Source organism: Nasonia vitripennis (assembly GCF_009193385.2).
Source record: "Nasonia vitripennis strain AsymCx chromosome 5 unlocalized genomic scaffold, Nvit_psr_1.1 chr5_random0006, whole genome shotgun sequence".
Lineage (NCBI taxonomy): Eukaryota > Metazoa > Arthropoda > Insecta > Hymenoptera > Pteromalidae > Nasonia > Nasonia vitripennis.
Genome location: NW_022279657.1, coordinates 412,424 through 534,319, shown reverse-complemented (window position 1 = coordinate 534,319; position 121,896 = coordinate 412,424). Strand labels below are relative to the sequence as shown.

Sequence of the window (121,896 nt, the reverse complement as noted above, 5' to 3'; positions counted from 1 at the left end):
CAGATTGGGATGGGCAGGGCACGTAGACCTAGACGTAGATGGGAGGACAACGTAAAAGCGGATCTAGTAGAAATAGGACGGGTGGGTGTCGATCGGAGAGGTACATCTTGGGTGGGGTTGACACAAGATAGGGCAGCGTGGAAGGCTTGCGTAGATGAGGCGATGAACTTTCGAGTTCCAAATGCCACGTAAAAAAAAAACGTACAAAATACAAATTAAAAAAATAGTGAATTAGATTAAAATACTATCATTTTATTTTAATTTCATAATCATTTCAAACATAGGTTTTGTTATAAATTATCGATGTTACAGAGACATTTTGCGCCCCTCAATAGATATGTCAACAGCTCTACGTGCAGATTTCATTCTTTTACTATCGATGAAATTTTTCATATGGCGTTCAAAACGATTCATTTGTTTCTTCGTTATCTGAAAAAATTGAATGTTTATAAATTTTATATCATGATATTAAACATTAATAATTATTAAGATATCATTCAAAACAAATAACTGGTGTACCTATTGCAAAAATAAGTATTTATCGGCTCAAACAGCACTATTCAGACAAACAAATTTTTTACTTTATTTCTACAGGTTGAAGCATACATGCCGAAACACACACATACTTGCAGACATACACACACGCGCGCGCACACGCACAACGGCATTCTAGTAAAATAAATAATCGTCAGAAAAATGCTGCTCTCAAACTAATAGCGGATCACCATTTTTATCTGATCCCTATGTATGGGACTCTATGATCTAAAGGGTAAAAAAGATTAGGCAAAGTAGGTACTGCTGGATCCTTAGACATTTTACCTCAATCAAGATTCTACAAGCGATTGCAGAGTAATGATAAAGGGCAGTGATTTGCTTCCTCGACAAAGAAACAACTCTCCATTATGACATAGTGAACCACAATAAGGGGACGGATACACCTTAAATTATCAAAAAATGAAAAATTCAATTTTTTGTTTATATTTTTCCTAAATAGTTTAAAAAATGAAACATATAACAATGTTTATATGTGCCATATTATCAGGTACGACATGTCTTCGAAGGCCAAAAAACAGAATTTCTATTTTTCAGCTACCGTAGACTTACTTAAGATTTGGGCTTCGAAGGGCACTTTCATACTGATAGATATGCTTCAAACACATATAGTTTCCAGATAAATATGGGTTTTTGCAAAAAAATATATACGTTTCCAACATGGCGGGAGGACGAGATCCTCTTGACCAGAGTAATAATAATTTTACGTGTTGTAAACGCAAAACATCAACGACAGCGATTTGTATCATTTGCGAAGGTACATACCACTATAGTTGTCTGACACAAAAGTGTAGAAACTATAAATTCATAAGTGATCGCCTTATAATTTGTCCTGAGCACAGCCAACTCAACATAACCTCTAAAATCAGTGATGAAAAACTAAGTGACTCGGCAAGATTGTTAGTTGCACAAATCAAACTCCAGAATTCAGAAGAAATTAAAAGGGAATTATTAGCTGAAACTATAAACAAAACACAAGATATACTAGACACATATAAGTATGATATGGAAGGTGATTTTGAACTTATCAAAACAGAAAATTTGTTGCTGAAACAACTAGTCAATGAACTAAAAGAAAAGAACGACTTACTGAAGAAAAAACTGCAATTAAATCAAAAAGAAAGTGAAACTAAAAAACTACTGTACATTGATGTTATTAATCTGCCAAAGCCTCAACATAAAAATATACCTAAAATAAAAGTGATAAGAAATAGTGATAGTGACATTGATATTAAAAAGAAGGCGATAATTGAATGTATAACTTCTGAGAAGAAAATTCAAACTAAAAGTTTTTTTTTTTGAATAGGAAAGAAGAAATGATAATCACCTGTCTAAACAACAATAGTGTTAAACTAACTGAAAGTGTACTAAGGGAAAAACGAGAAGGGTAGTGCAGCATTAAAAAAGAGGAATTGAATAATCCTTAATTAAAAATTGTTGGAATCGACAATTACACCAAAATGAACATAGAAGCTATAGAAGAAGATATTAATGTAAGGAACGTCAGCAATTTTACAAGTGAAGGTACAGTTTTATACATGTACAATAACAGATACAATAACACAAGTACTTTCCTAATGGAAGTTTCGGTTAAACTATACAAACATATAAAAGAAAACAATAGTAAAATTTGTGTAGGTTATTAAAACTGCAAAGCCTATCTGATTAACATTAGACCATGCAACAACTGCTAGATATGGACACAGTGAAAAAAACTGTACCAATGTCACTGTGTGTCGTAACTGCTCTCAAGCACACAAGACCAGTAATTGTGTAAATCCTACAAAGAAGTGCATTAACTGTGTTTACAGTAATAGTAATTATAACACGAATCTAGAGCCAAATCATTATGCATATGACTATGATCTATACAGCATACTAAGAAAAATTGTAAGTCTAATACATAAAATATTGTTTTAATATACAGTATAATCTGCCTGCTAATGTATGAGGCGGTTTTTGATACATAATTTAATATATAAATTTTAGCAGCAGATAGCTTTTTTATGGTGAATCACCAAGTAAAATTTTGAAGCATTTGACTACATGAACTTAGCCAAAACACATAAAATATCTACTTTTTCCCAAATCTCAAGTGCAATAAGGCCTTTTTGCGTCCGTAATCAAGGCACAAAAAAAATCATTTTTTTCAGTTTTCGATTTATTATGAAAAAATAAGTTGTCAAATCACTTGAAATTTTTATGGGATATAGTTTGACAAATGACCCATTGAAATGATTTTTTTGTGAAGTTATGATGTTTAGTTTCAGAGATATCAATTTAAAAAAAAAATCACCTTTTTCATTTTATCTGCTGAATAAAGCGTCGATCCCGAGGACTAAATGAGGAAAAGTAGATAATTTTATTCTCTTTCAAATGCATTATAGCTTAATAGTTAGTAACGATGAGATGATTGAAAAAAAACGCAAAATAGTGTTTTTCAAAAATCAAAAATTGGCCACAAAAAAAATAGTTAGAAAAATAAAAAATAAATGTTTTTCCCGAATTCAGAATCCAAAAATATACATGCATGTCAAATTTTATTGATATTGACCGAGTAGTTCCAGAAATATTTCGGTATACATCCACACACACACACACACACACACACACACACACACACACACACACACACATCCATACGGACATTTTTTAAAAACACTTGATTTGAATTTCTAACACACCAAAAAGTATTTTCTAGAAGTTTCAAAATTTTACTATTACAAAGCTTCCTCTAGGAGGAAGCAATTAATAAATACGTCAATATGACTGATTACCTGGTGAAACCTACTATATCATCGGTAAACACAGTGTATCATCAACACAAGGCAACTAATAGACCGATAATACCGACGAATTCAAATTCAAGTACTTGAAACCAGCAGCAACAACAACCACTGACTACTACACAAAAGGGCAAGAACAGCGGCCTATAAGAAGCCATCAGCATAAACAACTACTAAAAACAATATCAAGAGGCATCACAACAACAACTTTTTACTTCGCACATAGAGAAAGCCAGTAACAAACTAAAAGCAATAGAAAAAAAATGGATACTTTCGATTTTTGGATAATTTTAACAAAACAATTAACAAAAGCAATAATATGATTATGCCCAATAATGTTAGAAGCATGAACGCAAATTTTTACAAGATAAAAATTCTAATTGAAAGTTTAACTATTAAACCATCTGTTATTGTTTGTACTGAAACTTTTGAGCGATATAATCATAATATATATGAGTTAAAAGGACTAAGCAATGAATATAAGAGTTACTATAATAATAGTAGAATAAATAGAAATGATGGAGTCAATGTTTTTGAAAATAGCAATTCAGTACAAAGTACAGAAGTAGTTAATGAGGGAAGAATTAAAATAATAAATACGTGTATAAAATTAAATAATAATAGTGATCTTGAAATTTCGGCCTTGTATAGGTCGCATGGGATAACAAAGACTGTTTTCATATAAGATTTAAATAACTATTTAATTAAAAAAAAAATGTAAAAAATCACCGAGTAATAGGTGATTTAAACATCCGTTTGTTGGACTGTGATCACATAAGTCAAGAATTCCTATGCAACTTCTTTGAACAAGGATATATCCCTGGCATTGTAGGCATAACTAGGCCTCCCATAGGTATATCTAAAGGATCATGTATCGATAATATTTTCATAAAAACTTCTTAAATCAACGACATGTAAACTCAAACTTTCTATAACGGATCATTACCCTCTTTTTATTGCTATGAAAAGTTTTTAAACAAAGAATCATCAACAAACAATTTGTTTAAATTACAAAAAATTAATTAACATTTCTAAAACTAGGAACTAGAGAGAAATTATTACGATTCAATATCCTAATCTTGCTACGGATAAATTGTTGAACGAAATTCAACTATGTGTAGAATAAGCTAAGATAAAAAAACGGAAAACTAGGCGGATTGATAGGAAAAATTGGATCACAGATGCTATAATAAAATCCTGCGAAACAAAAGAATTTTTAATAATTTATGGCAATTAGATATTCAGAATAATCAACTCAAATCTCACTACAAAACCTATACTAAAATCTTGGATGAAAGCTAACAACAACATTGGATAAAAGCCAACAGTTTTGTACTGAATAATAAAGGAATTGTTACTTTTTTGTAGTTTTATGTTTTAGTAATTAAGTAGTCTATTGTATACACTCTAAATAAACCTAAAGTTGAAAATCTGGAAATGAAAAGATTAAAACCTACATTTTAAACTTTATGAATATTAAAAAGTAATTAATATCCTCAAAATGATAGCATTACAATTAAGAGGATGTGGGAGCTAAAGCTTCCAAAATACGCCACGAGGTATTTCGTATTTTAAATGCAAAAAAAAACTAAAGTCTAATTAATTTTTTCTTTCGGTAGAATGATTAATTAAACTTAATAGAATAGCGCTGTGCTATTTATATTTATAGAAATTAAAATAATAAAAAGTTTATTGGTTCTACTTAGTTTTAAGGTTAGCGCTAAGATCGTGTAAACACCCATTCGTACTTCAAAACTTGTTAAAAAACTAAAAGTCCAATTGACAATTTCTTTCAATAAAATGATTCTTGGAATAAAACACTATTGCGCTCTGGTCTTAATTTTTCATTGCACGCTTTATTTAAAAAGTTTCATGGACCAAAAAACAGTGTTTTTTAGCTCCCACATCCCCTTAAGTGTAAATCTGTAGAATTGATTTGCATAAAGATTAAAATCCTTCAATTAATTCTCTGTGAGGATACCATTTACTTTTAAATACTTATAAAGTTTAAAATGTAGGTTTTAATCTTTTCACTTCCTGATTTTCAACTTTAGGTTTAGAGTGTAGTTTTTTGTTATGTGAGCCCAGACCTGCGAACAGATAACTATGTTTATCTCTGCGGGGTTATGTAGTGTTTGAAATACTATGTAAATCTATGCGGTTTGAATAAATAAATAAATATCATTTTAAAAAGTTGTCTAGATATTAACATAAAATTTGTTGCTTTTTAAATTGATTGAACAATTTTCGTTGATTATTTTCAAAAAACTTTTTTAAATAATATTTTTTTTGCAAAACCCCACATTTATCTGGAAATTATATGTGTTCGAAACATATTTATCAGTATGAAAGTGCCCTTTGAAGCTCAAATCTTAAGTAAGTCTGCGGTACCTAAAAAATGGAAATTCTGAATTTTGGTCTTCGTAGAAATGTCGTACCCGATAATATGGCACATATAAACATTGTTTTATGTTCCGTGCATTATACCTGAATATATTTTATAGTTTAATTCATTTTTTGAACCATTCAGGCAAAATATCGACAAAAAAATTTAATTTTTCATTTATTGATCATATAAGGTGATTTTTTTTATTGCTTGTTTTGACAGGAAATTTTCCGTAAAACACGCTCCTGAAACTCGTTTATCAAAAAAAATTTTCCGCAAAGTTATGAGCAAAATACTAAAACATTTTTCGTAAAATTGCGTATTTTTCATTTTGTGTCTACTAGGACTAATAATTTTAATTTTAAGTTTTATAAATTCAATTTGAATAGAATTTTTATTGTAAATGTTGAAAATACTATTTTTTTACCGTAGTATATACGTATATTATGCTCAACATACACATGTTAGTAAATAAATTTGAGCGTATTAATAACATTTTTTTACGTTATTTTCGAGATAAATTTCGAGTTTCGCTTCTTATATAAGGCTCCGATTGAAACGTAGGAACATTTATTTGAATTCAAATATGGCGCGCCCGCGCGCCATATGTGAGCAGGTTAGAATTAATGTGTCGGAGAAGGATAGAGCGACCGTTCTACTGCTGTTCAGCTAGCAGACAGCACATATTTAAAAACACAGCTTATATAGTCCTGGGATGTGTTTTACACTGAGTAAACACAGCTGATGTTTTAATACATAAAAAAAGCTAATATTTTTTAAAAGTGTGTTTAAATTAATCTTAGTAGTGTTTGTAGTGTTTTTGGGGTTATAGCTTAGAGCTTCTAACCCTAAAAAGTAAAAAAGTGAAGTGTTAGTCTAAAAGCAGAGCAGTGAAATTATTTAAAATAGTGTGAAGTGTAGTTATTTTAAAAATATGCGTGATAATCGAGATGCCAAGGAAAGGCGAGTACTCATCCAGACAAGAAGTACTCTGAAGGAAGAGGCAAGAAGAGGCCAAGAAGATTTCTAGGAGTAACGAGTGAGGATGAATCTGCCAACAAGTCAAGACCTTCAAGATCAGCAAGAAAGATGCAAACTCCAGCAGCGGAAGCAACCTCTGAGGTCAGGAATAGATTGAATGATTCGATCATATCAAGTGATGTACTTTTATTTCCATATCGAACACCCTGTAAAAGTATTCCCTTTTTGCATTTTTTCAACTTGTTTTTTTTCATAGCGATTTTTTAGTTTTGCGAGTTTCGTTTTTTCTGATAAAGTTATCCAAAAAATAATTTGAATTGTATTGCTTAATACGTACCTTAAGGTAGTTCCTACCCAAATTATGTAGACAAATGAGTGATACATATATTATACACATCTATCGATTCAGCACTCATTTGTCTACGTAATTTACGTACTTCAAAATCTCCACAGAAGTAACAAAAAATGTCTTTGTCTTTGGCACACATATGAGGCAGCTTATCTCTTCTTCATGTAATCCTATACTCGCCTGTGGCCAAGTTGCCAACCGATAGAGAGGTACGGTCGCTAGATGACAACTGCGTGTCCGCTTACCCACCCTAACCAGCCGCCGACACTGGGTCTCTTAATCTCTGCATCCTAAGTGAATCTTTTTTTGGCGTACCTGCCATAACTTTCAAGAGTCTTCTTGTAGTAAGTAAACAACGCAAAAATCATGAAAAAAAGCTGATTTTTTCTATTTTTTTTTTTATTAATTTTCGTGATTGAAACAAAACGAAGGGTAATGGATCAAATCTGACATCAGATTCGTATTTCACGGGTCAAAATAAACAAAAAAAAATATATTTTTAATACTAAATTATCCTGTAAACTTAGTAAATATCGAAAAATTGGCAAAAATGTCCATTTATCGAATTTACTGATTAATACTTGCAATTTGAATAAAACTGGAGGGTGATGAAGAAATTCTTGTACCAGATTCGTATTTAACTAACCAAAATACGTAGGAATACATTTGTCATGTGCCGGGATCAGATATTTTTTTTTTTTTTGTGTGCCGATGTAATCTTATTTGAAAAATATGACAATAGTATATTACATACCTAGGCCGGGAAAATAAAGAATGTCCCAGATCGCATTTGTATTCCGCCCTAGGCGAAGCCGAGAGTGGCAAACATGCGATCTGAACATTCTTTGTTCCCAGACGTGGTGCGTATGCGATTTTACATGCCCCAGTAATCGTAAAGTGCATTTTCCGCGCAGCGGACGGGATATGTCACTTCCCGGTTGCTAGCATGTAAATATATTTATTCGTATTTTTGATCTAAATTATTTTATAAATCATATGCGTCACATAGATATACAGGGTGGACCATTTTAATCTATTATGGGAAATATTTCAGATTTATGGTTGGATACAGAAAAATGTTTTAGACAAAAGTTGTAGAGCTCAAAGGGGGTCAACTTTTGGTATCAACAACTTTGACCTTGAACTTGTTTTTGAAGGTCATTGCAAGGTCAAGATCATTTTTTTAAATAGGAAGACCTGCTTTTGACTCCAGATTTGAAAAATGCAGAAAATTTTACGTTCAAAATGATATTTTGAACAAGGTCACGGAAGGTCATATGAAGGTCAAATTTACGAAAATTGTTAAATAATGTGTGTTAGCTCGGAATAACGGTTGGAAACATCAAAATGTTTTTAAAAAACGTGGTCAAGGGTGGTGAGATTCACATTCTGGTTGCAATAACCTTGGCCTTGAATTTCGTTCTCAAGGTTATGTCAAGGTCAAAGTGATTTTTCAAGCGAGAACCCCTGTTTTTGATCTCCGATTTGGTAAAAATAAGCGAATGCCCGTTGGAAATGCTAATCAAGGTCATGGTAAGGTCGTGTCAAGGCCAATTTACTGTGCACTCCAAAAGTTAAAAATAAATATTTGAAGGTCAAAGGCATCAAAGACCTTGAACATCTGTCTAATTTTGAGGTAAAATTAGTCTAAAATATCAAAAAATTACTTGAAATCCATTTATTTTTTTAGACAAATCTTTCTCACTTGGTATTTTACATTTTTTAAAAGATAGAAAATCAGCCAATTACCTATGACTTTCTCAAAGCTTTTTACTTGCTATTTTTAGCGTTACCCAGAAACAACGACGTGGACGTAATAGGATTATGTTTCCTTTGGGGTGCTTTATTACAGTGAGTTCTCCTTGCCTCTCACTGGGGTGCTTGTTTAACGTGAGTCCCCTTGCCTCTCACTGGGGTGATTGTTTAACGTGAGTCCCCTTGCTTCTGACTTCTAACCATTGAGTATGTGCTCAAACTGACGACCGTTTGCGTCGATACAAAGTTGAATTCTTCTCAAAAAATGTCTTACCGTGGAAAGCAAGACATTTCTTGGAATATCTGCACAATCTGTTCGTATGCGTTCCATCATGTCTTGCTGTTGCTGTTCGTAACAAGTGTTTTTCAAATATTCCCAAAGGTAAAAGTCAAGTGAAGTTAGGTCAGGCGAGTTAGGAGGCCATGCAACTGGACCTCCAGTCCAATCCATTGGTTTGGGTACCGTTCGTTCAGAAAGGTTCTTACAATCCGTGCAAAATGTGGTGGTGCACCATCCAATTGCACCCAAATTCTTTGCCTGGTCTCTAAATCGACCTCTTCAAGCAAGCCAGGTAAATGGTCTCTCAAAAATTCCAAAAAATTGTGTTGGTTGACATTACCGTTAAAAAAATAAGGACCAATTACATATCCATTTACAATTTCACACCAAACGTTTAAACTCCACCGATGTTGATTATCAACTGTTCTGTGCCAAAGTGGATTCACATCTGACCAGTAATGACAGTTATGTATGTTTAGTTCCCCAGTGTTTTTAAAAGTTGCTTCATCTGAAAACATAACAAATGTGAACAACTCTGGATGCTGTAATGCCCATTGACAAAACTGAAGACGTTGTGCAAAATGCCGAAACGTTAGTTCTTGAATTAATGTGATGTGGTAAGCATGATACCTTTGGGCTTTGAGGTTCCTAAGAACTGTTGATTTTGGTATTCAATGTTGTCTTTCAATTTGTCGAGAACTAATGTGAGGATTAAGGTGAACGACTGCGAGAACTGTTAAAACACGATTGTCATTTTCTCCATACTCGTGGCGACGACGTTCACGGTGTAATCGTCCTTCTCGAGCTCTATTGGTTAGATCTCGAATGGTAATGTAAGTTGGATGTCGCCTATTTGGATAACGTTCAGCGTAAAGCGCGGCTGCACGAACATAAAGACCTCGGCACTCTCCTAAAATCATAATCATGTCCACAATTTCATTTGGGGGGTAATCAGCCATTTTATATTTTTACAAAATTAACTATTGTATAAAGATAAATGGTTTTCTCGCGATTTTGGATACTTATCCGTTAGCCCGCCGCTCAAGCACGATCTCTAACACGGATAGTAATATTTGCACAGGTGTTACTTAGATGCACAACTACGAATGTAGCTTCTTATCGAACCGTCACCGTCCGGTAAGACTTCACGGTGATTTTCACTCGCAAGATCCAACTACTCGAACGGTGACGGTTCATTTATCTTTATACGGTAAGACATTTTTTGAGAAGAATTCAACTTTGTATCGACGCAAACGGTCGTCAGTTTGAGCACATACTCAATGATTAGAAGTCAGAAGCAAGGGGACTCACGTTAAACAATCACCCCAGTGAGAGGCAAGGGGACTCACGTTAAACAAGCACCCCAGTGAGAGGCAAGGGGAACTCACTGTAATAAAGCACCCCAAAGGAAACATAATCCTATTACGTCCACGTCGTTGTTTCTGGGTAACGCTAAAAATAGCAAGTAAAAAGCTTTGAGAAAGTCATAGATAATTGGCTGATTTTCTATCTTTTAAAAAATGTAAAATACCAAGTGAGAAAGATTTGTCTTAAAAAAATAAATGGATTTCAAGTAATTTTTTGATATTTTAGGCTAATTTTACCTCAAAATTAGACAGATGTTCAAGGTCTTTGATGTCTTTTGACCTTCAAATATTTATTTTTAACTTTTGGAGTGCACAGTAAATTGGCCTTGACACGACCTTACCATGACCTTGATTAGCATTTCCAACGGGCATTCGCTTATTTTTACCAAATCGGAGATCAAAAACAGGGGTTCTCGCTTGAAAAATCACTTTGACCTTGACATAACCTTGAGAACGAAATTCAAGGCCAAGGTTATTGCAACCAGAATGTGAATCTCACCACCCTTGACCACGTTTTTTAAAATCATTTTGATGTTTCCAACCGTTATTCCGAGCTAACACACATTATTTAACAATTTTCGTAAATTTGACCTTCATATGACCTTCCGTGACCTTGTTCAAAATATCATTTTGAACGTAAAATTTTCTGCATTTTTCAAATCTGGAGTCAAAAGCAGGTCTTCCTATTTAAAAAAATGATCTTGACCTTGCAATGACCTTCAAAAACAAGTTCAAGGTCAAAGTTGTTGGTACCAAAAGTTGACCCCCTTTGAGCTCTACAACTTTTGTCTAAAACATTTTTCTGTATCCAACCATAAATCTGAAATATTTCCCATAATAGATTAAAATGGTCCACCCTGTATATGTATATTTTAAATACATCATCAGAAGTGATATTAAGATTTGGTCCAGATGAAAGGGATGCTGGGAATAATTGTTTGTCCAAATATGATTTTTGTAAATATGAAATGACAAATGCTGCATGTAATAATAATAATAATAATAATAATAATAATTTTATTGATTCACTTTGAAATATAAGTGTTTACAATAATTATCTCTTCCATATCCTTCACCTTTTTACATTTGTTCCTGATGTGTGTATGTTTGCGTTTTAGTATTTCTAGGTCATGTGTATTTGATTTCGTGTGTGTGTTTGCTCTCCCGCGCTTATGGTGTTTGCGTGTATGTGTGTATATGTGTGTGTGACTCTTAGTATGCGTGCGTGTATGTGTGCGTGCTCTGCTACTTTGTTTCTGTGTGTGTGTACATTTTTCTTTATTCTTATTCTTTATATTTATTAATCCTTCTCTTCCTCTTCCGACTCTCCTGACCTCGATTTCGTATAGCTATTCTCTTCTTTCTGGTCTATCCCTCTTTCTTTCTTAACGATTCTCTCCTTTATTCATCCTATTTGTAAAGTTCTTCTTCAATTTCTGCTACCCATTATTTTCTTGATGTGTTATCTCCTTCCTCAATGTCCTCTTCCCTCCTTTTCTTTTCTCTCATTATGAGAGCTTTGTCCCTTCTCTCTTTAAAGGACAGCCATTGTTCTAACCTTATCGTACATCCTTCTTTTATTATCATTTCATATCATTTCCATATCTTCTTTTCTTTTCAAAATGACCTTCTTGGTGTTTCTGCCCTGATGTTTTCTAACTCCCATTCAACTCCCTCCATGATATCCTCCAACCAATTCTTCACCGAGTCCTCCTCGGTCCAATTATTCAATTGTACTCTCTCCCATACTTTGCACCTGATATCACCTTTTCTTTTTCCTGACCCGTGATCTCTCTCTCTCTCTCCCCCCCCCCTCTCTCTCTCTCTATCTCTCTCTCAGAATTTTCTTATCTCTTTTTTTCCTACTCTTCTTTTCCATCATCCCTTCTCTTAATTCATGCATCTCTCTCTGCATACTTTTTACCTTTACCTTTATCATTTTTACATCCTCTCTTACCCTCTGCATTTTTTCTTCAGCGCCTTTCTTATTTCTCTCTCGGATCTTGCCTTGATCTTCCAACCTTCTACATCGTCCTTCAATTCCCTCATCTTTCTTTCCTTTTTTCTATCTCCGAAATAAGCTTTCCTTTTTTAAATTATAGTTCTCCTTTCTGTAACTGTTTTGTTTTAACTAACCTCTTTTCGATTGTGTTGCACCACGTGTTTTTCTATTCTGCTCGATTCCGATTCTTTTTTCTCTGTTTCTGTTCCTCTGTCCATATATTTCGTTTTTCAGCTCTTCCCTTGTGACTTTCGCTTCTCCGTCCGTTCCTCTCGTCTCCCCTGCTCGTGAAAAGTCCCTGCACTGTTCTCGGTTCTTCGTCCAATTTCTTCTTTTCCACCTTATTACTTTTTCCTGATTTTTCATCTTCTTCCCTTTTGCTATTTTTCCCTTTCGATTGGTCTTCTCGTTTTTTGTTTGCTCTTTCTCTTATTTGCACATTTTCTCTTTAAACTTCTTCTCGTTTTTTTTTTCTCTTCCCTCATTTATATGAACCTGTATAATTTCGCCAAGTTCTTCCTTTCTCCGTTCAAAATGTTTTTCGAATTGTTCTCTTTGTTATCGGTTCTACTGCACCTCTCGAATATGTGTTCGAGCGTCTCTTCTTCTACGCATAACCTGCATATTTTCTCTTCCTCTTTCATCCAATACATGTATCCTCTTGCTTCTTTGCCCATTCTTAATCTCGCTGTCATAGCCAGCCCTTTTTTCCCTGTGTTCCTTTTTCTTCTCAAATATTCCAGAATCTCTCCTTAAGGCTTTATTAGTTCTCTTAAATCTTTTGTCTGTCATAATTCCCTTATTTCACTTTCCCATTTCTGCCACTGTATGTCCTTCTCTACTCTTTCCATCTCAACCCACACCAGCTCTCCTTCTTTCAGCCTTTTGTGATATTCTTTTGTGATACTCTTCCCTTTCATTTTTTTCTTCTTTTACTACAGTTCTCTAGCATTCTCTCTAAAAGGTACCTTTGTTTATCTTGCTCAGTTTGACTTCGTATTTTATAGTTCTCCTCCTTGTACTTGTTTCAAGTTTGCACCGTTTCGTCTCCAAATGTAGTGCAACGAGACACGAGTATCGTTGATAAATACACGCGAAGGCGGCTGCAACAGATTCGACGCGAAGTGAGCCGCGTGGCGCGAAGTGAGATCGCGCGCGCAACAATCAGACAGCGAGTCCGCTTGACGCCAAGTAAGCGCGTGCGCGCAATGATCGGAAGGCAAGTCCGCATGAGCGCCGGCCAGACAAGCGATTCAGCCGTAACGCGCCAGGCGGCGGGCGTGGCGCACGCTGAGCGCCGTGAACACACAGCTCGACGTACACGCATAACAGCGTGAGCACACGTGGAAGATACTCAGAGTCGCCGAAACCCGCATCGTACATCCTGACGTAACACTGATCCCTCTGCCACTGTGCGAACACAGGGTTGAGGAAGTAGCGAAACGCTCACTGACGAGTGCGCTCACGCCTCGGTGAATTTCAGGTTAACCTCTCACTTCCGAAAACACTTTTACGCCGACGTCTCCCGAATCCTTTTGTCACTCTGCGCATACAGAGCAAAAGGAGGAACGAGGCCAGCGACAAGTATCCGCAGTGTCGTGCGCTCACGTCCCTGTGAGTCCGAGGATAACCACAAAATACCGTAATCCCGATACGACTGTCACTGTGCGCACACATGGCGATCGAAATCGTTATTACGCGACGCATTCGGATCGACGCAGCCGTGCGCATACGACTCCTTCGCAACCGAATGCAAACCTAACCTCAAATCCCATCACTGCTCTGTAACTCCGACACCATACCGAATCACCGATGCCGCAACTGCATAACTGTAATCGCACCGTAGCTTTATAGTCGCTTCGAAAATATTATAATCGCGCTGATCTAAATTACTCAGATTGTACAGGTAAAATCTGTCTAACGATCGCATTTTTTAATTTCTGTTACAGGTGGGATTTAACATCAATTACTCACATTGTTAATTTGGACACTAAATATATCTTTCTTATTATCAAATCATATAAACAGTGTCCTTACTAAACCTTTCCGCTAACCGAATCCTAGGTCCGACTGACCGCACAACACCCGGGGAAAAACAGAACCGTTACAGTAGTACGTGTTCCGGTGTGGTTCTGTCCAGCTTCATTACCCATTTCATATACTTTCTCTGTATCTTCTTCAGTTCTTCCTTACCTTTTCATTTCCGCACCTCTGCACCATATTCCATTACACTTTTCACCATCGAATTAAATGACCTCATTCTTAGTTCCTAGTTATCCCTGAAGAGTTCTTCGCCTAGCCCCCACATCGAGCTCATTACTGTGCTTGCCTTTTCTTTTACCTTTTTAATTTGTGCCTCTTCTTTCCCGTCTTCTTTCATCATGTACCCTAGGTATTCGAAATTTTTTACTACCTCTATCTCCTTATCTTCCCAGAAAAATCTATCCTCCTTTCTCCTTCCCCTGTTTATAAACACCATTATCTTTGATTTTTTCGTGTTCAATTCTAAACCTTTCGTATCTATTATTTTCTTAAATTTCCTTAGCATCTGCTTTAATCCAGTTGCATTGCTTGCTAGCATCACTACGTCATCCACGTGAAATTGACCAGAATTTCGTTCTTCCTAGTACTATCCCTCCTACCTGCATCTTGCACAGTTCCTTTTTCGTGTATGCCACCGCTATATTGTAAAAGGTCGGGCTTAGCGGGCACTCTTTCCTAACCCCTTTGTGCAGCTCAAACCCACCTATCTTATCCTCCCCTACCTCAATTTCACTCTTTGTCCCTCTATATAACTCTTCGACCCGGTTCCTTACGCTGACTCCTAACTCTATTTTCCCCATCATCTCCCACGCCTCTCTTCTGTTCACCTTATCGAAAGCCACTCTCATGTCCGCAAAAAACACGTATAATTTACCTCCCTTCTTTTTCAACTGTGTTTTTATTGCTATGCTCAAAAGGTAAATCGCATCCGCTGTACCTCTCCCTTTTCTAAAGCCCATTTGGGTATCATCTAGCATCTCTTTTTCCTGTAGCTTTCTATCCATATTTTTCCTTATTAATACCGCATATAATTTGTAACCTGTACCCATATGAGTTATTACCCTGTAATTCTTTGAGTCCACCCTCTTCCCTTTCTTGAATAACGTAGTTATTAGTCCCGTTTTCCATTCCGCTGGTACGTTTACCTCTTTCCAAATGCTGTCGAGAATCTTAGTTAGTTCGTCTATTTCCTGTTCCACCCTATGTATCCATACCTCGTTTTGTAGCCCGTCGGCACCTGGCGCCTTTTCCTTCTTCACTTTCGTTATTGCTTTTGTCACCTCGTTTTCGGTAATATGCTCTTCTTCTCCTGTACTCTTCCCATCATTCTCTGTCCCTTGTTCGATTGTTCCCTCCTCTCTCTCTTCTTACTCCCCTAACTGCTCTTTAAAATGTTTTATCCATTCTTTATTGTTTATCGCAATGCTACATCTTATTCTCCTCTTCCTTCTCCTACATTTCACTCGTCCTCTTTTTTCTCCGAAAAAGCTCCTGTTCCCTTTCTCTTCATATGTATTCTACCCCTTCTATCCGTAACTTGTTGTAACCTATCTTAACTTCTTTGCCCTCTTTCCTTTCTTTTGCTGCGTATTCCCTTAGTTTCTCCTTGTTTCTTCTTTCCTTCCATATTAGGACATGGTCTATGAATATGTCTGATCCTTGCAACCTTGCTTTTTCTCTCATAATTAACCCTTTTTCCTTCCTGTTTCTACATTCCGCGCCATACTGCAAATTCTCCCTGTCTGTATCCACGTCCTCCTAAATGTTATCTCCATCCCTAATCTGCTTTTTATTCAATTTTCCATCGTTTTCTTGTCCTACTGCTCATTCTGCCAACCCGTTATCATTAGGTTATTCCTTTTCCTGTCTCTGTCTCCCTCCTCAATTCTCCATTCTAATTCTTCCGTCTATTTTCTATTCTTTCCCGCCTCGGCCCCTGTTCCGTTTTCCTCAATCTCCCCTATTTGTGTTTCTCTATTTTTACATTTCTCTTCCCCTTATAACACTCGGTTAATACTGTCCTGCCGTGTTATATACCAGGGCCAGAAGGGCCCTGTTTATTGTAAATTAACGTCGGGCGTGCAGAAGGCACGGCTCGGCCGACTCAGATCATGCACGTGTTTTTACACGAGCCCGCGGAGGCGGCGTAGGTCGGGTCGTAGGAAATAACACACGAGAAATTTAGATAAGGAAATGTATATTCAATTGTAACTATACACGGAGGTGCAAACGCCGCACACTTCGACGAACGATAAAGAGAGACGAGAGATATTACCCTGTCGACGTGAGAGAGTGAGAGTGCAGGTACTTACAACTCGGTAGTGGCAGTAGTACTTGACGCAACGGACGTGGTCCAGTCTCGGACGTGGAGATGTACAGTTCGGGCGGGCGTCGCAGCAGCTCGTCGGTAACGCACGGACGAATATCGTTCGCTCTCAAGATGCTCGCAGGACTCACAACAAATCCGCGTATACAGTAGCGCGAGCTACTCGTGTGGATAGCGCAGCGAGACTAACTCTGGTCGCGGTTTTCCCGGCCGTCGGCACATCGTTGTCATATCTCGCCAACGCTGTGCGGCCAGGCGGCAACCGAGCTACCTATGCTCTCACTCTCTCTGTCTCTATCTTGCCTCGTTTCTCGTTCTTGCTCGTTTCGGCGCTCGTTGGCAGCTTGCTGAAACAATAATCTTATTACATTTAGTACATAATTAGCCGTTAGACATTTGACGTGCACTTGGCCGTCACACCCTTTTTCGAGTTTTTCAATCTTCTCTAGAATCCCTTTTAGTTCCTCTCTTCTCTCTTTTCTTTCCTTTCCCTCCCCGTCCCAATCCCTTTTATCCGCTTCCCTGTTTTCTTCCTCCCTCTTCGACGCTTCCCTCCATTCTTTCTGTTTCTTTTCCTTCTTCTTTTACTTTACCGTCCATCATTTTTAGCCCTTTCTCCATTTTTTTTATTGATTTTTTCTTTTAGGCCCATATACCCCTCTCTCTCTCTCTCTCTCTCTCTCTCTCTCTATATATATATATATATATAGAGAGAGAGAGAGAGAGGGGTATATGGGCCTAATATATATATATATCTGCACAATATGAGTCGTACCAGTGTATCTAAGTTGACCAAGCCGTGCCTTCTGCACGCCTGACAGTCAAGAATTTGATAAGAATTTTACGGCATCTGCCGCGAATGTACATAGCTCGCAGATAGTAAATCAGTATATCTAAATAATTCGAGAGCTGTTACAGAGTATATGCCAGGAGGTATTTGAACAATACCTTCTAGAACCTCAGACAATTTTTATATCGCATGCAGTCCTTTTATATGGAATGTTAAAGATCATATTAAAATATTTCATACGTACCCTACTGATGTCCGTATCGCTTTTCCATTCTGGACGAATAATATAATCCTTGTTTGAAGGTAATGGTACTCTAGCTCGTGCTACCCATCCAGGATCACCAGGTCTTAAAGGTCTGAAAAAATATAAAGTTAATAAAAATTTCAATGCACTTACACACTTATCAACGCCTGTATCTAACAAATAGATCTAGATACACAAATTATATCCGAGAAAAAGTAATACGAAAAATCTTCTACATAATATTAAATTTTTTATTTGGGAAAACGACGTTTTCTGTAAACATCCCTATATTTCGTTAAAATACTCTGCAACCATTAATTGTTTAACATCGATTGTAATCTTTTTTTATAAACACATGGCTTTATCTCGGAAATTGTATACTACTAGCAAAGAACGCCCGCTTCGCTCGCGATTGATATATTGATTAAAATGATATTCAATCATTCGATGTGCTATTATTAAATATACTGTTCAATATTAGACGTATCTTCTATGATAATTAATTTTTGTAGAACGTTTTTGAAATGGTTCAATTAGATTGTCAGATTAAAAAATTTCAATTAATCAAAAGCACAATTTCAAAAACGTTTCATAAGAATTAATTATACTGCCAAGTGTAAATAAATCTATTTAATACAACTAACATTTTATAACAGTAGTTATAACTACTAGTTTTAATACATGTTTCTTCAAATAAGGTTTTACTATTTGAAAATTGTATTATTTAATTATAATAACAAACTTAATAAGCGTATCATAAAATTTTAAGCGAATTTGATAGGGTACACACACACACACACATGGGTGGTTCTCTGCTAAATCAGAGATCAAAATTTTTTGTCTTCTTTAACCCACGGTAAATATATTCCAAAAACAGTTCCCACCCTGTGAAACGCAGAGGGCAAATAAAATACTAATATTCATATAAATAATCATTTACAATAGTATCATTTCCAGGCTTCTTTACAAAAACAGTCATGAAACAAGATTAGTGGAGACGATATCTGCACAAATTACTATTTGCAGCATTCCTTTCATCCGCACCAAATCTGCAGATTACGTCTTGTAATATACGTGAATACATAGAGCAGTCGTCATTTCTCATTCACAAACAGATATCTTTAAAAAACAAGATCATATCTGCACAAATGATTATTCGTAACATCCCTTTCATTTGGATAAACTCTGCAGATTACGTCTTGTGATATGCCGAAATACATAGAGCAGTCATCACTTCTCATTCACAAACAGATATTTTCTAAAAACAAGATCATATCTGCACAGATGATATTGCGCAACATCACTTTTCATTTTGTAGACGCGTTTTTTTATAGCGATTTTTTAGTTTTGAGATTTTAGTTTCTTTTAATAAAGTTATTGAAAAAGTTCATAAAAGGAAATTTCTAAATATGTATCTGAAAGAGAATAAAATTACCTATCTTTTTACCGAGGAGAATTTAGATTATCAGTCGTCGTTCTTTTGTTATACGACAAAAAGTTAAATTTTTTCAAACCTTTATAACTCGATAACTACTCTATAGAACTTTTCAAAAAAAATGAGAACTTCTTTGTGTACAAATATCGAGTTATTTTATTAATTATTTCCCAAGAAAAATCTTAATTACTGAAAATCTTTTCCCAACGATGACTCCAGAAAAAAGACATGAATCATATTAAAAATTTAGATTTAGATAGATTTCCTTGGTGCCTTGATCCCTTTCTTTGGGCTGCTTCAGCTCCATTACATTTTGAGATATTTGAGATTTAATTTATACATGATTTTGTTAAAACCGTTTTAACTCAATAACTGCACTGCGAAACTTTGTACAAATCATGGTGATTAAGGATGATAAGAAAGATGGGACGATTGCCTTGCAATCAATCTTGCCTTATTTCGCGGGCTTGGAAAGTTATAATAATCAAATTTTTTGTTTCACCCCCATCACTGACACCCCACCCCTCTACCTGATTGACTCATATAGAGTACATGCGTCTAAACTCTCAAATCGTCAAAAGAATATCATACATCCGTACCGAATTATTAGAAAACATGTAATTATCTTCCACTAGCGAAATAGGAGAAAGCTATGTTTTCAACCCCTTGAAAATAGGGGATTCCTGCTAAAAATAAGTGATTGAAATCGATTGAGAAAATTTCAATTCATTTCTATTGTAATCCTGATTTGCGGTATGCAAATTAGAACTAATTCAAAGAAGATGGTTATTTAAAAAAATTGAAAATTATTTAAAATAAATCATTGAATTTAATTAAATCTTATTTGTCAGTTTAACCAATCCTATCGGTTTCAATCGCCTAGAAGACCATACAACTGAATAATATTGAATGAGTCTCAATGAAAAAGTATTTTTAATTAGTTTTAATAGTCAGAATAATGATTAAGGATTGCATTTCAAAAAAAAATGAACCGTGCAATCAATCACATTCAATTATATCCAATAGGTTTAACTCATCTCTTAAAATGATTGTATCCTATTACTTTCAATCACCTGGAATACTATACAACTGAATAATAGTGAACAAATCTCAATATAACAATATTTTTAATTAGTTTGAATCGATTCAAATTATTTCTAAAAATAATGTCTTGCTTATCAATTTTAATTGCTATTTTGGAAGAAAAAGATAATAGTTTTCAATTGATACCAATTGATTACTGATGTATTTCAATTGACTTGCAGTGAACCCTGTTGGAAAAGGTCGATAGAAGTTGATTAGATCACTTATCGACTTGAATAGTGAATCTTAATTTCACTTTTTGCATTAGAACTTGATAAAAAGTGATAAAATACGATATAAAAATCAATATAAATCGATAAAACTTAATATGAAAAATTACAATTGAAATTGATAGAATTTCAAGAAGATCATCGTCTATCGATTACAATTGCAATTTTTCATATTGAGTATTATCGAATTATATCGATTTTTATCGTATTTTATCACGTTTTATCAAGTTCTAATGCAAAAAATGGAATTAAGATTCACTATTCAAGTCAATTGAAATCTTATCGACTTTAATGCTGAATTCTAATCGATTTCAATCGATTTCTATTCACTTTTTCCAGCAGGGATTCCACCCTTACTCTCCTTATCACCATGAAATACTTTCTCTTTTTGTAAGAAAGAACCTCCAATTTGTTGAAAAATATTTATTTTAAGAGGAGATAGTCAGAAAAAAACTATTTGGAAGTAAACTTTAGGGGTCATTTTCACCCCGAAAAACACGTGTCAAATATTGCTTGATGTACTATAACATATCGCCAACTCCCACTTCGTTTTATATGCTATACTCGTATGCAATAATTGTATTAATTTCTATTTCTGACTTGATTTCTTTATATCTTTATATCTTTTCCTGTAGAACGTTAACAAAGTAATTAAACTTAAATGGACTGCTCATAAATTATTAGACAGCCGCGTAATTCAACGATTGGCCTCAATAATAAGCAAGCATTAGCAAACAGTTTTAAAAATTCATAGTACATACATCATTATTATTATTTAATTAATGATGAAATGTGGATTGTCAATTGCTCTCACGACAACGCTTCGAACATCATAGGCTTTTGTTACGCACACGACTACATTCTAGCGACTCCACTTTTACAATATAATAATATTAAGTAATTAGTAAAAAGGCGATACATAAAAGAAAAAAATATCAATAACCCCTTGAGTCAGTCAATGAATCCACCCCTCATTTTCTCCAAATTCAGCAAGGGATTTCCTTGCGATAAAGCATTTTTACTGCTGTTGTGTAAAAGGATGGCCTGTCGATGTTGTGGCCTGTAGCGGTTGCTGCTTTATTTGTACATTTTAAATGAAATTAGTGTATATGTGAGTATACATATTTATGTCATCAAAAACCTGTTAAAAAAAAAAATGATTTTTGAACAGGGTACAATTTAAATTGAAACTTTTTTATGTCAAAGTATAAAAATAATCATTAAATATTTTTAAGTTAACTAAGTATTATTACATCATGTCCTATAATAATACGAAATTAACTTACTGTATTAGCTAATGATTATTTGTGTGTCTGTTCAGTGCTGGTTTTGTGTTGTATTGTATATGATAAAGGTTTTCAAAAAAATAATTTGAAAATAAAAAAAATTTTGTGATTGAAATTTTGATACAATATTTTCAATTAATATTTATGATCTGCAATGAAAAATAATAATTTTTAATGAAAGAAATATATGTTATGCTATCTGAAAAAAATAACGAATATAATTATATATATTCAACATAAGCTGCACTTTAATTCTCGCAAAAAGTTTCGATGCGCTTCGTTTTCTATTCGAACTAACGAATTTTGACTTAGATCCGACTCCATTTTTAAATATTTGTGGGTACAGCTTTAATATAATTAAAACAGAAATATTTTATTAAATTTAAAAAAAAATATATGTATACTTGTGGGATTCAAGTATAAACTTCTAGTCCAAAATTTCATTCTAAACTATATTTTCTATTACTGAATTGTTTTCATTTTTATTTTGAATAAACAATCGATTAGGATCTTTGCATCTAGATAATGATACATACAACTGCCCATGAGAAAATAACGTTTTTTTTAACTATATTCCTACACTATCGAAACTTCGTCCTTGAGATTTATTAATAGCCATAGCAAACGCTAAGACCAAAGAAAGTAGTTTTCTGTATAAAGTAATTGACAATGAAGAAGAATTTTCGGTATTTAAAGTAATGCTAGGTATTAAAACTTTATTTCCAATTTTTTCCCCAGTTATAATTTCGGCTTCAATGTTAGTATCACATAGATCACGTAAAGTTAATTCAACAATTTGTATAGATTATTTAGGAATCATAGAAGCTTCATCCCAAATAATCAAATCTGCTTCTCGTAACTTTTTTTTATCAGATTCAAATTTTGTAAATGCAATTTTTAACAAATCTAAAGGTAAGCGAAAAGGTCTCTGACTCTTCATTCCCTTTGGGAGTAATATTGAAGCTATTATAACAGCATACATCTTGCAGGGTTCAATCTATTATTTCTAAAGCTTTTTTCAGAATCATAGATGCTATCTCCCAAATAATGAAATCAGCCAACCTTAAGATTTTTCAATCTAATTCTAATTTTTAAAAAGCAGTATGCACATTATCCAAATTCGAAGGTAATCTCAAAGTCTTATGACTTGTCATTCCTTTTGGTGATAATATATAAGCTATTGATAAGACTTGTTTGTTCAATAAAATATAATAGTCAACTAAAGTTTTGTGTAAGAAAGTTTTTCCTGAACCTCCAGGACTATCAATAAAATAAATGTTAGTTTTGCTGCTAATAAGTTCTGTGAAAATAGAGTGTTGTTCTTCATTTAATTGATTTACCATTTATTTGGAAATAGTGGCACTATGCATTATATTTATGGAGAACATATCATCATAAACAACAAGATTAGCAGGAATGATTTTCTTTATTTTTTATAAAACTTTCAGTAAAAAAAATTTTAAACATAATTCAAATTGTATTTCCTTCTATGCTTTCTGCTAATATGAACCAAGCGAAGAATTTACGTAATTGAAAAGGCAACATTATTTGACAGGCCTCTTCAAAAATAATATAAACACAAGAGTCATCAGCTGTTAAACACATAGCAAGTGCTGTTTCGTTATAAGTTTAATACAGTTTATTATCATAAGTTCGCAAACCTCCAAACGAAGTAGCACCTATCAATAGGTTTAGTATCAACTTCAGAAAAAAATCTTTCTATGTATTTTGGAGATACTAACTACACTTAATCGTCCGAAGGCACCATATTTATAGTTACTCGATAGTTTTATCCAAGATTTTTAACCAAGTTTTATCCAATTTCATATTTTTTTAGAATTCATCTGTTTTATTTAATTTAAAGCATGCTGTTAAAGTTGTTTCTGTGTTCAGTAATGCTTCTGACGGTTATGTTATTCAAAAATAATTTTTTGTTGATCTTCAATATAAACTGCTTAACGAATTACAGTATGGCTGATGCCATATAATGGAAATTCTCGTAGTCGCCAAGCTGCTTCCATTCCGCTCAAATACCTCCCATCAATAAATTGAGTAATTTCATTATAAACTATAGCGCTTAGTTAAATAATTTCATTATCATTCATTTTTTCCCTAGGAAGCCTTGTAATACTAACTAGCGGGATGAACTTCGCTCCTAACGCCGCTCGGTTAAAATATATATTGCAATAGTGATAAAGTTAGAGATTTGTTAAAATATTTTTATTTATTTACAAAACACGATAATTACGCATTGATTTATATTGGAAGTTGAAATTGTGAAACTAAAAATATTAAAAAACTATGATAGTTGAAAAAATTAATTTTATATATATATATAATTATATACAGGGTGACCCAATTTAAACGGGCACCGGTAATAACTCGTCAGGGACAGCCTTAATCGAAAAAATGGTAGAGACCAGAGTTGTAGGATATCGAGGTGTTCAAATCCAAGGTCACTATCAGACTTCTCCCTCGATATCCTACAACTTTGGTCTCTACCATTTTTTTTATTAGGGCCTTGCCAGAGGAGTTACTCTGCTGGATCGTGTTGAACTGGCCGCATGACCTTGAGATGACCTTCGGTACCGCAACCAAAAATACCATTCTGAAGGTAAAATTTTCCGCTCTTTCCATTCCCGCAATAAAAAAATAGGGTTCCTATTTCAAAAATCAAAGTTGACCTTCAAATGACTTGGTCAAGGTCACCATCTGACTTCCTCCTCGATATCCTACAACTTTAGTCTCTACCACTTTTTCGATTAAGGCTGTCCCTGACGAGTTATTACCGGTGCCTGTTTAAATTGGGTCACCTTGTATATATATATATATAAAATTTATTTTTTCAACTATCATAGTTTTTTAATATTTTTAGTTTCAAAATTTCAACTTCCAATATAAATCAATGCGTAATTATCATGTTTTGAATAAAATAAATAAAAATATTTTAACAAAACTAATAATAGAAACCACCCATTTATATATATATATATATATATATATATATATATATATATATATAAATTTATATATATATATATATATATGTATATACACAGGGTGGGCCATTTTAATCAAACCAGTCTAATAACTCCTAAATTAAGCCATGAACAGAAAAATTGTTCAGATGAAAGTTATCCAGGATCAAGGGGGACATCTTTTTGTGCAATTAGTTTGGACCTTGAACTCAAATTTCAAGGTCATTTGAAGGTCAATTTTTTTTTTTTAATAGGAACCCCTGTTTTTGATAGCAGATTCGGAAAGAACAGGAAATTTTACGTCCGAAACGTCCGAAAGTCAACATCCTCTAAAAGCTCTGACAGTCGATCTCTGAGCAATGCCAAATAGCTATTCTGGTTAACATTTTGACCGAAAAAATATGGCCCAATCAGGTAACCATTAATGATCCCACACCACACCATTAAACTCCATCGGTTTTGATGGTCAATAGCCCTGTACTAGTGGGGATTTACAGGTGACCAGTAGTGACTATTGTGCCTATTTAATTGACCATCACTGCGAAATATAGCCTCGTCAGAAAACATAACAAATCTGAAAAAATCAGGATCATTTTGTAAAACTCCTAAAGCCCACTGGCAAAAGTTAATACGCATTAGAAAGTGGCGTGGCCTCAGCTCATGAACTAATCTTATGTGGTAATCGTGATAGTCGAGATTATTGAGAATTCTCAATGCTGTTCTTCGTGGTATACGGATTTCTCTTTCAATTTGTCGACTACTAATTTGTGGATTGAGATGCACAGATGCTAAGGAGGCATATAACATTAGGATCATTTTCGTTGTATTCGTGGTGTCTGCGTTGACGACGAAGATGTCCATCACGAGCTCTTCGAAGTAATCTGTGTAATGTGTCGTGAGTAGGACGCCTTCTTAGAGGAAAGCGTTCAGCGTAGAGTCGCACCGCGGCTCTGGCATTGTTTTAGGTTTCGCCTAAGATCATTATCATATCAACAATTTTATTGGATTGATAATCGCCCATGTTGAAAATTTTGTTTATAATAAGAAAAACTATTTTATTTACATTCACTCTTTATTGAAATTGAAACTAAACCAAAATAAGAAAGTGACAACAAAAAAAGGAGGAATTTTCAAACTGTATAATTTTTAAATCAAATTTGTAACTTCTTATTTTCTTACGTTAAGACATTGTGATTTAAATTGAAGACAGCGTGAAAACAATCGTTACAATTCATATTAGATTAAAGAAATTCAACTTAAAAAAAAACATCTAAACTGGAAATGATGCACTTTGGCAAATACAATTATTAAAATTTTTTTTTAATATTACAAAAGCAAAATGCTGTTTAATATTTTATCTTAAATAATGTATTTTTTAACATCCTACCTTTATTGTTTAACCATTTTTTTACGCTTTTGAAACGTTAAACTTTTACTTGACTCTGCTTCGACCGTGAATGAATTGACAACATTGATTTTTAACGTTCCATTTCCCACTCCCATTAAGAACTCAGATATTTAAAATTATCATGTTTACTTCAAAATTTACTTTTGACCACTAAAAATTTGTTAATGAATGTTAAACAAGCATCCTAGTGAGAGGCGAGGGGACTCATAGTAAACAAGCACCCCAGTGAGAGGCAAGGGGACTCACGTTAAAAAAGCACCCCAAAGGGAACATAATCCTAATACGTCCACGTCGTTGTTCCTGGGTAGCGCTGAAATTAGGGAATTATTTTGTTTTCAAGGTAAATATTTTCATGGTTATTGTCACATTGGGTTTGAATATTCATCATAAAAGTACATTAACTACGATTATTCTATCAGAAAATGCGATTAAATAGCAATTACAGTATTTCTTAACATTTGACCTTGAAATGACCTTGTGAAGGTCATGAAAAAAATTTTGAAATACCGTTTTGGACGTAAAATTTCCTGTTCTTTCCGAATCTGCTATCAAAAATAGGGGTTCCTATTAAAAAAAAAAAAAAATTTGACCTTCAAATGACCTCGAAATTTGAGTTCAAGGTCAAAACTAATTGCACAAAAAGATGTCCCCCTTGATCCTGGATAACTTTCATCTGAACAATTTTTCTGTTCATGGCTTAATTTAGGAGTTATTAGACTGGTTTGATTAAAATGGCCCACCCTGTATATGGGTGGTTTCTCTGTCAAATCGAAGATCAAAAAATTTTTTTTCTATCCCACCGTAAATTTGTTCCAAAAACAGTTTCCAATGCACCTGAATTTTTTCAGAATTTTAAATTACTTTTTACCAAAATGGTAGGGAGCCAAAGATGCCAATTTTGGCAATTTTTGGGTTTTTAGTACAAATTAATTAATTCATAGCTCCTCAGGGAAGCATTTTTGACTATAGACATGAATATACTTATTTTTGTAAAATTTGCTCACTTTTTCAATAAAAATACCCTTAAAGTTATATATACATGTTATACCTATCTTATAAGCCATTTAAATCTTAATATTGGTGAAAGTAAGAGTTCGATCTGGACTACGACCACTAAAAAATTCATGAAGATACCTTTTTATAGTGCAATAGTTCCTGTATGGATCCCCGAATGTCAGAGACCCTGTATCCTTGGCTAAAAATGAAGATATCCATAAAGTTGTGCTAAAATGATTAAAATTCATAACTAAAGTTCATAATCAAAATAAAAAAAATCACCGTAGGAGAAATTTGTTCCTTAATGTCCATCATTGACTAAAAATTCAAAGCTTAGTAATCTACACTATATTGAAACACTAAAATGAGCAATTAAGTAAAAATTCACCGGAACTAGTGAATCTTTCTGGGATGATAATTATTTTATGATAGATATGTGGTACAAACATAAATACATAATCCTACTGAAAAAAAAGAAAGAATTAAATACACTTCACATAAATTACATATAGGTTTAAAATAATGATAAATATTTATATTTATGTGATTTTTTTTTGGTAGTTGATTAGAAATAAAGTATATGTATAATTGTATACATATATCAAAAACACAGTAAGGTCCAGATGTGTCGGATGCTATAAATGATAATCTTTTTAGAGAAATATGGCAAATATGTTTATTTGTATTTATAATCTGAATTATTTTTTAAATCATATGCGCCACATAGATACATATGTATGTTTTACATATATCATTAGTAGTGATCTTGAGATTTGGTCCAGATGAAAGGGATGCTGCAAGTAATCATTCGTGCAGATACGATCTTGTTTTTTAAAGATATTTGTTTATGAATGTGAAATGACGCATGCTCTATAGATTCACGCATATCACAAGACGTAATCTGCATATTAGGTCCGGATGAAATGGGTGCTGCGAATAATCATCTGGACGTAATCTACAGGTTTGGTCCGTATGAAAAGGATGCTGCGAATCATCATTTGTGCAGATATGATCTTGTTTCATGCCTCTTTTTATAAAGAAGCATGGAAATGATACTATTGTAAATGATTACACAAGCCCACACAAAAAAAATGAACTTGTATCATCATTGTCCATCGACAAAACCCATGTACTCATATGTATTTATGTCGCTACGCATAGGGCAGTTCGGTTTCCGCCTTTTATTTATTACTCGCTTTCGCTCGCCTTTCTCCGATTTGCCGAGGTATTTCATTATTCATGTTGCTACGCGTGGGGCAGTTTAGTTTATGCATTTTTATCGGGATTTGAACCCCCACTCTCTGCAATATCGGCTCTCCGAGCTGCCTCTCCTTATCTTGTTTGAACGAAGCGGGAGCGGGGGGGACCAATAGATGTGCGGCAATGAAGCGGACTACTGCGCACGCGCGGCATCCCGGGACGAGATAGACTCAATGGGAGTGAATTGGCGACCGACAAACGTCACGGCAGCGCGAGAGACCGATCGTCACCAAAGCAGCGGCAGCTCTTTCCCCCCACCACGCACTCTTTGCCGCGCATGTTAGCATGCTTGCACAGCTTAGCTCTTCCCTTACATATCAGCCGCACTTATTTACACACGCTACATAACGGATTATCTCGGATTACGCACGTTGTGTTATAAAATATCGTACGATACTATTATTCTTATTATGTTTTCTTTATTCGTATTATATTTTGCCTATCCTAAATTTACTAGTTAATCAATGATTACTTCACCTAAGATTTTTTAACTCACTGTCAAAGTTGCAATTAAGTTGGAAAAATAAGAAAATGGCGGGGATTTACGCATCAAAATCACTAAATTAAAACCGCTGCCAATTTATCGTGGCTTCCTCCAACTAAATTTATAGGTCCAATAAATAAAATATTGTTTTAATATATCTATATATCTGCTTGCTAATGTATGAGGCGGTTTTTAATACATAATTTAATATAAGTTTTGGATGGTTCATTGTCCAAAAGTTTGCAGACCCCTCTGTTTTTTTATTATAGAATACGAATACTGTCGTCAATTTTTTTTCACAGAAATTCACGCATATTTAAATAGGTTCGTAACCAACCTAAACATCAAAACAACAGGTTATTCATTAAATAGGTCTCTCGCGCAATTTTCGAGCAAACGATTTTTACATTTTAAATATTTAGTTGAAAACCGCACGACAAAATCGTTTAAAATTTTAGCAGAAGATAGCTTTTTCATGGTGAATCACCAATTAAAATTTTGAACCATTTGACTACATTGTTTTAGAGATATAAGGAATAAAAAATGTTCAAAAAAAAATTGAAACCTTGATATCTTAAGAACGATAGGGGTTTGAAAGCTGCGCAATGAACTTAGCCAAAACACATTAAATATCTACTTTTTCCAAAAATCGTAAGTGCAATAAGGCCTTTTTGCGTACGTAATCAAAGCACAAAAAAAATCAGTTTTTTCAGTTTTCGATTTATTATTGAAAAAATAAGTAGTTAAATCACTTGAAATTTTAATGGGACTAGGAATGAAGGCGCGCTCCGCGCGCTCTTGATTCTATATCTGTCTAATAACACTGATAGAAAATCTACCATGAGTGTTGGGCGGCACACTAACGTCTGCTAATATTTTATAAGCATATAAGATGTTACTAAATCACTCAAAACTATTTTTTAATAAATACATTAATAATGCTGAATGTCGTCATCATTGTTTTGAATAGTGAATTTGAAGAAAAGTTCAGTATAAGAGTCAGTGGGTTTGTCTATCATTACAATGCCATTTATTCGCATTATAAAAAAGCTATACAACTGAAATTTTACACAGATACTTACTATGCTACGTAGAAACATGTAACCTACATGATTATGATTTAACTGTTTTCATTCATATTTTCACATCGAGGCCCATATGAATTTTTTAATTTAGTGTATCAAATTTTGCTTGTAGACAGTTACACAGAAACTACCATCTCTAGCACATTGTATTTCTGGTTTCCAGTGTATTTTTATATGAAGAAAGTGATAAGTATTTTAGCTTTTTTGTCAAGGCATTAATTAGAATTTTGACTTTTAACAGTTGTGAGAGATTTTGAGACCGATACCTGTTTCTCCATTTTTGCATTTTTTTTCACATTCGAAAACTAACAGGTCTATAAAGCTCATATTTTGCATACAGATTTCTTTTGTGATTGTGGAAAGATATTTAAAGTTAAATCAACGTTAACTGAAATACTTTTGTGTTCGACTACAACACCCATGATAATTATTTAGTCGTGTAGCATGAGTTTGCATTCACATCAGTGTCGGAGTCAAAATCAGAAGTTTTTCAGTTAAGGTCGATTCAACTTTAAATATCTTTTCACAATCACAAAAGAAATCTATATGCAAGATATGAGCTCTCTAGACCTGTTAGTTTTTGAATGAGAATAAATGCAAAAATGGAAAAACAGGTATCGGTCTCAAAATCTCTCACAACTCTTAAAAGTCAAAATTCTAATTACCTAAAACCTTGACAAAGAAGCCAAAACATTTATCACTTTCTCCATGTAAAAATATGCTAGAAACCAGAAATACAATGTGCTAGAGATAGTAGTTTCTGCGTAACTGGCTATAAGTAAAATTTGACCTGCTCAATTAAAAAATTCGCATTCGCAAACAGCCACATTTTCCTAATTGATCAGTATATAAGCCCTTTATTGACAAAAAAAAAAAATGTTATTGCTTCATTATGATTAAATATAATAAACTGGACTTTGGTTGATTGATCACAGTTCATTTTTATCTGTTATTTCGTTGCGGAATATATCAAACTCACCTAAACTTTTACTTTTTTAAAAGTTAATTTTTTGAGATTTTAGTCCATTTTAGTCAATTTTTTTAGGTATTTCATATTTCTCCTAAAAATAAAATATAAGCATCTTTAGCACCCTTTGACCATGGTTTTATTGTAACATTTTTATCACTAACATGAAATCACTGATTGTTCTGATACACTATCCTCGAATGATTTCTACACCTAGACACCAAAACCAAGTGCGAACTACCTAGACCTCGTCATCGGCTACCCTGTACACCAAGACGCCGTTCACGTATGATGTATGTACGTAGAAATGAAAAACCACGGAGCGCACCACATGAACTTTGTCATCGGCCACCCTGTACACCTAGACGCTGTTTCCGTATGATTCATTTACCTAGACACTAAATACCACGGAGCGCACCACCTAGATCTTGTCATCAGTCACACTCTACACCTAGACACCGCCCTTGAATTATTTTTACACCTATACACAAAAACCACGAAGTGCACCACCTAGACCTCGTAATCGGCCACTCCGTACATCTAGACACCGTCTTCCAATATCCATTTATCGTCTCTATTTATCTCGACCAAAATTGCAGATTTCATCTTGTGATATGCATGTGCGTCATTTCATATTCACAAACACATAGAATTAAAAAAAGATTATACCTGCACAAATAACTATTTACAGCATCCGTTTGATCTCGACCAAAACTGCGGATTTTATCTTGTGATATGACTAACACTTGCAGCATTCGTCATTATATGTAACGAACACAAAACTTAAAAAAAAAAAAACGATTATATCTGCACGAGTCATTATTTGTAGCATTCCTTTTATGTAAATCGAATCTGCAGATAACATTTTGTGATATGCATGAATACATAAATCGTCATTTCATATTCACAAACAAATAAGTTTGAAAAAATTATATCTGCACAAATATTTAATCGCAGCATTCCTTTTATCTGGACCAAATTTACTGATTTCATCTTATGATATGCACGAATACATAAAGCATTCGTCATCTCATATTCACAAATATATGGCTTTAAAAAAACCAGCATATCTGCACAAATACTTAATCGCAGCATCCCTTTCATCTGGACCAATTTTAAAATAATCTTTATTCATCCATGTATATATATATATATATATATATATATATATATATATATGTGTCAAAAATATAAAAAAAATTAATTAATTGCGTCAATTCTTTTTTAATTGTTATAACAGCTTCCAATCTACCTGGACCAAATCTCGAAAATGTTTTTTAGTAGGAATGTATATTTTTATTATATGTACCTGTTTTTATTAATCAATAGTTTTTTGTTTATAAAATACATCAAGTGTTGGACAACCGGACGGACATTTTTCAAGTTCTTTCACTGTTAAAAACTAATTAAAATTTGATATATTTTTTTTTAAATTAATACTTTTTGAATTATTTTGAAATAAAAGATCCTTTAATTCTTGAGGATGATGTGTCATCATCAAGGGGCGCGACAGCGCCGCGCTGGCAAGAAAAGTACGAAGTACGATTTGTTGACGGCGCAACCCTATATACTTTGAAATTGGGTTTTCTTAACCTTAAAAAAAAATCTCGAGAGCATTTAAATCATTACTATTGCGCGTATGCGCAATCTGTTGGTATCTACTTGAATATATTAACCTAATCTTTCATGATTAAAAAGATTCATCCAAAAATATTAAGTTATTAACTTAATATTGCAAGTTGAAAATTTGCTCGGTATATTTCTTTTCGTTCAGTTTCCATCCTCTCCCGATTTTTTTCGTCTCCTCCAGTCACGTGACTTCCGGTGAGGTTAGGTATTATACACCAGTGGTTAAAGTGGTTCATCTACTTTACCGACATTCATCTGCTACTCAGCGACACACGCGATTATATGCATATAATAATGCTATACGATTATATGCGCGATGCGATCAATGTCTAAAGCAAAAGTAGCCTATTGTCTATCGAATAGATCAAGATTTCATGAAGTGCAATAGCAAGGAGGATATGCATTGTAAAAGATGTGGAATCTCCCAAAAAAACTTTTTTCAAAAGTGAAAACCTTGGCAAGAAAAAGACTAATAAACGTAGTAAATCTCTAAATATTAAAATTTCAAGTAAATGTTTTTTGCTATACGCATTAAGATATAAAATTAAAGTTAAAATTAGTTTTCCCAAAAAATGATATCTTAATGCGTATAGCAAAAAATATTTACTTGACATTTTAATATTTAGAGATTTACTACGTTTATTAGTCTTTTTCTTGCCAAGGTTTTCACTTTTGAAAAAAGTTTTTTTGGGAGTCAAGAATAACCTTATTTTTATGACAACGATGATTGTATTTTTTATCATAGGATATTGCTCCTTTAAATATGTATATTAGATAATACAGGGTGAGTCATTTTAATCTTTAATCTCAATTATCTCGTTGGCAAAGCATGCCAGCGAAAAAAGTTTCGGATAAAACTTTTAGGATTTTTCCCTGGCTATCTGATGATGACCTTGACAATGTCATTGAGCGTGACCTTCAAAGTCATTTGTAGGTCAAGTCGATTTTTTCAAATAGAAACCCCTACTTTTGGCACCAGAAATGGAAAGAGCGGTAAATTTTACGTTTGAATATGACCTTGCCTTGACCTTGAATTCAATGGTCAAGGTCATTGGTCATGCCGATAACAGTACAACTGGTTAGCTGAACTCGAATGCATTCAAGGAGAAAATGTTACCCACAAAAGTTTTCAGTTTTCTCCCCGGCTGACGAATGGTCATCTTGACACTGTCGTTAAACAGGATCTTCAAGGGCATTTCTAGGTCAAGTTGATTTTTTGAAATGGAAACCCCTACTTTAGCCCCATAAATGAAAAGAGAGTGACATGCGTTCAAAAATTAAAAAATTTTCAATATTTCCAGAAATTTTCAATATTTTCTAAAATTTTCGTAATTTTTTCAGTTTTCAAAAATTTTCAGTCATTCCATTATTTTGTATTAGTGTCAATTTTCAAAATTCTTAATGTAGTTAAGTCATTTCATTATTTTGTATTAGTGTCAATTTTTGAGAGTGAACTACTCTTAACAGTTATGTAGATAGCAAATTAGTGCAGAAAAGCTTAATCGTGTTTTTTACTTCTTGTAAATCGATAATTATTATTGAAAAAAATCTGTTTCCCTGTTTACTGGTCTGTAACAAATTATTTTGATTTTGATCATGGCTGATTATGGTCCCAACGAAATCGTTGATATGATCATGATTTCGGAGAAAGTCGAAATAATTATGCAGCAGCTGCCAGACTTTATGCTGAACGCTATCCCAATAGGAGACACCCAAGTAATGTTACTATTCAAACCTTAACTCAGAGAGCTCGAAATGGAGCTTTTGTTCGTCAACGCCGTCATCATGAATACGAAGAAAACGATCCTCGTGTTATTACCATTCTAGCGATTATTCATCTTGATCCTCACATTAGTACTCGACAAATAGAAAGAGAAATAGGTATACCTCAATCAACAGCATCCCGAATATTGAGAGCGAGAAGATATCATCCTTATCACATAACATTAACACAACAGTTAACTCCAAATGATATGATTTTGCGAGTACGTTTTTGTCGATGGGCAATACGAATGATTCAACAAGATCAAGACTTTTTCAGGCACGTTCTTTTTTCAGATGAATCAACATTCAGAAACACTGGAGAATTGAATAGACATAATTGCCATTATTGGTCAGATGAAAATCCTCATTGGTTCAGGCCCATAGACAATCAACACCGCTGGAGTGTTATGGTCTGGTGTGGAATCATCAATGGCTATTTGATTGGTCCTTATTTCTTTGAAGAGAACGTGAATGGGGTAAACTTTTTGAGATTACTTCGAGACATTTTACCTGAATTACTAGAAAATGTAGACCTAGCCACAAGGCTAAGAATGTGGATCCGATTAGATCGAGCACCACCACATTATGCACGCATTGTTCGTGATTATTTAAACACCCGCTACAATGGCAGGTGGATTGGGCGAGGTGGCCCAGTTGCCTGGCCCCCTCGTTCACCTGATTTAACCCCTCCCGATTTTTACTTATGGGGATATCTTAAGAATGTTGTTTATGCTCAACGGCCAACAACGCGAGATAATATGATCGAACGCATTCGTACAGCTTGTGCAGCAATCCCTCGAGATGTTCTACTTAGAACCATAAGACAATTCAGAGCTCGACTTGATCTTTGCATCCAACAAAATGGCGGTAATTTCGAACAATTAATCAATGGTTAACTCCAGTTAACATTCCATAAAAATACCAAAAAAATAACAAAAAGGGAAAAAACAAATAAAAATAATAAAACAAAAAACAAAAAATGGGATGCTAAATCCTTTTGACAACCTCCTCGATGGTGCATCCTGGGTTCGGCTGATGTCAAAGGTAATTTCCGCACAAAAGATGATTTGTTTCCAAAATCACATGTTCGAACGTAAAATTTCCCGCTCTTTCCATTTCTGGTGCCAAAAGTAGGGGTTTCTATTTGAAAAAATCGACTTGACCTTCAAATGACCTTGAAGGTCATGCTCAATGACATTGTCAAGATCATCATCAGATAGCCAGGGAAAAATCCTAAAACTTTTACCCGAAACTTTTTTCGCTGGCATGCTTTGCCAACGAGATAATTGAGATTAAAGATTAAAATGACTCACCCTGTATACGTATGTTTTGTAAAGCAAAACATTTTAAAGTACCTACCTCTGTGATTTTTTTAGGAATGCTCCAAGCAATTGATAAGCTTTGCCACTGGCTTTAAAAATGAATTTAATCATTTTAGCACAAATTTATGGATGTCTTTATTTTTAGCCAAAGATACAGGGTCTCTGACATTCTGGGACCCATACATGAACTTTTGCACTATAAAAAAGTATCTCTAAGAATTTTTTGGTGGTCGTAGTCCGGATCGAACTCTTACTTTTACCAATATTAAGGTTTGAAAGGCTTGTAAGATAGGTATAACACACACACACACACATATATATATATATATATATGTGTGTGTGTGTATCTGAGTGCGCGCGTGTGTGTATGCATACCGTAGTATTTCTGGAACTACTCCGTCAATATTAATAAAATTTTATAATTTGATAAACATATCTATTTTTGGATTCTAAATTCGGGAAAAACAGTTATTTTGTATTTTCTCAAATATTTTTTTATATGGCCATTTTTTGATTTTTGAAACACAATATTTTGCATTTTTTTCAATCATCCCATTGTTACGAACAATTCAGCTATAATGCATTTCAAAAAGAATAAAATTAACTGCTTTTCCTTGTTCGGCCCTCAGGATCAACAGCTTTGTTCGGCAGATAAAATGAAAAAGGTGATTTTTTTTTATAATTCATATTTCTGAAAATAAACATCATATCACGAAAAAAATCATGTCAATGGATCACGCGCCAAACCATATCTCGTTAAAATTTCAAGTGATTTGACCACTTATTTTTTCAATAATAAATCGAAAACTGAAAAAAATGATTTTTTTGTGCCTTGATTACGTACGCAAAAAGGCCTTATTGCACTTAAGATTTTTGGAAAAAGTAGATATTTAATGTGTTTTGGCTAAGTTCATTGCGCAGCTTTCAAACCCCTATCGTTCTTAAGATATCAAGGTTTCAATTTTTTTTTTTTTGAACATTTTTTGATTCCTTATATTTTATTTGGCGATTTACTATAAAACAAGCTATCTGATGCTAAAATATTTAAACGATTTCGTCAAGCGGTTCTCAAGAAAAGAGTTAAAATGTAAAAACCGATTTTTCTCAAAACTCTTGCAAAAATTAACTTAATTATCCACTGACTTTGAAAAATTATGATCGAGTGTATGATTTATGTTATAATTTTTTGCAAGAGACATAATATATTTACGATTCCTCGACTTCGGTAGGAATATTCGTAACAGTAAAATCAAGTTTTATGATTTTTTTGGCGATAATCCAAGTGACGCAATTTATTTCTATAAGCAAACATGTATTTAAATAATTTACTAGCAAAGAACGCTCGCAATTTACGTATTGATTGAAACGATATTCAATCATTCGAGGTGTATTATTAAATATACTGTTAAATATTAGATGTATCTCCGATGATAATTAATTTTTGTAGAACGTTTTTGAAATGGTTCAATTAGATTGTCGGATTGAAAAAATGCTAGTAAATTATTTAAATACATGTTTGCTTATAGAAATAAATTGCGTCACTTGGATTATCGCAAAAACTTGATTTTACTGTTACGAATATTCCTACCGAAGTCGAGGAATCGTAAATATATTATGTCTCTTGCAAAAAATTATAACATAAATCATACACTCGATCATAATTTTTCAAAGTCAGTGGATAATTAAGTTAATTTTTGCAAGAGTTTTGAGAAAAATTGGTTTTTACATTTTAACTCTTTTCTTGAGAACCGCTTGACGAAATCGTTTAAATATTTTAGCAGCAGATAGCTTGTTTTATAGTAAATCGCCAAATAAAATTTTGAAGCATTTGACTACATTATTTTAGAGATATAAGGAATCAACGCCGAGCGTGCGTAATAGTGCATTTTACGTACTCTATATTGAAATATATTTTAAATACTGACTTATTTAATAATTTAGATAAGTATTAAATAAAATTATGATGAAATTAATTGATCTTTATGAAAGGATATAAAATATGATTTTGTATAAAATTACATAATTTTCCATACTTATATTGATCCTTAGTGGAACAAAAATTCTGCACATAACAGTTTTAATCTGGAGATTTCTGACTAAAACAAATAATAACTAAACTAAACAAATTTGCAGCAGAAAAATGTCGGAATTGAGACAAATAAAGATTTCAACAGTTTTTAACAGTTACGTTAATTAGATTCTATTATGTTATTAAAGGCGATGTTTTTAGAAAGTGAAGAAAAATGTGTAGAAATTTGTTAGTAATAGTAAAATGTAGAAACAGAACTAGAACACAAGGTTAAAGGCTGTAACAGACAACCGAACTGAATACTCTGTCATGAAAGAGGTGCAGAAGGAAAAAGACAGTGTACAGAGCGGCAGTAGAGAAGTTAACGAAGCAATAAATATATTTCAGCTAAAGCTAAATCACTTCGAGACAGTGCAGGACTTACTTATCCAGTACGTTCGTCAGACGGAGGCTGACGTAGCCATTAATTGTGAGCAATGTAGGGACCTGGACGAGTCATCATGGGAAAAAGACGATACTGGTAGAACAGCAATTCGGGCATGTTGGAACGTTGCTGTCCAGGAAAAAATGAGGACTCGTGTGGAAAGATTTGTCTGCGCAAAGGTAGCAGATACACACGTATACAGCTGCTATGCCTTGCCTAATGCACCGATCTAACATTTGAGCGACAGCTGGACGTATGTTAGATACCTCAGGCAAGATCCTGGAACACACACACACACACGCAAGCACGCAAACACGCAAGAGAAGAAACTCAAAAAACTATTTTAAATGCAATATCTGCATTTTCCCTTTAAAACACATTATAATAAACTAAACATTTAAATAAAAGTGATAGTACATACTTTGTATCTCCTTTTAGAGCTCTGTTAATGTCTTGCGATTTCTGTAAGGATAATTCTTCCTGAGTTTTACGTTTTTTTACTGGTGTTTGTTCTAAATCGCGTTGCATTCTTTCTTCTTTTGAAAGAGCTTTAAAGTCAGCCGAAAGATTGAAAATAGGTCTTGCCCACTCACTTATTAATTTTCCAGCACGCTCTTTGTTTTCCTTGGTTTCCTTTGGATGTTTGTAGATATACATCACAGCTTTGCCGATACCAGATTGTTTTAAAGATGACTGATCCACGCGAGGAAACTGTAAGATAATGATGATTTTGTGTAATTTATGTATTAGCAAAAACAAACGCTGACTTCACTTACGTATTATATGTGTCGTTAATTTAATATTTAAATACTTTACAAATTATAAAATAGTACAATACTTGGAAAACATATTATTTTGAAAGTAATAAAATATTGTAGTATGTAAGTAATTGAATTCGCCTGGTAAGGACATTTTTTTTAATAGCATTCAAAACTTGAACAATCATTGCCTAATCTACGCAAGTCTTTTACGAGGCCCTATTTTGTGCTAACCCCTTCTATTTAGCTCCCTTCCGCCTACTTTCTGTCTACTATCATAATCTTTGCGATATTATTATTCTAGTAATATTTGGTTTCGTTTATGGATTATGTATCTCGTCGTTGTGCAATTTTCTTAACTACCCGATTTCTAAAAATTTCTTTAACCTAAATATTCTGAAACGAATTCGTTCGCTGAAAATGTCAAAACATACATGGTAGATAGCTGCTTAAACCTGCCTTGAACCGGACACTAGATAGATAAGCACAAAGAATGCGCAATTGTCGAGTTTGACTCGTCAAAACCACGGATAAAGCCACCGAACAGCTGTTTGGCTTCACTTGGATGGTTATAAAACTAGAATGTTTTCGTTTGAATTATAAAAACACCAGGCATAGTTCTCCTTCCATAAGTAGTTACCTACCTCTTCGCAAAGTTTCAAAAAATTCTATACACGAATGTAAAAATCGTATTTAAACAAATTTTTGAACCTACACACACTAGCTACTGATTTCTGATCAAATTCCATTTGTTAATGCGTTGTTGTTTGTTTTAGAACTTTGCATAGTTATAGATAAATGCAAAAGGAAGAAAAACGATTACTTTGTTTTGCATGATTCATTGTATTTATATAGTTACAAGTAATTTTCTATTGTGAACTTGTTCAATGGTCTTGGCTGGTTTACATTGTTGCCTTTTGTCTTATCACCATCTATCACTATGCAAAGTTTCAAGTCGATGCACTTTGCGTTAATACTTTATTCTTATATTCTTTATAGAATCACTTAAAACTTTTCATGAAGACATATAATGGCCAAAGGAAAGACAACTATGACTTGGTTTTCCATAATTTAAAAAAAGTAGTTCTATTATCATTAAAGCAACTCCGAACAGCTCCTTGTTGACTCTGGTCGTAGCTCTGGCTGTAGCTCTGGCGAAGCGAGCTCGACGACTACGCATATATTCTACGCGTCGATCTGGCGAATGGATGACAACAAGTTTAAGCAACCACCTACTTTATATGTTGACATTTTTTAATAGTTTATAAGACGATATTATAAGTGCATAATAGAGAATGGCGAAAAGAAAGCTCTATCCCTATATACAAAAGTTATGACCGGGTGTTGTACAGTATAGAAAGAGAGAGAAAGAGGGAGAGAGAGAGAGAGAGAGAGAGAGAGAGAGAGAGCTCTTGAAGCAGGTCGGGCTTGCCGCAAGCGCGAGATACAGCCCGCGCGCATCAGTGTGAGTAAGTGAGTGATTAATGCATAACTCTTTTAAGCTATAAGTTTGTGAATATGAAATGACGAATATTGTATGTATACGAGCATAAGAAGTAATCTACAGATTTTGTCCAGACAAAAAAGATGATGCAAATAGTTATTTTGAAAATATGCTCTTTCTTTAAAGCTATGTGTTTGTAAATATAAAATAACATGCTGCATGTATTTATGCAAATCACCAGGCGTAATCTGCAAAATTGGCCAAGCTAAAAGGGATGCTGAAAATAATGATTTAAGCAGATATTCTCTTTTTTTTAAAGCTATGTGTTTGTGAATATGAAATGACGAATCCAGAATGTATTCAAGCATATAGCAAGATGTTATCTGCAGATTTAGTACAGATGAAAGGGATGCTGAAAATAACTATTCGTTCAGATATGCTCTTTTTCATAACACGTGCATCGAAAACGCGCTATTCGCTTACGAAAAAGTGAAGTAAAAGCAGAGTTTTTCAAGTTTGAGGCAAAAGGCCTTTTTGGTGTTTTTGTGGGTATAGATTTGAATAAACACACCCGTACATATATATTTGTGGCAAAAGTGTTTTTCTCTAGGGGCGAAAGTACTCACTTTCGCCACGAGGAAAAAAATAATTTGCCTCGGATTTTAGCATTTTAGTGTGTGTATGTGTGTGACATATCTCATATATATATGTATATACCATCGGTCCGTGTGACATCGAACACAATTCAGATTTAAAACGAAATTCTACTATGAGGTACTGGACGACTCTGCTTTTCCAGGCAGGCTAAGAGGAGCGTTATAGATAAACTGATTATATAACTTTCGCATCTAATTGTGTAATGTACTATTTTTTAAAGCTAAGAAAGAATAAAATAAATTTAAACAAATTAATAAATTATTCAAATGATTATAATGCTGGAATATTGGATATTGATTTTGATGAAAATTCAATTACTGAGTTTTGTTTGGGGAAAATGAATATTATATGTGAATTTTGCAGTGCGAAACATTTTGAATTTAATATCATGCTAAAGATAAACATTTTAATAGCTGTTGTCACAAAGAGAAAATAAATTTATCAGAAGATCCATTATATCCTGATAAATTAAAACAATTAATCATGTCAAATACAAATAAGACTGAACTTTAAAAAAAATATATATAAGGCTACCCTAGCGTAAATAATCATTCGATTAATCATTTGTTTAATCACGTGTTGCAACAACAGATTTGTCAATGATTTATCAAATGATTTATCAAACGATTTATCAAGTAATGGTTTGGCGCGATTTGTCAGTTGATAAATCACTTGAAAAATCACTTGTAGATTTTATTGAAAATCCAACCAGTAAGCAGTAATGAATAATACAAAAATTTTTCTGACCGAGATTAGAACCCGGTTCCTCAGCGTAGTAATCCGCTATCCTATTACCTGAGTTATTTTTGCGCTTATGGGTATAATAGAGTTGCAAATGCGCTTTAATTTCAAAAACAGATGCAATAATTAAATGCGCTGTAATTTTGAAAAGCGGCTGCAAAATAATGTGCACCGTAGATTTCAATAGCGGTTGCAAAATAATATACACTGTGGAAAACGACAGCAATAATAATATGCGCTATAGAATTCCACGGCGACTGGGGTAAGGTCTGTTTGTTCTGCGAAATGTTTGTTCTGTAGTGCTTCTAGTACCTTCTCTTTTGTGGTAAGCATGTCTAGATTTCTTACTTCAATGGTTACTTCTTACTGGAGTACTTTCATTGTGGCGCCTTCCACTAGTACTGCTCCAACTGCTTCTTGGAAGTCCGAGGTTTTGACTTCTCTTGTGCGTTTGAGCTCTATCAGAAGATCTCCTGCAACTGTTTTGCGTATTTTATTTACGCTATTCTTCAGCGTGTTAAGAGACGGAGCCGCTTTCATTTTAGACAAAATGATTGCATAGTTCTTTCCTTCTGCAGCCTTGATAATTAAAGCATCTGGTCTGATAGATCTTGCCCTTTTTAGGTCCATCCTTGCTGGTCCTATTCTGGTTTGTAAGGTCAGGGATACTTTTATCCTCTTTACTTGCCTTTTTCTTCGTTATGCTTTGACTTTCTTGTGACGACTTCCAGCCACGCTGCCTTTTTAGGTTAATTATCCTCTTTTTATTTCCTTTATTTTTATCCTGCGGAGTAGTTGGGGCTTCTTTTGTTGTACCCGCCTTCTGAAATCTAAGACTTGGGGTTGTCTGGTTTTCCCTTCCCTGAGTTTCCGGGCGTTGGCATCGCTGTAAGTTATCATTTGCCAAGCAGAGATTCTTATAGCTTGCTCATATGATTCGGGCAAGATCTTTAATTTGTTTGTGCACATTGTGTCTGTCCTTGACATAGTCTATCAATTCCTTGATTCTGCTGCCAAGGCGGTCCAAGTGCGCATTCCTTTGCGTTATGCAAACAGCTCTTTTATCTCTGTCTGCGTCAACCTCCATTTCCATATCACCTGCGTCTCTACATGCAGCAGGGGTCAGGTGACAAACTTCTGCGGCTTCTTAGTAAGTTTGACCCCCCTAATCTCCATGGGGCCAGCGCCGATCACCGGGGCTTTCATCCGATCAAACTCACTATCCATTGATTCATCTTCGGGGTTTCTTATCCTAGCCTGTTTGGTTCGCGGATCATATTTTATTTCTGCTCTACCATTTGATTTTGCCAACAAGTTTTCGTTTTATGGCCATTTTAAGATTTTTTAAAAACTCTATTTTGCGTTTTTTTTTCAATTATCTTATTATTACAAACAATTCAGCTATACTGCATTTGAAAGAGAATAAAATTACCTACTTTCCCCCGTTTGGTCATCGAGATCAACCGTCCTGTTCAGCAGACCTCAACCAGATGTATCTTGGCTAAGTTTTGGAAATGCAGGACGATCGTTGCGTGTATCTGCGAGACTCTGAAGTTCAGCTTTCAGTCGCAAGTCGCATGTCGAGGTTAACTAGTCTAGGTGCGATTTTCAGCAGATCTTACCATTGTGCGACTCGACATACAGTTTAGCGTTTTTGTATATGGATTATTTATATTACGGTGGAACTCCATTGATTATTACAACTATTTTAAATTATATTAATTATTATAAATCAGAAATGTGATTTATAATTATAAACAGATTTTGTTTTGTAAAAGGGAAAAGAAATATTTTACTTTAGTAAAAGTGCCATTTTCACTGTTGGATGGCTCATTTCATAGAATAACCCATTTTGACAAAAAATGTTCCCTGCGTATAGCCTAGTTATGAAAACTTCTAAACCTATGGTTAAAATTTATGTTTCAACTACACAAATAAAAGTTTGTAATTTTAAACAAAATTTTCTTTTATGATATAAATTTTTTATATTATATATCAATTTTTAACATTAATTTTTAATAATTTTTAATAATATTTATAAGTATATAGTTATATGGTTATTAAAATACTAACTTTTATTTGTATAGTTAAAACATAAATTTTAACCATAGGTTTAGAAGTTTTCATAACTAGACTATACGCAGGGAACATTTTTTGTCAAAATGGGTTATTCGATGAAATGAGCCATCCAACAGTGAAAATGGCACTTTTACTAAAGTAAAATATTTCTTTTCCCTTTTACAAAACAAAATCTGTTTATAATTATAAATCACATTTCTGATTTATAATAATTAATATAATTTAAAATAGTTGTAATAACTAGTGGAGTTCCCCAAACCAAACCGCCACGAGTGATTTTGATGCATTTTACGGACAATTTATTCAAAAATATTTTAAAAAGCATTAACATACTATATATCAAAACAATATTTGATATCTATTGGAACTATAAATTTAGTTAAAGGAAGCTATGGGTCAATTCACAGCGGTTTTTTAATTTTCACGGATCATATTGAAATTGATTGTTTAAAAATGCCAAAGTACTATCTGAATGCTGCTTCGAAAAATAGTACGTATGTATAGGTTTGGATGAGATTTAAACAATTAATTATTTGAACCCATATTGAGCCTAAGGCATCCCAGACGCGGCCTGGATAGTAAGGTCCGGCATGCCGTAGTAAATTCCTAGTCAGGGCCAGGAGTATTACACGATTTTGTACGGATTAAGAAGCATAGCGCGATATCACGTGTATGGATCGGAATTAATGGTATTTTATCGGTCGAGAGACGCTGTATATTAGGTAAAATACACACGCATTATACAACTCAGTTTGAAAATGAATAAAATTGTCATTTTTATTAATAACATAAGTGCAGTGGACGTCAGAAAGCTCACACAATGTTAAAAAAAATACTAATCATCACTGTTAACAATTCTAGTGCAGTGGGAAATTGTAGGAGCAGAGAAAACAAGAATTGAAATCTTAGTTTTCATCGCTTCTCTGTGCAAACAAGCAGAAGTATTTGGCAATCCCGAAAAAAAGATCTGTGATTAATGCACAGAAAATTGCTTTAAACATTACCAACGAAGAATAATTAATGAATGCTCGCTGGATTTTTTTAAAACCATGATTTTTTTGCAAGCAAGGTATTTTAGACGAAATAAGTGAGGTTATCTCTGGCGTTTTAGTAAATATTTAAACATTTTCCACCTAGACCAGCTTTACATGCGATCAATATAGCATATAATATTGCCATTTGTTGATATCTTACAATTAATCGCAAATACTTGGCACAAAACATATTTTTTTTGTCAGAAAACTAAGCCCACTCCGTTAAACTCCGTGTTGATCGCTGGGATGGTGACGCAACCTTGGTTAGCTATATCTATGGACACCTCCCCGGTGTCAGGTCCCAATAGGGTTTCATAATATTAGTTAATCTTAAAAACGATTGTGCCAGAGCGAACGATTGACCATATACTTTCGACTGTGTTATAATATGTTGACATATAGTCATGCGTTGACACTTTGTACTGGGCCTCTGGAACAATCATTTTTTGACAATATGTACAAGACATTAAAAAATGTTACCTACTGGCTTGATAAGGTCTCAAACCGGGGACGTAAAGCTGCCGAAAGGAGAAAGAAAAAGAATTATTTTGATTTCCCCCTCGGTTTGGCTCTCAAGTTTGAATTTTCTTCTTAATTGCGAAACATGGAGAGTTTAAGACGAAATTTCCATAAGGGGATTAAGTTTTTATATTTGGTAAATAAAAGAAAATACAGTAAAAATGTTTTTATATTTAATTTTGAACTTAAAGACAACTTACCTCACATAACAATTTCAAAATAGAATCTCTTATTTTGAGCGATGGCAATGATCGATCTGGCATCGGTGATAACCAGTCTGTAAGAACTGAAAGAACATTATGTTCTAAAAATGCTAATTGTAAATCGTGTTTTTTTAATTGCGATAACACTTTTGGCAACATAGCTATTTTGTTCTTCGCAGGTTTATTAAGTTCATTCAATTTTCTATCTTCTTCATAAGCACATTTCATATCTGCTAAAAGCTGAGCTATGATATCATCATTGTCATTTATAATATCGATATCTTTTCGTTTTCGTCTACGAGACTGTTCTTCTTTTTTTCGAGCTAACATCCTATCAAAATCTGATAGAGTATCATCACTGAAAGAAAATTGACTTAAATGTATTGTGTAAGATATAAAAAGGATAAAAAGTATTTTTATTATTGAATTTTTTCAAAATCCTAAATTTTGTACTAAGGGCGTCGAGTAGGCTTTATTCAGACTAAGTATGGAATTTGTCATTATGAGTCGAGTGCATTTGTGTGCCAAAGATGAGCTTATCCCACTTAGCATTTAGTGCACACCATATTTTTTGTAATACAGGCTTAATTTTGCATTTTTTTCGTACGTATTGAGCAGGACGGACATTACTATTTTTATTTACGGCTTAACTATAATAGCCATTTTATTCTCTGAAAAGCGGGACTAAAGTATCTTTTTATTCCCTCACATTTTTTCCCCGCAAAGAACTTTATTCCCGCAAAATGCAATAAATAAATTCTTTATTTCTCGCATTTTGCGGGTATACAGCATAAGTATACAGCGCATGTTGAGTCAAACATAATCATACTTTTTTAAAGCACATTCTTTACTACTCAACCATCATTCGCTATATTTTAATCTCTACCATACAACTTTTGAGGTAGTGATGTCAATACTATAAAAGATTAAATGGCGAAGTTCATCGCTTTGTTTTAATCAAGACAAGATAATGCAATGCAATTAAATCCTTTATCTATGCAGTGCAGGAAAAGCTCAAAGCCAAATGAAGGGGCGCTATAGAACTGCGCTAGTGAATAAAAGTATACAAAGTAAGGACACGATGACAGCACGGATTGCGGCCCTTTTGTACTCCAAATTTGGTAAGCTATATCCGTTATTCTGTTATTTACTTACAAGCTACTCCCTATTTTTTCTTAAGGAAAACGATTCATCCTAAGAGATTATTTTTTAAGTGAAATATTGCAGGTTAAAATTTAGCTCGATAAATTTCTTTTCGTTTGGGAGGTCTATCCTCTTACGTAAAATTTTTCAGTAAATAACTGGTCCCGTGACTTTCGGCGGCTTAATGTGAGATTAAGAGCGAGGAATAACAATCACGTGCAAGCAGCAAGCCGATTGACTTTACCGAGTTAGTCAGAGAGCGACAATTTCGTCTGTTATACGCGTAATGAGTGTACTATACAAAAAGGCGTTATTTGTATTGCGTTCAAACCCCTGCCAACCGAAGGTCCGAAAGAATCAAGATTTGTCGAGTGCTATTGAATACTAAGTGTAAGTAACAATGAGTAGAGGATAAATTCATATGAAAAGAGAATTCTCTTTTCATATGAATTTATCCTCTACTCATTGTTACTTACACTTAGTATTCAATAGTTTACTAGTTATTGAATAGTTATTGATTAGCCAAACTAATCAAATATCATTTGTTTAACATTTTCTCTTTTTCATTCATTGACCTTTATTTTTTCTATTAAAATTTATTACTCATCGAAAGCTATCTAATTTGTTAAGTTTGGTAAAAACAAAATTTTTTATTGAACTTGTTATACATTTTTAACAATGGCTGATTATCCAGCCGCTTAAAGGGTTGATATTTTATTGATTCTTGGTGAATCTAGACGTAATTATCGACAAGCTGCAACCTTGTATCGAATTCGATATCCCGATAGAAGACATCCAAGTCATACAACCATTCGTGAGATTTACCGTAGAGCTCAACAAGGGCAACTAGCACGGGTTAGAGAACGTCGTAATTACAACGAAGATGATCTTTGTGTAATGGTCGTTTTAGCAATTCATTTGAATCCCCACGTTAGCACCCGTGAAATTCAAAGGCAAAGTGGTATACCTATGGCTACTGCTTGGAGAATACTGAGAAGTCAACGTTATCATCCACATCATATTACTTTGACTCAGGATCTCACACCTGCTGATATGAGGTTAAGGCTACAGATTTGCCAATGGGCACGACAAATGATTGCTAATGATCGTCACTTTTTTCAATACGTAATGTTTTCTGATGAAGCAAAATTCAAAAGCAATGGAGAGCTTAACCGACACAACTGTCATTATTGGTCGAATGTTAATCCGCATTGGCACAGGTAGATAGATAACCAAAATCGTTGGAGTCTTGATGTTTGGTGTGGAATTGTTAATGGATACCTTGTAGGCCCATACTTTTTCGATGAAAATGTAAATGGCCATAATTTTTTACAGTTCCTGAGAGAACGTCTTCCAGTACTTCTTGAAGAAGTAGATTTATACACAAGAGCAAGAATGTGGATTCAATTAGATGGAGCTCCTGCGCACTATGCTCGAATAGTTAGACAATATCTTAATCAAAATTACCGTGACAGGTGGATTGGACGCACTGGACGTGGAGATTTGGGTGTTCGATGGCCACCGAGATCTCCAGATATGACATCACCCGATTTCTATTTGTGGGGGTATTTGAAAGATGTTGTTTATGAACATGAAACTACAACAAGGGAAGATATGATCCACAGAATTCAAACCGCTTGTGAAAACATCCCAAGAGCTGTATTACTCAGAACAGTAGAACATTTTCAGCAGCGAATTGAATTGTGTATCCAACAAAATGGTGGTGTCTTTGAGCACCTGCGTTGAATTTTGAGCAAAAGTGAGAGGCAAGGGGACTCACTCTCATTAAGCACCCCGAAAAGTGAGAGGCAAGGGGACTCACTCTCATTAAGCACCCCGAAAAGTGAGAGGCAAGGGGACTCACTCTAATCAAGCACCCCGAAAAGTGAGAGGCAAGGGGACTCACTATAATCAAGCACCCCGAAAAGTGAGAGGCAAGGGGACTCACTCTAATCAAGCACCCCAAAGGGAACACAATCCTATTACGTCCAATTCACGATTTTAAGTAACATGCAAATATTAAATGTATATACATACATACATGGTAATAAAAGCAATATAAGTGACTTGTTGCTGTTAGCCATAGCAGGGCAGCACAAATTTTGTGTACGACATGACGAAGTAGTGGTTCACAAAGACAAGCCTCTACCGTTTACAGGCTTACAGGATACGGGCTGTGCAATAATATATTGCGATGATACGTGTGCCTTCAAAAAAAAGGAGTGATAAGAAAGTAACAGGATTACAAGATTCACGAAGACAGAAGAAAGAGAAGGTTTAGTCAGAAAAAAAGTTGAAGTAGGGTGAAAACATTCTAAAAATTTAGTCTAGGCATGGTGTAGAGTTTAAGTGAAGAAAAGTTAGTTCAAGCAAGTAAGAGCAAGTATGTGTAATGTAAGGATATTTTGAAAATTTAGTCTAGGCGTTGTGCAGAATATGGTATATTCAGTATATAAAGTGAGTTTGAGTGAAAAAAGTTAATTCAAGCGAGTATGACATGTAATATAAGGTTTGTTAAAAAATTTAGGCAAGGCGTAGTGTAGAATATAGTATATTCAATATACAGGGTGAGTCATTTTAATCTTTAATCTCAATTATCTCGTTGGCAAAGCATGCCAGCGAAAAAAGTTTCGGATAAAAGTTTTAGGATTTTTCCCTGGCTATCTGATGATGACCTTGACAATGTCATTGAGCGTGACCTTCAAGGTCATTTGAAGGTCAAGTCGATTTTTTCAAATAGAAACCCCTACTTTTGGCACCAGAAATGGAAAGAGCGGGAAATTTTACGTTTGAATATGACCTTGCCTTGGCTTGAATTCAATGGTCAAGGTCATTGGTCATGCCGATAACAGTACAACTGGTTAGCTGAACTTGAATGCATTCAAGGAGAAAATGTTACCCACAAAAGTTTTCAGTTTTCTCCCCGACTGACGAATGGTCATCTTGACCCTGTCGTTAAACAGGATCTTCAAGGTCAAGTTGATTTTTTGGAATGGAAACCCCTACTTTTAGCCCCATAAATGAAAAGAGAGTGACATGCGTTCAAAAATGAAAAAATTTTCAATATTTCCAGAAATTTTCAATATTTTCTAAAATTTTCGTAATTTTTTCAGTTTTCAAAAATTTTCAAAGTCATTCCATTATTTTCTATTAGTGTCAATTTTCAAAATTCTTGATGTAGTTAAGTCATTCCATTATTTTGTATTAGTGTCAATTTTTGAGAGTGAACTACTCTTAACAGTTATGTAGATAGCAAATTAGTGCAGAAAAGCTTAATCGTGTTTTTTACTTCTTGTAAATCGATAATTATTATTCAAAAAAATCTGTTTCCCTGTTTACTGGTCTGTAACAAATTATTTTGATTTTGATCATGGCTGATTATGGTCCCAACGAAATCGTTGATATGATCATGATTTTGGGAGAAAGTCGAAATAATTATGCAGCAGCTGCCAGACTTTATGCTGAACGCTATCCCAATAGGAGACACCCAAGTAATGTTACTATTCAAACCTTAACTCAGAGAGCTCGAAATGGAGCTTTTGTTCGTCAACGCCGTCATCATGAATACGACGAAAACGATCCTCGTGTTATTACCATTCTAGCGATTATTCATCTTGATCCTCACATTAGTACTCGACAAATAGAAAGAGAAATAGGTATACCTCAATCAACAGCATCCGGAATATTGAGAGCGAGAAGATATCATCCTTATCACATAACATTAACACAACAGTTAACTCCAAATGATATGATTTTGCGAGTACGTTTTTGTCGATGGGCAATACGAATGATTCAACAAGATCAAGACTTTTTCAGGCACGTTCTTTTTTCAGATGAATCAACATTCAGAAACACTGGAGAATTGAATAGACATAATTGCCATTATTGGTCAGATGAAAATCCTCATTGGTTCAGGCCCATAGACAATCAACACCGCTGGAGTGTTATGGTCTGGTATGGAATCATCAATGGCTATTTGATTGGTCCTTATTTCATTGAAGAGAACGTGAATGGGGTAAACTTTTTCAGATTATTTCGAGACATTTTACCTGAATTACTAGAAAATGTAGACCTAGCCACAAGGCTAAGAATGTGGATCCAATTAGATGGAGCACCACCACATTATGCACGCATTGTTCGTGATTATTTAAACACCCGCTACAATGGTAGGTGGAATGGGCGAGGTGGCCCAGTTGGGGTACTTATGGGGATATCTTAAGAATGTTGTTTATGCTCAACGGCCAACAACGCGAGATAATATGATCGAACGCATTCGTACAGCTTGTGCAGCAATCCCTCGAGATGTTCTACTTAGAACCCTAAGACAATTCAGAGCTCGACTTGATCTTTGCATCCAACAAAGCGGCGGTAATTTCGAACAATTAATCAATGGTTAACTCCAGTTAACATTCCATAAAAATACCAAAAAAATAACAAAAAGGGAAAAAACAAATAAAAAAAAATACAAAAAAAATAAAACAAAAAACAAAAAATGGGATGCTAAATCCTTTTGACAACCTCCTCGATGGTGCATCCTGGGTTCGGCTGATGTCAAAGGTAATTTCCGCACAAAAGATGATTTGTTTCCAAAATCACATGTTCGAACGTAAAATTTCCCGCTCTTTCCATTTCTGGTGCCAAAAGTAGGGGTTTCTATTTGAAAAAATCGACTTGACCTTCAAATGACCTTGAAGGTCACGCTCAATGACATTGTCAAGGTCATCATCAGATAGCCAGGGAAAAATCCTAAAACTTTTATCCGAAACTTTTTTCGCTGGCATGCTTTGCCAACGAGATAATTGAGATTAAAGATTAAAATGACTCACCCTGTATATAGTGAGTTTAAGTGCAAAAAGTTCGTTCAAGAAAGTATGAAGTGTAATATAAGGTCACTTCTTATGAACATCAGGTCCTGCACACGGACGGAAAGACAATTTTTGGAGAATGAGGCTTCGCTAGTAGAAAGACTTTTTTCAATTGGGTATTTAGAATTTTTAAATACTGTGCATTTGTTCAGAATTTAATTTTCTACAAAATAGCCAGAATACTTTTATGAAAAAACCTTTTTATAAAAAATGGCTCAGAAAGAATTGAAAAGAAAACTCATTTTTTGTCAAATCCAATAGGCGTTCGCTCTGGGTATAAGCCGTTTCTTCGAAACTCTTTATACGGGGCGAGTGCCTGAAAACGGACTGTTTCCCACCACGTACTAGTAATAACAAAGAAAATAAGACTTAGTGAGTTAAAAACCACTGAGTAGAAGCTGAGATGCAGGTGTATACAAACACATACACCCGCGCGGGGATGGGGATGCCGATACCCCATATGTGGCGCGTCCCCTGGGTGGCGGATAGGGGAAAACTCATCGGCGCGTCGAGGTCTCCTCAACCGGCCGATGGGTAGAGCAGAAATAAAATATGCTTCACAGACCAAACACAGGCTAGGGGAAGAAACCTCGAAGATAAATCAAACATGGATAGTGAGTTAATAACATTACTACCCCAAGCGGGTCAAGCCAAATTGTTCAATCCCGCCGTTGATTCCAATCGGGTGAAACAACGCTGGCCCCATGGATTTTGGGGGGAGCAAACTCACCTAGAAGCCGCAGAGGTTTATCACCTAACCACTGCTGCATGTAGAGACGCAGGTGATATGTAAATGAGGGTGATACAGACACAGAAAAGAGAGCTGCATGCATAACCGAAAGGAATGCGCACTTGGATCGCCTTGGCAACAGAATCGATGAACTGATGGAGTAGGTCAGGAGCAGACACAATGTGTACAAGCAAATTAAAGACCTTGCCCGAACCATAAGAGCAAGCTACAAGAATCTCTGCATCGCAGAAGATAACTTACTGTAATGCCAGCGCCCAGGAACACAGGGGAGGGAAACCCAGACAACCCCAAGCCTCAGATCCCGGAAGGCGGGTACAACGGAGGAAGTTCCAACTACTCCACAGGATAGAAGTGGAGGAAACAAAGGAGCAGATCATCAAGCTGAAAACACAGATCTTGGGGGGCAAGAGCGCATAATCGGCGTTAAAATGGACCAAGTCATTGAAAAACCAGGCGGACTTGCGGAATATCAATACGGCTTCAGGAAAAAACGCTCTTGATGCCATAAGCTTAGTAGTTGACACCGCTAGAACTGCAACAGAAGAATAAAACATGGAAAGGAGGATCCAAGAAGTACTGTGCTTCTATTACACTGAATGTTAAATATGCGTTTAACTCAGCCAGCTGGGACAAGATACAGAAGGCACTATGGAAAAAAGAGGTACCCGCATATATAAGAAGGATTATGTCTGATTACCTGAAAGACAACCCTTTTGTATGACACAGAGAGCGGCACGAAAACCTGTCAAGTAACCGGAGGGGTCCCACAAGGGTCAGTGCTCGGCCCACTATTGTGAAACATCATGTACGATGGCGTATTTAAGCTAGAGCTACCAGAAGGTGCAACAGTTGTAGGGTTTGCAGATGACATTATAGTAGTGGTAATAGCAAAGCATAAAGAAGAGGTGACGGAAATCGCTAACGAGGCAGTAAGTATAATCCACGATTAGCTAAAGCAGACTGGACTTGAGCTTGCTAGTCATAAAAGGGAGGCTATTCTTATATCCAGTAGAAAGAAAATAGAGACAATAACGCTGTCAGTAGACGGACATGAAATAGACTCTCAGCCGACCATTAAGCACCTGGGAATCACCATAGACGCCAGTCTAACGTTTAAGCAGCATCTTGAGAGGGCGACTAATGCCAAATGTAGGTGGGCCAACGCAGGGCCGAAGGTTACTCCTAGCCAGTGTAACTACATCACTTATGTTATACGGTGCCCCAATATGGGCGGACGCTATGTTGGTGAAGTCCTATGCACGAAAGCTGTTAACAGTTTATAGGAGAAGTGCATTGCGGGTAGCTTCTGCCTACCGAACAGTATCAGAAGATGCAGTGTGCGTTATTTCAAGTATGCCGCCTATTGACCTCCTAGCAACAGAACGAAAGAATATATACGTAGAAAACCGGCGTAGTGGCAATACTCAAAAGGAAGTTGAGAAATCCGCTAAGGAACAAACCCTAGCTGAGTGGCAAAGGCGATGGGACTTCAGTGGAAATGGGCGATGGACGCACCGCCTCATACCATGTATTGTTAGCTTGACCAATCGTCGACACGGGGAAGTGAATTACTACCTTACGCAGTTTTACGGCAGACATGGGTGCTTTCGAGCCTACCTACACCGCTTCAAGATAGAGGATAATCTAAATAGCCCAGTATGTTTGGAAACAAACAGAGATGCGGAACATGTCTTTTGCAACTGTTCGCGATACGAAATGGAGCGAGAGGGACTCGAGCGGTACCTCCAGGCTAGAGTGACCCCTGAGTCAATAATGAAAGCTATGCTAGCGTCGAAAGATGGCTGGTGCGCAGTAAACAACTACGTAAGGACTATTATCAAGAAGGTTAGAAATGACGAAGAGAATAGAAGGAAAGAACATGGCGAAAAAGCTGAGTAAAACTGTTGCTAGACAAAGACCACTAGGCAATAGATACAAAACGCTCCTCGGACTGATGCAGAGGAACGTAGGTCACAGGGTTGACCTCTGACTCCCCTGCCTGATGCAGAGGAACGTAGGAGCTAGGGTTGAGTACCTCTAAGTGCTCCTCAGACCGATTGTGAGGAACGTAGGTAACTGAGTTGAGCCCAGACTCCCCACCTGATGCAGGTGTCGGGATTGAGTCTGTCTAGAGGATAGCTGGTCGATGCTGCTCGAAGTAGACGACCGGACGATGCGGCAGGAAGCAGAAGGCTAGACGATGCAGAAAGAAGAAGACGGCAGGACGATGCAGAATGAAGAAGACGAGTTTGATCCTGAACCCCTAATCACCTTGGTGGATGGGGGATGTATGGAAATGTCAAACTTTAAAGGAGAAGTCAAAAAAAAGGCTAGTTAACGGGCTCCACAGAAGTATTGTTCAACGATAGTACCTGTGGGAATCGAGTGTCGAAGGGCCACTTGTGCAGAGCTTGCTCTGCCTACGCCACATAAAAAGAAAAAAAACACACACAAGTAAGCCTTGCTTTAAATGTGGTAAAGATGGGCACAAAGCGAAGGAGTGTAAGAACCAACTCTACTGTATACTCTGCAAAGGAGGCACAGGTGGGAAGAGTGACCACGCAGCTGGTAGATATGCATGCCCACTTTACTGACCTGCAGTAGAAGCCACTGACAGACGAAGAAATGGAAGTTATTCGTATTTCTAGTAGGAAGACGATGGAGGAAATCACACTGACGGTGGATGGACATAAGATCGCTTCTCAACCAACCATCAACTACTTGGGCATCACCATCGATGCAAGACTAAGTTTTAAACAACATCTGGAAATAGTCAGTGATAAAGCAGCAAAAGTTGGAACTACTCTATCACGACTGATGCCAAATGCAGGAGGGCCAACTCAGAAGCGAAGGTTATCAGCAAGAGCAAGAAGAACTTGAGAGTTATCTTCAGATCAGAGTAACTCCTGAGTCGATTATGATGGCCATGCTGACTTCAGAGAATGGATGGTGCGCAGCCAGGAACTATGCAGCAGACATGCTCGAGGAAGTCAAAAATACGCAGAAGACAGAAGAAGACGAAGAGGTTGAGTATGTACGTGTGTGTATGCGACGCAGAAAATAAAGGATGATCATACTGATGACCACATCAACCAGAAGCGGGCAAAAGCCTTTCGCCCCCCCCCCCCCCCCCCCGCGAAGCATTGCTTGACGGTGGTACCGCGGGGTTCAGGGGCATATAAGATGAAGCTAGGCACCTTTACCGAGTGTCAATAAAGGCAAAGAGGGCGTTCCTTTTTACGGCTGGGTGTTTTTTCACCTGGCAATAAGGAGGATAGGTTTAGTCGGCGTAAATCCGACACACGGCTGACATTGGGGATGAGACTGTTTCGACGATTCCATAAACAAAGTCATGCTATGGTCTTTCTAAGATTTTCCCTAATACCTCTTTCTCCAAGAGAGAAAAACACACGTTCACGCGCGCGCACGCACGCACCCACACACAAGTGAGTAATTTTCATTTTCTTTTTATTTAAAATATAACAGTTTTTGCACCATATGCACGCGCGCACACGCACATATAGCTTGTATAACACTCCGAACATAAGTGCCACTTTAAGAAAAGCTTGTAGAAACGAAATTTAATTATTCAACGTTTAAAAATATAATATCAGAAATTGTATTTTCAAATTTAATTTTATTAATACTTTACCAGCCGAAAAATCGCTCGCTAACGCTTTTTCGTTATTACTATATTGTACGTTTGAATAATGGTGTAAGATCCTTGGTAGCAAATAGCCGATAAGTTCTGGCCCGTTCCCTAGCGACTCGGTAGAAATGAAACCCAGAATCCGTCGAGAAATATGCGTAGTTTCTACGCTGAAACCTGAGTAGCAGATCTCTTAATTTTTTGCGCATACGCGTACGGTTTAGGCCAGGCACAGGCATACTAGAAGTATATGACGCGTATTGTAGAGGCTGTCTACTATGTTACACAGCAGAATAGCATTGCAGACAGAACTACAGTTTTCACAGTTTCAGTCAATGTTGAATGATGAATATTTAGCCTATGAATTCATTTAGAATGATTTTGAAGAGAAAATATGATTTTCAAAGTGCCCATTAAGAGTGAAAACCTAACCCTACACATGCATACTGCCATATATGACAGTATGTACAAGCATACTGTACTGACTGACTTTATGTTATGTAAGTGCAAGTACTGTGTAAAAAGTGTCATCGATGTGCTCAAAGTCACCAATGATGAGGTTTGAACAGATATTTCAACCTCATCAGTATGCGAGCCAGTTTCTGTCAATGTCCAAGTACTATCATTATCAAGCTAAATCCATGATATTGAATTTTTATGTCTGTTTTTTTGCATTAAGACTTGTTAAATTATTTAGAAACAGCCTGCCATCTCAGTTTTCACTTAACAGTCTTGGTTCGGCTTTTCACTCTGAACCCTATGGCTTCGGCGTCAAAAAATGTACAGAGCTACCTGCATATAATATGTATAAGTGAATCTGATTAAAAATGCTTCATGCGTATAAGAAGATCTTGAAACTGACAATAATTACCTTTGAAGGCACAAGGTTTTATTAATTTCTCATACACATTTCTCATACTCTCTATATCTCTTTATATAAGAACCAAATTTATTGCTTACCAAGTACAAAAGCTGTATTGACTTTTGAGTTACTGTTGTTTCCTTCAACTTTGTTGCAGCTACTTGTCGACACTCTATTCAATTCTCTACAGTTGCATGGTATTAAAAATATACTTTCAAGTCCGGATCTTATCTCACTTCGTGATTTTTCCAAATCTAATAAATCTGAACATTTTTTGCACTTCAGATTTTTCGCGAAAGATTTGAGGTTAACGAACCTCGTCCCGTTTAGTTCAACTTCTTCTGAAGGCTTATGCGCTTGTGTTTTAGCCATTTGCATTGCTAAAACTGCTTTCTTTCTTCCGTTAATCTTTTTCTCTTTCGCAAATTTCCCTTTATATTTGTAGATGTATATGAATATTATCTTTGATATGTATATGAATATTATCCCAGATTATACCCAGATATGTATATGAATATTATCTTACAAAATTATTATAATTTTTCCGAACTGGAAAATTCTAAAGTTCAGGGCAGACTGAGGAATCGAAACTACTTTCCCGGCTATTTATACATATTGGACAAATGCGCAGATTGCATTTGTGAATATCAGAAATATACACATATATATATATATATATATATATATATATATATATATATATATATATATATATATATATAGGACGTTTCACGTCAACCGGACCATCAGTGCACCCAAAATTTGGGTTAACCTAACAAGACGTTTGAGGTCTCAAAATGATCGTCTGGTCAAGGGCTTTTGAAAAAGTTCTGGCCTTTTCAAAATTCCAATGTGGCGCATAAAATATGGAGCCTGAAACCCACGTTTTCATAGCACATTCAACAAAAACAATAGTAAAAAAGTTCTAATTTGTGAAATATCCCACCAAAAAGCATGTACAACTCATGATAGGACATATTATTGACAATGCTGACGGAATTCCAAAATCAAAAATGGCGGAATTAAAATGGTGGACATTATACCTCCACCAAACCCATTTTACCGCAACAAATGATTTTTGATCAGTTTAAAGTATCGATATGGGGGTTTTCAGGGTCACTGAATCTTATTTTAACCTCGACATTTCAAAATTCGAAATGGTGGATCCAAAATGGCGGACATTATACCACCACCAAACCAATTTTACCGCAACAAATGATTTTAGATCACTTTAAAGTATCGATATGGGGGTTTAAGGGGCCGCTGAATCTTATTTTAACCTCGAAATTTCAAAATTCAATATGGCCAATATAAACTGGCGGATATTTGTCATAACCCACCCGCAGGCTCTCTCGCAAAAAGCCCCTGCTAACGCGCAACCCGCCGAACACGCCACGCACGCTGCAGCGCTTATCACCGCGGCGCTAGTACCGCGGCGCGCCGCTAGGCGGCTGCGCATTACCCACAAGTGAAGTAGCGTCGCGGAGGGCACATAAGGAGGCCGGGTCCAGCGCTGTACCTCGCCCCTCTTCCAACAGCCTAATGCTGCAAGTACACGGCTCGTGTCCAATGACAACTTGTGCAAAGACTTCAGCAAATAAAACTGTTTTTAGATAGATGCGTTAATGCATTTGATATTATTACAGGACACAGCAAATCTCTTAGGAAGATCTCCAAAGAATTTCAAGATGTCTATCCTGATTATCCAACATCTTCACTGATTTGTGATACATGTAGAAAATCCTTTTACAAACTACATGATTTGTCATCTCCAAACGTCAGTATGAGTGTTGATTTTGAATCAGAGACTGACTCACCTTCGGTTTCAAACACGGATGCACCTATGCAAGATGATCTTACAGATATTTTAACTAGACTTAAAAACAAATTCCAATCCCTGCTGGAGAACGATCCATTACGTGTCAGTAATCTTAATATTTTGCCCGAACACTGGGCAATACGTAAAATTATGAAACAATTTGGTGTGTCTCACAGAATGGCTCGTAAAGCAAAACAGTTAAGAGAATCAGATGGAGTTTTGGCTTCTCCTGTTGCAAAATGTGGAAAAACATTACCTGTAGAAACTACTCAGAAAGTTGAAGATTTTTACGAAAATGATCTTAACAGCAGAATTATGCCAAATAAAAAAGATACCGTCAGTATTTATTTATATGGTGAAAAAATAAAAGTGCAGAAAAGATTATTACTTACTGATATTAAGAACCTTCATAATCAATTTAAAGAACAGTTTCCTGAACATCCGATTGGGCTTACCAAGTTTGCGGAACTGAGACCAAAATGTTGTGTCTTTGCAGGATCCTCTGGTACACACAATGTATGTGTATGTACGATACACCAAAATTTCAAGGCGATGATTGACGCAGTAAATATAGAAAAAATCTCAAACAATATTCTGAAGAATTATAAAGATTGTTTGAATTTCGTTCTATGTGAGGATCCCAACCCAAGTTGTTATTTGAATGAATGCAAATTTTGTCCGGACATTCAAAAGTTTTCTAATTACGTTGAGAACATTATGGATGAGCACAATATTGATCAAGTTATCTTCAGCACGTGGCAATCAACCGATAGATACACTTTGATAAAACAATGCCTAACATCGCAAGAATTTATTGAAACTTTATGTTCTAGCCTAGAAAAGTTGATACCTCATCACTTCATCGCTAAGGAACAATCAAAGTTTATTTCTGTGAAGAAAAATAATCTTTCAGATGAAGAGGTTCTTACTAAATTGGATTTTGCTGAGAACTATGCTTTTACAGCCCAAGATGCTGCACAGGCATTTCATTTTAATAATGATGAAAGTACGATTTTTCCTGCTGTTGTTTATTATAAATCTGAAGGCAAGCTAAAGCATTTCAGTACAGTATCTATGTCCGACTGTACTACTCATGATGCCACTGCAGTATACATAATTAAGCAAAAGCTTATACCTGAAATTCGCAAAGTTTGTCCCACAGTAAAAAAGGTAATATATGCTACTGATGGTGCTAAACAGCATTTTAAAAATCGTTATCAAATGAGTAGTTTAATGAGTCATAAGAGAGATTTTGGCGTTGATGCTGAATGGCACTGTTTTGCAACAGCACACGGAAAAGGTAGTTGCGATGGAGTTGGAGCGATAGTAAAGAGAGAAGCTACAAGAGCGAGCTTACAAGCTGCAAAAAATAAAGCAATTCTAGATGTTAAAGCTCTTTATTCATGGGCTAATGGGCGATCATTCAATATAAAATTTTTCTTATACACCAAAAAAGATCACGAACAAACTCGTCAATTCCTAACAAAGAGATTTAAAAACTGTCCACCTGTAACAAACATACAAATGGGGCATGGATTTATCCCAGAAAATAATGAAACGTTGAAAGTCATGCATTACTCAAATGCCAATGAACCTAGGAACAGAGTAATTTATGATATCGGCGAAAGCCATTTATCACCAGTAAAAACTCCACGAACGAGGAGCCAGAATTGATAAGAGTGCACAAAATGTCATTAAAGATTGATTCATTTGGCTAAATTATATATGTTTTTCATCCACGCAGGCATATACATATACACAGAACAATAGAAAAATGTAAGTGCAAAAACCGCAGACAGATAATTCTAAATCTAATAGACCGGAAAAATATAAGATTCATAATACTGATTCCGATAATACATTTATAACCATTTACCTCACAAACGCCCATATCGATACTTTAAACTGATCTAAAATCATTTGTTGCGGTAAAATTGGTTTGGTGGTGGTATAATGTCCGCCATTTTGGATCCACCATTTCGAATTTTGAAATGTCGAGGTTAAAATAAGATTCAGTGACCCTGAAAACCCCCATATCGATACTTTAAACTGATCAAAAATCATTTGTTGCGGTAAAATGGGTTTGGTGGAGGTATAATGTCCACCATTTTAATTCCGCCATTTTTGATTTTGGAATTCCGTCAGCATTGTCAATAATATGTCCTATCATGAGTTGTACATGCTTTTTGGTGGGATATTTCACAAATTAGAACTTTTTTACTATTGTTTTTGTTGAATGTGCTATGAAAACGTGGGTTTCAGGCTCCATATTTTATGCGCCACATTGGAATTTTGAAAAGGCCAGAACTTTTTCAAAAGCCCTTGACCAGACGATCATTTTGAGACCTCAAACGTCTTGTTAGGTTAACCCAAATTTTGGGTGCACTGATGGTCCGGTTGACGTGAAACGTCCTATATATATATATATATATATATATATATATATATATATATATATATATATATATATATATATATATATATATTATATATATATATATATATATATATATATATATATATATATATATATATATATATATATTATATATATATATATATATATATATATATATATATATATATATATATATATATATATATATATATATATATATATATATATATATATATATATATATTATATATATATTATATATATTATATATATATATGTATATTTCTGATATTCACAAATGCAATCTGCGCATTTGTCCAATATGTATAAATAGCCGGGAAAGTAGTTTCGATTCCTCAGTCTGCCCTGAACTTTAGAATTTTCCAGTTCGGAAAAATTATAATAATTTTGTAAGATAATATTCATATACATATCTGGGTATAATCTGGGATAATATTCATATACATATCAAAGATAATATTCATATACATCTACAAATATAAAGGGAAATTTGCGAAAGAGAAAAAGATTAACGGAAGAAAGAAAGCAGTTTTAGCAATGCAAATGGCTAAAACACAAGCGCATAAGCCTTCAGAAGAAGTTGAACTAAACGGGACGAGGTTCGTTAACCTCAAATCTTTCGCGAAAAATCTGAAGTGCAAAAAATGTTCAGATTTATTAGATTTGGAAAAATCACGAAGTGAGATAAGATCCGGACTTGAAAGTATATTTTTAATACCATGCAACTGTAGAGAATTGAATAGAGTGTCGACAAGTAGCTGCAACAAAGTTGAAGGAAACAACAGTAACTCAAAAGTCAATACAGCTTTTGTACTTGGTAAGCAATAAATTTGGTTCTTATATAAAGAGATATAGAGAGTATGAGAAATGTGTATGAGAAATTAATAAAACCTTGTGCCTTCAAAGGTAATTATTGTCAGTTTCAAGATCTTCTTATACGCATGAAGCATTTTTAATCAGATTCACTTATACAATGAACTGAGACTTCAAATCATGATTTTGGAGTATACGGAGAAGAAAATACTGAGATTTTGTCAATTTCAAGATTTTCTTATACGCGTGAAGCATTTTGAATCAGATTCACTTGTACAATGAACTGAGACTTCAAATCATGATTTTGGAGTATACGGAGAGGAAAATACTGAGATTTTGTCAATTTCAAGATTTTCTTACACGCATGAAGCATTTTAAATCAGATTCACTTGTACAATTAACTGAGACTTCAAATCATGATTTTGGAATTCTTTTCTCAATAAAATATATTCTTTTGAAAAAATTTTGGCATCAACTTATCTTGAGCATATTGATCAATTAAAAATCAAAATTTACTTTTACAGGTGCTGTTCATTCAGGATCAAGTTACGCAGGCTTACAAAATCTTTTGGCTTGCATGGACGTACCAATGATAAGTTGGAAAATTTACAAGAAATACGAAACTGAAGTTGGGCAATAATGGAGGTCAAAGAAAGCTGTCGACGTTCTATTGAAGAAGAAAAGAAGTTGGTATTGGAGTCGACTAAGAACATTTTGAAGGAATTGTAAGAAGATAAGACTATATGACTGATTGATGATCTTTAGGTTTATACTATGATGCATGTAATCGCATCTCACTAAAATATATTAAGAAGTTATTCGACGAGTAAAAAGATTACACGTTATATCAACTATAACTCTACATTTTAAAACGTTGCACAATTGTATATACACAATTGTTTGTAAGGATGAATTGATGAATGATGATGAATTATAAAAAATAATTATATGACCTTTTAGAAGGTATTTATATGAACCTATGATGTTCTACATTGAAAATATTCTAATATTATGTATACAGGTATGTAAATGTTTTAAAATATTTTAAGCATGAAATGTATTCTAGAATATAATTTTTAATTTTGTATCGTACAAACTAACAGTAATGAACTTATTATACACTGATTTTTATATACTAGTATTAATAAATAAATGCTATTAAGAATAGAATAATAAAAATTATTATTTTCTATCCTTTAGGCCTCCTGACATTGTCGACGATATCTATCCTCATCTGCAATCGCTCCGCTCCTCATCACAACCTACTTCAAATTCACTTAACCAAAATAATATGACCGATAATAATAATAACGAGTTCGACGCAGCTTTAGGAAATATAATGAACATTATAGTATCATATGATATGGGTTGGAGTAAAAGGGGCAATGGCAGAAATTACGATAGCTTCAACGGATATGGAACAATCATAGGTTTTCTAAGTGGAAAAATACTTGATTACGCCACTGGGAATCGTAAATGCCGACGTTGCGATTTAGGACAGAACGAAAAGAGTCATATCTGCCGCAAAAGTTCTATTGGCAGCGCAAAAGCTATGGAAGCTGATGCGGGATCAGCTTTAATCAACAATAGTTATATTCTAAAAGAAGCTAATGTAAAAGTCCGCGTACTTATTGGTGATGATGATAGTAGTACCATCGCTGCCATCAGAAAGAATAATAGCGATTCAATTTACAAATTATCTTATTATTTTCTAACCAAAAACTTTTCCAAAGAATTATATAATTTAGCAACAACATTTAAGGAATTAAAAAAAACGGTGTTATTAATCACGTAAAAAAACTGTTTTCATACGCGATATCTCAAAACAAGGGGAATAGTGAAGAGCTTACGAAAGCTTTATGCAACATCCCTGATCATTTGTTTCAACGGCATGAAAATTGCGGTACTTGGTGCCAATGAAAAATAAATGATAAAAATCAAACCATAAAACTCAGTGGAGAAGAACTTTACAAAAGTTTACAAGAAGTTTTTACAAAGTACGCTAGGAATTCAAAAAAATTTTCAGTCGCCGCATCGAGTCAATCGAATGAGTCAGTCAATAACATAATTGCTCATAAAGCACCGAAAAATATATGTTACAGTAGAACTGCGTCTGCTGATTTTCGTGTTGCTAGTGCCATTTGCAGTAAAAATGATGGAGATCAGACTAATTTAAATATTAAGAAAAAATTACTGTTATCTCCGGGCAAACATACACAAAATTATATCTCAACTATTGAGAAACATAGGCGACGACGTTCGTTGCAAGCAAAGACAAAAAACACAAAATTACGTCGTATTCAATTGGCTAAAGACCGACAAAATATACGAATATCTTGTAACGGGGTGAGGATTTATTCAACAAACCAACGTTGAATAACCGAATCGCTATTCCACGCTGCGGCGGAGACCATTTCTCTCTCGTGGACTACGCACCGCCTGGTGCGTGCGCGGCTGCTCAGATGCGTTAAAATTGCGTTATTAACGCCCGCGTAGGCGGCGGTATTCGCGGGAAGGACGTAAGGTAACCGACGTTTGTAATCGAGGTCGGCAAATAACAACAAAATCACGTAAAATAATAAGTCTACGGTTATATTTCAAGCCGCGATAAAAACGTGATGTTACAAAATAATAAATGCGAGTCGCTAACAAATTTGCGACTCGCCGCGACGCCGAAATACTCGCGCGCTTACGCGCGTATCGCTGAGAAGGTCGCGCGCGATCAACCTCGCACGGGTGATATACTCACACACACTCACTCTACAGACACTGCGCGCATTCACCAACCTTCTCCCGTCGGCTATCACGACCCTGGTCCCGTATAGGCTCTCACGGACGTTGCGCTGGACCGCAGAAGCAAGGGAGAACAGGGTGGCCGGATCTCGTGCCGCACTCACACACAGGGAAAGGCTGGGCACAGCACTTATCGCGAACGCCAAGTTTTTCGAGCGAAGTCGTGTCAGGTAACCGGTGTTTACCTTTCGTAGGCCGAGAACTATCTGTCCTGTATTCGCAGGACTAGCCCGCGCGCTCGCTCGTTCTCTCTCTCTCTCTCTCTCTCTCTCTCTCTCTCTCTCTCTCTCTCTCTCTCTCTCTCTCGCCCCCGAATTCGCGCGTGTTTATTGTCGCGCGCGCGACTCTATGTTCTCTCGTCGCGGCGCAGCGGTACCTATACCGCTACGAGTTGGCCGCGGTGCTCAACTCGTTATAATCTAAAGAAAAATCTGAAGGTGTAACTTATAAATCTAATTGCGGAATCAATGATAATTATAACTTAGAGTAGCTTGATTTCAATTCAACTTATGACAATTATGGTCGGGTATATTTTGATTTAGAAACCTCGGGATTAGCTAGAAGTGACGAAATTTTACAAAGTGGTGCAAAATATAATGATTCTAGTTTTAGTGTTTACGTAACTCCTACTCAAAGTATCTCTGAAACAGCAAGTAAAATCACTGGATTAACAAGTAGATATATTTTCATAATAAACTCGTAAGTTCATTCACATTGCAAGATGCATTAGTTTCTTTCAAGGAGTTTTTAGATAAGACACACAAACCAGTGTTAATAGTGGCCCATAATGCTAATTTTGATGCCACAAAACTAGTCAAAGGCATTGTTCGTTGCAATTTACAAAATGAATTCAATATAATTGGCTTTACGGACAGTCTAAAAGTTTTTAAACGTACATTTCCAGAACGTAAAGGTCCTGTAATGTTTAAGTTATCAAATTTAGCTTCAAATATTTTAGGACTTCATGATGATGAAGGTTTTCATGATGCTGAGTACGATGTGAACATTTTGCAAATATTAATCGTTGAAAAAGAGAATGATCTCATTAAATATAAAAAAGATTATAACCATTATGTTACTGAAGAATTAGGATATGATAATGTATTATTAAATTTAGAAAAGTTAAATAATTTTAAAAATGTTTCAAAAACAATGTTAACGAGAATGGCCAAAGCTAATTTAAATAGTGAAAACTTACTGAAAATATTCAAACAACAAGGTGAAAAAGCAATTGTAAGTGCCTTTACAAAAAAGTTGATAATAAGCCGAAAGTAACAAAATCTAAAAAAGTTATCGAAAAAGTTATTAATTATTTAAAAAGTAGGTTGTGAATTTTATTACAAGAGAGTTTGTTATAATATTCGAATTAGTTTTATAAGAAAAAGTTAAAAAATGTTAATATGTTATTATGTTCAAAAGTTTTTAATTAATTATTTATAATAAACATCTTATTATTTATTTATGAGAAAAGATCGTAGTATGGAAGGCAAACAAATGCGCGTCAAAGAATAGTTTCGTAGCTTCGTATTTCCTGCCGAACGCTATAGTATGTTGTATAGATGCGACGTTGCCACACGTTCCCTTCTCGAGTCACTCATGATACAAAATATCAAAGTTTAAGTAACTCTTATTTAATAATAAAACAGACGATTCAGTTCATCTTAGCTTTATTTTAATTGTAATACCTTCTTTTCTCAAATATCAGTTTTTGAAGATAATTTATAAAACAGTTATTTTGAAAATCAATGAAACGTGAATTTTTCTTCACCTTTTCCTATCTAACCCATGTTAAAAACTTCAACCGTACGACTCAATATCTTTTTTCCAGAACGGACGATCTTTCTAAAAATTTAACCACACATGTAATGTGCATAAATGAATCTGTCTGCAAATTTTCAGGACGTTCTATAGAAAGTGGATTTTGTCCCATACTACCTTAATTGACAATATATTTTCTTTTTTACTAGACATCGATGTTATTGCGTTTGAAGTCATTTACCTGCCTAAATGCTACAAAACCCGCGTGAAAATATTATGATATCTTATATGAGATCTTATATGAGATCTCATGTAGATCTCATGTAGATCTCACATAGATCTCATATAGATCTCATATGACTGAAATTCGTACTGAGATCCATATGAGATTTATATGAGATGTATATGAGATCTACGTGAGATCTCATGAGATCTCATATGCGTTCTCATATAGATCTCAGTACGAATGTCAAGTCATATGCGATCACATATAAGATTTTTACGCGGGAAGTTTTCTTTTACGTAAATAAATAAGAATCCACAGTCCTCTCAATATATATATATATATATATATATATATATATATATATATATATATATATATATATATATATATATATAAGGGAGAGGGGGGAAAGACATTCAGATTTTAAAAAATGACAAAAATTAAAATTTTTAACGATATTTTGTGCGTGTGTGTATGGGGGGGGGGGCTATGTTGGGGCTGTGGATGGGGGGGAGGGGAGTATATCCAAAATAATAATATAATATAGGAAGAAATATTCGATATAATACTCAGATGTAATATAAATTTACTTACTATGCAATTGAATTAGTAATTTTTTCATCGTCTGATTCGTCAGATTCGGTATTCATTTTATCGTCAATATTATTGGTACTGATGCTATGTTTTTCGCTGTGTTGTAAAACAGGCTGATTCTTAATTATCAAGTGGGGTGGAGCATCATCTTCATTGTCAGAATCTGAACTTGATATACGATTTCGGTCAGAACCTAAATTCTTAATTCTAGATTTAATTGAATCTCTTGAGTTTGATCTTGACCGTGAATTTGACTTTGCTTTTGTTGGTGAACGAGATTCTGGTTTTGATTCTAAATAGGATTTAGATTTTGACTTAGACCTAGAACGTGAATGGGATCGAGATCTAGATAGTGAATGGGATTTGGATCGTGAATGTGATTTAGATTTAGAAAGAGTATAAGATTTATATCTGATCGGCGATTTTGATGAATACTGCAAACGAGAGTTTGATCTTGATTGTGAGCGACATTCAAATTTTGATGGAGACTTTGATCTGGAATTTGAACGAGATTCTGATCTAGACTGTAAACTCAAATTAGATCCAGCTCGCGAACGATCTGTAGATATAGATCTTAACTGAGATTTTGATCTAGATGATCTTGATGATTGGGATTTTGACCTGGATCTTGATTTATAACTAGTATTCGACAATGATCTTGATCTTGACTTAGATTTTGATCTAGACTTATATCTTGACCTGGATTTAGATTTTATACTGGACTTAGATTTTGATCTAGACCTAGACCTTAATCTGGACACAGATCTTGATTTGGATTTAGATCTTAATCTAGACTTAGATCTTGATCTTGATTTAGACATAGATCTTGATCTAGACTTAGATATTGATCTCGACTTCGTTCTTGATCTAGACTTCGATCTTGATTTGGACTGAGATATTGATCTTGACTTCGATCTTGATGTGGACTTAGATCTTGATCTGGATTCAAATCTTGATCCTGAATTAGATCTTGATCTAGATTCAGACCTTAGTCTGGTTTTAGATCTTGATCTTGATTTAAATCTTGATCCCGACTTGGATCTTGATCTTGAATTTGATTTTGACTTGGATTTTAATGTAGATCTTGACTTTGAATTGTACTCAGATATCCGTGTTGAACTGGATTTTATTTTTGAATTTGATCTAGACCTTGAGATAGAAGTTATATTTGCTATGTGAGCGGAGAAACGAGATTTTCTACTGTTTGCGGAATCAGAAACATAGCTTAAACTTCGAGAGCGTGATCTTGACCGTGATCTTGAATTACGATTTGATGAGGAATCAATATAGGTTGAATCATCTAAAGTTTTATCAACTTTATAATCGTTAGATTCATTATTAGCAGTTATCGATGGAGATCGAGATTTTATTAAGTGGAATTTAGATTGATTTTTTTCTAATTTTGAAATAAAGTCTGATTTACAATCAATATTATGATTTGCCATGAAACTATTGCTATTCTCTGTAAATGCTTGAGAATCTGACAAATTTAAATTTGATTTCATACTAGAATATTTATTATCTAACATAGACGTATGTAAAGGATCATCTAAATTATTATAAGAATCATCATTTGTTCTTAAAACAGAGTCAATTTCGCCTTGAATAGATTCCATATTTGTTTGATGCTAATTTATTCCATTGTTTTTTGATAGCACGGTATCAGCACTATTTAGTAACCTGAAAGAAAAAAAGTATCAAAATGTTAAGAATATCAAATTGTGCTATTAAATAAGCATTTTTTATTCCTTCTACATCCTCTTAATTTTTTTAACAGCTACTGCATGGATTGAGTATGAATAGCAGAGATTGTTTCCTGGTACTTGAAAAAGGAAGAAAACGGGTGAATAGCGCAGTGTACACTATGTTCGAAAGTTACATTTTTAGAGCCGTAAAAACGTTTTCATATTGATACGTGACTTAAGTATATCGAGAATATGAGCCAGAGTTCTGGTGATAAACGATCTTCTTTACATTCCACTGGAAAAGGAGGCTTATTACTTTCACCTCGTGCTTGACTATACATTTTTTATGTGTTTGAGCAGCCTATTATTCGTGCTTTTTCATGTCTTTAAAAAGAATAACAGGCGATAAAGTTATTTCAGTGGCTATGCAAATCTCAGCAATAGTAGATCTCAAATATATGCAAAGTTCTCAAGAAAAGTGCGGGAATGTGCGCACTTCGATTTGATTGTCACGCGATTTGGTGGAGACACGACCGTACCTAGCAGGAACATATACGGAGAATTGCAATAACTTAGTTAACTCATGACTAAAACAGTTGTTATCAAGATGCTGCTTACATTAATAGTTAGATTTTATAGAGAAAGGATTTTTCACGCATTAAACTCTTATAATATTGGACAGAGAGTATATTATTTCAATGAGTATGCAAAACGCAAATATGTTAGAAAATATGGAGAATGCTTACAACAAATGCAGTAAGTTATAATTTATGCATAATCAGTCATTTAATTTACAGATGAATCAATGAGTTCTTTTTACTCCCGTAACCGTAAGACCGTAATTTTAATAGCATGTATACATTATACTCATTACTACATTTCTTTCCTCGACCGTCCATTTATCGACATCGTGCGTTCGAAAACAGCCGCAAAAACCCATCGAAAAGAGGAAGGAAAAAAAAATCGCTGCCAATTCTTTAGCACTTAACTTCTGCCAACTATTTATAATTTTAATATAATACAATATACATATAGCATCGCTCTTGCGGGAATGTATAGCTAACGACTGTGATTGACTCGAGGAGTTTTTCTTCTTAATATTATAATTTAATATGTAACATTTACAAAAATTGATCTGAAGAGGTTGGGAACCAAACCAATGAAACATCGTCAGTAAAATATCTATCAGTTAGAGTTTTTTATTTGCAAGGGTTGACTCTCTCACTTTTGTTGTCCTTATATTTTTATGTCTATTTCCAAAGAACTAAATATAGGCAATTTCTAAAAAACACTTAAAATTTTTTGTGAATTGCAAGCAAATATTCTTTAGTAGAGAAGGATGATATATCAAATATACTAGACCTACAATAATCCTAATGAAAACAATTTTAACAGTTAACAAAGGTAATTAATACTAGTGTGATTAGTAGCATTGAAATTAGTAAGACTTATCATAATATTTGAGTTTGCAATATTCAGGATGTTTTTAATTCTCTATCGTTTTGATCCAACAAATTATATACTAGCATTCTTTATCTGCACACAAAAGATAACATAAATAAACCATTTTGCTTCCTCCTACACGCAAAATAAAGTGAGCCTAGGAGGAACACCGGCACTCGTGTGCAGAATCAGGAAAGCTGAATTATGCCGATACAGCGCATACGCGTGCCATTAGGGCACACAATCGTGCCGAATAAGAACGGTCTAAGCGAAGCCAATGCAGCACAGACCCATGTTTTGGCACCAGTTCTTGTGCTGCGCGCTGCCTCGTTCACAGCGCGCTCTCTCCGAAGCATGCGCGCGCATAGTGTCATAGAGGCATTTTTTCAGCGTGTAGCATCAGTGTTCTAGTTGTGGCTTATTATATATTTGTTATAATTTTGTTCAAAGGTGTATCAGTGATACACCTTTAAATAAAATGATAACAAATATAACAACCGTCGTAGAAAATACGCCATATGATATGGCCGGTGAATAACTACTGGCCATATTTTTCTTAGAATAATATGTCAACAATATTATTTAACAATGAATTTTGAAAATACAAGGCAATGTGTTAAGAGCAGTAACCTAACCTTGATGAATACTGCCTGCGACTGACTAGAACACTGTGTTGGGAATATCTATTAAGATTATCACTTTTATACTTCATCATTGATAAAATCTTGAACACACAAATTTCACCTGATGTTGTTTCTAATATTCACACTTACATAAAAACATGCATGCCAGAATAGTATACATATATGTTAGTGAGTTTTGAGTGTGATTATATGTAAATTTGTATGTATGAATATTCAAGGTTAGGTTACTGCTCTTAACACATTACCTTGTATTTTCAAAATTTATTGTAATATCCTTTTTTTAAACGTAAATTATTTTAGAATTTACTGCGTTAAAAGAAATTTGATAATTAAGTTTATGGATTTTAGGTTATAAACCCATTGGTGGAGTCAAGTACTCAACATAATGTGGGCATATATTGTTGACATATTATTCTAAGAAAAATATGGCCAGTAGTTATTCACCGGCCATAGCTTATGGCGTATTTTCTACGAGGGTTGCTATATTTGTTATAATTTTATTTAAAGGTATATCACTGATACACCTTTGAACAAAATTATAACAAATATATAATAAGCCACAACTAGAACTCTGATGCTACACGGCGAAAAAATGCCTCTATGACATTATGCGCGCGCATGCTTCGGAGAGAGCGCGCTGTAAACGAGGCAGCGCGCAGCACAAGAACTGGTGCCAAAACATGGGTCTGTGCTGCATTGGCTTCACCTAGACCGTTCTTATTCGGCACGATTGTGTGCCCTAATGGCACGCGTATGCGCTGTATCGGCATAATTCAGCTTTCCTGATTCTGCACACGAGTGCCGGTGTCCTCCCAGGCTCAGTTTTTTTCCGTGTGGAGAAAGCTTTGTAATAGTAAAATTTTCAGATTTGCTAAAACTTCATAGAAACGTATATAGTTGAATCCAAAATTTGTAAAAATCCAAACTTGTCAGATTTTTAATTGAAAAACTATTAGGTTTATAGAAAATATCATTAATACCATTTTTTATCTTGCTTTGATGAAGAATTAGTCAGTATTTTTTTATTTCTGTAGGTCTCTTAATAAAAAAGTTGAAATTTGGTCCAAATCACTGACAAAAGCAAAATTTTTAGGAACTCCTCTGAACATTAGTTTATTTAATCTATATACTTGCGAATGCATTAAAAAGTTATATTTCAAATATATTGGATACAATTTCAACTTTTTAGAGCTTTTATTATGCATATAAATTGATATTGAAGAATTTATCAACTTTCTCAAGAACGATGACCTAAGAGAAAGTCAATAGAAAATCTCACAGTTTACTTCTGCGGAGGGACAATTCTTGACCAGCATGCTATAATAAAAATATTAGTATTACCTTTTTTTATACAATTTGAATTTACTTTGAAAATTTTTTTAATGAGAATGTCTCTTTTCTTAGTCTGAGCTAATTTAATAATTTTAGCAGCAGTTGATGGCATTAATTGAATGAAAATCTGCTTTTTCTTCTGTCTTATCTCATGCACAAAAGACTCACTATTATATAATAATCGTAATTTTGCGAAAAACCTGCAAACAATCCAAAGTCATAGTGCTGTCGGGCATGCATGCACGATAGGGTGTCCCAAAAAACACGAACTTTCGAGTAGCAAAAATCTTGATGCAGTCTCATATTTCGGCATAGCAAAAAGGTTAGCCTGCATTTTTTTCAAAATTTTTAAATTATTTTTAGGCGGCGCTCAAGCTGCTCAAAAGTTGATGAAAGTTTGTGCACTCGAGCCCTCAGCTAAGCAAGTGTTTTGAGGTGACGTCGATAATCACCTTCAGCTAATCCGACCCTTGGGAAGCGTTTTCGGCTCTATCCTATAAAAAAATGTATGGCCAGTCACTCCTTTTCCAAACTTTACCCTAGTCGACAAGACAAACTAAGATTTTTAGTTCTCGTATTTTATTTATTTTAAACTAAATAACAAAAATATTTTTACTCTTACTATTATAGTTTTTATATGTACAATAATTTTTTATTTATTTCCACAAATATGTTTTTTTTATCAAAAAAATAACTGATTTTAAAGAATATTTGTAAACAATGATATTTTTTATTTAACTAATATTTGTCAAAAATATATTGAAAGATTCATAGCTGACAATCCCATAGAAACACCGGAAAGCATGATCGTGAAAATTGTGACCGCTCCGACCCAAGCCCTAAAGTTTTTGTCTACGGATCCATTTGAGGTATATAGTGCTTCTGAAAGAGCATTAACCCATATTTTCCCAAGCGGACATTTTATAGTCGATTGGTTTTTTGCCTAGAAAATTGTCGAAAAAAAAAATAATAACCAGAATAATCATAACCAGCACTTAACTAAAGTAAAATTTGTTGTTTTTTTTAATTCTGAAGTCGGAATTTGAACATTTTAAAATGGTGGTTTGAATGTAGTGATTTCAGAAATACATTTTTCAAAAAACCAATCAACAATAAAATGTCAGCTTGGGAAGAAATGGGTTAAATTGCCTACTGTTCCCGCAAGATTTTCCAAATTGACTGTTGCGTTCAATTGTTATGATAAAATAGATGATATTGCAAAAAAAATTAATATCTCCAAAACAAAACTGAAAAAATTTTCGACAATAAAACATGATAATATCTATTTACAGTAAAAATTTTAAGCCATTTTGGCAACTAATTTTTGAGCTAAAAATCGAAAACAAAGAAAAAAGGTTTTCTATTTTGTACGATTACAAGAGTAAAGAGGCTTCAATTCCCTATATAAAAAAGTCATGACCCGATGTTGTGAAGCCAAGATAGACATTTTGTGATTGAGTCATGTAGTGCTTATGCGTCTAAGTCAGGAAGTCAAAACGTCTTTTAGGTTAGGGCGCGCGAAGAGCGCTGTTCAAGCTCTAGTTAAGTTAAAATTTCGGGAAAAGATAGATCTTTTGCTCCCCTTAGCTAAGTTCTTTTGGCAGCTTATGAAATTGATCAGATTAAAAAATATTAAGATTCAAATTCGTCTCTTCTCCTGTATACCCTGTATAACTGAAAATTACTATTTTTATTGTTAAACCTATCTCAAGTTAAACTCAGTAACCGAAGTTCAGAATGTTTTGAGAAATTTCATGGTTTTATGAGATTATGAGGACCCTATAGTATTTAAAATGTAGAGGTTTAAATTTTTTCATGAAAATTATATGATTTGATATTGTGACAGGAGGTAGACAGGAATAGTGCCAGTCTTACAGTTAGTCGGCGCGATTGCAGGGCACCCCACCCCTGTAAGTGTATGTCAGATCTTTCTGATTACCATTATCTTATGCTAAGAAAATTGCTCTATCAGTAAAATAATTAAGATTGAAAATGTTGTAAAAAATCATTAATGCACTGTATATTTGAACATTATTTATAATAAAATATCATCTAGTAAGTATTAGTTTTGCAATTCAAAACTTAATTATTAGTTTGTTTAATAATAATAATATAGTATTGAATTATATTGATAATACTAAAATAATATAATATATAATAACATATATGAATAATAATTTGAAAACAGACTGTAAAATTGCGGATCGAGTATAGACCGTGTATCCATGTAACACTGACGTTTAGCGTGTTTTGATTTAGACGTTTAATCAATAACCAATGCTTTTATTGTAAGCTCGTCTTGTCTTATAATGTTGGTATTTGCACCTCCAGCAAAAGTAGCACAATTAGACAATTTTTATAAAAGTGTCAAATATTAAAAGTTGTAATAAGCAGACGAACTACAAAACTAAACAAATACTACGATAACAACTGTAGAGGTAAAGGCCGCGGCACAAGACTGTCGGTGTCGAACGGCCAAGGAATATAGACTTGGTATAGAAGGACGGTCAGTATTGGCGCCGGGGTCCCATTTTGAAATACACGTAGAGCCTGTACTCCACTATAGCTGTCTCCCAAGACTGCATAGGAGAGACCTATAACACACTATACCAGGCCCCCAAGTTTTCGTCCCTTCAAATAAACCCGTGACCGTTCTTCTATACCAAGTCTATATTCGTTTGGTACGAAATGCCCAGTGGCCAGAGCAGGGCTTCGAGGGTTTAAAAGTGGCACTCTTCGGCCAACTTCATAGTGCCAAAATAAATAGTGTACAGTGCGGCTATATTCATGCTGTACAGTGTAACCAAAAGTGGCAGAACAGAATTCTACTAAAGCGATCGACATCAAAGATCACGATGGCTCAGTGGTAAAACGATTGTTTCATAATCTTGAGGTTTTGGGTTCAAATCTCCACAAATCCGGATTTTTTTCAATGTAATATATATGTAAAAATAAATTCTCGATGCAACTAACAAATAAGCAGTACAAAGAAAGATAATTAATAAGTATCAAGTAGGGGTAAAATAATTTTTTTTTTTATGAGAATTTACGATATATCATATGACAATCATATGATTCTCATATGAGGATTCGGTCGAAAGTATCATATGATTATCATATAATTACCATATGAGCACGCATATGATTGCTCATACGATAATCATATGAACACTCATATGATTATCATATAATTATTTTCAGCCGGGTTGAGTTTAAGCCAAAGTGTTGTTTACGTAAATTATAGAGCTCGGAGAGCACGGGGTAGTTCGGTTTGTGCATTTTGGTTTTTGATTTTATACTCGCTTTGCTCGCCTTCCTTCGATGTGCCGAGGTGTTGTTTAACAAAATTATTACTTTCGGAGAGCATGGGGTAGCTGGCTTTAAGCTCTTTTGTTTTAAATTTTATCCTCGCTTTGCTTGCCGTTCTCCGATGTACCAAGGAGTTTTTTTAAATAATTTGTTGAGCTCGGAGAGCGTAGGTTAAATAGGTTTATTCATTTCGGTTTTAGATTTATTTTTTGCTTCCTTCTAACTGTCTCGCCTTCGTTCGTTGTTTCAACATTGAAAGTTACGGTGCGTAGAGTAAATGGCTTTTTAGAGTATATGAAGTTGAGTTCAAAGCTTGCTGCATTTTGTTGCAAAATTGATATAAGAATTATCAGCGTTGACTCCAAAATCCTTAGTAGACGCAAGATTTTGGTTCAACAAAAATTAAGGACTGAATTTTGCAATGTATTTCGTATAAAGTTGTTGTATGTATTATTTTACAAATATCATAACAGATCTGTCATCAGATACCCTAAAATCCCTTGGTAGTACATAGCTTTTTCACAAAACTCGAGTTATGCAGTAATTGGCATCAACGAAATTGTTTAAACAAATTATTTTGAAAATCTGATATCATATTCGTAATCAGCGACCGCGAAAACCCCTTATAGTACATTGGTTTCTCTCAAAACTCAAATTATGCAGTAATTTGCATAAACAAAGTTGTGTAATCAAATCATTTTGCAAATCTGATATCAGATTCGTAATCATCGACCTCAAAAACCCCTTAGAGTACATAGTTTAAAGCGTAATTAAAATATTTTACAATTTCAGTACATAGTGTAAAAGGGGCTTTATCGTTTTATTGTATTTATATTGTTGTTTAAACGGTTTGATTATTCTAAAATGTTTAAATAATTCATACTTTTCATATAGTTAATTATTCAACCGTTTTCAACCGCCCGTAATGCCAAAATTAAAATTGTTTACGATTTGAATAATGCGATTCGGGTAGAAGTACGTACAAATTTCAATGAATGTTTTTTATTCAATTCAATTTTTTATAGTAACTCATTCATTTTGTACCTTATTAATTGCGCGATATTCAAAATTTAATTAAAGCAATTTTTTTCGATTTTTATACTATTCAAATTTACCGCTTTCTGTTTTGCCACTTTTGGTTACGCTGTACAGCATGAATATAGCCGCACTGTACACTATTTATTTTGGCACTATGAAGTTGGCCGAAGAGTGCCACTTTTAAACCCTCGAAGCCCTGCTCTGGCCACTGGGCATTTCGTACCAAACGAATATAGACTTGGTATAGAAGAACGGTCACGGGTTTATTTGAAGGGACGAAAACTTGGGGGCCTGGTATAGTGTGTTATAGGTCTCTCCTATGCAGTCTTGGGGGACAGCTATAGTGTAGTACAGGCTCTACGTGTATTTCAAAATGGGACCCCGGCGCCAATACTGACCGTCCTTCTATACCAAGTCTATATTCCTTGGCCGTTCGACACCGACAGTCCTTATGCCGCGGCCTTTACCTCTACAGTTGTTATCGTAGTATTTGTTTAGTTTTGTAGTTCGTCTGCTTATTACAACTTTTAATATTTGACACTTTTATAAAAATTGTCTAATTGTGCTACTTTTGCTGGAGGTGCAAATACCAACATTATAAGACAAGACGAGCTTACAATAAAAGCATTGGTTATTGATTAAACGTCTAAATCAAAACACGCTAAACGTCAGTGTTACATGGATACACGGTCTATACTCGATCCGCAATTTTACAGAAGAGTGCCACTTTTAAATCCTCGAAGCCCTGCACTGGACATGCCCATGAGGCATGAGGTAAGAGAGAAGGAGAAGCAACTTCATTCGCAAATTAACCCCCCCCCCCCCCCCTACCCAGCCTATAAAAGTATATTTTTTGTAATAATAAAAATACTGACCGATGTATTTTAATTAGCTCTATCCAAAAACATCGCCAGATTAAACTGCTCCACCTTATATTTCTAATGAAAAATCAATAAAGATTTGGGAAAAAAATAAATTATCTTAATTTTGATACAGCCATATCTTTTTAAATAAACAATATTTCAAACTGCTCCAAACTGCTTCAAACTGCTCTACATCCATATAATACTGCTCCATAGTAATTTTTATCGGCTCCGCTATAGTTAACTGCAAAATAAGTAACATTCATTTTGTCAGAAAGATAGATTTCTATAAGAAGTATTATAAAACTACCATCGCTATTTCTTAGATTATCACAGATTATTTGACTAAAAATCTCCTTCTTATAGTTAATACAGTGGCACCTAAGGCAGAATCTAAAATAAAATACGTTTTCATTAAACACCATTGGCAATAAATAATAATAAAAAAATTTATTTCGTTAGAAACTTAGTTTGTAACACATGAATTCTTTACCTTAATTTAAACTTTATCCCAACAATGCGGCAATGAATGAGATCAGCGCCTGCGCGCTACGCGCTTCAGTCAGCTCATTTCTAACAAAATGAATTTTACTTATTTTGCATTTAACTATAGCAGAACCGATAAAAATTACTATGGAGCAGTATTATCTGGATGTAGAGCAGTTTGGAGCAGTTTGAAATATTGTTTATTTAAAAAGATATGGCTGTATCAAAATTAAGATAATTTTTTTTTTTTCCCAAATCTTTATTGATTTTTCATTAGAAATATAAGGTGGAGCAGTTTAATCTGACGATGTTTTTGGATAGAGCTAATTAAAATACATCGGTCAGTATTTTTATTATTACAAAAAATATACTTTTATAGGCTGGGGTAGGGGGCCCGCAAATTAAGGCTCCGCAAGAGGGTGATGTCATCGGTTTTGAAAGTTATACCATATCACGTGATCTTTGGAGACAGGTTTGAACATGATTTTACTATAGTTTCAAGAAATAGAAGTAAAGAATTAAAAAATTTTGTAGCGCAATGGTTTCAATAGTAGAAATTTTTGAATTAATATCCTATATTAATAGGTGTACTAGACCTTTTGAAGACGGAAGCAGAATTGTTAATTCTACCCTGCTAAAAATATACGATTGAAATTGATGGATAAAAAATGAATCGATTCCGAGTCTATATCTTAATCCTGCGTTTTACATTTGAAAGCGATTATATTCAGGCTACTGCATGTATAATATATTGATGGCATTAAAATCGATTTAAAACGATAAAATAATATCGATTAAACCGGATTAGAATACATAAGTATTAGTATATTCACTTAATCGATTCAATGCTTATTTAAATCAGAACCAATGAATCTGTGTTCACTAGAAAAACAGCTTTAATGATTTTATATCTAGAATAACATTTGATATTATTCAATCGTACTGTATTCAACTATGCAATCGTTTTTACTGATGTGTATATCGTGGTTGTTCAGTTCGTTTTATTCGTTCAAGTAGTGTAGGTGTAAATTTAGGCTTTTTGAATTTCGCGCCGCTGCTCGCTCTCCGTTGCGACGTTGAGAGCGCGCGCGCATGCGTCGAGTTGCGCGCCGCCGGCCCCGCTTGCGAGCGCGCGAAGGGCCCGCGCGCGCGGATTCCTGTTCGGACTGCCTAGCGCTTCGCACGTTTGGCTTCCTTACGTTTTTCGATTTTTTTTGTCTTCTGACGGTGAGCCAGTGACTTGTTCTTCTCAGAGCTATCACTGTTCACCTCGTTCTGCGCCGTGTTGGTAGTGTTTAGCGGAAAATTCGCGATCGCGTCGTTCGCGTGTGTGTATTTGTGCGAGTGTGTGAGTGTGCCTCGAGGCGATAGTCTTAAGGTTTGTTGGCGAAGGTGTCTTTTGTGGGAACTCACTCTGAGTTCTTTCACTCGTTCCAAGATTATTATTCATGGTGCCCCGGGTGAGGAGTGAGTGATTGGTTTTTTCGTGCGTTTTTCTTTGTTCTATCGGGCATAATCGTGCGATAAACGTAGTGTATAAAATCTGTACACAAACGCGTTCACACTGTAACGACTTTTTCCAGTAGCATATTATATTTCTGTTGAAGTTCCAAGTATTGTTTTTCTCAGCCTCAGTGTGAACGTTTTGTATAGCGCAGCTCGCTCTTGTTTACATACTCGGCCGGTCGAGCGCTCTCGGAAGCGAGGCCTTGCGCCGCGCGCGTGTGTTGACGTTTGCGGATTAGGGAGCGGCGACTTCTTAGACACACTGCGGTTGTGTCCGCGGATTAGCGGCGTGCGTGCACAACACTTATTTTCTTTAAGTTTGCGTTACGTATAGGGAGACTTTGCGAGCATCATGGCTCCTATTGCGCTGAAGAAGCTGACTGCGTTACAGACGGCTCGAGAAGCCGAAATTGAGAGCATTCGTACACGCCTGCTTGCTAAGCAGCGTGACTCGCTTAATAAAAGCATGGTCCAGGCGCGACTTGATGCTGTTAAGCAGATTTGGGTGGAGACTAGGAAGACGCATTCTGAAATTGTCGTTAGGAACGATGCAGAGACAGATGCGTATATTGCAGATCAATGGTTCGATCGCATTCAGGGTGTTTACAAATCGGCTCTTGACGAGATCCTAACACTGCTTGCTTTATTCGACAAGCCTGATGCTGATGATAGCGCTAGTATGGGGGAGTCGGACTCAGATCCTGAGATTGTCAAGCTTCCGAAAATTAGTTTACCTACGTTCTCAGGTAAAGACGAGGACTGGGCTAGTTTTAGCGATCTTTTCACTTCTCTCGTGCATAGTCGTTCTGGCATTTCTGACGTCACGAAACTGCAGTATCTCAAGTTATGCTTGACTGGTGTGGCTGCAGAGCTGATCAAGGACGTGATGACAACCAATGCGAATTATGCGAGCACTTGGAAGACGCTTAAGGATCGTTATAGTAATCCTAGGTTGATGATCAATAAACTCTTGACTTCGTTTTTAGAAATTCCGCAGATGAAGAAAGAATCGGCTGCTGAAATGCGTGCGTGCCAGGGATTCTTTTTTTTATTATTTCAATCGATTGAAGTATAATTGAATCTAACCGTAAAAAAGTATCGACATCGATTAAATATTATAGAAACGAATTACCTTATGAATCAATTCAAATTTATTGATAAAATCACGAACAAATCATATTAGAAAAATGATTATTATTTTTATTATTCGTAATAAAGTACCATTCGAACAGATTTATATAACTGATAACATAACAATTAAATGACATTGCAGAATAGTATTCGTTTTGGTTCTTAAAGTCTATTAAACTACATTCAGAGCTATTCATAAAACTAGTATTGGGATCGATAAACTATTCAGTAATGAATAGTGATTTTAAAATCGATTAAAATTAGTGAAAAAAATTACAATTTAACTGCACTAAAATAATTACTACATAAACATCGATAAAAATATATTAAATTTAATACTTATTTTTCGTATTAAAACCGATTGTAATTAAAAACGATTTAAATCGATAAGAATTTAAAAGACCAAATTTGGCCAGTCGATTGAATGGATTTAAAACGATTAAATTCGATTAAATTTTAATCGATTTGAATCGAATGTCATCGCATATTTTTAGTAGGGTATATGTGACTTTTTTGTGCAATCATAGTTTTTGAAAATTATAAACATTCTTTGAACATTTACTTTTCACTACAAAAATTCTTAACAAAAAGAAATAGTCATGTTTACTAAATTTTAAATGAGTAATAAATAAATGATTCCAATTCTTTATTCACTTAACCTGGCCTCCCAAAAAATTGTAAGTCTTACGCCAAATATGAATCATATTTAGTTACTACGGTATTACCTTCAAAATGTGCTGTCGCTATTTAATATACAATTATGTATGTATTATGCATTTTTATAGATTCCGAGGGTGAATGCATCAGTTCCAGACCATTTGCGTGCTTGAACGTATCAGTTATTATGAAAAAGCAAGAGAGAGTCATGCTCTGCAGGAAAAAGAAAAAAGATACACCATATTTGAAACTGGAGAGGTTATTTTTATTTCATATATTAATATGTTATGCGTATCTGTACTAAAATGTATATTAAATTTTTCACACAATTTCTTTATGTTCTAGATGTACTTGGGTGAAAAAATCACAATTGATAGAATCAAATGGGACCTTCTGCAAGTTGAAAAACCATTATATTTTTTTGGTGGACTTGCGATACACCTATGGGGGGGACCGAGACAGCTAGCCAATAGACCTCTAGACTTATCTAAAGTCAAAGAAAATATACCTGGTAGATCGCCAGTCGCAGTAATTGAAGCAAATCTTCTTCGTCTTCAAATCAGTAAGCATTACAGTATATTTTAACATTTTAATATTAAACAAACAACATTTTTTTAAATTATTTTATGACAACTTTTAGGTTTATATTTCGATTTCCTAAAAAGAGATAAAACAATGACAAACGTTGAACGGGCAAAACTTTGATCAGAATCTATAAATAATATGAGATATAAAATTAGAGATCTACGAACTAAAGAAAAAAAAATGGCAAACTGAAACGTTCCGAGAAACGTTAATGCAGCACAGAGGAAGAAAATGCGTTACAATTTCAAGACTAAATATATGTTTTAAAGTTTTTATTATTGTATATCCAAATACGAAAATCCTGAGAAAATTGTTAATTTAGTTTTAAAAAGTGGAACAAACTCAAGTACTATCAAGTAATCATTAAAAAAACTAAAATTATTAAAAATAATTTATAAATCATAAAAAGTATTAATAAATTATCTAATCAACACATAAAAACTATTGCACTTATTACTATTATTTTTCGTTACCATTATCTCCTATTCATTCAGCAATGAAAATTAATTAAAAATGTTTTTCAAACACGTGAGAATGTGATCGAAAATCTCACGTGATTCTCACGTGATTTTCCCGTGAATATCTCGTGATTGTCACGTGAATATCTCGTGATTTTCATGTGATAATCACGTGATTTTTTTCAGTAGGGGTGTGTCTCGTCAAAGAGCTTCGTGGCACAGTCGAGCATGGTCTTCTTATATTATTATACGAACTTATTTTGTTGTTTTTACAAAACCAACTATGACTATAAGACTATGTCGAGCATAGTAATAATATCTATCATGCAGTTTTTATTTACAAATGTTATTTAGTACTGGAGTAAATTACCGACTGTTCATTCAGTTATTACTACGCGAGCGACTTTAGTTAGATTTACTTAATAGCTGTTACTGAACAATTTAGGTTGCATTTACTTAAATTTTGAGTAAGCGCAACGTTTTATTTTTCTCCGTGCGCAGTTGCAGGAGTGCTGAACGCACGGAGTGAGCACGTATCTACACAAAGATTCTCAGGGAAGAGGACTAGATTTTCCAAGCTAAAAGTTGTCTAGTTGTCCTTATCTAGTTTTTCTTGCATCGTTTACAAACGTGCATCAGTGTTTATTTGAGAGGACAGAGGTACACGCAGCAGCAGAGTACGCCCGGCCTTGTGTAAACATAAACATAGCCTAAAACAGTGGTGTTTCGGAGCTGCGTGGTACGCACAAACTCTCGCGAATCTGTCTATTGTGCGTGATTGTGCACGATCGTGCGTTTATCAGAGTTCCTTCGCGCTACCGCTAGTGTACCTCTCGACAAAATTAATATGTCTAATACTTAGGCGCCGAACACCTGCCAAGACTCGACGCAAGCACTCGCGCGGATCATCACAAACACGACGTGTGAATCCAGAGAGTAAACAACAGCGTGCTCTACATCAGCGAACATCTTGTAACTCTTGGTTCATATCAATGGACTGGAAACTGCGAGCACTGGCCAATCGCTTCAGGACCTGCAGGACGCCACAACAGAGAAGAGCGAGATCGACACCGTGATGCACGGAAAATCTATGAGCTCGTCTTCAACTTCACGAGCTCTCACCGCTCAAGCTCGACGACGACCCTGTCCCCTGCAATGCCGACCTCCACATCTATGGTTGTTTGACTCGTACTTCAGCCTTCTCAACAGCAACTATATGCTCTCTTCAAGACCTTATAAGTAGAGAGGGGCAAGCCCAGGCAGACAGGTATGGGAGGTAAAAAGAGGGGAGGGGTGGCGCCGTGGCTCGTCGGAGCAAGTCTAGTTGGGCCCCTCTGGTGGGAGGTGATGACGTAATAGCGTCGCACGTGCGGTGGTGCGTCCCCTGCGGGGGGGTACTGTAGGGCCCGTGTGGGTGTAGGAATCGCACCCGCACTACAGGAGGTCATTTGCACAATGAAAAGGTTAAAAATATTTAAAAGCAAAATTATGTAAATAAATTTTTTATTTATATTTTTTGAGCATTTTGATTACAGAAAATATTGTAAACTTCATCGTGAAAAACGTCACTATGAAGTACTATCATTTCGGTGAAAATCATTTCAAAATAATTATCAAGAAAACAAGAATTTTTCGGTGAGAGTTTTTTTAAAATGTTTTCTTTTAAATATTTTCTTTTATCAATGGCTATGCTTTTAATAATATCATAGCTTCGTTCAGTATTATGGTAGTCATACAACTTTAAAATTTCAGCAAGTTCGTCGCGTAACAAATTTTTGTACTCATTAATTTCATTCATTACGCTTTCTAAACGCCGATAACTCTCATTTACGCGCACTACAATGTTTAATGATCCATCAAATGTCCGCTTCTGCATTGTTATTGATGGCATCAAGGCCCTCTTCTTCTTTTGAACGTAAAGAGATTCTTGAGTTTGTTGTAGCTGTTGTTGGAGCACGAACATCACTGACATCATCCCGTATGAAGTCGTTAGAATAATGTCCATTTTTTCAGTTTTATATGTTCTTTTTGTTGAATGCATAACGCAACACCGTTTGATTTAAATACGTCGAAATATCCTCTAGTTTATTTTCTAGTTCAAGCCAGCTTTCGATATCGATTCTGACCCTATTGAAAATTTTTTGCAAGATCTGACGTAAGATCTTATCAACGATCTTATACAAGATCTGGTATAAGATCTTGTCCCAGATCTGGTATAAGATCTTGTCCCAGATCTTACACAAGATCTATTCATCGATTTTCAACCACGAATCTACATAAGATCTTACATAAGACCTTGAGTGAATTATTGGAAAAAAAAATTGTTTTACTTATCGTGTAAGCAAGCTCTTATACAAGATCGGGTGCAAGATCTTGTGTAAGATCATATGTAAGATCTTGTGCAAGATCTTGTGTAAGATCTTAAGTCAGATCTGATGGGAGATTTTGCGTGATATTTACTGTAAAATCATGTATAATTTTATCAGGAAAAATATATATTTTTTTTTATGAAAGCAAGATTTCATGCAAATTCGTACATAAAATCTCTTAAAAATTGTTTTTAAATGCTATTTCTTATAACCTTCTCTCTTAAAATGATTGATATTTAAGTAAGTAGCAGTTATAAAAGTAGAAGTTTTACTATTTTATTCTGGATTAAAAAACTTTTTTAAATTAACTCGTGTTTTATTTTACATACCGTAAATGAACATTTTATTAGGAAACAATATTTATTCTTGATTTTTCTTCATACCAGCTAAATGCTCTTTTCGTAGGTCTTGTAGTTTTTGACTGATATACGGCTTCATTGTGTTCATTAGAAGCTCGACAGTGTCCTTGTCTTTTTTTTCTAAAAAGTCTTTGTACAACTCTGAAATTAAAAAAAATTAATCAAATGAAATGAGTATTTCCTTGCGAAAATAATGTGCAATGATCTGTGCATGGATCTCTGCAAAGTTTTCTGCACTGATCTCTGTCAAAAATTTGGATCGTCTATTTTTAATTTCCAGAAAAATCCTAAAATCAAAAAAGTATGAAAAATGCCTTACTGGGTATTATTATTTAGAAGATAACACTATAACTTTGATAGTGAATTCCACAATTTTTATTTTTCAAGTTTTAAAAAATTTTTATGTTAATCTGTTATTAAATAAATAAAGGTTGGAGTCCACAACCAGAGTGTTGGTGTTATTATCAGGATGATAACACCTATTAAGGCATTTATTATGTTTTTATCTTTTAAGAATTTTTTTTTGGAATTAAAAAAAAATATGGACCAAATTATGTGCAGAGATTAGTGCAGAAAATTTTGCAGACATCTATGCACATATTTTTTTTGTAGCAGATTTTTATGTTTATGGTATTTTACATTTTTTAGATAAAGAAGATGAAGTTTTATCAATAAAATTAATGGAGAATACATGAACCTTCAGAATTTTGTATAGCAAACCTTACGAAAATAATGTTCAAATATCTGTGTAGAAATCTCTACAGAAATCTGTGCACAGGTGTTTGCACATTATGCTAGTAAAGGGTAGCATACAATTTCGCTTTGTTTGTATTCGAAAATAATCGCACATGTATGTAACCACCTTCCACACCCGTATAGAAAGAAACTGTTAAACTGTATATTTGCAATACTCTTTTGCATTTTGTAATTTACAATATTAAATAAAAAAAAAAAAACTAAAATTCGGCTTTACATACATATTTTTTGGTGATCAATAGCCCATTTTTGGCGATCATCAGCCCATTTTTCAATAAAATTTTTTTTATAAACTAAAGTTATTTCGCAAATCTCGATTTACCTACAATCCTGCAAACACGTTCGTAATACCAAAGCTAAAAATAATCATTGAAAAACAGTTTTATTACCTCCGTCTGCTCATTAACTTAATAATATTTGTAAAGTTCAAATGTATTTTCCATCGAGAAAATCATTATTACTAGACATATAAAAATGTATAATACTATAAACTAGAATAAACTTCTGATTTGTAGTTGCATTTAGATTTTTATATTAATTCAGATTTTAGGATAATGGGTTAAAGGTTAATAAAATTTGGCTTTGTAATTAATCAATGTAGTTTGGATTATTAGGACTAAATGATTTTTCACCATCAAGGATTGATGTACAGGATAGTCGCGTAAGTAGTCATGTTATTAGTCGCGTAATTGATTTCGTGATTATCCCATGATTAATATTAAAATAAATGGCTTCATTATATAATCAAGTTAGTTCTCGTGTGCGTTATTAATTTATCGATATACATACGTGTTTAGTCACGTAAGTAAACGCGTGAGTAATCAGCGAAGTGAACACGGGAGTTGTCGAATGGGGTTTTTAGTAGGACAAGTTATAATAATTGTAATTTGATTGATTTAGAAGCTATATAATAGAGGTCTATGGTGTTTGGAAGAAATGGATATGTGATGAAATTAAGGATTTGAAAAATTAAGTTTATGCTAATAATATAAGCTTACACTGTGTAGTGACGAGATAAGTGAATTGGCACCTTAGCCGTAAAAAAATTTTTCTTTTTTAGTTGTGAATACGTAAAATTAATTAAATTTAAATTATAATAAGGGAGTTTATAAAAAGTATCTACGAGAATCTTAAAGGAGGCTAGAAGAGGCTAGAAGAGGCTAGAAAGCTGGGAATAGTGGGAACGAACAAGCGCTGAAAGTTTATGAGTGTGAGGATTCCGGGTGACTCAAACGGGGATGAAATACCTTAGGATCACTCTGTAATCCAAAGTATAAATAATATTTAAAAAAATCACATACTCCGTCGATCTCCCTGAAACAACTATATACTGACGACGACTTTGCAAGAAATACAATAAAGTTACGCAGAAGTTTGTTCGAGCCTTACGAAGTTACAGGTCCGAATGATATTTTCCCGACACTACTGCAGCGAGGCATCAACATACTAACACAGGCCCTGAAGAAATTGTATCAAGCATGCCTGGCACTAGGGTATGTGTCGAAAGAATAGTGACTGACAAAGGTGGCGTTCATGCCTAAACCAGACAAAGCGCAACATATGGTCACGAAGGACTTCAGACTAATCAGCCTGATTTCATTCATGGAATCATCAAATTCACCCTGGAAAAGCAGGTGGACAGGTTTATCAAGAAGACATTGCTATACCACTCCAAAGAGTAGGACAGCTTTGTGGCCCTGAAAAGAGCCGGTTGTGTTCTCGTGTGGTAATCAATGAGGCCTAGATGGCCTAACCTAGCCTAGTAGGCTTACCGTGGCCACCGATGCAACTCATGCACTAAATGGCGCGACTGACGCTCCTACTCCTCAGGAGATTGTTGGTCACTTGGAGCAAGTCTCTACGTAAAGGGATACTCGCCCACGGCTAATCTTAATCCATTTCTAATAAGTCCTCTTGCAGCCTTAAGCAATTTTGTAGGAGGGCTATCGCCTAAAATATTCTTGGACTGTCTGAGTCCCTCGGCATTCTGCCATTTGGCGCTCAGTTCTTTGTTAAGCCAGCGCAGAGGTTATCAGCGCCTCTGTCCGCCAGCCTGTCCACCATTTCGTTGCCCACCACACTGGACACCTGGGACCCACAGTAGTCTTACGACGTTGCGATTTGCTAGTACTTTCAGCGTCTGTCTGCAGCTAAGAAGTTATTTTGAAGTAACTCTGTGATGGCCCCTGGAAGAATGGTATGCTGGTCGAGGGAGCATAGAATCTCTTGTAAAGGTCAAATTAAAAGTTGTTCTAAACTGTAGACAGACGTTGGAATTATTGGCAAATAGCAACGTTGTGCAAGGTAACAAAATGCCAATGGTGTTAGACAGGCCAAAGATATCATAGGTTACACCCTACCGGTGAAATAGCTTGCGTCTACCAGAGGACTAAGAATAAATGGATTCAGGTTAACCGTGGACTGGCAAACTGAACACTGAAAGGTAACGTACCACCTACAGAAAATAGGATACGCAGATTCTGAAGACTGCAGGTAATGCAAAGAAGAAGAAAATACCACCTCTCACCTACTGTTTAGATGTCCTGTTTTCGCGGGGTCGAGGCAGAGCATGTGGGATGTCTCCTTAACAGGGACAGAGGAGTTAAGGGCGGCTAACTTGACATGCCTAATTGCCGTAGCTGTCAACAAGAAATTGTAAGGTGTAATGTTATAGGTTAACGAGGCAAATTACTAAGACACTTCAGATAGATGCAGCCCTGCCAAGGTACTGTGGCCTTCCCAAAATCGACAAAAATGAAAGTTCAGTATGACCAGTTGACCAATAATTTTGACAATAGGTTAACCTTCTTATTTCTTGTCAAAAAGCTTTCTTAAAATTTGACAAAACAGCATGAAGAAGCCTGATTCACATACAGAAAATAGCTACGAATTCGTAAATACTAATGTTAATACTTCTGAAAATGATTGCTGGATCAGCTTCGACATAATTGCATATTACGATACAAGTGTCATAAATAGTCCGATAAGGCACGATGTGTATTGGGCACCCAAGCATGACTAATGAGCGGTGCGTGGCTCAGTTGGTTAAGTCATACACCTTAACTAACGAAAACTCAGCTGTTCAAGGCGTCAAGAATTTGATTCTTCATAAAGTCACTTGGATTTTTTTTAGTTTTTTTTCAGTGTAATTTCGGGGTTTTCCTGTCTCACAGGCACATGCCTGGGCGAATGCGAAACAATAGTGAAGAATATATCAGAGGTAAATAAAAAAAATGTTAGGGTAGCCAGTCTGATGCACTAGGCAGAAAAAGTCGGCCTTACTGGTGAGGAGCTGGTCGCAAAAACTGAAACTATTGTCAGCTTAACTAGCAAATGTGTGAGTTTGGGTCCTGACCAGAAATGCCTCGCAGGCGTAAGAGGTATGAGCCAGAAAATTGGTAGTAAAAAGGCGTTCAAAACAAAAGTAGGGACAAAAAATAAAGTGCTAAAGTGAATAAAGGTATAAAAACACTATCCATGCCCGTGCAGGATACTAGTGTATCAGCCCATCACGTTTCTTTTATAGGACTGACTCACTCATAAATTCGCTGTTGACCTGCAAAAATTGAGCTCAGTAGGAAAACATTCTATACTGACAACGATTCCGTAATTGCGAGTTTTGACTTTAGGTTATTGTTAATTAACTTTTTGCACGTACAGAAACATTTCGATTAAATAAAACCTACTTTGACAGTTTTCTGATAAGGACGGTACTGATTGTTGAAACGACGAAAGGAAAAGAAAGAAGTTTATGTATTTAAAGAATCCTGTTGTATTTTTGATGCTCGTTAACTACTTTAGATGCACTCGGCGCGTATTTTTAGTTTTTACTTTCCACGAGCCTTCTTTAGAGTAAGACAACTAAAAAAGTGTTTGGAATAGTGATAAAATAACCATTATTCAAGCTGGCTTTTGGCAATGTTTTGCCTGGCTTATAATATGTACAAAACATATTCTATAATTGCCAAACTGTTCCAGTACATATTTAATACTATGATACTTTTCTTTAGCATTTGATATCATCATGGAAACAAGTATTTTTTATTATATGTCAGTTCAAAGTAGTTTTATTCTGTTATGGATGTATGAGCTCAAGAAATTCTGGATTCAAAGGTTTTAGGATTTTATGGTTAATTGATTAATGGTTGTAAGGAAGTAATACAAATTTATAGATTCAGGAGTTTATGCGATTATGAGATAAGGGTTGTATATGTTCAGTGGTTTATTAATTTGTATCAATAAGCGTTTGAGGAATGTCTACACGAGTTACTGTCAGTATCGAGTTCATCTTTGTTGCAGCAGAAGACAAGCGTTCTTTGAAAAACTTCGAAACTTAAGGTTCTGGTCGTACTTCAATTGTTAATTAAAAGTCTTGATAAATGTTCTATATTCAAGATACAATATAATTTCAAGAAATAACATTTTGAAGATGGGCTCTCAGAGCATTTTTCTACAGCACGATGCTACTGCATAGATGCATGTATAAAGCGAAAACTAATAAATTATTATTTTTTGAAAAAACTTAGTAAAAGGTTTTTTTGAATTTGAGTCTATCGAGACTTTTGACCAGCGGAACTATCAGAGCCCGAAGTTTTGCTCAAAGAACACTTCAGGAACGAAATAACTTTTTTTGACAAGTACATGCAAAAGGGCTTTTTTCGTGCATGAAAAGAGAATGGAAAATCAAGTTTTTCACGCAGCGAGAGAAAAGTACTTATCCTTCCACTGCTCAGAGACTTTCAAAATTGTTATTAAATGTTTAAATTAGTTAAAATTTGTTTATAAACATGTAAGAATGAAATTTTATTCAAATTATATACACTGTGAAGTCGTTAAAATATAAACATGTAAGAATGAAATTTTATTCAAATTATATACACTGTGAAGTCGTTCATTTCCTATTCGTTTTTCGTGCGCAAAAGGAGCCTTTTTGACGTAGTTAAAAAAGTATGATGGGTAACAAGAAGAAAATGGCTTTTTCTGTCTAAGATGATACTTGAACTACGAAAAAACACAAAAATATGTCCGCTCGTTACAAAAAATATGATGTGCACCAAAGGCTAAGTGGGTTTTTTAGGCCGAGTGTAGAGTTTGCAGTACTTACCTGCGGCTCGTGCTACCTCTCCTTGACTCGTACTACAAAATCCACACTCGGTCTAACAAAGCCCATTTTATGACCTTGGTACACAATATATATATACTATTGTGCTCCGAGAGAAAAACATTCTGCATACACACATGCAAATGCTAAAATATTTCTGTAACTGAATCCGTATGCTTATTCATAATTATTATTGATTATACAAAAGTACCTTGGAGTAATTGCATTGGATCTGGCTCAAAGTCCATTCTTTCTTCCCCGGGGTATCGAAACGAGGTAAGATGTAATTTAAGACATTTATTTTTTAGTTCGTTTTCAGGACATATAAGTTCCATTAAGTCTCTCAAAAAGATCGTAGAATTTTTAGGTATTCTCTTATTCATTTCTCTCCATATTTCTTTGTCTACTGAGACATCTAATCCTAAATAGATCTGAAAATGTTTGAATATTATCATATTATTGTAATATAGGCAAAGACACACACATGGATGTTTTCCAAACTCAGTCAAGAAATGGACTTTTTATGACACGTGCATGAAAAACACCACATTTCATGCATGTAAAATGAATAAAAAATCGAGTTTCTCTTATCAGTGGAAGGAAATAATTTTTTCCTTGCCCCTTATCAAAAGAAGGGATTTTATCGTATTTTATACCCTAGATGCACAATGAATAAGATTGGTGATCCGAAAGCCTTGTTGTCAGATTGTAAGTAAATTTGTTGGTAAAGAATACCGATGCAAAAGTCCGATTTTTGAATTTAAAAAAAGTTAAACATTCTCGTACTTAAATGTTTGCTGATAAACTTTTTTGGTGTACTAGGAAATCTAAGTACGCTGCGCCCACTTTTTATCATGTCATAAATAAAATTTGAATTTTGCCGCCTGCTGAGCATCAACAATTTAAAGCGATTGTAGGTTATGTAATAAAATTCGCACTTTTAATTTGCGTTCCTAAATTCTTGTAGCAGGCGACTGATTATTTATTAAATGCTACACGATAAAGCCCATCACTTTTTTAAGAAAGGAGGATTAAAAACATGACATACCGTGTCTTCGTCCAGCTTTTCATATCTCTTCTGTCCTATGTTAAGCTCGAATTTTTCTGCAAATAAATAGAAGAATAAAATATATCAAAAGTAAAGTAGAAAATAAAGTGACAGATGGAGAGAAGCAAAGGAAGAAGGGAAGTAAGAGTAAGCACTATAAAAAGAGAAATAAAGATAAACAAGAAAATTAATAGTTCTAGAAAAAAGTGAGGTGGGGAGAAAAAGAAAGAGAGAAGAGAGAGGGAGGGGGAGTGGGTGGGATGAGAAGAGAGAGGGGTGGGGAACAGAGAGGGAGGAAGGAGGAAAAGAGCAGTTTAAAACGTTACAAAGAGGAAAAAATGTAAGTTAAAGATGCAACTACTACCCCGCTATTTTATATTTCTTTGGCTTCCTTTATGGATGTTTGGTTTCCTTTTATTACTCTGCGCATTAGTTGAATTTTCGGTCATAGTACCTTGATTCTCTTTATTTGCTTCCTCTTCTTCATCCAAAAGATTTGAAGGCTCGTGGCTAGCAAGAGTTTCATCATCATCACCATTTGAATCACCATTGGCTGCTATTGTGATTTGTAATTTATCCCTTTTTTCTCTGCTAATAGGCTTCTCGTTGAGAGCAATTTTTTAAGCTTATAATCTTCAACTATTTTTTCTTTTATTGATTTATTCTTGTCAGATAATGAATTATTCTTTGTCTGCAATGCAATACATTAGTTATATGATAATGAGGTCCGAAAATAAATTTAAATCCGGATTTACCGCCACAAAATAGCGGACAACAAAAGAAACTGATCTGCTTTTAAAAAATTATAAAAACAAAATCAAGATAAACTACAATATTGGTATCTAACACACTTGCCCCTAATCTCGCGGTGATCAGTAAAACTAGACGATTTCAGGCAAAACAATTACAAAGCATAGCAATTTAAGATGAATTCGTGATTTTTATTATTAACATAAGCGCGGTAGATAGCAGACAGTTTACACAACGTAGAAAAAGTACTAATAATTATCGTTAACAATTCTTGTACAGTGGGAAATTGTTGGAACAGAGAAAAAAAGAATTAAAATCTTAGATAAAAAGATCTGTTTAATGCACAGAAAATCGCTTTGAGCATTAACAACGGAGAAAAATAAAAAATACTCACTGGATTTTGTAAAAAATTTTGATGTTTTTGCAAGCCAGGTATCGAAAAAAGTGTGGTTATCCTCTGTCGTTTTAGTAGTAGATGTATAGACATTTTTCACCTGCAGCACCTTTTCACGCGATGACTATAACCAATACAATATTGCCATTTGTCAATACGTTACTGTCGATCGCAAATACTTGACACAGAAATTATTTTTTTAACAGAAAACTAAATCTGCTACATTTGACTCCATGTTAATCGCTGGGATAGTGACGTCATCTTGATGAGCAATATCTATATATTTCGCCTCGGTGTCAGAATCCAATAGCTGCCTTACGTATTTTAACTATCTCTCATTTAATACAATTTAAAGTTTATATGTCCATATCTTGGAACAAAGTTTGATTAATGTCTCAAAATCATGTAATTTAATATTTATTTTGTGTGATATTGACATAAAACTTCAAACTTGGTGAAATGATAAATAATTACATTACGTAGGGGAACTTTGTTGTGGTTTATCGTAATTTAACTTTTATTATTATTATAAGGAAATTGTTACTTTTGTTGTTTGCTATTTAATAATATCATAAAGGGTCGATCAAGGTGAATTTACAACCAAATTTAAATACAGAATGTCTAATTCTTTATTAGTATATAGCTCCTTTCAAACTAATTTATTTTATAATTATTATTGAGGTACATGATGTAATTATTAAAAAAATAAAAAAAGAAATAAGAAAACACCTGTCTTCATAAAATTAATAGCATCGAGGAAATATAGTAAGCTGTGTACTAGACCCACTATCACTATTAAAATATCACACGATTAATTTCGCGATTATTTGCATAATCAATCGCGCAAATAATTGCATCAGTTTATCAAACTTTTTCGACGCGATTAGTTATGTGATGAGTAGCACAATTAGTCACGTGACCAATCACGCCATTTATCTCTAATCAATTTTCAAATAAAATAAAATTGTTCAAAATACGAAATTTGTAAGGGTGGTGGCCAATATAGGTTTTACCATTCGGATGATACCTTTTGAATCTGCTACCAAGCTTACTAATTTTGCATTTAGAACAATTTTATTTTATTTGAAAATGCATTGCATACAAGTTACGCGATTAGTCACGAGACTTACTGTGCGATGAAACACGTCACTAATCACGACAAAAAAAGTTTGATAGTTGCCGATAAGTCGTTATTTTCCTTCGCGCGATTAATCGCATGAAAAATCGTGCGACCAATGGTGAGAATTTTTTTTTCATTAGGGATTGTAACACGTTTATTATGAGAAGATATTTATTCCTAAACTACAATAATCTCTAATGAGAATAGATACACTAAAGGTAGCAAACAGGAGATGACCACAATAGCTAGCAATAACAAACAGAATTAAAACAAATAACTGTTAATGTACACGGTCAAGGGGCGGCTGGAGGTCTGCCCCTTTTTGCATTTCGTAATTCTCAAGTTTAGAAAAAAAGTCTGATTTATATTTTCTTTTGGTAGAATGATTCATTAAATTTAACACTAGGCACGTACAGAGCTGGGTTTTTATTAGAAGGTTTCTTTAAAAAAAAAAACAATCATCATTGAAAAACTGTGTTTGTACCTCCAACCGCATCTTAAGTAACTATTTGAAACAGTAAAAATTGTTTCTGATTATAACTTTTTGTTGTTGTTGTAAAATTATATTACATAGTCATCATCTTCATTTTCTCCATCAGATTGAGATTCATCGCTGATGATTCCATTACTGAAAATTCCTGGCTTATTATTAGCATTTGATACGTCTTGTTCATTACTCTCAAGCGAAAATGTATTTCTTTCAGGAGTCACGTAAGTAGATTCTGAAGCCCAATCCATCTTAGGAAATTTAACTCTTCCAGCTTCAATTTTTTTACTTACATCATCTCTTGAATCTTCAAAACCAAAAAATCAATATCAAAAGACAAAGTTTATTTAATTGGTTAAAGGTACAAATTTTTTTCAATTTTGAAATAAAGAAACCAAATAAATAATAAATAATATAAAATAAGCATTGAAACGATTTGCAATATTGTACAATATGTATACGTTTTCAAGAATTTAGCTAATGTTTCAGAGAATCTCTAAATTGCGTTCACAAGTGTCATGCATAGGCGTATATTAATGATCGTATTTATGTTAAAACTGAGAAGAAGAAAATACAGCTATTGCTTCTACCCTATAGTAGAAGCGACATGAGCTGCGATGTGCTCTCAGAAGGTATAGTGACTTTACATTTAAGGTGTGCTAACTGTAGCTATAAAAAGTTAAAGTCAGCTATAACGTTTGTAAACGTCATCAAAACCTTTTAGCATTTACGTGTATGAGTGTTTTATGTATGTTGTCTGCGTGTACACACACACACACACACACACACACACACACACACACACAGGGGTCAAGCCACAGAGCCCAGTCCCGCCATCGATTCCGATCGGGTGAAAGCCCTGGTGGTCGGCGCTGGCCCCATAGAGTTTGGGGGGGGGGGGCAAACTCACTTAGGAGCCGCAGAGGTTTGTCACCTGACCACTGCTGCATGTAGAGACGCAGGTGATATGGAAATAAAGGTTGATGCAGACAAGGATAAGAGAGCTGTTTGCATAACGAATGCGCACTTGGATCGCCTTGGCAGCAGAATCGATGAATTGATGGACTATGTCAGGGACAGGCACAATATGCACAAACAAGTTAAAAATCTTGCCCGAATCATAAGAGCAAGCTATAAGAATCTCTGCATGGCAGATGATAACTTATATCAATACCAACGCCCGGGAACTCAGGGGAGGGAAACCCAGGCAACCCCAAGTCTTAGATCTCGGAAGGCGGGTACAACAAAGAAAGCCCCAACTACTTCGTAGGATAGAAATGGAGGAAATAAAGAAGAGCATAATCAACCTAAAAAGGCAACATATTGCATTGAAACAAGCTATATGGGCACGCCCCGATGTCTTTGTGGACCTGTACTATTCATGTCTCGAAGAAGGGACGTTTCCTAAGAACTGAAGGAAGCAACGCCTGGTGCTACTAACACAAGAAAATAAGCTACCTGGAGAAGCTGCCTCATACAGACCACTCTGCATGCTGGACACCCCGGGCAAGATTTTAGAGCGCATAATTGGCGTTAGAATGGACCAAGTCATTGAAAAACCAGGTGGACTAGCGGGATATCAATACGGCTTCAGGAAAAAACGCTCAACTCTTGACGCCGTGAGCTTAGTAGTCGACACCGCTAGAACTGCAATAGAAGCAAAAAGATGGAAAAGAGGATCCAAGAAGTACTGTGCTATTATTACACTGGATATTAAGAATGCGTTTAACACAGCCAGCTAGGGCAACATACACGAGGCACTACGGAATAAAGAGGAACCCGCATATATAAGAAGGATTATGTCTGACTACCTGAAAGACAGAACCCTTTTGTACGACACAGAGAGCGGCACGAAAACCTATCAAGTAACCGGAGGGGTCCCACAAGGGTCAGTGCTTGGCCCATTATTGTGGAACATCATGTACGATGGAGTACTTAGGCTAGAGCTACCCGAACGGGCAACGGTTGTAGGGTTTTCAGATGACATTGCAGTAGTGGTAGTAGCAAAGCAAAAGAAAGAGGTGACGGAAATCGCTAACGAGGCAGTAGGTATAATTCATGATTGGCTAAAGCAGACTGGACTTGAGCCTGCTAGCCATAAAACGGAGGCTATCCTTATATCTAGTAGGAAAAAATAGAGACAATAACGCTGACAGTGGACGGACACGAAATAGACTCTCAGCCGACCATTAAGTACATGGGAATTACCATGGACGCCAGACTAACGTTTAAGCAGCATCTCAAGAGGGTGAGCAATAAGGCAGCAAAAGTTGGTGCTGCACTATCACGACTAATGCCAAATGTAGGTGGGCCAACGCAGGGTCGGAGGTTACTCCTAGCCACTGTAACTACATCCATGATGTTATACGGTGCCCCAGTATAGGCGGATGCTATGTTGGTGAAGTCCTATGCACGAAAGCTGTCAACAGTTTATAGGAGAAGTGCATTGCGGGTCGCTTCTGCCTACCGAACAGTATCAGAAGATGCAGTGTGCGTTATCTCAAGTATGTCGTCTATTGAAATTCTAACAACGGAACGAAAGAATATATACAATGAAAGCCGGCGTGGTGACAATACTCAAAAGGAAGTTTCGAAATCCGCGAAGGAACAAACCCTAGTTGAGTGGCAACGACGATGGGACTCCAGTGGAAAGGGGCGATGGACGCACCTCCTCATACCACGTATTGTGGGCTGGACCAATAGATGACACGGCGAAGTGAATGACTACCTTACGCAGTTTTTGAGCGGACATGGGTGCTTTCGAACCTGTACCGCTTCAAGATAGAGGACAATCCAAATTGCCCAGTATATTCGGAAGCAAACGAAGATGCGGAGCATGTTTTCTTTGACTGTTCACGATACGAAATGGAACGAGAAGAACTCGAGCGTTACCTTCAGACTAGGGTGACCCCTGAGTCAATGATGACAGCTATGCTAGCGTCGAAAGATGGCTGGTGCGCAGTAAACAACTACGTAAGGACCATTCTCAAGAAAGTTAGAAATGACGAAGAGAGTAGAAGGGAAGGACAAGGCGAAACAGCTGAGTAAAACTGTTGCTAGACGAAGGCCTCTAGGTAGTAGATACGAAACGCTCCTCGGACTGATGCAAAGGAACGTAGGTCACAGAGTTGAGCTCTCACTCCCCTGCCCGATGCAGAGGAACGTAGGAGCTAGGGTTGTGTACCTGTAAGTGCTCCTCAAACCGATGCTGAGGAACGTAGGTAACTGAGTTGAACCCAGACTCCCTCACCCGATGCAGATGAACGTAGGTGTCGGGGTTGAGTCTGTCCAGAGGATGGCCGGTTGATGCTGCTCGAAGTAGACGATGCGGCAGGAAGCAGGTGGCTGGACGATGCAGAATGAAGAAGACGGCAGGACGATGCAGAATGAAGAAGAGTTTGATCCTGAACCCCTAATCACCTTGTGGATGGGGATGTATGGAAATGTCAAACTTCAAAGAAGAAGCCAAAAAAGGCTAGTTAATGGGCCCCACGGAAGTATTGTTCAACGATAGTACCTGTGGAAATCCGGTATCGGAGGGCCACTTGTGCAGAGCTTACTCTGCCTACGCCACATAAAAATAATAAAAAGAAACACACACCACACTCACACACACACACACTTGACCTGATACGATTATTGACATAAGTACGCAATCCGGTATATAATCCCTTATAAGACCCGGAGAAATGTTGATGCACAGAAAGACATTTTAAACTGTAAGAGAATGCAGAGCTTAGTGCTTAATTCGTACAACTCATGGTTTTGCTATGGTATTCCGATTTTCACGAAAGCTACTTGAGCCGCGCCTTACCTTTCTACAAAACTTATGGTGAAAGGTGTGATTTAACTGACTTTAGGACCTCCTTACCCAGTGTGTTCGTGAGCAGAAGGTAGACGTAGCCATTGTGTGCGAGCAATACAGAAACCTGGAAGAGTCGACATGGGAATCTGATGGATCAGGCAAAGCAGCGATTTGGACATGCGGGGACGCTGCTTTTCAGGACAAATCAGCTACATGAGTGGAAGGTTTTGTGCGAGCAAAAATAGCAGGTATACATATCTACAGTTTCTATGCCTCACTAAATGCGTTAATCGAAGTATTCGAACGATTGTTAGATATACTGGTACAGGATATCAGAGGAAGAAAGCCAGTGTTTATTGCTGGTGACTTTAACGCTTGGGCAGTAGATTGGGACAGCCAAAGGACTAAGTGAAAAGGGCAGGTGCTCCTGGAGGCATTCTCTTCTCTAGATTTGGTATTAGCCAGGTATAATATTATAAGACCGGTAGATTTTGGGATATAGTAAAAGCACGAGAGCTGAAAATAAAGGACATTAAGCGGAAACTCAAGAGGATAATTCGTTACAACAAGCGAAGGAGCCTCAAAGAACTGCAGGACGAGGTCAAACTGGATCCCTGGGGCCAACCTTATAAAGTAGTAATCAAAAAGATAAAATGAAGTTACGTACCGCCTCCAGAGTGCACAGAATTAAGGCACCGTATCATAACTATACTATTTCCTCTTAAATTAGACGAAACATATGAGAAAAGGACATACAATGTAACTATTACCCTAAACATTGCGGAGGAGCTGCTGACTGCATGCAAAAAGGTGGGATACAACACGACTCCAAGCCCGAAAGGCGTACCCAATATTGCATTGGAATATGCTATCCACGCCCGGCCTGAAGTCTTCGAAGACTTGTTTAATTCGTGTCTTAAGGGAGGAACGTTTCCTGTGAACTGGAAATAATAACGTCCCATGCTGCTACCAGAAGGAGATAAGCCACCCGGAAAATCCGCATCGTACAGACCACTATGCATGATATACACTTCAAGCAAGATTCTTAAACGCATTATCTGCGTAAGAATGGACCAGGCCATAGAAATATCAAGTGGACTAGATGATTGTCAATGTGTCTTTAAGAAGAAGCGCCCCACCCTAGATGCTGTCATCTTAGTGATCAGCTTAGTGTTAGCTTAGTCATCGACACTGCCTAATCAGCGATAAAAGGAAAAAGATGGAAAGAAGAATCCAGAAAGTAATGTGGTATCATTACACTAGATGTAAAAAATGCGTTCAACTTGGCTGAATTCTTATAAGAGGAATAACATGAAAATCATATGAGGAATCATTTGGGCATCATATGTTATATCGCGAGTTTGCATAAGTATAAATAATCAGTTGTTGGGGATTTAAATGATCTACACAAACTATGCATTTAACCTTGTATATTTTCGTCGTCCCTCTTCAGAGAAAGTCTATAAATTACAAGAAAAGAAACGAAAAGAAACGCATAGTTCGAGTAGATCATTTGAATCCCCAACATCCATCGTATAAACATCCAAGACAATCTCCATTAAAAATAGTCATACTTATTTTCCCGTGCTCTGACATAGATTTCTCTTCTCTGACATAGATCTACTACTCCTGATGCTATACGAAATACTTATATGAAGTGATTTTATATAAATATAATATTGAAAAAAAAACGAAAACTAATGGATTAGTAGAGCGGTGAGAGCGGGCCAGAGCGCTCTAGATGCGGCACAAACTTTAGCATATCCGCACTTCAAGAATTAACGGCACGTATCGAAAGGATCATGCACTGAGTCCTCGCGATGTCGCTATGTGTGGCAAAGCGAGTCAGTGTATCAAGCGTGCGGCGAGAGAATGGCCGCCAAGCACCAAGAAAAGGGAATAAAAGGCTGAGTTAGCGTGTTCTGAAAGAAAAAAACGAGGAAGAGGGAGAGAGGGGGGGGGGAGGTCGATGACATTGAGCGATATAGATAACTTTATTTGCGTGCGTTCAGTGCGTTGGTGTTGCGCGCGAGAGAGGCGATCGAAAGAAGATTGCAAGAGAAAACGCGGCTGAAAACCATGAAATTAAAGAAAACAGCGAGAATTTAATGAAAAGTTTCAGAGCTGATTCTGAGAAACCAGGTCCACTTTGTGTTGCCGGTCGCGAGAGGAAAGGGAGATCAAACGTGGGCGAGGCACGTGTCGACAGAAATCTTTTCGAACACGGCGGCGTAGGGCGCTGCTTTACCAACATCAGCGAGTAGAGTAAGCTGGAGACAGAGAGAGAGAGAGAGAGAGAGAGAGAGAGAGAGAGAGAGAGAGAGAGAGAGAGAGAGAGAGTGAGAGAGAGATTTAGATTTAGATTTATATAGATTTATATGTTTTTATTGTTGTACATTATGTTGTACATATTTAAATATAGTAGAAATACAGATAAGATCAACAATTGTTGTGTAAGAAGTGATAGTGTGAAGAGTAAATGGAAAGTGGTTAAATGAGATGGATGGGTGTGTATGTTTGTGTCATGTTTGTGTGTTTTCCAATTTAAAGAAATATGATTTAGCTGTTTGTTTAAAGTGTGATATGGATAGTGTGTTGCGAAAATGGTAGGCTATTCCAGAGGCTGGAAGCACTGATGAAAAATGAGTTCCTCAGCGTCTCCGTTCTGAAGGACGGAATGTCCAGGGGGGTCACCTCACCCCTTACAGGCCTGAGCGCGACGTGAAAATCAAAATAGGCTAATAGGTAGATAGGTACGGAGGTGTTGAACATTTTCCTCAGAAAACAGGCCATGAAGTATTTCCTACGTCCGGCGGTGGTGAGCCATTGCAACTCACGTCTATAAGGGGAGATGTGCTCGTCCCTCCTTACACCGTAGATATAACGGATCCCCGTGTTGACAAGCCACTGCAGCCTCAAGTCAAGTTCCTGTGTCAGGTCACAGTAAGCCAGTGAACAGTAATCGATGATGGGAAATAGGAGTGCTTGCACCAAGTGTTGGCGTAACCTGAGGTTAGTGCTCTTCCTAAAAAAATAGAGACGGTACATTAAAGAGTGAGCACGTTTACAAACTTGTGTAACGTGCTCTTTCCACGTGAGTTTGGAGTTTAGGACCAAACCCAGATTGCGCACCGATGATTCGTAGTCGACCCGGGCTCCCCCTATATTTATATAGGTGTTAGCAGTAGTAGGTACAGCATTTATATAGTAGGGGGAGCCCCAGACGATTGCTTTAGTCTTAAGGACATTAAATTTAAGACTATTTGATGCAGCCCAGCCCATTATCCTCTCGGCGTTAGCACTCATCCTGACAGAGCAGGAATCAAGCTCCTCGAGGTGGCATTGGCTGTAGATCTGCAGGTCATCCGCATAAATTAGATGGGACACATCTGAATCTAGGCAAAAACCAATATCATTGATGTACAACGCGAACAACAGGGGGCCTAAAACTGACCCCTGTGGAACACCGGTGTTTAATGGTAGAAAAGTTGAGAGCTCGTTGTTGTCACCAATGACGACCTGTTCTCTTCCCGTGAGGTAAGATGCAAGCCAGCAGATAACCTGCTTGGAAAAGCCGAAAGAGGATAGCTTTCCGAGTAGCTTGACGTGACACACAGTATCAAATGCCTTGCTAAAATCAATAGAAGTAGCAGAGTGACCCTCTTCGTGTCTATCCCAATCCTGACATTATCAGTCAGTTTGATTAAGCCAGACTGCGTACTGTGGCCAGTGCGAAAGCCAGTTTGGAAATTGTCAAGGTAAAGTCTTGTTTCAAGATTTTCAGAGATTTGCTTGTGCACCAGCCACTCTAGCGCCTTGGACAGGAAACAGAGTAGAGAGATCGGACGGTAGTCAGTTACAGCTGTTGGAGAGTTAACTTTGTTTAGTGCTCTTACGATCGATGATTTCCAGGCTGAAGGAAAGCGTGCCTCGCTCAGAGACAGGTTAAAAATTTGACAAAGTAAAGGAGCGAGTATTGGCAGTACTTTGGAGATTACAACCTGTGGGATGCCATCGCTTCCCTTGGCCTGGGTGTTAAAGTGTGATACTGCAGCCGAAAAATCCGACTCCGTGATAACCCTGAAGATGAAGTGTTCAGGGAGGTCCAGACTCTCCAGGGTTCGCAGATACTCCTCAACAGATGGAGCTTGAGGGTCGTTTAAAATGGAGCTAAAGTGTTTGTTGAGAGCATCTGAAGAGAACCTAGCAGGTGAAGGAGATTTAGAGGTAGTAATACCAAGATTTTCAAGCTCTTTCCAGATCTCTGCAACGTCGGTCAAGGTAGACAAGCGTGAATACTAGTAATTCAGCCTTGCTTCCTCAACCTGTTTATGAGCGTTGTCCCTTGCAATTCTATAGAAGTATAGATCCCAAGGTAAACGACTTCTGCGAAAGCGCCTGTAGAGTCTGTTCCTTTCAGTTAAAAGGTCACGAAGAGACGCGGTAAACCACGGGTGACGTTTACGTCCAGGTGTCACAGTCTTTAATGGGACAAGATGATTTATGGCGTTCGTGATGTGAGCGTTAAGAATGGTAATACATTCGTCAAGTGGTGGCGTGGTGAAGGACGACCAGTCACATGTGCTAAGGAAGTCCCTTAGCTTCTCAGCACAGATTCCTTTGTAGTTTCTGTAAGAGTATGTAGCAGGTACGTGGCATGGAATATGTACGTCGAGTGTGGCCGTGATAAGGTCATGTCCGTTGATGAAAGGAGTGTCTGTCTTCCAGTATGAGAGCAGGCGATCCTGCTCATCAATTAAGCATAGATTAAGCCAGGTGTCAGAGTCCTGTCTGTGATGGGTTGCACTATATGGCACAGAAATGAGGGAGTTCTCATCAATGAAGGCTCTGATGAAATTGGCGTCTTCAGATGAAGAAAGCTGATCGGCATTAAAGTCACCCACGATAATCTTCGTGGAGTAGTTGTGCATAAGTGTTGTTAGTTGTTCAATGAAATTAGATCCCTGGATAAAGGGTGAGTGAGGAGGGCGATACACAACCCCCACGAAGATGGGCGATACTCCCTTAGCTGTGATTTCACAAAAAAGATACTCCGGCTTACCTGGCTTGCCTGATCATTCACCGTCAGATTAAGAGATAACGCTAGCCGTCAATGAAAGATGAATGTAGAGGGCCACACCTCCACCGTTCCTGTTTCTGTCCCGTCTGTGCAAGGTGTAACCATCCAGTGAAGGGATGGATGATATCTTGTCACTTAGCCAGGTCTCAGTTACAGCTATTACATGAAAGGGGGAACAAGTGGACAAGAAAAGCCTGATCATCTCAGTGCATTGATGTCTCCTGGGTATAGGCCAGGCCAGAGATCACCACCACATTATTCGCCGAGCGCTCCTGCCTCCTCTTAACTTCAGCAAGCTCGCTGCGGAGGTTGTTGATCTCTTCAGAGGCAGGAGCAGTGCTGATGTTCCAAGAGAGAGAGAGAGAGAGAGAGAGAGAGAGAGAGAGAGAGAGAGAGAGAGAGAGAGAGAGAGAGTTGCAAGCGACGAATGGTAGCGCGATCTTAGAGATATTTTGTAACTTTTGGGTTGCAGTGAAGAGTGAATTGAATCTTATACTTTGGTGTGTTTCTTCCAGTCATCCCTGTGTAACTCGACTTGAGGCAATCTAGCAGGACTTCTTCCGAGTTTGGAAATGGAACATTCTAGAAATAAAAATCATGTAGATAAGAGGCTAAGAAACGAAAGTAAAAATTCGTTTTCACGGATTTTTGCCACGTCACACAATAATGAAATGATACTTGTTAGTATTGACATGTTGTTTGTACACAAATTTAAGAAACAGCATTTAGATATGTAATTTTTAATGGCAGTTTAAATCTAAAGATATGAAAGATTACGATAGCTAAGCGATCAAGACACTTAATTCATAACTTTAAAATCCCAAGTTCAACTCTTTGCGAGACAAAGTTTTTTTTGTTATAATATTTTATAGTACAGTGTGGCTAAAATCTGCTTTTAAGTTACGCCTATCTGTGACTACAGTAGTTTTTTTTTGCACCGTGTGAGTGCACTCGTTAAGCTCGGGCGCTAACCTTGATGTGTAAATAAGGACTACTTTAGTCACTAAAAGGTGCGACTTGTGGATTTTATCAGTCTGTGCTACAAAATTTTATACGATATTCGTGACTTAAGGAGGTTCACCACCAAAATCATTTTCGTAGTTAATTGATGAAACTTTGCAATTTAAAATGAATGATGAAACTTTAAAATTTCAGATGAATCGGACGTCTAGAAGCTTAGATATAAGGACTTAAAGTTTGGACGATTAACACGCGATCTCTATGCTGGGCCCGCGAGCCCGCTGAGTCTCTCGCTTACCGACGCGGCGAGTCTGACAATGTGTGCGTGCGGCTTGTAGAGGCGCGTTCAAAAGTATCTGTGCTGCAGAGAGGGGGAAGCCATGCTGAGAGCGCAGCTAAAAAGCTTTGAGGAAACATTTTTCCCGAGTTAAAATTACGATCTTATCGATTATTCAATAATAAATTATTGATAACTACCCTAGTGGAAATGGAAATTGTGCCGCACTGTGCCAGACTGTGCCAAGCTGTGCCACACTGTGCTACATATATACTAATTCGAACATTTGGTAATAGCTTAGCACAGTTTGGCACAGTGTGGCACAGTATGGCACAGTGTGGCACAGTATAGCACGATTTCGCACAGTTTTGGCATGATGTGGCACAGCAAATTATTTCCACTATGGTACTTGTGATTTGGATTCAGGAGGCCAAAATACATTAGAAAATTTTTGATGTTAGAGAGGACATTAAATTTTCTACAAGAAGTATTGTGGCCCTGCTAAAAATACTCGATATTAAATTTTCAATCGAATTTGAAGCTATATCTTAATCCCACTTTTTATATTAGAACTCGATTAAAATCGATAAAATCAATAGCAGTTAATGAAATTTAATGCGAAAAACAACTACTAAATTCGATTGCTAATTCCAACGATTGGCTTTTATAAACTTTTATAGTCGGTAGCGAGTTTAGACGCGCTCCGTGCGTCCTTTTTATCGTATCATATATTTTCACAATATACACTTTTTGAGGAATTCATACATCTGCATAGATCGCGCGCGAAAACGAACAGCCAATCAGAACGACTCTTCGCTGTCTTTTAAGACCGCGCGATCAATCCTTTTAGGTAGGATTATTCGTATAGAATTTTGTCAATCCCTGTCGATTTGATCGATTTTAATCGACTTCTAATACAAAAAGTTTGATTAAGATATAGCTTCTAATTTGATTGAAAGTTTAATCAATCCCTATTGTCTATTATTAGTCTATTTTTGTCTATTTTTTATAATGTTATATATGACGAAGCATCACGTGATTGAAAAGCTCAAGTTATTTTACACACAAACTTCTCTCAGGTCTGCTTGTGTGTGTTCAGGCCTCTCTGTATGTGTTTATATATGTATACTGCATGTTGTTATATACCATGGTAGAAATGGAAGTGTGATAAAAGTGTTACTTTTAATATAGGGGAGTGTAATTTTATAATATGAAAACGTGAATTTTTGTTGTAGTGGGGACATTTTATAATACTTATATAGCACTTTTTAAATAGATATGTAATATTTTTTAACAGCTCTGTCACACTTTCATATAACAAATAAAACAATGAAATACACATCGTCTATTTTGCAATGAATGGGTAAGGTTCGAGTCAAAGGATTTCTTTGGTTATGACTGAAAAAGATCTTTGTAAAGAATTTTCGAGCACTTTTCAATGTAATTTTTAAGATAATAATTTTTTATAATAATAATTTTGATCAGATTTTTTTAGGCACTCTTATGGGCAGTTGCACTAATGTATGGATTTAACAGCACTCAAAAAGCAGTTATAATATGGACTATCTTACGTCAGATAGTATAACAAGAAACAAAAGTATTATTATACCCACCCTGCCGGAAAAGGTCGATAGAAGTCGATTAGATCACTTATCGACTTGAATAGTGAATCTTAATTCCACTTTTTGCATTAGAACTTGATAAAACATGATAAAATACGATAAAAATTTATATAAGTCGATATAACTTACTATGAAAAATTACAATTGAAATTGATAGAATTTCAAGAAGATCATGGTCTATAGATTTCAATTGTAATTTTTCGTATTGAGTTTTATCGACTTCTATCGTTTTTTATCGTATTTTATCACGTTTTATCAAGTTCTAATGCAAAAAGTGAAATTAAGATTCACTATTCAAGTTAATTAAAATCTTATCGACTTAAACGGTGAATTCTAATCGACTTTAATCGATTTCTATTCACTTTTTCCAGCAGAGCAAAAACAAGAAAAGAATTAGTTATAAGAATAGTTTTAAGAAAGCCATAGTGATATTTAATGCACTTCAAACGAATCAAAAACTGTAAATATAGAAAAACATGCGCAAATTATTGAGATTAAAAGTTGGGTAAAACTCATCTGTTAGAAGTGATAGTTTAAAGTGATCTTACAAGCCTACAGTTTTAAATTGTTCTGTAATTACTTGTTCAAAATGATATATTTAATGATACAAATTGTTTTTTTAGTTTGTAAGAATTTAGTATATAAGTATTTTCATTTTCATTTTTTTTTATATGTATACCCTAGTCCTGCGGTCAGGTAACAATGTTTACCTCTGCGTGTTTTTTGGTAAAATTACTAGTTTCATTAAATAAATAATTTCTTTTACGGGATAAATGTCTGATAAATATTTACTGCTCTTAAAAAATTGTGCATTTAACCTCAAAAAGTGATGTGCAAGTTTTTTATGCAGCTTTTAATAAATCCTTTTATAATAATTAGAACAAAAGTAGAACATATAGACATGTTTTATTATGATCTATGAATCTTATTTCATGCATCGTAATTTGTATAACTTTGTAAATAAATTATTTCAGAAATTAACAACAAACCTAAAAATCCCTCATTTCGACTAGTTGTGTATCAAGGAAACTCTCTTGACATGTAAAATTTTTCTATATGATTTTGCAATAATGATAAAAGTAGAAAATCATCTTTTGCATGTGTAGCAAAAATTATTTTTACAAACCGACAAGCATACACTTGGATCACGTGTTTACTTAAATACATAAAATTAGCATTTCGCCTATAAAGTATTGAAAAATAATATAATGAACATAAATTGCTTCACATACAAATACAAATTATATATCAATATTGATGCAGTGAAGCCAAGATAGACGTTATATGGTCGAATTTTGTCTTTAAAGTAGACCCGAAGTGTTGGCTCTAACATTTGAATTTTCTACTTAATTGCTATATGGTCGGCTCATGTAGTGTGCATGTGTCTAAGTCGGGAAGTCTAAACGTTTCTGAGATTAGAGCATGAAATGTGCGCTGTTCAAACTCTAGTTTATAGTAAAATTGCAGTAAGAAATAAAATAATGGTAGAGACAAACTTAATCATTGCGTTTTAAAAATACACATGCACAAAAAATGAATGAATTAATATTTAATAGAAGTAAATAAGTATATTTATAAGTACATTTACCAGCTAGATACAGAATATTAGCCTTTAAAAATGGATCACATCTATGACTTGATTTTACATGGCTTTTGACACTGCCATTTCACGTGATAACATTTCTTTTTATCAAAATCATCCTAATGTTTTGGTAAAAACTTTCTGAATGTAACTTTTTCTGCTGGGCCTGGAGTCTTTTCGATGATGCACTGAATATCCTTGATGTATAAATTTGATGCATCATCATCAAAACGAACGCAGTCATATTTTAAAATGCTATGTACCTCCGGCGCATTTAAAGAAGTGCCTTGCACACTCATTGTACTAGAAAAAATTTCTAAGTATAACCTTTGTTATATTGACAACAGATTAATTACTGTAAAAAAATTTTGTAAAATCGTTTGCTTTACATAATAAATTTAGAGTTGTGATGTCAACAGAATTGAAAAAAAAGTATTTTTTTAATTTCAGGCATATCAATAAAATCAAAATGAATTCATCATCTAAATACACAATTTAATCAGTTTTGAATTAAGACATAGTGTGATTGCATGTAAATTTTTATGCCTTATCAACACTATAAAACCTTAAACTTTTTTTACAATATAATATTTATAAATTATGCAATTTTACCTCGAATTTTACCAAGTTTTGTAGAAAAAGCAATGTTGGTCAATTTTCCATCCAAATATTTATTTGAAGAATCGCGATCACGTATATACGCAAAATCTTTAATTAAGATTTATTTCTATTAGATATTAATTTATCTCGTTGAATTTTTATTTGCATCGTTGATTAGTTTAGTTGTAACAAATGCTACGGAGATATACATAGTCACGCAAACATACACACACACTCACACACACACATATATATATATATATATATATATATATATATATATATATATATATATATATATATATATATATACAGGGTGACCCAATTTAAACGGGCACCGCTCATAACTCGTCAGGGACAGCCACAATCGAAAAAATGGTAGAGACCAAAGTTGTAGGATATCGAGGGGACAACCCGATGGTGACCTTGGATTTGACCTTGAACGCGTTTTTCAAGGTCATTTGAAGGTCAACTTTGGATTTTTAAATAGGAACCCCATTCTTTTATTGCGGGAATGGAAAGAGCGGTAAATTTTACGATCAGAATGGTATGCTCGTTGCGGCACTGAAGGTCATCTCAATGTCCTGCAGCCAGAATGAAACCCCGCCTACGTAATTCCTCTAGCAACGCCAAATTAAAAAAAAGTGGTAGAGACCAAAGTTGTTGTATAGGGGGGGGGGGGGGGAGAATTGTGACCTCGAATTTGAGCCAGTCCTACAAGGTCATTTCAAGGTCAAATTATTTTTTTTCAAACAGCACCCACTTTTTCGACTCCGGATCCTGAAAGCGTGTAAAATGTTGCACTTTAAACGAAGTAGTAAATTTAAAATAGAAGAAAAGATTTTAATCATTTAGCGTACCATTTCCTGCGTTTTGTCATCATTATAAAACTTGATGTCCAGGACCCACGACGAGGACGTAGCAGGGTGGATTTTCAGGTCCCATTTTGATCCGGCCGATGAAGGCAAGACGTGAAGACACCGGCCGATTAAGGCAAGAATCATAGCCCGGCCGATGAAGGCAAGACGTGAAGACACCGGCAGATGAAGGCAAGACCATGAAAAAATCACTTTATAAATAGAGTTTAAGCTTTACCTAATTAAGTATTCAAAAATCCCTCCATGATGTCTAATACATAGTTGAATTCTTCGCTCAAAGCTTCCAACAGTCGACAGAAGCACATGCCTTGGTATGCCTCTGCAAGTATTAATGATTCTTTGCATCATATTTTCTCTAGTAGTAGGGGCGTCCGCATACACGCTGTTTTTCAAAAAGCCCCATAAATAAAAATCTGGGCTCGTGAGATCTGGGGATCGTGGAGGCCACTCAACATGATCTTCACCACGTCCAATACCTATCCATCTATTACGGTATGTTTGATTTAAAAAATCTTGAACATCTAAACTTCTATGCGCAGGTGCACCATCATGTTGAAGCCACATACGCATTCTGGTTTGTATATTAACATCTTCTAACAGATTTGGTAATTCATTTGTCAGAAAATGGAGGTATCTATCTCTGTTAACATTACCGTCAAAAAAGTAAGGCCCAATTAGATAGCCATTAACAATACCACACCATACTACAAGACTCCATTGATGTTGGTGATCGACTGCACGGGTCCAATGAGGATTTTCAATGGACCAATAGTGGGAATTGTGTCGGTTTAGTTGACCTGTATTATGGAAAGTGGCTTCATCGGAAAACATGACGTACCTGAAAAAATGTGGATCGTTTTGCAATCTTTCCTGTGCCCATTGGCAAAATCGTAACCTTCTTTCAAAATCACGTTCTGTTAGCTCTTGGGTCAAAGTAATATGATATGGATGGTAACGATGGAGTCTTGTTATTCTTCTCACTGTTTCTCTCGGGATGCCAGATCGTACTTCTATTTGTCGAATTGAAATATGAGGATCTAAATAAATCATAGCAAGCACCACCAATACTCGTGGATCATTTCGCTCGATAGTCATTACTCTATGACGTTGTCGTGATCTTTGAGGTCCTCGCCTCTCTCGCTGTTCAATTCTCTGGATCGTACTTCGAGATGGATGATGATTTCTGTTTGGGAAACGCCTCCGATATAATTGTGCTGCTGCATTATAATTTCTTCGACACTCTCCCAAAATCAATAAAATATCAAGAATTTCGCTTCGACTATAGTCCGGCATATTTACTTAGATTATAAATATTACAAAAATAAAAAAATGACTCAAATCACATATTTTCAATTATTAAATTAGTATTTGAAGTCGATAAATATCTAAATAAATTAAAAAATTCTACTGCATTACTAGAACTTAGACTGTTTTCTGCAAAAAATAATAAATAAAAAACTACTTAAACAATTATTTAATTGCAAATAGTAATTATTAATTTTTTATTATAAAATAATTTATTGATTAGGAAGCTTTTATGAAATAGATAATAAATAAATATTTTGTAATTCCAAAAGTGTTAAAAGTAAATTTTAATAGATAACTTATAAAATAGTTAAAATTGTATTTTAGTAAAAGATTTATTTTAACTTATTAAATTTTATGAAGTGAAATCAAACTTATACATACATTTAAAATATGGGTAATTAATCGGAATATTTAGCTCTTAAACAATATTTTCTAGAATAATCGCTATGACTTGAAATTATATCAAACATTTTTTAATTTTAAGTAAATTGATTCTTCAAGAAATACCTTCATTACGTATTGCAGAACTTTTTTTATACAAGACATTAATACAAAAATTTTAATAGAAAATGTATATTCGTATTATTTTTAATATTAAATGAAATGATGTAAAAAGTACAATCTTCATTTGTTAACAATAATAAATATTCTGTTACGTTAGATAAAAATTTTTTTACATTAACATAACTTTAGATGCAATATTTTATATTAATATGTATGTTATTAATTAATTATTATCGTGTTAAATACAATATTTTACAGCTTACATATTGTACAAGTTTAAATAATGAACATACATTTTTTAGTGTTGTTGGTTGTTTATTATTACTTATCTAATAGAAAAGTGCAAAAAATTTAAGTACCTACCAATTTCTGCTGCAAAAATATTTCTAATAGAATTAAAATATTTATACAGTGGAATTATCACTAAATAATTATATTAACTGTTGCCAGTAATTGTATGTATAATCTGTGTGACGACATGGTATGTATTACAAACTTTATAATTCTGCTTATACATATGTATTTTCAACATGCGTGTTTACATGTATGTGTGTATAGCATATGTATACAAACATACGTATGTATGTATATCTATGTATACTTAAAACAATAATAATTTATGAATAAATTAAATGGAAAAACAACAACGTTATTTAAAAAAACATAATGCAATTTATTTCTGATTCAAATAATAAATGTGTGTAAAATAAATATAAAAACTTTTTTACTTTATACTTCGATGTTTTACTTTTTCTTTTTCTGTATCGATGGCTTTTTATTGTAAAATTCTATTCATATTTTGGCATTACGGTTTATCAATTTATGATTTTTTAAAAATAAAACATTTAATATTTTTTTTACGTTTTTATCAAACTTTGACGTTTTTCTACAATACTTCGATGTTTTACTTAATCTTTTTCTGTATCGATGATTGGCTTTTTAATAAAAATTTTCGTTAATATTTTTGGCGGAAGGCCGAGTGTGAGACTCTTTCGACAATTTTCGGAGGCTATTTTTATTTTTGCAAATCGAAAGTTCGGGCGGCAGGTACGGCGCGGGGCCGGGGCGCCTGCTTGAAAATCATTCATGAGTTAAGCGTCGTAGGGGAAGGTTCGACGGAGTTGCGGTGGCAAGACTGAGCGCGGGACTTATTTTAAAAGGCTTATTTCGGGAGCCATTTTTATTTTTCGCACATCAGGAGTTCGGGTAGGTAGGTGGCGACCACCTAGAGGAGTCATTCGCAAGTTAACCGTCGGAAGGGATCATTCGGGGAATAGCGAGACTTATGTTTGGACGCTAGCGAGGGCTCATTTGCGTCTTGGCCGCTGGACAGAGAACATCTAAGAAGGGATTTCATCTCGGATACAAAGTAAAAGTAAAGTTTGAAAAAAAATAATTTGACCTTGAAATGACCTTGTAGGACTGGCTCAAATTCGAGGTCACAATTCTCCCCCCCCCCCCCCCCTATACAACAACTTTGGTCTCTACCACTTTTTTTTAATTTGGCGTTGCTAGAGGAATTACGTAGGCGGGGTTTCATTCTGGCTGCAGGACATTGAGATGACCTTCAGTGCCGCAACGAACATACCATTCTGAACGTAAAATTTACCGCTCTTTCCATTCCCGCAATAAAAGAATGGGGTTCCTATTTAAAAATCCAAAGTTGACCTTCAAATGACCTTGAAAAACGCGTTCAAAGTCAAATCCAAGGTCAACATCGGGTTGCCCCTTCGATATCCTACAACTTTGGTCTCTACCATTTTTTCGATTATGGCTGTCCCTGACGAGTTATGAGCGGTGCCCGTTTAAATTGGGTCACAAACCTATATACTTCATGACAATATATATATATATATATATATATATATATATATACAGGGTGTTTCATTTTAATCCGACCACGACAAAAAACCATGGAAAAACTAATTTTAACGAAAAATTACCTTAACAAAAGTTGAAGGGGGTAAAGGGGGCCATCGAATGACACAAACACCTTTGACCTTGAACTCGATTTTCAAGGTCATTTGAGGGTAATTGTGATTTTTTTAAATAGGAACCTCTATTTTAGACCTCGGACTCATTGTTACTTACTTGTGGTATACCTATGGCTACTGCTTGGAGAATACTGAGAAGTCAACGTTATCATCCATATCATATTACTTTGACTCAGGATCTCACACCTGCTGATATGAGGTTAAGGCTACAGTTTTGCCAATGGGCACGACAAATGATTGCTAATGATCGTCACTTTTTTCAATACGTAATGTTTTCTGATGAAGCAAAATTCAAAAGCAATGGAGAGCTTAACCGACACAACTGTCATTATTGGTCGAATGTTAATCCGCATTGGTACAGGCAGATAGATAACCAAAATCGTTGGAGTCTTGATGTTTGGTGTGGAATTGTTAACGGATACCTTGTAGGCCCATACTTTTTCGAAGAAAATGTAAATGGCCATAATTTTTTACAGTTCCTGAGAGAACGTCTTCCAGTACTTCTTGAAGAAGTAGATTTATACACAAGAGCAAGAATGTGGATTCAATTAGATGGAGCTCCTGCGCACTATGCTCGAATAGTTAGACAATATCTTAATCAAAATTACCGTGACAGGTGGATTGGACGCACTGGACGTGGAGATTTGGGTGTTCGATGGCCCGAGATCTCCAGATATGACATCACCCGATTTCTATTTGTGGGGGTATTTGAAAGATTTTGTTTATGAACATGAAACTACAACAAGGGAAGATATGATCCACAGAATTCAAACCGCTTGTGAAAACATCCCAAGAGCTGTATTACTCAGAAGAGTAGAACATTTTCAGCAGCGAATTGAATTGTGTATCCAACAAAATGGTGGTGTCTTTGAGCACCTGCGTTGAATTTTGAGCAAAAGTGAGAGGCAAGGGGACTCACTATAATTAAGCACCCCGAAAAGTGAGAGGCAAGGGGACTCACTCTAATCAAGCACCCCAAAGGGAACACAATCCTATTACGTCCACGTCGTTGTTCCTGGGTAACGCTAAAGTTAGGATATAAATATAGACTTCACATAACATTTGATATTACGTTTTTGCACTTTTGACCTTACAAAATGGCTTTAAAGTCAGCAAAGCATAATCACATTTTAAGTCAATTATTCTCTTAATGTTTATTACAATAACAAAATGATAATTCTACGAAAAAATTGAAAGGAAAACAATCTTAGGCTGATACTTCTTATTCGACCTTGAATTGACCTTCTCAAGGTCACTAAGGAAAACTTGAAATGTCATTTCCGACGTAATTTTTTCCGCTGCTCCGTATTCCGAGGTCTAAAATAGAGGTTCCTATTTAAAAAAATCACAATTACCCTCAAATGACCTTGAAAATCGAGTTCAAGGTCAAAGGTGTTTGTGTCATTCGATGGCCCCCTTTACCCCCTTCAACTTTTGTTAAGGTCATTTTTCGTTAAAATTAGTTTTTCCATGGTTTTTTGTCGTGGTCGGATTAAAATGAAACACCCTGTATATATATATATATATATATATATATATATATTGTCATGAAGTATATAGGTTTGTGACCCAATTTAAACGGGCACCGCTCATAACTCGTCAGGGACAGCCACAATCGAAAAAATGGTAGAGACCAAAGTTGTAGGATATCGAAGGGGCAACCCGATGTTGACCTTGGATTTGACTTTGAACGCGTTTTTCAAGGTCATTTGAAGGTCAACTTTGGATTTTTAAATAGGAACCCCATTCTTTTATTGCGGGAATGGAAAGAGCGGTAAATTTTACGTTCAGAATGGTATGTTCGGTTGCGGCACTGAAGGTCATCGCAAGGTCATGAAGCCAGAATGAAACCCCGCCTACGTAATTCCTCTAGCAACGCCAAATTAAAAAAATTGGTAGAGACCAAAGTTGTAGGATATCGAGGGGATAACCCGATGGTGACCTTGGATTTGACCTTGAACGCGTTTTTCAAGGTCATTTGAAGGTCAACTTTGGATTTTTAAATAGGAACCCCATTCTATTATTGCGGGAATGGAAAGAGCGGTAAATTTTACGTTCAGAATGGTATGTTCGTTGCGGCACTGAAGGTCATCTCAATGTCCTGCAGCCAGAATGAAACCCCGCCTACGTAATTCCTCTAGCAACGCCAAATTAAAAAAAAGTGGTAGAGACCAAAGTTGTTGTATAGGGGGGGGGGGGGGGGGGAGAATTGTGACCTCGAATTTGAGCCAATCCTACAAGGTCATTTCAAGGTCAAATTATTTTTTTTCAAACTTTACTTTTACTTTGTATCCGAGATGAAATCCCTTCTTAGATGTTCTCTGTCCAGCGGCCAAGACGCAAATGAGCCCTTGCTAGCGTCCAAACATAAGTCTCGCTATTCCCCGAATGATCCCTTCCGACGGTTAACTTGCGAATGACTCTTCTAGGTGGTCGCCACCTACCTACCCGAACTCCTGATGTGCGAAAAATAAAAATGGCTCCCGAAATAAGCCTTTTAAAATAAGTCCCGCGCTCAGTCTTGCCACCGCGACTCCGTCGAACCTTCCCCTACGACGCTTAACTCACGAATGATTTTCAAGCAGGCGCCCCGGCCCCGCGCCGTACCTGCCGCCCGAACTTTCGATTTGCAAAAATAAAAATAGCCTCCGAAAATTGTCGAAAGAGTCTCACACTCGGCCTTCCGCCAAAAATATTAACGAAAATTTTTATTAAAAAGCCAATCATCGATACAGAAAAAGATTAAGTAAAACATCGAAGTATTGTAGAAAAACGTCAAAGTTTGATAAAAACGTAAAAAAAATATTAAATGTTTTATTTTTAAAAAATCATAAATTGATAAACCGTAATGCCAAAATATGAATAGAATTTTACAATAAAAAGCCATCGATACAGAAAAAGAAAAAGTAAAACATCGAAGTATAAAGTAAAAAAGTTTTTATATTTATTTTACACACATTTATTATTTGAATCAGAAATAAATTGCATTATGTTTTTTTAAATAACGTTGTTGTTTTTCCATTTAATTTATTCATAAATTATTATTGTTTTAAGTATACATAGATATACATACATACGTATGTTTGTATACATATGCTATACACACATACATGTAAACACGCATGTTGAAAATACATATGTATAAGCAGAATTATAAAGTTTGTAATACATACCATGTCGTCACACAGATTATACATACAATTACTGGCAACAGTTAATATAATTATTTAGTGATAATTCCACTGTATAAATATTTTAATTCTATTAGAAATATTTTTGCAGCAGAAATTGGTAGGTACTTAAATTTTTTGCACTTTTCTATTAGATAAGTAATAATAAACAACCAACAACACTAAAAAATGTATGTTCATTATTTAAACTTGTACAATATGTAAGCTGTAAAATATTGTATTTAACACGATAATAATTAATTAATAACATACATATTAATATAAAATATTGCATCTAAAGTTATGTTAATGTAAAAAAATTTTTATCTAACGTAACAGAATATTTATTATTGTTAACAAATGAAGATTGTACTTTTTACATCATTTCATTTAATATTAAAAATAATACGAATATACATTTTCTATTAAAATTTTTGTATTAATGTCTTGTATAAAAAAAGTTCTGCAATACGTAATGAAGGTATTTCTTGAAGAATCAATTTACTTAAAATTAAAAAATGTTTGATATAATTTCAAGTCATAGCGATTATTCTAGAAAATATTGTTTAAGAGCTAAATATTCCGATTAATTACCCATATTTTAAATGTATGTATAAGTTTGATTTCACTTCATAAAATTTAATAAGTTAAAATAAATCTTTTACTAAAATACAATTTTAACTATTTTATAAGTTATCTATTAAAATTTACTTTTAACACTTTTGGAATTACAAAATATTTATTTATTATCTATTTCATAAAAGCTTCCTAATCAATAAATTATTTTATAATAAAAAATTAATAATTACTATTTGCAATTAAATAATTGTTTAAGTAGTTTTTTATTTATTATTTTTTGCAGAAAACAGTCTAAGTTCTAGTAATGCAGTAGAATTTTTTAATTTATTTAGATATTTATCGACTTCAAATACTAATTTAATAATTGAAAATATGTGATTTGAGTCATTTTTTTATTTTTGTAATATTTATAATCTAAGTAAATATGCCGGACTATAGTCGAAGCGAAATTCTTGATATTTTATTGATTTTGGGAGAGTGTCGAAGAAATTATAATGCAGCAGCACAATTATATCGGAGGCGTTTCCCAAACAGAAATCATCATCCATCTCGAAGTACGATCCAGAGAATTGAACAGCGAGAGAGGCGAGGACCTCAAAGATCACGACAACGTCATAGAGTAATGACTATCGAGCGAAATGATCCACGAGTATTGGTGGTGCTTGCTATGATTTATTTAGATCCTCATATTTCAATTCGACAAATAGAAGTACGATCTGGCATCCCGAGAGAAACAGTGAGAAGAATAACAAGACTCCATCGTTACCATCCATATCATATTACTTTGACCCAAGAGCTAACAGAACGTGATTTTGAAAGAAGGTTACGATTTTGCCAATGGGCACAGGAAAGATTGCAAAACGATCCACATTTTTTCAGGTACGTCATGTTTTCCGATGAAGCCACTTTCCATAATACAGGTCAACTAAACCGACACAATTCCCACTATTGGTCCATTGAAAATCCTCATTGGACCCGTGCAGTCGATCACCAACATCAATGGAGTCTTGTAGTATGGTGTGGTATTGTTAATGGCTATCTAATTGGGCCTTACTTTTTTGACGGTAATGTTAACAGAGATAGATACCTCCATTTTCTGACAAATGAATTACCAAATCTGTTAGAAGATGTTAATATACAAACCAGAATGCGTATGTGGCTTCAACATGATGGTGCACCTGCGCATAGAAGTTTAGATGTTCAAGATTTTTTAAATCAAACATACCGTAATAGATGGATAGGTATTGGACGTGGTGAAGATCATGTTGAGTGGCCTCCACGATCCCCAGATCTCACGAGCCCAGATTTTTATTTATGGGGCTTTTTGAAAAACAGCGTGTATGCGGACGCCCCTACTACTAGAGAAAATATGATGCAAAGAATCATTAATACTTGCAGAGGCATACCAAGGCATGTGCTTCTGTCGACTGTTGGAAGCTTTGAGCGAAGAATTCAACTATGTATTAGACATCATGGAGGGATTTTTGAATACTTAATTAGGTAAAGCTTAAACTCTATTTTTAAAGTGATTTTTTCATGGTCTTGCCTTCATCTGCCGGTGTCTTCACGTCTTGCCTTCATCGGCCGGGCTATGATTCTTGCCTTAATCGGCCGGTGTCTTCACGTCTTGCCTTCATCGGCCGGGCTATGATTCTTGCCTTAATCGGCCGGTGTCTTCACGTCTTGCCTTCATCGGCCGGGCTATGATTCTTGCCTTAATCGGCCGGTGTCTTCACGTCTTGCCTTCATCGGCCGGGCTATGATTCTTGCCTTAATCGGCCGGTGTCTTCACGTCTTGCCTTCATCGGCCGGATCAAAATGGGACCTGAAAATCCACCCTGCTACGTCCTCGTCGTGGGTCCTGGACATCAAGTTTTATAATGATGACAAAACGCAGGAAATGGTACGCTAAATGATTAAAATCTTTTCTTCTATTTTAAATTTACTACTTCGTTTAAAGTGCAACATTTTACACGCTTTCAGGATCCGGAGTCGAAAAAGTGGGTGCTGTTTGAAAAAAAATAATTTGACCTTGAAATGACCTTGTAGGACTGGCTCAAATTCGAGGTCACAATTCTCCCCCCCCCCCCCCCCCCTATACAACAACTTTGGTCTCTACCACTTTTTTTTAATTTGGCGTTGCTAGAGGAATTACGTAGGCGGGGTTTCATTCTGGCTGCAGGACATTGAGATGACCTTCAGTGCCGCAACCGAACATACCATTCTGAACGTAAAATTTACCGCTCTTTCCATTCCCGCAATAAAAGAATGGGGTTCCTATTTAAAAATCCAAAGTTGACCTTCAAATGATCTTGAAAAACGCGTTCAAGGTCAAATCCAAGGTCACCATCGGGTTGTCCCCTCGATATCCTACAACTTTGGTCTCTACCATTTTTTCGATTGTGGCTGTCCCTGACGAGTTATGAGCGGTGCCCGTTTAAATTGGGTCACCCTGTATATTTACGTTTTTGTATAATACATATCCCGTCGTTATGTGTTTACTTTTTCACGGTTTCGAAATAACCAATTTTGATATACACTGAACCGATTAAAAACGGTAAAATACGATCTACAAAATAGGATCCACCCTAAAATTATTAGTGTTCTCGATAATACTAAAATAAATTTATAAAAGAAAATGTCTGAATCTGCCGACTTTGGCGAAGAAATAGAAATTAAAAGATACAAACGTTATCTAAGATCAGGAAGAAGAGAAGACCTTACAAATTATTCCATGCGCAAAAGAACATCCGAGGAAAATGACTGCAATCAACAAGTAAGTTCATGAATAGTATTTACATAATAATTATACATGGGGGATTTTGATTTTACATGCCTGCTTCTCAGAGGTTTGTATGTACATAATTCATGAAAAAAAATTTACCCTAATATATTAGAAATTATAAAATTTTATAAACCACGCACTGATCTTTTTCCAAAATTTCAAGTTAATTATTATCAAGCCTTCTTACTCCCATAACCGTACAACATAGAAAATTCATTTTTTTAGGTTTTTGAATTCTAGCTCTCAAACTAATCACTAAAATGACTTAAAATTTTTACAACATTTTGATATTATCATCCTTTTTGTCATTATTCTTTTAACATTTTTCCCTCCGCAATTTAGTTTTGAAGATAGGAATTTTTTAAAGGAAAACCCCCTATTATTATAATAATTACAATTAACTGCATTTACTATAAGTTGAAGCTGAATATGCAGGTTTATATTTGAAACCAAGTAGTGCAGTATGCCCTAAACATAGTTCCCTACGCGAAAAAATTCTACATGGATATTTTCTACATGAACATTCCATACACTTATTTTATATTATTCTACTACACTGCAAAACTCTACTCAAGCATATAAACTATTGTTGTAACAATAAAATTAAAAAAAAAAACAAATGTAGGGTATATTTGTGTACTAAATATCGATGTCAAATTTTTTTTGTAAGGTTGTTAAGTGACGAAGTTACTGGATGAATATTCAGAAATATTAAATTAAATGAAACAAAGACAGCAGGAAAAATCCAGAAACTTTTACGCTTAACGAGTGCAAGAAGTAACCCTAAACCAAAACAAACTTCTCCTCCCTCGGCTGAAAGCGCGCGTGCACAGTCGACGCTGCAGTTTAGCCGTTGACCGTACTTAGGCCCATAAGGCCTAATGAGTAAGAAAGAGAGCGCGGCTAAACTGAAGTGCGAAGGAGAAGTAAAGACCCTGCGTGGGAGAAAGCCATGACGCTTTCTTCAAGCTTCGCCTTCCGCGTAAAAATCGTCAATGTTTGTATAAACTTTATATAAAGTTCATGTTTAGCCAAACCCTATCTAAATGTAGCCAATGGGACTATGCCAAACTTGCAATTTTACATTACATGAATGTTTAGATAAACTTCAGTTTTAGTTTGTAAGAAGTTCGCCTACAGCTTTTCGAAAAACTTGACCTAATGTTTATTAAATTTATTATCACTTTATGTAAACTTAAGGCAAAGTTCAGCTAAAGTTTGTCTGGTTTTTTTAAAGTTAGCGGAATGCTCATGCAACGGTAAGTAATTGATGTATTTGTTTAAATTTAAAAATAATGCTGCAAAAGTGTAGAGGTATTAAACATTTTATTAATAATATTCACTGAGTGAAGCAGTATTATTATTATTCTACCTCATTAAAATTAGTTTGATCTACTATGTAGTATTGATCATCGACTATAAAATAGTAACAAACATTAATTATGCTTGTTATGTTAATAGCAATAAATTCATGGTCCATCGTGTTACACTTATAAATATTAAGTACTGGAGATTGTGTAATGGAATTTACAAAAGCATTTTCTACTGCACATTTCGTGACAATTGCATACACTGAACAATTTTGATTGCATTCATTGCATGGGGTTTCGCAGTTACAGTCGCACACTGTAATGAATTGTTGAACAACGCCAAAACTATTTACATTATTATTAATGTATTTAATGCACGAAGAATTTGATTTTTTGTGTACGCGTGTGCTGCATTTTCATAATACATTCCATTTCTCAAGAGGCGTTTGAAAAAATGACATTTAGAAGGATTAAGAACATTATAGTGAATTCTCATGGCATTCATAACAAATTCTGGAATATCGGTATGTTTGATATAACAACCTATGGCAAA

The 121,896-nt window shown here is 35.3% G+C and overlaps 6 protein-coding genes and 1 long non-coding RNA gene across 12 annotated transcripts; 3 read left to right on the top strand and 4 right to left on the bottom strand.

Annotated features, from left to right (window-relative positions):
• Positions 1-231: 231 nt before the first annotated feature.
• Positions 232-74,933, bottom strand: LOC100117445 (protein IWS1 homolog). Of its 2 annotated transcripts, XM_031933068.2 has the most exons (6): positions 74,663-74,933; positions 67,369-69,048; positions 45,674-46,034; positions 38,663-38,952; positions 17,862-17,973; positions 232-429 (listed from the first exon to the last, which is right to left on the bottom strand). In XM_031933068.2, the coding sequence occupies exons 2-6, from the start codon at positions 68,982-68,984 to the stop codon at positions 307-309; spliced, it is 2,502 nt and encodes an 833-aa protein (XP_031788928.1). In that variant the 5' UTR covers positions 68,985-69,048; positions 74,663-74,933; the 3' UTR covers positions 232-306. The 2 variants fall into 2 exon arrangements, with proteins under 2 accessions (XP_031788928.1, XP_032458069.1); XM_032602178.1 differs by lacking the exon at positions 67,369-69,048.
• Positions 71,916-82,482, top strand: LOC100678588. Of its 5 annotated transcripts, none has more exons than XM_031933070.2 (4): positions 71,916-72,029; positions 81,591-81,720; positions 81,808-82,024; positions 82,103-82,482. In XM_031933070.2, exons 2-4 carry the CDS (start codon positions 81,604-81,606, stop codon positions 82,165-82,167), a joined length of 399 nt encoding a protein of 132 aa, XP_031788930.1. In that variant the 5' UTR covers positions 71,916-72,029; positions 81,591-81,603; the 3' UTR covers positions 82,168-82,482. The 5 variants fall into 5 exon arrangements, with proteins under 5 accessions (XP_031788930.1, XP_032458070.1, XP_016843655.1 ...); XM_032602179.1 differs by lacking the exon at positions 71,916-72,029 and adding an exon at positions 72,164-72,474; XM_016988166.2 differs by lacking the exon at positions 71,916-72,029 and adding an exon at positions 73,235-73,341.
• On the top strand, positions 80,027-80,952 carry LOC116417921. Its single transcript, XM_031933096.1, has 2 exons — positions 80,027-80,699; positions 80,948-80,952. Exons 1-2 carry the CDS (start codon positions 80,027-80,029, stop codon positions 80,950-80,952), a joined length of 678 nt encoding a protein of 225 aa, XP_031788956.1.
• An 8,996-nt stretch (positions 82,483-91,478) lies between the features above and the next one.
• LOC107981729 lies at positions 91,479-95,341 on the bottom strand. The gene is made up of 4 exons (XR_004228122.2): positions 93,283-95,341; positions 92,503-92,829; positions 92,139-92,194; positions 91,479-91,521 (listed from the first exon to the last, which is right to left on the bottom strand). It is a non-coding gene; the product is annotated as an uncharacterized LOC107981729 (long non-coding RNA).
• A 5,734-nt stretch (positions 95,342-101,075) lies between these two features.
• Positions 101,076-108,999, bottom strand: LOC116738695. Its single transcript, XM_032602177.1, has 4 exons — positions 108,828-108,999; positions 108,222-108,518; positions 103,757-104,356; positions 101,076-101,719 (listed from the first exon to the last, which is right to left on the bottom strand). Exons 3-4 carry the CDS (start codon positions 103,771-103,773, stop codon positions 101,266-101,268), a joined length of 471 nt encoding a protein of 156 aa, XP_032458068.1. The 5' UTR covers positions 103,774-104,356; positions 108,222-108,518; positions 108,828-108,999; the 3' UTR covers positions 101,076-101,265.
• Positions 109,000-109,906: 907 nt separating this feature from the next.
• LOC116417920 lies at positions 109,907-110,788 on the bottom strand. The gene has a single exon (XM_031933095.1). It carries the CDS (start codon positions 110,786-110,788, stop codon positions 109,907-109,909), a length of 882 nt encoding a protein of 293 aa, XP_031788955.1.
• Positions 110,789-117,870: 7,082 nt separating this feature from the next.
• Positions 117,871-118,752, top strand: LOC116417919. The gene has a single exon (XM_031933094.1). The coding sequence runs from the start codon at positions 117,871-117,873 to the stop codon at positions 118,750-118,752; it is 882 nt and encodes a 293-aa protein (XP_031788954.1).
• Positions 118,753-121,896: the final 3,144 nt, after the last annotated feature.

Excerpts from the sequence above, each read along its gene's own strand:
- LOC116417921 (XM_031933096.1), top strand. The coding sequence starts at position 80,027 with ATGGCTCCTATTGCGCTGAAGAAGCTGACTGCGTTACAGACGGCTCGA.
- LOC100678588 (XM_031933070.2), top strand. The coding sequence starts at position 81,604 with ATGCATCAGTTCCAGACCATTTGCGTGCTTGAACGTATCAGTTATTAT. Across the intron at positions 81,721-81,807 it reads CCATATTTGAAACTGGAGAG|ATGTACTTGGGTGAAAAAAT; the intron begins GTTATTTTTATT and ends TTTATGTTCTAG. Across the intron at positions 82,025-82,102 it reads TCTTCTTCGTCTTCAAATCA|GTTTATATTTCGATTTCCTA; the intron begins GTAAGCATTACA and ends GACAACTTTTAG.
- LOC100117445 (XM_031933068.2), bottom strand. The coding sequence starts at position 68,984 with ATGGAATCTATTCAAGGCGAAATTGACTCTGTTTTAAGAACAAATGAT. Across the intron at positions 38,953-45,673 it reads TTTTGAAATTGTTATGTGAG|TTTCCTCGCGTGGATCAGTC; the intron begins GTAAGTTGTCTT and ends ATTATCTTACAG. Across the intron at positions 17,974-38,662 it reads GCTCTAAAAGGAGATACAAA|ACCTTTAAGACCTGGTGATC; the intron begins GTATGTACTATC and ends ATATTTTTTCAG.
- LOC116417920 (XM_031933095.1), bottom strand. The coding sequence starts at position 110,788 with ATGACTATCGAGCGAAATGATCCACGAGTATTGGTGGTGCTTGCTATG.
- LOC116417919 (XM_031933094.1), top strand. The coding sequence starts at position 117,871 with ATGACTATCGAGCGAAATGATCCACGAGTATTGGTGGTGCTTGCTATG.